Source organism: Scophthalmus maximus, chromosome 4 (assembly GCF_022379125.1).
Source record: "Scophthalmus maximus strain ysfricsl-2021 chromosome 4, ASM2237912v1, whole genome shotgun sequence".
NCBI classification, from domain to species: domain Eukaryota; kingdom Metazoa; phylum Chordata; class Actinopteri; order Pleuronectiformes; family Scophthalmidae; genus Scophthalmus; species Scophthalmus maximus.
The window spans coordinates 21639711-21783889 of NC_061518.1; the positions used below are offsets into that span (position 1 = coordinate 21639711).

The 144179-nt window shown below is 44.5% G+C and overlaps 7 protein-coding genes across 14 annotated transcripts in view; 1 reads left to right on the forward strand and 6 right to left on the reverse strand.

Moving 5' to 3' along the window:
* tars3 (threonyl-tRNA synthetase 3) overlaps positions 1-1438 on the reverse strand; it is a 10519-nt gene extending 9081 nt beyond the window's left edge. The window contains exons 1-4 of the mRNA XM_035629061.2: positions 1079-1438; positions 694-783; positions 345-532; positions 1-74 (exon numbers count right to left, since the gene is read on the reverse strand). The exon at positions 1-74 is cut by the window's left edge and continues 50 nt beyond it. Of these exons, the coding sequence (XP_035484954.2) occupies positions 1-74; positions 345-532; positions 694-783; positions 1079-1411 (685 nt within the window). The 5' untranslated portion in view covers positions 1412-1438. The remainder of the gene's footprint in view (positions 75-344; positions 533-693; positions 784-1078) is intronic.
* Positions 1439-1953: 515 nt separating this feature from the next.
* ulk3 (unc-51 like kinase 3) lies at positions 1954-16155 on the forward strand. Of its 6 annotated transcripts, XM_035629065.2 has the most exons (17): positions 1954-2159; positions 2753-2886; positions 3029-3214; positions 3479-3599; positions 3980-4075; positions 4245-4388; positions 5356-5438; positions 6174-6329; positions 6542-6647; positions 6797-6837; positions 7023-7125; positions 7510-7574; positions 8486-8564; positions 9989-10029; positions 12678-12725; positions 12975-13038; positions 14953-16155. In XM_035629065.2, the coding sequence occupies exons 2-17, from the start codon at positions 2788-2790 to the stop codon at positions 14967-14969; spliced, it is 1449 nt and encodes a 482-aa protein (XP_035484958.1). In that variant the 5' UTR covers positions 1954-2159; positions 2753-2787; the 3' UTR covers positions 14970-16155. The 6 variants fall into 6 exon arrangements, 2 of the variants coding, with proteins under 2 accessions (XP_035484958.1, XP_035484957.1); XR_004790619.2 differs by lacking the exon at positions 1954-2159 and having other exon boundaries at positions 8486-8560; XM_035629064.2 differs by lacking the exon at positions 1954-2159 and having other exon boundaries at positions 3074-3214.
* Positions 16156-20266: 4111 nt separating this feature from the next.
* Positions 20267-23306, reverse strand: si:ch1073-459b3.2 (growth arrest-specific protein 1). The gene has a single exon (XM_035629258.2). It carries the CDS (start codon positions 22578-22580, stop codon positions 21831-21833), a length of 750 nt encoding a protein of 249 aa, XP_035485151.2. The 5' UTR covers positions 22581-23306; the 3' UTR covers positions 20267-21830.
* A 1402-nt stretch (positions 23307-24708) lies between these two features.
* Positions 24709-31012, reverse strand: cplx3b (complexin 3b). Its single transcript, XM_035629371.2, has 3 exons — positions 30411-31012; positions 27648-27735; positions 24709-27448 (listed from the first exon to the last, which is right to left on the reverse strand). The coding sequence occupies exons 1-3, from the start codon at positions 30566-30568 to the stop codon at positions 27224-27226; spliced, it is 471 nt and encodes a 156-aa protein (XP_035485264.1). The 5' UTR covers positions 30569-31012; the 3' UTR covers positions 24709-27223.
* An 18722-nt stretch (positions 31013-49734) lies between these two features.
* LOC118302350 (tyrosine-protein kinase CSK) lies at positions 49735-88718 on the reverse strand. 2 transcript variants are annotated; one of them, XM_035628410.2, is made up of 14 exons: positions 88432-88718; positions 66644-66727; positions 66471-66506; positions 63060-63173; positions 61858-61970; positions 58733-58952; positions 55201-55294; positions 54540-54605; positions 54315-54414; positions 54006-54096; positions 53593-53666; positions 52736-52931; positions 51563-51649; positions 49735-51177 (listed from the first exon to the last, which is right to left on the reverse strand). In XM_035628410.2, the coding sequence occupies exons 2-14, from the start codon at positions 66656-66658 to the stop codon at positions 50995-50997; spliced, it is 1389 nt and encodes a 462-aa protein (XP_035484303.1). In that variant the 5' UTR covers positions 66659-66727; positions 88432-88718; the 3' UTR covers positions 49735-50994. The 2 variants fall into 2 exon arrangements, with proteins under 2 accessions (XP_035484303.1, XP_035484304.1); XM_035628411.2 differs by lacking the exon at positions 66471-66506 and having other exon boundaries at positions 88432-88717.
* A 2625-nt stretch (positions 88719-91343) lies between these two features.
* LOC118302249 (enhancer of mRNA-decapping protein 3) lies at positions 91344-113258 on the reverse strand. Of its 2 annotated transcripts, none has more exons than XM_035628262.1 (7): positions 113135-113258; positions 112006-112185; positions 110977-111095; positions 104079-104432; positions 94782-94935; positions 93316-93533; positions 91344-92822 (listed from the first exon to the last, which is right to left on the reverse strand). In XM_035628262.1, exons 2-7 carry the CDS (start codon positions 112167-112169, stop codon positions 92488-92490), a joined length of 1344 nt encoding a protein of 447 aa, XP_035484155.1. In that variant the 5' UTR covers positions 112170-112185; positions 113135-113258; the 3' UTR covers positions 91344-92487. The 2 variants fall into 2 exon arrangements, with proteins under 2 accessions (XP_035484155.1, XP_035484153.1); XM_035628260.1 differs by having other exon boundaries at positions 110899-111095.
* Positions 113259-113364: 106 nt separating this feature from the next.
* Positions 113365-117112, reverse strand: LOC118302248 (cytochrome P450 1A1). The gene is made up of 7 exons (XM_035628259.2): positions 116955-117112; positions 115640-116521; positions 115400-115526; positions 115215-115304; positions 114947-115070; positions 114695-114781; positions 113365-114450 (listed from the first exon to the last, which is right to left on the reverse strand). The coding sequence occupies exons 2-7, from the start codon at positions 116477-116479 to the stop codon at positions 114153-114155; spliced, it is 1566 nt and encodes a 521-aa protein (XP_035484152.1). The 5' UTR covers positions 116480-116521; positions 116955-117112; the 3' UTR covers positions 113365-114152.
* Positions 117113-144179: the final 27067 nt, after the last annotated feature.

Consider the following 144179-nt stretch of genomic DNA (forward strand, 5'->3'; position numbering starts at 1 on the left):
GCTCGAGAGGTCTGTCCAGGTCCCACAGCTCTCCGTTCACCCGAGAAATCACAGCATTGTCAGCCAGGCCCTGGCTGAAAGAGAGGTGCTAAAGATATTTGTCTCAGCAATTCTGTGTCCCAAATCCAACAGAATGATCTCGTTACGATGAAAAGGAAGAGTGAAAACAACATAACGACATGGGGGGGGCTGGGCACACATCTGGGAAACATAAGAGTCAAGTCTCCCCCCTGAGATTTAAAGGTAAATAAGGAATAATGTTCATGATAATGTCAGCCATTTGCTGATGATAAAAATTGCAGAGTCGACATGAGAATATCGCAGCCAGCTGTTTGAGCACCAACCTGATTTCGCAGGCACACTGGTATGGTGTGGTGACCCAAGCCTTGCCTGCCACCTTCCGTCCGTCTGGCAGCTCCACAGTGAGGGGCTTACTGTCTGCCGCCCTCTTGGCCAGCAGACCATCACTCTCCTTCTTCAGCTGCTCATACAGGCTGAGGCGCTCAGCGACGTATCCGGGCAAGGGCTTCGGCTGCATTAACAAAGTCGTTCAGGACACGGGCTGTGAGTGGCTGGGATTAGAGGCAACTCCTGTTCTTCCATTTGAGCGGGGAACTGAATTGTAATAACTTATGCGAGTTATTCAGATAGCACAAGGAGTGGCCAATAACTTCAGGGTCCCGCAACAATCACCTCTTTTGTGCCGCCGTCTCCTTTCACCTTCTCCTGTTTCTTTTCCTTCTTGTTCGTCTCATCTGGTTTGATGTGCGGGGTCACCGATGCCTGTTAACACACAGAGTCTTTAGACTTACAGTAGTCACCCATCACCATTTTCCTTTATTCCTTCATAGCAACATTATGAGCATAATGTCTCACACACACACACACACACACACACACACACACACACACACACACACACACACACACACACACTGGTGCAGCTATTTGTGGACATGCGGTGGTACAGTTGCCTCTTGGCTTCTCTGGACGGAGGCCCGCTATTCATGATGGTGCGGCACAACTATTCCAGTGGCTCTCACTACAGTCCCGACACTCGGTGACATTGCACCACTACCTTGTTATCGGCTCGGTTGTTTGTCTGCCGCTCTTTGCCGCCGGCGCTGTTCCCCGGCGCCTTGCCACACTTGTTCGTCCCTCGGTGCCCCGTGCCCCGCGCCTCCGCCGGCTCCAGCTCCAGCTCCGCCTGCAGCCCCCGCCGGAGGTGCAGCAGCCGGTAGCGGAGCTTCTCGTTGTCGGTCCTCAGGCTCTCCAGCTCCGGGGAGAGCGCTGCCGCGCCGCAGGCGCCCGGACCTCGACACAGTCCATCGCGGAGAGTGGAGATTTCCCGGCTGAGGAGACGAATTTGCTCCTCCTGGGCGGCCAAGCGTGCAGCCAGGCACTCGGCCATCTTTAAAATGCCCACCGCCGCCACAATGACAGCTGACTTCCGGTGAAGGGTTATCGAAAAATAAAAGCCCAATTGACTCATCACTTGAATAAAATACTCATTGGATCACTTGATTTAAAATGAATAAATATAAATGGGTCATTAGAATTGTACATGTATTTACTGTGCAGTGGATGTCCATAAATATGCTTGTGCATTCAAAATCAGACGTAACCATGACCAGGAGAACCTTACCTAGTTACTCTCCTTATTGTAATTTAGTATTTAGTATTTAAATAAAATACTCATAGGATCACTTGATTTAAAATGAATAAATATAAATGGCTCATTAGAATTGTGCATGTATTTATTGTGCAGTGAATGCCCATAACTATGTTTGTGCATTCAAAGTCAGACGTAAACATAACCAGGAGAACCTTACCTAGTTACTCTCCTTATTATAATTGATTATTAGATTATCTACTTTAGCCACATGATATTGATGGCATTCGATGTCTTCGTTTGGCGCCCTTATGATTTCCTTTTTTGATTCGTTCCATCAGATCTTTCAAATATATACTCTGCAGAGTAGTGCAGAGGTCGTGTTCGCACCACGTCGTGTCCACACACTGTGCAGTAACCTCCTGCCAACGCCAGGGGGCAGTCGCATATCTCCTCATACACCTTTGACGTCAGCTGGTCGGAGACCGCCCCGCAGCCATGTAAACATTCCCTTTCGTTCATGTGCTGTGGATTTGTTAGCTCACAGGTAGGTCTCAGCTTGTTCCAGATCTACTCGGTGAAGGAACGGAAGCAAAGCAGAGAGGTCTCTCTACTCCAGGCGTAATTTCGGTTGACTACATTTAACGCTGCAGTAGTTGCACCCACACACACACACACACACACACACACATACAAGCTAACTGTACTGTACATTGTTAGCTAGCCAAAACGCAGGTGAGCAGAGACCAAATTCAGTTCAGTAACCTGTCACTTTACACTCGGTACGTGTTCGGGATACATAAAGTGACGGTCGACACTGAACTAATGCAGTAAACTTTTGAATTTGTGAACAGCAGTACTGTGAACCAATCCACTCTACAGCATGAGAAGCTGTGAGCACTGCATTCTGGGTAACTCACAACGTCCTGTCAGTTGTTAAAAAACTGTTTGTGTGTTTATCGAAAAGGACGTGGTCACAAAATGATTGATAAGTACTGCTGTGAAGTAATCTGCTCAGCCTTCTTAATATGAACATATGTGATGTTTAAGGAAGGCCGTCTTTCAACTAGGACCCCGTAGAAAGGATGAAGGTCAGGCCCTGTTTTTGGTGTAAGTAGCACATTGATCTTTACGTTGCAGCCTGCTCTGGAAAATTTGATGTTGCTGTTGTCAGCATGGCCTCAAGCTTTGCTCCACCAAAACTGGCCGACTTCATCCTCACAGAGCGTCTGGGCAGCGGGACCTATGCGACCGTCTACAAGGCCTACAGGAAGGTGAGTGTGTGGAAACCAAAGGTTTACTTGACTTTACCATAGTTCAATAGCCATGACAGTTCAGTGCAATGTGTCATCACTAGACCTGCGTTCTACAATCATCATTTTCAACATTTAGTATGTTTACTTTCACCACTTGCAGGCAAAAGTGAAAGATGAAGTCTGGTTGCCGACTGTGTTGTTGCAGGGCGACAGTCGAGAGGTGGTGGCAGTGAAGGTGGTTGGGAAGAAGACTCTCAACAAGGCATCGACAGAAAACCTACTCACAGAGATTGAAATCCTGAAGACTGTGCGTCACCCCCACATAGTCCAGCTCAAAGACTTTCAGGTAAGCTCATTTGCATCTTTTAAATTTGCTCTAGCTTCATGCGAAACGTGTGTTGTGAATAAAGATTGATAGATATTGTATTTCAGTTTTAAAGATCTGATGGTAGTGCAGTGTTTTCACCATGGTGACAATGGCGAGCATCTGTTCATACAAACGATGTTGTTGATTTATGACCATGATATTACTAGAGGATACAACAGTTAATCAACACTCTCCTCGTACAGATGTTATGAATTTTGTTTTAAAGCAAATCTCTGTCATTAGTGGGACGCTGAGAACATTTATCTGATTTTGGAGTGGTGCTCTGGCGGCGATCTCTCCCGCTTCATCCGCAGTCGGAGGATTTTACCTGAGAGCGTGGCCCGGCGCTTCCTGCAGCAGATAGGTTCGTAATTGCCAGACCTGCTTTGCAAAAGAAATCTAATTGTCAACTTTGACATTGATAGGTACATGATTTCAATTAAAGAAGAAGATTTGCAACTAACAGCATTTAAGGGGCTGATTGTCAGTAGTGAGTAGAGAGTGTACCTCAGCGCTTTTTAAGAAATCACCATGTAAGAATTGGTCACATTGTCTACTCTACAACTTATATTTCAACTTATTTGCCTCACATGTTACTTTTTTCTCCATCTAGGTCAAAAAATATGATGATAATTTTTAATAATTTATTACGAGGGAAAACTGTAGTATTAGAAGTTCACTGATGTAGGGTGTAGTATCTTTGCGTCTCTCATTGTGTTTTTGTATGTGTGTCTGTGTAAACAGCCTGTGCCCTCCAGTTCCTTCATGAACGAAACATCTCACACCTGGATTTGAAACCTCAGAATATTCTGCTCTGTGGCTCTGCCCTCAAACTCGCAGGTGATCTCATGTCCCACACACCAGAAACTTTTTTTCCATTTTTTTTTGTTTTTAGTTTGTGCACTTTTCATTATAATCATATATTTTAGTTTAAAGGAGTTATATGGGGTTGGTATCCACTTGGATCTGTCACAGTGAACTGGTTGTTTACATTCTGTTTGGCTCTCAGACTTTGGTTTTGCCCAGTACATGTCACCGTGGGACGAGCAGAGTGCACTGAGGGGTTCTCCTCTCTACATGGCTCCTGAGATGGTGTGCCGACGCCAGTATGACTCCAGGGTGGATCTCTGGTCAGTTGGAGTTATACTCTACGGTGAGTCTTTTGAGTTCACCTTTTCGTTTCTTACATGTGTATGTGTGTCGCATGAATTACACACTACCTCACCTAGTTTACCAGCCTGTTTGAAAGCATTGCAATGTAGGTTTAAAAAAATCTGTTTCTTCTTATGTGCCATAGCAGGACAGCCCACCATTAATGAATTCCAAGTGCTCTCTTTTTCAACAATAGAGGGCTTGTCATCAGTTAATTTGCCCTGGGGAATTGTTATAGCAGTAGGTCACAAACACAGTCGTACCATAACTCATAAGTGTGGTTTGCTTCCCTTTTTATTGTTATAGTAACAATAATGGTGAAATAGCACACTGGAGTATCAATGTACCTTGTATGAAGGAGGGGTTCCACTCACTCTCAGCCAAATGGAACAACATGTACTTCACATACTGTTCGCTATAAAAAAGTCTCACGGAAGACCATCTTCATTCACGTCAGTCAGTATAACTCAAAAGACAGTTAATTTTTTTCTGTGGAGTTTTTCTTATATCTAGAAAGGCTAGGTGTTTGTCCCTTTTTAAAAAAAAAAATGTTGTACACATGTGGATGCACATACACAGTCTGCCTATGGTTTCACACTATTCCGTTGTTCCACAGGTGACGGTACAGCGCCAAAAATATATAGCAATGCCCAAGACGGTCTTGCGATGAGACCATTACATGTTAATTACATGAGAAAGGAAATACATTTGACGTGTTTGTTAGACCTCTAGGATACACATAATGCTTTTAAAGTATGTAAACCAAGGTTTAATTTCTTATAATAAAAAGAAAACTCCACAGGAAACATTTTTTAAGGTGGCTAATGCCAGATAACTTTTAAATATAGACATTTGAACCTTGCATAACCATGACCCAAAACTGACTTAATTAACAGCATGCACATTCATCTCATTGATGAATACTTAGTAACCCATGCTGATCATCTGTTGGAATCTGTTGAATGTAGAGGCAGTGTTTGGGAGAGCGCCATTCGCATCAAGGTCTTATGCGGAGTTGGAGGAGAAGATCCGGAGTAACCAACCCGTTGAGGTAAGTGTTGAATGATAAAAAATGAGCTCCTCCCCCAGGGAAAGTGCTCTTCCTGAGACATCACCTGAAGAATCTGAATGAGATAAATTTCTATGAAATGTATTTTATCTCCATACTTTGAGAGAGGCTGTTGTTCCCTTGAGAAGCAGTGTATTTACATTGCTGTACCCATCTAAGAGTATAATCTAAACATTTCATCGAACCACTGGAGCCTTTTCTGACTTTATTTGTGGATGTTCACTGTAAAAACACTAGATGTCATGCTTCTGCTTCTGCAGTATCTGTCCCACTTGCAGCAGTGGCAGCGGAGGCACTCAGCTGAAATGGGGACTTCATGCTCCTCTCCAATAACACGTTCACCGTTTAAAGGAACAATTTAAAATTGACCTATAACTGGTTGCTGGCAATTAAAAGTTGCTGCTGTGTCTCTGTCATGATTTGCCTTCTGTGAAGACAAACCTCAGTCTGATAACTATAGTGACAATAAACTGTACTTAATGGTGGAGGGCTTGCAAAGCACATATATCCTTGTGCCAGACATTAGACTGGGACTTTGGATTGCATTAGCATATGGTCCATCACCCGGGGATTCACACAGAGGGTTTTAAGGTCATCTTTTGATGGGAGGTAGTGATGTGAGACTGGAAGGTCTCTTGGCAACAATCTGCTGTCCTTTTCCTTTGGATTGTCCCGTGGATTGAGTGCAACTTAATAAGGTCGTGTTTTGTGCATGAGCTCCCTCCTGGGGCCAGGGTATCCAAGGACTGCCGGGACCTTCTGCTGCGACTGCTGGAGAGAAATCCAGATGTCCGGATCACCTTTGCTGAGTTCTTCGCCCACCCCTTTGTGGATATGGAGCACATGCCGAGTGCAGGGAGCCTCGTGAAGGCGGTAAGACAAGAAGAAGGAAGGAAAGGATGTGCTGGCATGTGTGTGTGTATATTATATATAGATCACCCTGAATGATGGGTGTGTGATTGATAGAGCACATGTACATACTGTATGTGTACCCCACCTGTATTAACAAATTACTCTGAATGCAGGCCTAAGCGCTGGAGAGTTGTTTGCTCTCAGTGATGCCAGTTCCCATTTTTCTCTTTCAGAAAGAGTTGGTCCTGCAGGCCGTCCAGAAGGACCAGGAGGGGGAGAGGTCAGCTGCTCTCTCTCTGTACTGCGCTGCCCTCGAGCACTTTGTCCCCGCTATTCACTGTAAGAACAACAACCACTTTATGTCCTGCCTGTGGCTTAGGCCTTTCGACAATGCACTGCCTTTGTTCAACCGCACTAAACTGGCAAAAGTGAAGACACCAAATGAAAAAAAACAAATGTAACACCTTATCGCTCTCTGCACCTTCCAGACGAGACGGATCGACAACGTAAAGATGTCCTCAGGCAGAAGGTAGGCCTGAAAACACTCCCTCCGTTCCCTGTGTGATTACTTTCTATTTTCACGGTCTTTTTTTAATACTCCTGTGGCTTTCACTTGGAATGAAATGTCCTCTATAAATACCATATGGTGTGTGGATGGAGACCACATGGCGTGGTTGACGTGATTGAGTCAACGTAAGAGGACTTTCCCCGCAGGTTAGCCAGTATGCGTCCAGAGCCGAGGAGTTGAAAGCCCTGGTGGCCTCAGACAACCGACTGAGCTTCGAGGAGGCCCGAACCTCCAGGGATGTTCTCCGAGGTAACACGCACAGCTCAGCGCTGAGGCGACTACATGCAGGCATCAGCATTGTCTGGTCAGGTGCTGTATGAGAGGATAATCTGAGAAATGAAATGTGAATAATTTTCTATTCCCTGGCCCCAGAGATCAGAAATCAGTGACAGCTACACAGTGGCTGCCTGTTGCTCTCTTGGGGATTTGCTGCTTTGTTCAAGCAAATTTGTGTTCATTTATCCCACTGCACTAAAGTAAATGTTAAGAAATCTTCCACAACACACAAGTATACTGAAATGGACTTGCAATTACAATTTTCCTAGAGAGGAATGCATTGATGGTACTTTTAAAATGAAATCCAGTAGAACTCTGAAGAAGTTTTTTGAGGGTTTTTTTCCTCTTCTGTTTCAGAAATGTCCCGGGACCAACCACGCCTGCTGGCTGCTTTGGGGATGGCCTCTACTGCCATTGCTAAGGTCAGAAGAGTATAGATGCCACTGCTTTAGAGATGGAGTAATATAAAAAATTTAAAACAACAAACTGACGGGATACAAACAAATGCCTCTTTTACACGTTGCTTTTCAAAACCACATCTGATGATTTGTGTTATTTGTCTGCCACTGTGTTTTCCACAGACTGAGACTCAAAGCATGTTTTTAATGAGCACATTTTCCTATGCTAACAGACTGGCAGTCTCACTATTGGGTTAGTTGAATTATGCAAGTACTACAGTAGGATGGGTCAGGAATCTGACTGTTCAGAAGTCGTATGAACATCCACCCCTAGTCATCCGATCACAAGTGGACAGCTCTAAGTTCAGGTGTGAATGCATCCAAATGCGTCCTCAATGCGTAATGAGATCCAATCGCTCAGACCACATCCGGAGGTGATCTGGGACACTGACGTTCTGGCTCACTACAGTTTCACAATCAATCAACAGTATTTTTACTCTTCTCAATGTCCATACGTCGCCACAATATCAACACCGATCACCACATAATAAATTCTATATATTTTTTTCAAATGGTAAAGTTTTATTCCAAAGTTGCTAAGTCTCTCTCCATCTATCTATCTATCTATCTATCTATCTCTAGCTCGAGGTGACGCACAGACACACACACAAACAGACACATCTGTATAGACTGGGTAAAAAGATTATCCTTTGGTCAAAGTAAACAGAAATGCCGTATTTATTAGTTTGTATATACAGTGAGGAAGTGAGATCTGATCACTGGAGATGCATTTTAATACCAGGTGTGAACAGACAAACTTATAGCTGGCCACTTTTGATCGGATCTCTCAGGACAGATGTTAGCACCATCTCTGAACGGGGCCTCTGTGTTCTGATTTAAAGCGTTGGTGTTGCCTAAATTTTCTTCCCTGATAGGAAGAGAGTGGATTGGACGATCATGAGGCCCTGGATATGTACCAGCAGTGCTTAGGAGAACTGCTGTTGGTGCTCGTAGGTAGATAATCTCTCCTTTCTATACAAAATGTATTTATGTTTTTATCCTATGACCTGTCCTTGTGACTAAGACTTTCAAACAACAACAATGTAGTCCCACATCTGATACTTTTTTCAAATTTGATTTTGAAAGACATGGCCCCTTAAGCGATTTTGAGAAGGGCTAAAATGAACAGACAAGGTTAGAAACTAATTTAGAGTTCAGGGGGTACAGCCAGAAATGGAGACAGGTCAAGACATAGCCGAACAAAGGGAATGATACACAAGTGAAATGCTGGAAAAGACAGACTTAACAACTTGGACAAACACTAAAGATATAGAGATGCATTAAGACCCACTTAAGTGGAAACAGAAAGAGAGGCAGACAGAGAGCGACCTTTGTACCAAACACAGAGACTTTCAGATGGATATTTTTTTTTCAAAAGCCTCGGTTTCAGAGAGAAGAAAAAATAGCTTGGGAGAAACTGATTTGGAAAGAGTGAAATACAAACTGACAGAGAGTGAAGTGAAGCAATAGGCTTGGAGAGAGACAGCGATACTTAATAAGGCAGACAAACAGACAGACAGAGGAACTACAGAGGAGACTCCAGTGACTCCCTCTGGGGCCTGGGGTTCATTAGCCCGGGCTCATGAGCTCATCTGGAAGATCGGCCTAATGGAAGAGGTGGGATCGAGGGATCCACATGTGGCTTTGAATTGAAATGAGGGCCGGTGCCAGCGCCCTGTGTGTGGTATAAGAGTCCTGCCATCTGCTTCCCATTCAGGCAGCACACTCCATTTCTTTGTGTTATTGCACACTGGAAACAAATAAAAACTATTATGTTACTAATGGACGGGAGCTCTAATCATTCAGCCCAGTCCATCCCCAGCCCACTTATTATGTAGCGTGTAGCCCGGGAAAAAATTTACAAAACTTAGGAAAGGAATCATCAATGTGATATATGAGTGTTTTTATTACGTGTGTGAAGGAGAACCTCCATCTTGTCAGTGGATTCTGTGCCATCCCAGCCAGCCTCCCTCCGCTGTCAGGGAGCCTCACTGTGTGGCACATCACACAACCACCAGGGGGATTGTGGGGAGAAAACATTGGTTCTTTGTTTGGCTAGGAGCTCTTTGTTGTGTCGCTTCCCAACATGCCTTCGCCAACAGAGAACCCTCCTCCTGCCCCCCCCCCCCCCCCCCCCCCCCCCCCTTTTCCCTCCCCGTCACCCTACCCGTCCAGGATAGCTGACTGTGAAAACATTGGCCTACATTTGAACCGTTTCCACCCTTGAGCCCCCAGTCTGCACGCTAGGAAAAAAAATCCAATCTAGTCGCTGACCTCTTCTTGAACAAACAAGGTGATTAGGCAGTGGGCTGACTCTGTCCTCCCTTCCTCTCCTCATTATTATTGTGTCTTATTTTTCCTCTCTCTCGGTGAGCCAGCTGAGCCCCAGGGTCGCAGGAGAGAACTGCTGCACGATGAGGTGAGTGGGCAACGCAGGGGCTTCTGGTTGACTGCGCACGGTGGAAACGACTTATCTGTCACGACCAACGAGCCCTCGGTCTGAGAGCACACTAGTCGCTCCATCACATAACCCACGAGCCTTCGTCCCATGTTTGTATGTGCTTGTTCTTCGTCGTAAAGCCCAAATAATGTAATCCGTCATCTCTAGTATTATGCCATATACATAGATCTCTGTCCACTTTTTAATTGGATACTAAAGTGGCTGTAGGCGATGGATCACATGACCTTCGTATGTGAAAAGAGTCGTACGTAGCATAGTGGAGGATTATCGCCCAACTCTGATGGTCCCTTCAGCTCTTCAAAGCTTTATATCGTCTGCCCATATTTATCTACTTACTGTGTTCTTTGTTATGCACCGTAACACCAAACCAAATTCCTAGTACTTGGCAATAAACATGATTTGGATTCAGGTTCTTTCTGCTCCAAATGGCAGAGAGACAAAGTTAGCATCTAACTGGTCGACATACTAGCGTGTGTAGCACCTAAAGAGCCTGAACCTTCTCTCAGGAGTTAGTGGAGACAAAAAAACAAAACGAAATATAGATTAAATGTTGGTCTTCTATTCATCATATGCCATTGTGTCATAGAAGGTGATAATACTGAAGACTAAGCTATGTTGATATTGAAGTTAACAGATATATGTAACCTGTTGATATAACATCTGATACAAAAAATAATTTGGGGTTAAACGCCATGATATATTGCATGCATGCAGTTTGTTTCAGTCAAGGAATTAAATGAATGATAGTGATACTCATCTTTAATATGCACCAGCAAATTCCCACCTTTTAACTTCTCTCATTATGTTGCACTTTAAAGAAATTTCCTTCAGACTACTTCCTTATGTTTGCCACCAACTGTAACATTCTTGAATAAAACATCAGTTATGACGGTTCAGTATATTAGCTGGAGTCTCAGGAATCAAGACCCTTAACACTAGGATTGATATTTTATTTTGACAAACACATGCAAAACACTTGTGCACGCCTGCTATTAATGCGTCAAGCCCTTTTGTTTTTGTGCTGTGCTTTTAGTCCAAAACAGACAACTGTATTTCACTAACAAACTCCACAAGGCGATGGGGGTGTGAGGGGGCCTCCTAGACCTCCCTATTTGAAGTTTTATGGGTGCTTGTCCTAAGTAAATTCAGATGCGGCTGTAATAATGTAACAGCATTAGGGAGTCGGGGTGGGAGGATTAGATCGAAAGCATGTGTGTATGTGAGAACCCAAAAGAGCCAGCACATGCCGCCATGTCTGGCCTCCACGTGCGTTCAAATCTACTGTAGAGCTCACTTCTGCTTTTCAAGGTTGTAATTCTATATGCTGCTTTTTGTTTAATGTGCCATCCCCAGCTTTGATCTAACCAGCATGTGTTAATGTAGTGTCATTATGGCTGAACATACATGAGGTCCTGTTGTGCTACGTTTCAGTAGACGCACAGTGATAGAAAAGTCTGAAACTATTTTCGCATTCAGTGGAGAAAAAAAATGGTCTCAGACTTTTTGACCCCAGTGTACCACGGTGCTCTGTAAGTTATCGGTATTTCCTTTCCTCACCCATGTAGATTTTTCCACATTGATTGTACTTGGTGATTAAAGGAATTGTGATTAAAGCGCTGTGGCTACAAAAGCTGGGGTCAGGGCTGGATTCTGAAAACCTGTGGTCAGAATGATTATTTACCACAAACGATTGGTGATTTAAGGGGACGTTATGGAAGCTGCAGTAATACCCAAGAGGGCTTTTGCTTCTTCCAGTGACATGTTGGTGATACAACGAGGTATGAAGTTCAGCCAAGAACTTTCATCATCACCAGAGTACTGATTAAAGTAAAGAGCACCCCGAAGCATGCGATGACAGCAGTTACTACTTGCACATGTGCACCATGTGGATTGGTTTTCAAAAAAATAACAGAGAGAGCAAGAGGCAGATCAGCGGAGCTGATCAGTTCAATCTGATGTGGACGTGGAATTTATGTCCACGTGCATCTTAAAGCTATCATATTTCCTGCTGCACAAAGACACCACAGTTGACAGTTAACAAGAACAGCTCAAACAACCCATCTGGGGTTTTTAAACGATTTTAAAAAGGGAAAATTGGGACAGAATCACCTTATCATTATACACCAGAGGGCGTGAAAGTTATTAACATATGTGTGTATCAGTATCAGTACATCAGTATGTATACTGTACACATACAGTCATATGCAAAAGCAATATACACTTATCTGTCACACAATTCCATAAGGAAAAGGATCTGCTTGGTCCTAAATCCCATCTGCTGCATGACAACCACCACAAACATACAACCAGAGTTATAAAGAACAAACCCGCCACAGAGGTTATGGCTCCTACAGAGCCCGGATCTCAACGGCGTCCAGTCAGAAACATGTCAGACTTGTGTTGGCGCTAGAAGAAAAGTCAGAGAATAGATATTCCTTGAACGTGATGGACCAGCTATCCAGCGTTGCCATCCCTAGAGACACGCTGCAAAGCTTGGCTGAAGAACATTGGTAGAACACACATTGCCGGAGAAAGCCGAGCAAACTTTTGCGTTGAAAGTGTAAATTGTAATTAACGTTTATTGGACTTCTTCTGTCTCTCACCAGATTCAAAGCCTCATGACCAGAGCTGAATACCTCAAAAAGCATGTCAAGGTAAGCATATGTCCCTCAGCCAGAATTTTAGGATTGGATATGCATCTTCAGACTTGAAATTAAGACTTGTCTTTGGATACTACCAAAATTGAGCAAATGACAGTACCTAAAATATCAGTGATGATGATATTCAAATTTGGATATAGGTACTTCAACCCAAAAACCATTCAGTCATTGTATTTTTTTTTTTCTAGCCATGGTTTGCTTGTTAGTTTTAGGTGATTATTTGCATATATGTTTCTTTTTCAGATGCAGGAGACTCAGAGAGACGTGTCTCTGGATCCAGAACCTCTCGCAGACTCTGTCAGAAGCTGTGAGTTTCCCTGCTGCGTTGTTCAGACTGTTCCTCTGGCGCGCAGAGTGTGTTTTTGAGAACCTCGCAGCCGTGTAGCAACTATATAGAGTTCTGGTCTGGGTTAAGTGACGAGTGATCTTCTAAAGTTGTAATGAGATGTCATATTGGGGGGGGGGGACATTTTTCCACTAATAAAATATGAGCCATTCTCTTTCTATGCTGGCCACCCCGCGGGACTGTCTGGCTCTTTGATTAGGTTTCAGTGCAGCCCTGGGCGTCTTTGTCCTCTGCCCTCTCATAAAGCTTACCTTGTGAAAGTGAGACGCAAAAAAATGACCTAACACACATATATACACTTTATTCCTTTCACATATAGACCTTTTATATGCTTGAAGAGTCTGTGTGCTCAGCACATAACAATTAAACTATATAAGGTATATCCTTAATGCAAAGTTTTAATGTACTTAAACGTCTCTGTCTGTAGACTATAAACAAACCACTAAACTCTATTAAATACCATGTATTATTAATATTTAGTTACATCTTGATATGAAGTTGTAACCTATGAACACATACCCTTGTTCCCAGTATTTTTCTGGGCTCAGCTTCTAGATAGGTCGAGAAATACCTAAAGCCCAGACAATATCCTGTTCTCTGCAAGAAATTCCTGGGGAATTGTGAATTTAAAAAAAAGGAGGGGATGGGGGTTGGGCACCAGTGACTCTCAAGGCCGCTCAAGTTTCCTGAAGAACGTGGCTTCTTATTCTTGCTGCTGTTATTTTAATAAAACCACAGCACAGTCAGCCACACTAAGCTGGCACTGAGCCAACAGCAGCCATACTAGGGAGGCTCACGGCAAAGGCCAAGTCTCTCTGGTGACTTTAGACCTTGTGCCAAAGCAAGATGCAAAGTTTTGCTGAGAACAATCACACTGTAACCCTCAGACTATTTACAGACAGTTAAAAGGCCCAGTTAAAATATCCCTGCACCACTAAACTCTCCCAGACTAAATAAACATCACCTGCATGATCAGTGTGAGTAGCCTGAGAGGGCAAGGACTCAAAACTCTGGGCAGAGGAATGAAAAAAGATGAAAATCAATAGAGAAATAATTGAAAAAAAACTCTTGGCAGAAGTAATTCTATGATTGGCAATGCATGTATAGTACTTAACATAAAAGTTCACAACATTTATTCTATGTATGATTTAAATGCTGCATTCTCAGTAATCTGATCTTATTTGCAGTTTATGTAGTAACGAATTGACATTTTTTATCCCATTATATACCATATATCTTATTGAAAATCACAGAGGAATGTTGTAAAATGGTTGGATAGTTATGGCATTAATTGGCAATCAATTCGAAAAGAGTGTTCCTATAACATGTTGCTTACCGAATTTAACAGGGTGCCAGTAAATGCATGTGAAGAGGAGGGGGGCATAGGGGCAATTACTTCCCCAGTTTATATTAATATGGGGAATGAAGGTAACTAATTTCAAAGAAAGACGAAATTGTGTTATAAATAATCGGAATATATCTGTCTTCTGGCATGAGTTGGGTTGCCTGGCATGTTTATATTTTTGTTTATGTTCAAATTGGTTAAAAGCATTAAGGTCGAGTATTTCAAATGGTATAATGGGAAATTAAGGAAATCACAGATTGAATTATTAGTCAACAGTATTGGTGGTTGCGAGTAAGAAGAAAATGTGAAAGTATGATACATTGATAATGATGAGTCAAGGGATGTGGTTATTTATGAAGAGTACGTAGAACTATTCCTAAAACAATTCCTAATATTGGGGAAAAGCAGACCGCTCATCAGAGAATCACTGAACCCTTGGATTCAGCTTTTCTTTATCCTTTAAAATGGCACGAAATGCAAAATTATAAATGTGTGACCTTAACACGTGTCAATCTACTCTGTCTCCTCAGCCTGCTGTTTGCAGTGACCCTGTCGACGACCACGGGAACCAGCCGGCACACCTCACGGAGCAGCAGACTGTCCGTCAGGGATCAAGTTGGACACAGAGCCAATCCGACCACACTTCTGTCGGAGCCAAATTAAACCCGCATCACACCGCACCCTGACCAAATCAGTCCGTGTCCTTCTGGATATTGAAGTTTCTGGCTAAATATGGCGAATGTTTTGATTGTCGCCCCAAAGTATTTTCTACCAGATGATTTGACAAGTTAGAAAACTTGTTCAGAAAAAATTTTGGTCGGTGAAATACTGAAAATAGCTGTTGAATTGTGGATTTTGCACACTGGTGAATCTAAAAGTTTCCCTGCTCTTTGCACTGTGTCGGTGCACTGCTTAGCCCCAAATCCCTCCTCCAGACACACCATTGATATGTAAATGCCAGAGAGCTTGTATGACAATACCACACTGTCATGGTAAACAAGTTAAACTGAGTCAGTTGCATTTTATCTGAGGGCAGAACATTCAAGGCGCATTTTGCCGCACACACAAAAAGTGAAAACCTGACGATACAATCAACTGCAGATATGTGAGTATGTGAGTATGTGTTAAGTATCACACGGATTTTTGAAGTGTAGTATTAAGTATATTATATTGAGGCCTCTGCAAACATGCACATACTCCCTCACCCCCCTCTTCCCCACTGCCTTTACTGTGGGTCAACCACAGGCTCACCATGCTCTCTCCACTGATGGAGCCCTCTCCACCACTATGAGGGGAAAACTGGAGAGGTGCGGCCTCTGCCTTATTTACACTAGACTCGCATTTTCTTAGGTTTGGCAACGGACAGGGATTTGAGGGATACAGTGAGTTGTGGCGCTCAAGGAGAGCCTCACAACTGGGCCTCTGTGAAACGGTGAAAAGCTCAACAGTTGTAGCAGGCTGATAATCCTCAGTGTCGCAGGCCTTCACAGACGGTGCTGGAAAATACTAGGGAGCATTACTTTGTGAAAATAATTTATATGACAACTGAAGAAAATACCTGAAAGAGAGGTCGAAGGAGGAAAGGTATGAATACTGTATGTCTCCTGGGAATATTCACACACTGCTGCCGTGTCCTTTTTGTTTTTTTAATTTTGAATGTTTACACAGCTGTGATTTTCTAATGTATTTATTAAATGAGAAATTCTGTGGAAAATAAAGTGTCCCTCTCTGAAGACCCTGTAGTCTGTAACTTCTTCAGACGCTTTGTCAACAGCACGGGGCAAACATTGGTCTTTCATAACCTACGGAAAGATTTATGTGCTGTCGTGGGAGCAGCGCTGCTCTTCCCTTCGCTGCCGTCCTCGTCATCTGGAAGGCCGCTCTCCAGAAACAGCTGGCTCGGGTCCACGAGGGGAGGAGAGAGGAAGGCAGGCAGGCAGGGGGAAGTAAGGACATTTTTATAATTATATGATTTGTATGGAAGTCTGGAAAACTTTGGAAACTCAATTCGAAAATTTCCAGAACTCCAAAACTCTGAGAAATACACAAAGAATTCATGACAAGAATATTATATATATATTTTTCGGCCTTCATTGCCAATAGCTCTTCTGCCATGCATGATGGGTCCAGCTCTTTTCACAGTATTATGCCAGTTGCACTTTTCACTGATTGCGCATAATTGGACAATACTGTGTCACTCATTGTCTATAGAGTAATGTTACTTCAAGTGGTATTTAAGCTTCTAAAAACTAAGATACAAAAAAGTGAACCATTTCAAAATGTCAAAGATAGATGAACACTGGATCAGCACCAACAAAATTAGGAAAACGATTAAATGTAATGTTAAAAAACTGATTCCCATAGGGCTTTTCTAGGTTCTCCACCACTCAAAGTGCTTATAAATGTATGGCTTTTTTTTCATGTCCGGTAAATTGGGTGCAGTCATTGAGTTTGCCGTTCACATATGAAGAAAGCTGCCCGAGACTGTCAGAGTCTGACGCCTTCACAACCGCATGAAAATATCCAGAACATTCAGGTAAAGGGTGGCGCCTGTCTAGAGCGCCCCCACTTGCTGGCTGTGGATCTTTACGGACACACAAACACACACTGATGCCGCAACATAGGGTGCAGTTGGGGGTCCAGCCTCTGGCTCAAGGGCACCACAACACACATAACCCCGATGATGTCATCATGATGTCATCAGTGTCGTCAATGGGCTTGGAGACTAAAAAATTATAACAGAGCCTGTGTTACAAACTGAACACATGGAGTTGGAGAGATGTGGGTGTTAAACAGACAGCGGGTCTAAATAAAGACACTGTCCAGTTGCGTTATGGAGAATGTAGGATGTGGTGTCGGTGGAGCTGGAGAACACGGGGGACTAAAATCTCTCAAATATGTCAGCCCTTTGTGGTTTTCAAAAAAATCAGTTTTTCTTCAACTACATGGAAGTCTAGTAATGCCTCTCTGAACGAGCCTTTAAAAAACACATAGTCCAAAGACGATGACGTGTGACTTTCAGGGACAAAGTTCTCCTGAAAGCAGCGAAACTTGTGAGTGCAGCTGTAGTTGCCTCAGGTTTAACAAGTGGGGGTTGTTTTGTTTTTTTTATCCAACCAGTTCTCAGAGTAATGTTTGTTTTCTGCTCCGCCATCTGGGTAGAGACGTTCACCTGGCAGGTGTAAATCACTCCCAGACTGTGTGGTTAGAACAGAGGGGCGGCGTGGCCCCGAGTCCTGGAGCAACAGGATGGAGAACCGCTGGGTGCTGCCTTTGTGGCTGGGGGGGGCGGGGGCTCTAATTGCTCCTTAACGGAGCCCACGGTGTTGGGCATGTTGCTTCCAGGAAAACACTGGATGCAATTTTGACCCTTTGTTGCTTGTTCCCGGGAGTACAGCCTATTTATATTTCCCCCCCAAAAAGTGCATAGAATACCATTACAGTAATGCAATCCAGACAGGGGGATTCTGAGCTGGAAAACTTAACCCCCTCCCCACCACCACTCTGCTCTTCCGAACCGCAACCTACAGCATCGCCCCTTTAATCAGCCTTCATTTTGCTGCACATCCAACAACACTTTCTACGGCCCTTTCCCCCCTCCAGGCTCTCCCTCTCTGGTGATGCTGTTAATGCAGCAAAGGTCGAGTCAAATTGGCATCAGCGTCCCCTATAAAGGGGTCCCTGTGCTCTGGAGCTGAAGAAAACTGGGTGCCCTTGACTCCAGCACCCCTTAACCTGAAAGCAGAGAGCAGGTCAGCCTTTCACTGTGGCTCGATGGCTATCATGAATGGAACATTGTACCTACGAGAGACAAGAGCCTCCTAAATCCCAGGGCCACTCCCACTTTGGAGCGGAGAAGCTCGAGTGGGGATTGAGGGGGAGGTGGTTTCAGAGAAATGTTGAATAAAGATAATTTAGAAAATGGGCTGCAGCACAGTGCTGCCTCTGTGTCCCCCCTCTGCCCCTCCACACTCTCAACTCCCCGAGGCTGCTCGCCTCATGCTTGTTTTGGTTTTGCTCCCAGAATCTGGATGGGGAGGTGGGGTGGGGGTTTTAAAGGGGGGCTGGTTGGAGGATTTCAAGGTGTCTGGCGATGGTGAAAGCGGATTGGACCAGACACAGTCCAACTAAACTGGATGGCACCAGGCTCAACAGACAATTGCAAATGCTTGAGGATTCCTGTGGCTAGGGAAAAATCAGAAGCTGAGAAAGAACTACTCTCTCTGCCCGGAGATCTGTCCACCTGTTCACTCAAGTAACATTTCTAATTACTCCTCTGGTGTAGGTATATTTCAACACACAGACTAAAGAAGAGTGTTAGAAAAATCACAATGAGCACTTTTGTTTTCATTTTGAGAATTGAGTTGCTCCAGCCCCCAGATAGCAGATGGATGGATCGATTGAGAATAAAGTGGCAATTAAGTCAAATTAAATAAGCGGATCATTTTCCTTTTCATTTTGCATATCGAGAAGTCAAAATGTCGAAAATGAACTTTAAATTTCAAGATTAAAATTGAGCTATTTCGACTTTATTCTCAACATTTCGACTTGGCTTTCGACTCAAAATGTTCCTTCTCTCGTTTTTTCTTCTAATACTTGCTGAGAACAGCAGCAATGAGTCGTTGCTTTCGTCACTTCACCTTTTCACCTTTTGGATGTGAATTAAGTTACATTTGCAAAACGGGTTGACCTGTTAATTATGGAACAAGCCCCAAAAAACTTCTGGTCAGTAGCAAAGTTTTACGAATATACACAGAAGGCAAAAATTGGAGTCGACTGTTCACAGTAAACTCCGCAGGTTTCAGTTACAGTGACATCATCCATCCAAATATTAGAGAGTCAAACAGCCACATGCTGTGCTGCGCACTGTGGTGACACTCTGTGGCAAACATCCTTGCCACCCCGGGGTCACCCAACACACACCAGAACAACAGCCGCCCACCGGTAACTCTTTATGAAGAACACAACTCAAAACACACTTCAACTTTAACGCCGTGAGACCCGGCCGGCCACCTCCACCCTCACACACTCTGATTAGGAGCCTCAGCATGATGTCAACCAAATACATTATGACATAACAAAACATATGAATAACTATGTGGTTAGGGGCAGGTACATGCAGGTATGCAAATTATAGCCGCGTTTGTGTTCAACAATTTAGTGTATCTACTTCCCAAGCACCACTGAAGCATACGGTGATGGTCGAATCGTCCTTCCTTTCTACTATTCCTTGACCTCAGTGGAAAACGTAATTTCATATGTAACAGTAGCTTACATGATGACGTGCGTCTCTTCTGGGTCATATTCATACTCTTCTGCGTCTTCTATTTCTACTTCTGATTGAATTGTTTACGTCCGTGCATGGCGCGTCATGTTTAACATCGCTGTCACAAAGGAAGCTCCAGTGAGCCCTATGCTAAAGGAGATAGTGAAGGAAGCATTGAAGCTCCTTTCCTTTGCATTTAGAGAATACGAACAGCTCTCATCATGGCTGCTGATCTAATACTTCCGGGTCACGTCAAGATTTAGGAAACTTAGAAAACAATTTGACAATTCGACCTCACCCAGAGACTCGTACAGAGTCTCTGGGTGAGGTCGAATAGAACCTCGCTCCCTCGGTCTTGTCCCAGAGTCATTTGACCCGGGACTGAATGCCGATTAAACGTTTTCAAACTGCAGAACATACCGGGTGTAAGTGCGGAGGAGCTACAGTTTCACAGCTCTTGTGAACCAAAGACGTCAACAAAAATCCAGCTCCGTCCTTTAGAGGCTTGCTAGAGACACATTCTTGATCACATGTCTCACTTTGCTGACAGTTGAGCTCAAATCAAACCATGACACAACTTTAAGCTCGTAAACATTTTATTATAAAACTCCCCCATCCCACATGAAAAGACACTGCTCTGAGATGGTTACTGCTATGTACCGAAAACAAAGAAGGTTAGTTTTGACACCATTCCAACTGGCGGACACTCAACTGGACGGCTTCATTCCAAAAGTGAACAATACTAACAAAAACCATGTTTGTTTTTTATTACTTTCCCTTTTACAGCATGACATGGAACAGTAGAAGAGGTGACACTGAAAGGCCGCTGGTTTGAATCCCTGGACTACTGTAGAAACTTCGAGCCGGTCACATTAGCCCTGTTCACTGCACAGTAGCCTCACAGGAGCCTTAAGAGGGATTAGGGAACTGAATTAAATCACATTTCAATAATTCTGACCTTCATCTGTGTTTGTGCAAAATAGTTCAAACTGCACTTGGTGACAATCCTGCGTGCGGTAAGAGCTCCATGCGCGGCCGAACGCACCTCCGCTGAGGTTTAACAACACTCCTCAACTCGGTGAGTCACTAAGGTAGATCATCATATACCCAGATATACTTTCTCTCCTCGGTGAGCTTATCATGTCTCACTGGAACAGTTTTGCCCTCGAAACACAGTTTCTCTTGAAATGCGTCCGCACATGAGTCACAAAACCAAGCGGTGTGTCGGAACAGGTGGTCGTGTGGACAAACTTCAGGTATGATCTGTTCACACGTTCACACCGGCAGCGGACGGGTTTCCCTGGGTTGTTGCTTCAGCGTGAGAGCTGTGATAAAGACAGGGGTCTTTTAAAGGCGTGAGAGGGGGGAGGGCAGCAGAGAGGAGGATGGGGGGGGGGGGGGGTCCTCAGGAAAAGTTCAATAAAACAATCTGAAACAAGGGAGGGGCCCAGACAAGAGTGCTGCAGAGGCGCTTCAGTTCATTTAAGAACTTGATCTCACACCCTGGCCTGTCCTCTGCCTTGGCCCACAAATATTTGACGTGTGCTTTCGCCGCAACAATGCGGCGGCCCCCCGAAATGGAGAGCAGAGCAAACAGAGACTGTAAGGGTCCAATGTTTGTCTAAGGTCTTAATAAGGCCACACTCCCAAGTGGCACTGAAACCAGACCAAACAAACAGGGGGCTTTTTAAAAGGCACTCAACATGGCAGTGGCCTGCCAAAAAAAAGAAAGAAAGGGTCTGGTTGTGGTTCATTTCCTCTCATTATCACCTGGAAGTGTTTGTGACAACAGGCTTTCTTCTACTTGGCTAAAAAGTAAGCAGTCGCACCCACTACAAGGCCCTTACCAGGGAGCATGAGGACCACAAATCAGAAGAGCAGTATTCCTGAGTGAGATGTGCATGAAGATGAATCACTGTGTAAATTGCACAACTGTGGAAGCGCTACACAAATCACAAGTGTGCTCTCTTGTCTCAGTGCAACTAAAAGCTGGGATGGCAGGGAGTCCCGTGGGACAACGCTCCTCATCCAGCAGGCCCCGGGGTCGAGTTCCGCGGTGGCAGTAGACAATGCTGCGCCGAAGTGTCTTTGGGCAGGTCACTGAACCCCCCGCGAATCCCGGTGTTTCCAGTGGCCATCATCTCAGTCAAACATCCATGCCAGAGGAAGAAACAGGAGCGCCATGCAGCTGGAGACCCTCTGGGCAGAGGAGTGGTCGGTGTACACCTCCTCCCTGTCGTTCTTGGGGTCATAGTCCTCGTCCTCGTACAAGTCGTCCACATCCGGCTGGTCTGAAATGACGTTGTGGTCCCCAATGGAGCAGAGTTTGCTCATGTTCTCCTTGACCACCTCGCAGAAGGGCCTCTCCACCCCATCGCAGACGCAGCGGTTCAGCAGCTTGCCGTTGGGGATGAACAGCATCTGCTGGATGGTGGCTTTGCACTTGGAGGAGCACTTCCGGCCGTTGAACAGCTGCCCGCAGTATGACAGGTAGGCCGTGAGGGAGGTGTGGCAGTTGCTGTCCTCCTCGCAGCGCTGCCTGGCCTCCATGCAGCCGATCCCGCCGGCGTCGCCCGGGTGCCTGCGCGGGAGGCACGGCTCGATGGCGCGCTTGGCGCCGAGGCACTCCAGGTCCCGCGCGCACTCGCAGCTCTCCAGGTCCGGCCCGCTGCGGGTGTGGTTGAGCCGGATCAGCGCGTTGATGCAGTGGCTCGGACACTGCCTCCGCGTCGCCCTGAGGTTGCCCTCACACGCCGCCAGGTACTGGCTGTACGCGAGGTCGCACTCCGGCTCGTCGTGGCACCGGAGCAGCGCCTGCCAGCAGATGAGCTGCGCGTCGATGGCCACCAGCACCCACGGGAGAAGTGCCAGGGCGCCGCACCAACATGCCATGCTTGGATGGAGTTCTGGTTCGGTGACGTGCACTTTCTCCGCCAGCACATTAGTGTCGGGGCAATTCTCTCACACACACACACACACACACACACACACACACTCGATATCGCGCACTGAAGTTCACACACTTATTCCATACGAGGGTCGCTTTGTTTCCCCCCGCAACCAAACACGTTGTCGCCAGCGCAGTGAGGGGAAACGTCGAGCCGATCTTTTCTAGAAACGATCCACGAACTATTGCGCGTTGGTTGCCTGGTCGGCGCCGCGACACTGGGGGCCAGGGTCGGACTCGGGGAGATCATCCCCGGGAAGCATGTCCTGCTCAAGAGTGAGAAAGTAGTAAAACTAACAACCAAACAACTCCGATCCGCAGCCTCCGTCTGCTCCTGTCGCCGGCGGCGCAGTCCGTGGCGGGGCGGACACCGCGACGCGCCCGCGGGCTTTATCCCAAGCGAACGCGCAGCCGGACCGCGGCCGTGGTCCGCAGCTCACTTGGTACACTTGAACTCCTCTCCCTTGCCATGGTTGGTTGCGACTCCTCTTCCCAGCTGCACCACACGTATCACCCAGTGTCGTCGTCGTCGTCGTTGTCGTTTCTTTCCTCACTTGGAAGAGGGCTCTATCTGTCGCATGTCGTCCTCCCGCTCCGTGCGCCTTTGTCCCCCTTCTCTGCTGTTGCGCTTCACGGTCCGCCGAGCATCCCCCCCCACCCCCCACAACACCCCTCCTTCTGTCGAGAGAAAAAAAAGGGAAAGAAAGAAAAGTTTTCCTCCCCCCTCCTCCCCCGGTCTCTCTCATTTACAGCCCCGGCCGCCGATTGGTCGTCCTCGAGTAGTCGGTCGTGGGATCCGTCCCCGGGGCTCCGCGCGCACGAGTCCCGTCGGTGTGTGAGAGACGCGGGACGTTCTCACCCCGACGGCGCTGCTGGTGATGAACACGTTTAGAAGTTTGTCCTTGCGTGACACTCGGAATCCGTGTGGGCCCCTCTGCAGTCGCGGCAGAAGGGGCAAAACACGAGTGGGGGGGCGGGGGGGGGGACCTGCTTGCAGAACGCATTCCTTTGCAGGGAGCTCACATCTGCAACTTCACTCCTCCAATCTTCAGCGCGGCGAAACAAACCTGTTTCTTTTTAGCCATAAACTGGGCTCAAAGGAGGAGATGGGGGGGGGTCTCTGCGATGACCGTCGTCGTGGAGGGGTTCTCTCGTAAGGGTCGCTCCCCCCCACTCCCCTGCGCAGTGCGCTAAGCTCCGATTGACGGAGGAGAATGGGAGAGAATAGTATTTTCTGGCCCGTTTCACCCCAATTGTGGTCGATTGTCCACGCAGCGGCCCAGTGTCTCTCCGGGGCGGGGGTTGTTCACGCACTGCGGCCTGTGAATGGAGAGGGTTTCAGCATCAATATATTTTACAGCCATCCCCTTTCACGCAGCACTTGAGAACTACCAACAGCTCCGGCTTCCCTGCCATTCAAATGGTAACTAACTTTTTCTTTTTTCTTTTTTTTTCGCCAAACAACCCCCCCCCCCACTGGCTGTGCCAGTTTTACACCACAAAACCAGATGTATGCCCAACCTGAAATCTGTTATGTAAAGGAGATGCTTTGTTTTCCCTGTATGAAAATGCAAAGTGTTGATTATAAGGACATGCCATATATTTAGACCCTTTGTACCACATGTACAGCTGGAAGAAAAGAAAACAGAAACGCATGGTTGAATTACTGTATTATTGTTATATGCATCATCTATATAGCCACTTATTTACATATAAATATGTCTCTTATACGAAGGCTTTCGGCACACACTGGTGCATATGGGATATTTGTCTTGCTCTGCGTCTGCTGTCACATTATGGGAACGTCAACCCCCTTGTTAAAAGTTATACTGTTTACATCTTGTGCTAATACTTGACAACAGCATCCTATCTCTGAGCTGTCAATCATAATCCATCAGCTTCCTGATCAGTCACTCTGCAGCCTCCCTCTGGGATGATGCTGTACTCCTTACTGTATTTCTGTCTCCACCTGGTGTTCAAGCTTATGCGCATTTAACAACTCCGAAAAATGATCAAACAGAATATGAGGCTGCCCCCCCCCCCCCAAAATAAAATCACACAACACAGACAAAGCACATTATCCTAAAAATCTGTTTTATTGCATTTAAAACAAAAAAAGAAATCACTGAAATCCTTTCAGAGACAGAATGACAGAGATATTGTGAAACAAAGAACCAGACAAAGAATGATGAGGAACTGCGTGTCACGGCAGCCACTTCACGAAAGAAAAAGAATCGATTGCACAGGATGACAGCACAGACATTACATTTTTTTATATCACAATTGTTATTATTACGGCGTTATTGAATTATTATTTCAAGTCACACACACATACAAAGCAAGCAGTTTGCTTTATGGCTTCTGCTCCACCCAACAACGTTGTCTTATCGTCAAACATGACAGATAGCTTGATCATAAAAGGACTTATTGCAACTTTTCCTCTGCTTCATGATCATCATGAAATGTTACAAATATACTGTTCATCTATCACGTGACGATAACCACTGCACTGAAAATGTCTACATGTTGCCTCAGCTTTCCTTCAGCGGTAGTGTTGTAGCTACAGCAAGGAAATCACCACCGAGTTTAGAGGAAACAGGCGATATCCTTTATGCCCACATTTCCTCTCAAATAAAATATGTCAATAATTTATATTTGAAATGAAAACATTTTCTAATCTTTTTTCGGGGACGGGGGTCAGTTGGAATCAACAGGAATCAAAGTGGGGACAGATGTGCGATCAAAGCTGACATCAACCCTCCACACCACTGCCACATGAAATCAAACACTGGCAAAATGTTTATGAATGTTACACGACACCAACAACGCCCCCTCTGTAACTGCCCTCGCCTTCACGTACGACTGGCGAGGACACAGCAGAGGCCCGAACGCGGCGGTGACGCGACCACCGGCGCTCTCAGCCTCAGGACCAGGGTTCCACAAAGACACCACTTGACGCATCACGTCGTCTAAACAGCACAAAATGCACCAGCACAAAAACATCACCAGCGAGGGCGCGGGGGTCGGTCAGGTGGGGGACGGGGTCAAAGGTCACGCGACGGTCGACAACACCACGAGACCCAGCGAGGCGATGACAGCATAGCGAGCGACGGCCCGCTGTTGACATTATAGGCAAACAGGACATACATTTACATCTTACGCAACATAAATGTTTGTATGTGGATTTATACACACCACTTCAGTGACACAGTCGGACATATTGATGCCTTTTCCTTTGGAATGCAACTTCTAAAGCATTTACATTTCTCGTATCCGAGCAGCTTTTCGCTCTTTTTTTTGTCCCCCTGGACACGGCACAAAAACAGATTTACTCCCTAAATGTGGTTGGTATTGATGCCAGGTTAAATTTGGGAACAGAGTTATTTTACACACTTTTCTGTATTAGCTTATAAAATGCAGCAAACACTGTTTGGTTGACTGTATTTCAACTTGATAAAAACAGAAAGTCCCCGCAGGAGCAAACAAGAAGGCCCGTTTTTGTAAAACGTAGCTTACAGGGAGCTTGAAGCTGTGAAGGAGACAGCCTTGTGCGGACGTCCAAGGCACGCTGAAGTACGGAGAAAAGCTACAAACGCCTGTGTAATGATATGTTCAGGAAAATATTAAAACTAATGTTGAAAGGAGCTTTTGTCTGGGCACCAGGGCGCCAGCATTAGTAAGCTACTTACAACAACGATCAGCCTGGCTTGTTGCTCTAGATGAATATTGGCCATTTCAAGGTTTTGTGCTTTTGTACGTGAAATGTAAACAAATCCACAAATGGCTTGTTCATTTTATTCATCCTAAAATAAATTCTCCAATTCCCTGCATCCAACATAGCACACACATGTGACTTCCTGACATGGGTCAGCGTCAGTGTTGTGTATGTGTTTTTTCTCTTTCCAACAAAGCGGCGGATTTTACTGATGAGTGTTCTGTGAAATTCGCCGCTGCTCTGTGTGTTTGAAAGCAATAAAACACACACACACACACACACACACACACACACACACTCACACACTGAGACCTCTGCTGCAGGATCATATCGTGTTATCACAGGTCACATGAGGTTCAGACACACGGGGGGAGTTTGGGGACCGAAAGGATTTGATACACTGGATAACGTTTTCTCAGAGGAGGAGTTGTCCTGAATGCAGATATAATCTTGTCGGTTGAATCAATAGGAGGAGCCAAAGAACCGCAGGCTTTGAGAGTGCAACTCAGCGAATTTCAGTAAAAATATATGAATGACATTCACGACTTATAGGATATTTGAAGGGCAACGGGTACACTCGTCAAACTAGCTCGCTTAGATGACGCTATGGCAAAAAAAGCTAGTTTCCTTCTACTTAGTAGTATGAGCCCCAGATTGCAAAATATCAGCCGCCTCGTCTTTTACCCTCTTTTCGGCGGGGCGTCTTTCCAACTTTGCACGGCTAGAATAACTGTTATTATGTGGCTCTGCCAACTGACATTCCACAGAAGCAACAAGAATATTTCTATCTCTAGAGCAGCTCTGCCTCTGAAAAAAACAACAACTATTTGCACGAGTAAAACTCTGATCCTTTGGGGCGCAGAGTTGGCCACATCACATGAGACTGCAATTCTCCGTCTGCTTTTTCAGGTCTTCCAGTGTGGCCTGGGCTTTGTCTTTCAGCTGGTCGATGTCCACGTTCTGGATGTTGGACAGTTGGCCCAGCACCGACTGCTTGTGCGTCTCCTCCTGGTTGTCTTCAGCAATCATCTTGGCCAGCTCCGTGGGCAGCTCCACGTCGTCGCCCGCCTGCTGGATCTGGGTCTCATCTGTCTCATTCTGAGGTGGACACACAAGTCGGAAGACACACAGTAGACACACGCCCACACTGACACGGCCATAACACCACAACTTTCAAAGAAAAAGCTCCACAGTTTATCCCACCACAGTTTATAGACTACAAGAATAACCTGTACAAATGCCGGTGTGTGTTGTTACTTTTCTTTTGAAAAAAAAAAGCGGAGCTGGAGCAGTTTACCTTTGGTAATCGGTACTTTTCCCGGAAATGAGTTCTAACTGTAGCTCTCTCAGCTTTCTTCTGGGCAAACTGTGCTTCTCGTTCTTGTCTGCAAGAAAGGAGGGGGGGGGGGGGGGGGGGGATATTGTTTTTTCTGCAGAAGGTTCATGTCGCAATACCAATTTAGATCATCTCATACTTCCAACTACACTATATGACCAGATCAAGTGTGTGACATTGTTCGGCTTTGAAGTAACAACGTTCCCTCTGAGCACCACACATGATGAAAAAGGAGTTTTCCTCATCGTCCTTGCCATGTGCAGTTGCGTCTCTGCTTCGGCAGCATCGCAAGGGCTCTTGCTGGGCCGGGGCCCCGGAAGGCCTCGGAGCCGAGTATCACCATGCGTTTTCATCCTAACGCTGACGGCTGAGCGTGGAGCCAGCAGAAGGGGCGGAGCGGCGGCAGTGACGCCACGGGGACCAAAAAGCAGAAAGAGATGTCCTGCTCATGTTCAGGAGCCGCAGATGTAGCACTGCGTCAGCCCGACACTCATCTGAGGGATTTTGAGCCTTTTTGGGATGTGGTCTGCCAGAGGGGACCCACTAACTGCAGACCCACTGTCACAGCTCTCCCATGTCCATTCCAGTCAGATCCTGGACTCGACTCCTGACAGCTAAGAGTAAAAAGCAGAGCTTCACTGTGTTTTCATCCTCATCCCTAAATCCATAAAATATCAAAACACCTTCCTTATAGGCAAAGTCAGATGGATGGGTTGTAGAAGGGTGGAATATATGTTTCACCTCTTGGATTTTTCTTGCCTAATCTGCCCATTTTTGCAAAGAAATACATCCTTAGCAATGTTGAGGATTTTCCAGGCTTTAAAACCACTCATGTAAACAAGCCAGCCACGGTGCGTGATGCCCCCAGCAGAGGGCAGGCTGTAGGCTGCGGCGAGTTCTCACTCAAACATCACTCTGGAATATTTATGGCCGCAGTGTCATTCATAATCGTCCCCTCATGAATTGTTAAATACGCCGAAACGCCTCCACAACGTCGTGAGCCGACGACGTGTCGCGATGCCGAGCACACATGCTGCCGTGGCCTGGGGCCGAGCACGGCGTGATCACAGTGACAAAAGACCACTTTAGTTTTTATTTTATTACACACCCCAGATGATGTTCTTCAAAGCAAAGCCAGAGTGGCAGAGGATACGCTGTACGCCTACAAGGATCAACTGAGCAGCATAATCTAAAAGAGGACACGCACGCACACACACAAGCATTGTGTGCAAAGTGGCTGTGCCCAATGTGTCGGGGCAAGGTCACATCATCTGAGGACGCAGCATTCATGCCGCTGTCCGCGAGAGCCCGGGTTCACTTTGTATTAACGTGAGCAGGCCGAACACCAAACGTCACACGCGCAGCCCCGCGCGGCGCTCACTCACACAGCCAATGAGCAGAGCTCTTTGTCTTCCCCTCTCAAGGGCATCAGATGACCTGGCTTGTCGCTGTTGCCCGAGTGCTGAGGGTGATAAAACAAATGTTCACATGTGACATGCCACTGTGAGCAGTCGCCCCACAAAGCCGACCCCCACCGGCCCCCCCGAACCTTATATCCTGCTTTAATCTGAGCAGTATGGGCTCCTGTAGTGATCTACGCCCGTGTTTAGCACCTCTGACTAATAATTCACCTCCACCGAAGGTCACACTGTGACAGCAGAGCGTTAGGCATCTCGCCAAGACCTCCTGTGGAGCTTCATGCAGCATGAGTTAGGACACCACCTCCCACTATATTGCTTAAAATGACTGCACATGCTACTGGTGACACACTTTATAATCCCAGTCTACCATGAATTCTTTATCCCTTATTATTTTCTCTGCGGTAATTTATTTCATGACCAGGACGGAGAACATCTGATATGGGAAGCGGAGTCCTGCTGTAAGGGAGGCATTACACCAATCAATAGTGTAGTGTTATTGTCTGCAAACTCTTTCCCGCAGATGACCTTGTTGTTGTTTTAAATAGGCTCAGGAGATAAAGACCATTGAAAAAAATTGCAAATGATGGAAAAAAAGAGCATTAAGATAATTCACTTTTGCATGTCAGACACACGAGGAAGGAGTTAAATGAAAGAAGCGAGCACAAAAGAAGAGTGAAAAGGCTCACAGCTTAAATCCCATCTAAAACACCAGTTTATAAATATCATAGAGGCAATGCCTCTAAATTTTAAGATGTTTTTGGCTGCAATATAATAACATAAAATCACAACCATCTTGAGAAGCAACTTATGTATGAATGAAAGGCATCTAAGAGAGTAAAGCCAACATTAATTATTATTAGTTGCCCCCTCTAACAATATCCCCCCCCCCCACACACACACACACAATCTGCCTGATTATTTGGCCGCACGCACAGGAATGGGAACGTTTTTGGCCCCGGGCTCGAATCCCTGTAGACTATTGCACGGAAGAATGATTCCAGGAATCACAAATTAAAAAAAAAACGACTCTACACAAATTGCCCACGCCGAGGGACAGGCGAGCTCCCTGGGCGAGAACGAGCAGCTGTGCGCGGAGCGCTCGCGTTATGGCACTGATGCGTAAAGAGAAGGCGCGCGGCGCACTGGGAGCGCTCGGCTATTTACACACACAAACACATCGTTTAAATGTGCCTCGCTTCCACCGCTTCCCCGACACACACACACACACACACACACACACACACACACACACTGCACATTTCCATCACAATCTCACAACCACGAGCTTCCATCACCGCCTTACTTCTCCTCCTCTAACTGTTGCTGGTATTGTTCAAATTCCTCTTGGGTCATCCCCTGCGCGCCGGCGTCTGTTTTCTCCGCCTCGGGTTTCTCCTCCGTCAGCCCGCCCGTCAGGTTCTTCAGCTGTCCTCCCACCATGTGTTTCACCATGAAAGCCATGGCTGCGCACTCGGGAGCGTCCTCTCTCTCTCTCTGACGGCTGAGAAGTTGAGGGCTCGACGCGCTCTCGGAAAGAGCGGCGGAGGCGGATGGAAATCCGGACGCTGGAGTGGCGCTTAAACGCGACGCCTGGAGGATGTCGTTCGGGAGCAATGTCACTTTTTAAAAAGCTCGACGTGTGGATGAAACCGCGAACGAGAAAAAAAGAAAGAAGAAAAGATGGAAATTGCTCCAACGGCGCCCTCGGGTAGGTGGCAGCTTCAGCACCACTGGCAGTGGACAGCTCTGCGCCGTGAAGGATGGAGGGGAGCGGCTCGGTTATGAGTCAACAAGTTTGGCGGTGAACTCTGCCAATCCCGAGACTGCGTCCGCAGCCACCACTCCCTCCGCCCAATCCCAGGCACCGCCGGACTGGGTGTGCGCTCGCATGGCGCGCGTCGGCATCCCGGGCTGCACGGGATCCCGTGATTCGCCGTCTGATTATAACTCAGGAGGGAGTCGGACGGGACTCCGGGGTGGGGGTCGGGGGTGGGGTTGGGTGTGTGTGTGTGTGGGCGTGCGTGCACGAACGACACGTGACCAGCCTCAGTGTCCCCTGGCTGTTTTGGTGCCCCTGTCCCTTTCGGAGTTGTCTGCGCGCTGGAGCCTAATAGTTTGTCAACACACTAAGAGCTTTACTAATTGCAAATTAGTCAAATGGCCGTCGATGAACTCCGGGCATGGAGTACACTTATTGGCCTGATCCCCTAGAAATGATGAGTCTTCACTCCAAGGGTCTGTTTGATGCACATGTTCACGATGGAGCCTCGGCACATGTGCACGGGCGGCAACAGTAGCAGATACTCATCCTCCAGTCACATTGAATGCCCTTGCTATTATCCATCGCCCCTAACATTCAGAGACTGGAGCTGACATCCTAAAATTAGAAATGCTGTCTCTGGTGGCATCATATTCCTATAGTGACTCATGTATCTGTTGTATCCACGGGTACAGAGAGTTATGACATCAGCACCTTATGCCTATTAGACCTCCTATAGGAGTTTCTGTCCTCTCACGTTTCTGTGTTTGTGTGTCTTTGACGGGGTCGGCAGGGTGAAGAGCTCAACGTGTATCACCAGAAAAGATGATTTATGGAAAGGCTTGGGTACAACTGGTGACACTGTCAACTGAAAAGCCTCACTTCTAAAAATATGACCTGTGTGTCTGTGTGTGTGTGTGTGTGTGTGTGTGTGTGTGAAGGGTATTTTAAATCTCTCTCACTCTTCTCCTCCGGTGTGATTCTTGACATCCCAAAGTGCGAAAAAGGAAACTTTGATCACTAGTCAACAACAACTTCGGCGTCCTGATCCCCGCAGCAGCCTGACACCGAGCCTGGCCTACTTTTCTCAGTCCCCGTGGATCAGGAGAGACGCGGCGCGTCTCCGCGTCTTTTTTGTCGCAAGGCTTAGCGAGGCCTTGTTACAGCCTGTACCTGCCGCGCTCTAAAGCCGCCATCCCACTTCAAAGCATCCACCGGCAAATAGATGGGGAGACGTAACGCAGTGAACAAGATCAAAACTGTCATCTCTGTGAAATTGAATCAAAAGAAGGAATTTGCCTAACCAGCATGTTTCAACATCAATTTATATCCTGCTGCTTTTGATTTTTCACACCTATGGGATTCGTTTCCAGCCCAGGTCCCACTCCCTTTTTTTATGAGTTGTAACTGAGACCTGACTGCAGGTGCTCTACACCAGGAGGTTTGGAACCCAAGACGACCACCTTGATCCAAAATGTTAAGTGAGTCTCCTCAGAGGACCTCAGAGTTTCCTTATAGTTTTATGATGAGGATAAATACAGGGAAGAATGTCCTTTAAATTTAGGTCCCATTTATTGATTAACACATTAAGGGAACTTTGAATGTTAGTATGGTGGACATGCTGTTAGCTGGTTGTTGGCTGATGGTGGTATAAAACAGAGAAGTGTTAAGACTTTTTACTTTTAACTTAATTTGACAATCAGTGCACATAGATAGAAAACATGAAGAGTTCCACCTTCAACGAAGGTCGCCCTCAGGGGGCGGGAGATGTTCAGGGCCAACTTTCTTCCCTTTTTGGAAGACGGGTCCAGGGACGTGATTCATTGAAAAGAAAAGAGGCACCGATTTTTAAGTACACAAGTGATTAAAAGTGAATCTTGCACATTAAATTAAGGACATTGAACATGTAGAAAACCATCACATAATTTGGTTCTGTCAAATTGCACTCAGTCAACATTGCCTCACCACAAATGTCAAAATGGGCCCTGCATGTTTCTGATATCTAACAAATCTGATGCAAGAAATAAGACCGACTCTGTGCCGCCTTGTGACAGCTGTCTCGCAAAATTGTAATATTAAAGAGGATAGAATCAGCTGTTTCTCTTATATAAGTGGCATTGATGTGTAACACTCATGGTCAAATACAGAACAAAAACACTTCACAGTGCCTGGTGTAAAAATAGACTCATGTAAATGCTCCCTGGCTCCCGTTTGTGCTCGGTTCACTTTGCTGCCTTTTCTGTTTTGACTGATGACTCAACCTGCTGTGAGAATTAACAGTTCAGGTCTTTGCACTGCATACAGTATATGAAGCATATGTGCATGCGGAGGCCGCACACACAGAAGGCTGCAAAGGTCACACATGGCTGCGCATGAACCTGGCATGTTACTCTCACCTCCTGCACAAACATCTGTGTTCACGCTTCAGAATCACAACTATATGGTTTTCTTTTCTTCCTGCTTCAAAGTCAAACATCTAATTGAATAATGTAGAAAAATGACTCCAATGTGAAATTGATTATAAAGGAAAAAACGTAACAATGAGGATTGTACATTTGTGAGAGTAAATCTGGGCCTTGAATAAGAACATGAAGAAATTTCTGTGGAGAAAAAAAAAGGTTAAGTGTGTGTTGTGTGTGTTGTGGGCCGGGAGTGATTCACGTTGTGAGTCAACATCACCGAGAGCATCGCACTGGCTCCCGCCCAGTCACATTTCCAGCCCGGTTACTCTTGATCTTCTCGGATTAGGAGCCTGTGTGGGATCGGGAGAGATGGGCTTCTGCAGCCCAAACACACACTGATCCTCGGCACTTTACACTTACACTTTTGTTTCTTCTGACAAGGGATTAGACTCATCAAACCAACGGGCCCTGTAGCACACAATATCCACATCGAGGGAGTTCTTAAATTCGCACAGGCGGAGATGATGCCAGTAGCAAGGCACTGGGATGCCTGTTCTAAGGAGAGCAGTGTGTGTGTGTGTGTGTGTGTGTGTGTGTGTGTGTGTGTTTGTGGCGACCCCCTCATGAGATGACACAATATCACACTAATCCCATTAGAAGTGAAAAGTGCTCGGTGTACTCCAAGCGGGCTTCTGCATCAGGGAATCATTTGAGGCCAAATCGGAGATTCTACTGATTTGATGAGAGAGATTTATTCCCGCCTCTGTCAGGACCCGGCCAGAGATCGAGCGGACACCTGGGGTCACAGCAGAATGGCACCATATGGTGGTGAGCGCGTCACCCCAGTAGAGGTGGTTTGATGCCCCGCAGGTTGTCCAGGAGGCGTTGAACTGCACCGCTCGTCAAAATGGCAACTGTCCCCTAAGCTAACATCAACTGCTTCCACATGACCTGAATGTTATGGCCCTGGTCCAGAAGGGGATGAGGAGGGACCAGGTAAAGGTCACATATTTCACTCATTTCTGGTTTTGTTTTTGTTGGTGATTTTAAGTCACAAAAATCATCTCGATGTAGTTTTTACATCTCCTCTACAGGTCTGCCTTCTTAGTGTTAATAGTTTTATTAAGATTAAACCCATTCAATTTCACAGAGGGGCTCTGAATGAGTCTCTCTGCTCCGGAAAATAAAACAATATTTAAAGAAAGAAGTGATAAGTGATAACTGAAAACAGGGACCCAGACCAGGATTCAAATTACACACTGGCACGGTTGAACGTGTGGTAAGAAACTGCCAAGAGACACAGTCAGCGATGGAATTCACAATGTGCCGATCAAAAGTGAGGAAGATGAAAACTCAAATGTTCAGAGAATTGGCTGAAACGGACCAGTTTGCCTCCAAAAATGGCAAAACAGAACGGGACTGCGATGGAGAGTGTCTGAACTGTTGCCAGGCGTGAACTCGGTCACGCCACTTGCAGTCTGTCCTTTGCACACGCGCAAAATGCACAAAAAACTAAAAAACTCAATGATCACCTTTTACACGATACTGATTAAAATGACGACACGGTCTTGTTTCTGAGCTCTGCATCGCCCGAGACAGCAAAACACAAACCGCCTACAGCATGTCGATTGTCTCTTGAGCCGTAAGCAGCCCTGAGGTCGGCCATCACCCGACCTCGCCATACGGGGTCAAGAGGCGTTGTAGTGTGCTTTATCTGTGTTACTCTTACCACATTATTTTGACCACCTAATATGTATCGAATCAAATAATCATTAAAATAGCATTAACATTAGATTGACCATTATACAATATATTACAAATGGTTTCAACCTGACCCTTATTGACCTCTGGTAATTCTGTTCCACACTGTGCGTTATAACTGCTCTTCATTTTCTGCCGCCAACCTGTGAAACCACTTGTAAAGACGCTCCTGTCTCCATGTACGGTATGTATGCACCGCACTCGTACCAGTTATTAGCCCGCTCTGCTTCTGTCCGTTCAGATGCACCGACTCGCTTTAGCGTAAGCAGCTCTGGCGTCTGTAAACCCGCGCAAGCACCGGAGCTTTGTGCCGTGCCACAGTCTGTGAGATCGTCTCGTGTGCATGTCGGATAATAGAAAAAGGAGATTTCCCCCCCCCCCAACATTTAATCAAGTGGTTAGACGACCCTTTGCTGAGATCGCTAACATCCCTGCCTATCGAGCTTTTCTCACCCTTCATACTTCTTTTACACCTCTCCCTCGATGCTCTCACACACTCTCTGCCGTTGCCCTCTCCTAACCCTTCCTTCTTAACCCCCCCCCCCCCCCCCCACACACACACACACACACACACACACACACTCCTTCCTCGAATCCCTACCACCCTCCCTGCCATCCTCCCTCCCTCCATCCCCCATCTCCCCCTGCCTGATTTAGACCTCTTGCCTGAGAGGAACATCAGAGCACAATGGGTTAGTGCTGGCTGGGCTTAAATGGAATGAGGAAACCGGAAAATTTCTCTTTCATGAACAGATGCAAACAATTGGCAGTGAGTGTGAGGGTGAGCGGAGGAGAGGAGGACGAGATAAAGCCGGCCGGGACAGTAAGAGGAGTGAGACGAGGATACCGAGAGAGATGGCTGCCGAGGTGGCTGGAGATGGGTTGAAGGTCATCGGAGGGAAGGGAGGGGGGGTGACAGAGAATGATGGAGGTTTTTAATTCCGAAAGCCATTGTGACGACAAATTGTTTCCTGAGAGTTGTGGCCTAACAACACACTGGAGATAATCCAATGCTCGTGTATGTGGAGTTTTGTTTTTTCTTTCTTTTTGGGGGCAAGGTCCTCAATTTCCTAATACATTCAATAACAAACTGCTTTGAGTATCATATTAAGCTTTGGATGGATAATTTTGGAGACGCAGTCGTTTTCTAATTTCTCTACAACCACGGCCAGGAAGTAAATGTCCGTCAAATATGTGACGGATGTTCTCCGTGGTCGGTGCAGTTCGTCTGTGTCCTGTAAATGAGCCCATCCACATGACTCATCACATACAATGAACGCTGTACACTTCATATTTCCCATGATGCAGCATGCCACATTGTATCTATAGATCTTGCCATCCTGTCGTGACCATGAGGTCTGCCTGAAGCCTCCATCTGTTCCCTGTGTGTTGCAGAGTTACAGCTTCATCCGTGTCTCTCTCGTCACACACACACACACACACACACACACACACACACACACACACACACACACACACACACACACACACACACACACACACACACACACACACACACACACACACACACACACACACACATACACACACACACACACACACACACACACACACACACACACACACACACACACACACACACACACACAAATCTTGTAAACATCTTCTGGCAACTAGCTGCATTAGCAACCGCCGATGATGGTGTTCAGAGAGGACTCACGTTTTTATATGCTGCCAAAACACACACACACACACACACACGCGCAAAGGTTTATAAATATACATATTTATATATATATATATATATAAATATATATAAGCCTTCTCCCCTAATAGCACGATGAGAAGTTAAGTCTGTAACTCACTCCTTACTCCTGTGTCCCACTACAAACAAACGTACACCCACACACACACACACACAAACACACACACTATATGTACTCACTATGCTGACGTGACGGTTGAGTCACAGCAGAGCTCTGCCTGTTCTCAGTTCAAATAAACACAGTCTCGGTGTGTTTACACTATGAGCACCAACTCCCACAGTCTGACCTCAGACAGCCCACGCTCTGACCCGGCGTCACCCCGGCGTGCTCCCCCCAAAATGGTTGCATGCCAGGATTTGAAGCAAAAGGGGGCAGAAAAGAGAGAGAGAGAGCGTCCACTTGGGGAATGAATGTGGTTGTCTGCATTTGGCACCATTATGGCGAAGATGGGCCTCGTGCAGCCATCGCAGTCTGCCACACTGACCCAGCTCCCGCCAAAATGTCCTCACTGACCATGTGTGTGTGTGTGTGTGTGTGTGTGTGTGTGTGTGTGTGTGTGTGTTTGTTTGTTTGTTTGCACGGTCCCAGCGGATGCGACCGATCCGAGAACAGCTGAACCGCCGCAGACATGTGGCCTTGTGGAGTCGGGACAGATCAGAACGGGGGGCGGATGATGCCTGTATGTGGCGACGTGCGCGTTCGCACAGCAACGGCCCAACGCCAGTGCCGTCTCATGTGCTCTTATGAGCTATAAATGAATGATAAATAAATCCGGACGTTGTTTTCTCCAACTCTACGCTCTATGGGCGTATTAACAGCAGCTCGCGAATTGTGTATTTTAACGCTCTCTGGTTTTGTCGGGAAGAACGAACACGTTGACCCTTTCAACGATGACAAGCAAGGATTCACGGGGAAAAAAATAATGAAATGCTTATCTCCACCATGAAAGCATATTTTTTGTTCTCGTCATTTGCTAAATTTGGTCAAAAGATATTGTCTCTACTGTCAGTGGACACTGACATTTCAACGTTCTGACATGTGCTGTAACTAATAGCGTCCTCTGCCCCGCTCAAATAAACACACACTCGTCTTAGCTCGCCGTCACTGATGACCTCATCTGATCTCGGCCCGTCGCACATCACTGCCTCTGAATCCCCGTTATCCTTAGAGGCACACTCGCACACGCACACGCAGACACACACACACACACACAGTGATGAAGAGGAAGTATGAGTCAGTGTGTGTGTGTGCACGTGCAGTGGGCTGGGTGGAGGTGGGGCAAATCGTCCTCATCCTGTCACTTCCTCTGTTCCTCTGCCTGCTCAGGTTGTGGGACGCCTGTACGGGTAAACAACAGGCGACGGACACGGAACTGAAGGTTATAGATGTGCTGACCAACCTATTGGCAGCTCCTACACCACGAAAAAAAAAAGGAACCAGACCTTTTGTTTCTCCTTACTTTTTCAGAAAATAATAACCGACCAGGGCCTTTCTGTGTGGAGTTTGCACGTTCTCCAGGTACTGGGGTTTCCTCCCAGAGTCCAAAGACATGCAACCCAAGGTTCATTGGGCCCTTCCCATTAGCAGTCTCTGTGCGCCCCTCCACTCTGTGGGAGTATCATGCTTAAGAGAATATTATTTTCTTCATGTTAATTGAAATATTCCCGAGGTATTAGACGAGACAAAAACAAATATCTTAAAGCTACGAAATATAACATCTTAGTTTTAGTACATTGAGAAAATGGTTACTATCACGCATAATAAAAAGACAACTGACCAAGACTTCCTCAGAGAAAACCTCCACTATTTTTTGAAATACATAGCTCAGTCTCTCAACCAATGTATTCAGCCAATTATAACACTAATTACTGCACAAACACACAAAAAACTTGTAATTCCAGGCTTTCCACTCCCGACCCCGCCCGCCACCCTTGTCCCCCCGTCATCGGTCCCCCTTTGCCTCCCAGTGCTACGCCCCTGCCTGTAGGTGTGAGTGTGAGTGTGAATGGTTGTTTGTCTCTGTATGTCGGCCCTGTGATGGACTGGCGACCTGTCCAGGGTGAACCCCTCCTCTCCCCCAATGTCAGCTGGGATTGGCTCCAGCCCCTCGTTGACCCTCAAGAGACGAGATGATGTGATAACTCTGAACTCCGCCTCTCCTCTAACAGCCGCTGACCCAGTGCAGCGCGAGGGAGGAGTTACATACGGCTCTGTGTATTGGTAAATGTCTCTACCCAACCTCCCATGCCCCCTGCCCAACCAAGACGACATAAGGCCAGCTCTGATGAAACCCAGTGAAAACGGTTCACATGCTCTGCTGAATCAAGCCCTCCGCCCCCAAAGGCAAATTCATCATCTTCACCCCTGCTGGAGCACGAGCGCCCTTCCCCTTTCCTCCGTCAGACCTTCGTCCACCAAATTCAATTAACTCCGGCTCAATCGGAGCGTCTCTGTCACGGCTGAAGGCGAAGGTGAAGGTGAGCTCTCCAAGTAGGCCGTTGAAGTCAGGGCCGACCGGTGGAGTCGCCAGAGTTCCCGGAGGCCGGACAGGATGTGGGATTTATGTGACAAGCTGCCTGAAGACGTTAGCATTCCGGAGCGTCATGGACCTCACCGGGGCGATGGGCTCCTCGCCACGTGACACGAGACGGCCGCGCACCGACTGCGTTGATGCTTTTCACGCTCGCAGCCAGGAGAGAGTCCCGTCCGTCACGGCCTGTCCCCGCTAACTGTGCGACCCGTCACACTCCGGCACAACGCACCTGGCTGACACACCACAGGAAACGCTTCAGAGAACAAGACAAGACGCTTTGGCTGAGTTTCACAAAGGGGGAGAAGAAGAAGAACGGGATAAAAATCGTACAAAACCGTAATAAAGACAGGACTCAAGTCGACCAATGACATGCAGAGGGCGCAGCGCAGCACAAGATCATAAAGCGCACAGTAAATACTGAGAGATGAGAATGAGAAGTTTGGCCCCTCTGAAAGAAAGCGACTGTAAATACCTGAACCTGATCAACTGCAATGTTCACAGACATCCCGGATCAAAGCGTTGTAGAAACGTAATCTCCATTCAGTTACTTGTCGATTTGAATGTTGCGCAGCAGGGTCGTCCTCTTGAACCTGTTGTTTTAACACTCAGTCACAGGCAGACACAGGATGAACACGTACAGAGTAATGGTGTGCAGTACGGAGAAACGTCTTAATCTAGGCCATATATATTTGACACATCACAATATCATCAGAATTTCATGCATAAAAGAATCAGACCCCAATGTCTAAATATAACGGGGGGGGGGGGGGGGGGGGGGGCAGCAATCCCCCGCAGCACACCTGATTCCTCACCCACGCAGGACATGCGTGTCATTCCTTTGTGCTCTGCCAGCTGTATTTCTTTCTTTTTTTTTTGCTGCACATTCAGTTTTTTTTTCACACCAGTGTAACGTGACTGACGACAGCACTTTCACAGCACTTCCTTCGCACTTGTCAGTTTTGGTGACAGACACTCGTCGCTTCCTTTTCTCGCCATTTCCCCGAACGTTCTCCGGGTGTGTGAAGCTGACCCGCCTCCTGCCGTCCCTCCGTCAAGATACAAATTTGCTCTTATTTCAAATGGCACGCAGGACGAACAGCGTTGGAAGGCTGGATCAACACGCGACACAGGACCGATGATGTGCCGTGATGGTGATTTGACCTGTTGCCCGGAAATCGAGCTTTTATATTTGTAGCAGACGTCTGGTAGTTCTTACTACTCAAGACTCCTGTGGGACAACGAAGATGACGTTATGTGTTATAGGGGAAGCGTTCTGCAATAAGAGCCACCGTTTGTTGGGGATGAACAGAGAAAAACTGTGTGGAAAGTCAACGATGGCCCTCAAAGATTTTTTTACACATTCATAAAGTCCTGCGAAATCTCAGAAGAGAATTAGGCCCGAGCAGTGCAAGAAAAAAAGTCAAAATGGCAGCTCACATAGCCGTCAGTCCCTCCTTTAACTGGATTTGATGGTGTCGACCTTATTCTTGATATCTCAACTTTATCTTCCTCTGATTTGGTTCAACTTTAGTGCCGACATTTCCACTTCATCCTCGAGATAAAAAAGAATCCTTTTTTTCCATTCCTCATTCCTCATACTTGCTCCAAGAAACATTTGTATTTAAATCTCTCCCTAACATACAAACCCAGAGGATGTGAAATAGTCGTACTGGCAACCTGTCATTGTGAGTGTATGAATGTGGAACAAGTGGTACTTTACTATCGTCATTGTAAACATTATTCCCTCACTCAAACCGATGAAATGAACGACGACAGGCGCAAGTGTGCCATTGGAAAAATGACCTCCGGGCTCATTCAGGAGCTTTTTGCCCCGAGACACACACATCTTTCCTTCACCTATTTTAGGATTTCACCTCTGCAACAGCTGTAATTTTCATCTCCTTATAACCAGAGTAGAGTGACAGTGAACACTCTTGAGAGCCACGTGAGTCATGCGCGGCGCAGCTGCCCACGTCTGGGTGTGGGGTCGGATGAGTAATCCAGCTTGGACTGAGGCAGGAGGCGAGCCGCATGAAGCCCAGTCGCAGCGGAGTGGGGACATAATAAGCGCAGGATAAACACCCTGCTAATGCAGATCCAACGCCAGCGAAAGCTCAGAGGAGCCAGTCAGTCGCCTCGGTCAAAAATTTGCCGGCCGCGTGGCGCAGATTTGATCCCGTTTGGTGTTTGCACAGCTCGCTGTCTCAGTGAACTCCGGTCCTGATGGGATATTAACGAGACAGTGGTCGAGTACTGCAGCCAGCTGAGCAGGGGTCAAAACTCCTGACTCACTTCACCAGAATGTCAGAGTCGTGGCAGGAATAATCCGGCGCGGAGCGGAGCGGCTGAAGAGAGCACGCAGGCGGTGATGTCAAATTGGCCTCTGGCTGCGTGAACAGGGGAAAAAAAAAGGGTTTGCACGTAAGTCTTACATAAAGTGCATCAGCGGACTGAGGTCACTGCTGTCAGGGGTCAGATGGGAGCCAGCGCAAACCCCTCCGCCAATCACAGCGACGCATCCCACGTCCGACAGAGGGAGGAATCGTCCCCTATAGGTTACGATGTGGCGTGTCGATAAGGTACAGAGCGAGAAGCCGCTCATCCAGAACACTCCACAGTCACAACACTGCACTCCGCAGGGCCCTTCGCGAGTCCACCCACCACCACGAAACTCCACGTCTCAGAAGGGACAGACAGACAGAAATGTTTTGGAATTTGTTAGTAGATGAGATACGACAGATTCGAATGTCAGATTAGTCAATATTATAGTCAATAATTGAATCAATTGTTATGGCTTGAGTTATGTTTTGGTTTTACTTCCTGGAGTTACAGCTCGTGTGCGTGTGATTTGTCCCCTCCGCTTCCCGTCATCTACCTCCAACGCACCCTCAGTCCTGATACCCATCCCTCTGTCCAGATCACGGGCCACTGCAGTTTCTCAATGACCATCGCACGCCGTGAACGCATCGGCCAAACTCTTTGCCTTTTCTCTCTGTCTGTCATCCGGCTGCATTCAGCCACACGCTCGTACTTCCTGCCTGTGGATTCTAAGTTTCATTTTGTTTGCCAGCCTGACCTGGCCTTATCGCTTGGTCCAATCCATTTTTGAATTTTCGTAGCAAATCTGTTCTGAACGTACCTGTTCTGAACCTCAACTTGTGTCTTGTTCTGCCTCCACACTCCTGCCATGTCACCAGTCCGAACATGCATCAGTAGTTATAGTGGTATTTCACGCAGAAGATTTCTCTTGATAATTAATCATTATATTTCACAAAGTAATGAGGATATTAATAATCATGTAGTCATGCACTATTTACCACACACACACACACACACACACACACACACACACACACACACACACACACACACACACACACACACACACACACACACACACACACACACACACACACACACACACACACACACACACACACACACACAAAGGCAGTAGTGGTAGCACGCTGTGATGATCAGCGTCGTGATTTGAAGTTGCTGCTTATTTAGCGACCCCATTATCACAGTTTGCACACAAAGCATCTTCCAATAAAGCAGCGGCCACGCACAAGGCCCACGGAGCGGCGCAGGAGTACATCAGCGGTCATAATAGCTACTGAAGCAGGGGCCCATTAAACCATGAGAGCACAAAAGGGACGGAGTGAAAGGGTCAAGCGCTGCCCCGAGAGCAGCTCGTGTCCGACCTGCACGAGACGAGGCAACGGCACAACGAGTCGTCCACATGAACACAAGCTCTGCGAGGTTCCTCAACATAAAGGCTGCTGTGCGGAGAACAGCTCGCTCTGCTGCGGCCATGTGATTATACATGTCTGTTCACATGTGAGTTGCCACGATGCATCAACTTAATTAATGTGAATGTGCCCCGGAGCAGCCTGGGGTCATTCCTGCCCACGGTAGAGAGGCTGTTACATCACACACACACACACACATACACACACAACACAATACACACACACACACACACACACACACACACACACACACACACACACACACACACCACACACACACACACACACACACACACACACACACACACACACACACACACACACACACACACACACACAGAGCGGGAAAGGGAACACACACAGGGCTATTTGGAGACATTTCTCCTGCCTTTGTATCTGCCGTAATGTTCTCTTTGTGATATCCAAGACAAATCTCTCGTTGTATTTGTCGTAGCCGGTGATCCATGAGCCATTCCTGCCTTTTCTCTTCTATGTTTCCTTTCAGAGCAGCCTCGGTGGGGTGGTCTGAGCCGTGGAGCTGCAGCTGCTGCGCCACACACCGACTTCTGGCTGTATTCATTAAGCTCCTGTGTTTCTTGGAGGGCCCTGGCCAACAAGCCCGCACAGACGTCTGCCCCTCCTCTGGGCGTCTCCTCCCCCCTGCCCTCTGTGCCAGGCTACAGGGGCAAACCTTAGACCCCCCCCCCCCCATCATGGGTGTGCAGATGTTTTGTTAAATCTGCCTATCAATCGTCCAACCGTAGTCAAAGACTTATATTTTCTTCTTCCGAGACTAAATAATCCAGATCTTGGATGTCCCCAGGGCAACGCCCCCCCTCACCCGCCCCCAAAAAAGGCACCAAGAATGAAGCTGTGAACTTGCTGTTGTGACAAGCCTTTGGCAGCACGGTTTTATTTGGAGTCTACTAGGCATTTCACGAACCTTAGCATTACTCATGGTCGGCTGCGGTTCCTCGTGTGTCACAACGGTTCAGGGTCTGTCCTCTGCGGATGCGCGCTCCGCCCGCCCGCCCGCCGAAACAAAGCCCGGGTCGTTTGTGAGACGGAACATTCATTTGCGTTTCCTGAGACGGGGAATGTTCAGACGCCGTCTCCTCTTCATTACGTCACCTCAACTGTCACACCATGCGTGTCAGTGCGGACGCCCGTGCCCTTTTCCGCGCCCGCTTACGGGTTCCCGTGTTTCTGGAAGGCCCCTGCATGTTCTAATCAGGGTTCAGTGTCAAGTTTAGCACTCTCAAAATAAGTGGGATACAAGGATGCTTGTCTATAAAAAAAATAAAATAAAGGGATAAGAAACTCCCCCTTCCGACTGACAGCCAGCATGACGAGCCTTCAGTGTCAGACGGTTACTCAGACAGCGAGTGTCCATCAGAACTCACATCACTCGGCCCCTGCAGGACTGTCAGGCGAGGAGGTTCTTTCCGAGCTTCACGCGCCAGAGTCTCCGAGCGCTACTGAGATAACCCCTGAAAAAAACGATTTGAACAATTCAAAACCCCCAGTTTGGCAGATGGTTTCCTCTCCTATTAGCTCTGCTTTGGTCTCCACTCATGAGACAAATGTCTGGACCTTTAGCTGCTAAGTCATCCACCACACAGTACTCAGCGACACCGCTTGCGAGCTTTCATGCTGAAACGTCGCGGCCTCTTGGGCTACATCATACATCAATACCACCGAGTTTTAAACCTGAAACGATCTCTCCCAGAAAACGTCAAGAGCCCATCCACGTGCACTGAGCATGTGCGTACCGATGTCAACGGGAAGCAGGATGCCAACTCTGCAGTTGGTTACTTAGTTACAGGAAATACTTAGAGACGCCCTCCAGTCACATTTCAAAGTATATAAAGATAATCTGCTACGCCCTAATATTTTGTTTACCCCTCTGAAATGGGACTGGGAACCGTCCACTCTCTCTCCCTGTGGAGGGGGACAAGAGCAGGGATTTCTTCTCTTGGCGCGACGTGATGAGGTGGACGTGGTACTTAAAGTAAGCGTTTACCGCTCGTAGTCCAGTCGTGACTGATAAGATAAAATAGTCTAATTAAAAAATGTTAATAAGGCTCCACAGGGATGAGGGGAGCACCACAGTTGAGCAATAGATTTGCTGCTGTTAGCGACACTTTTCATATGAAAATGATCGCTATCGTTGTTAATCTGAGTTTATTGATTAGAGTTAAAAAAAAAAAAAAAAAAGCATCTCCAAAATTCGAACTGGGTGATATTACCTTCTTCTCTGATGTCATTTTTTCCCCTGTTGTCCCTTTCTTATGTTCCCGTCGTCGGCCGTGAAGAGGATAATGTAGGCTGGAAAGTGGCTACATGCAGGGCAGCCGTATCACAATGGTGGCTCCCAGGGGCCGCGGGGCCCTTCACCCTCTCCTCATTGGGATGTGTGTTGGCACAGTCGTCCCCCCCCACTGGCAACCGGCAGGCCGGGGGCCCGGGGTGGGGAGGGGAGGTGAAATGTCAGGAGCAAAATGCAAATTCATGCTGACAAGCGGTGCAGAAAACATGTTCTGTGCGACTCAGGGAACCTTGATATTTCACAAAGTCAAATGAACATGTCAGCCGATACTGCGGGGCAACTTTTGGGCTATTTAAAGAGGAGGTTGAGAAAGGCAGGCTGGTGTTACATCACAGGCAGCGGGGACAGTTTACGTGCAGCTCAGCGGACACGGCGCGCCTTTGTTGTGGTTGTTATCCTCCTCCTCCAGCCGCCCAGCCTCACTGTGTCTCACACATGGGCCGGTGGAGGAGACACACACACACACACACACACACACACACACACACACACACACACACACACACACACACACACACACACACACACACACACACACACACACACACACACACACACACACACACACACACACACACACACACACACACACACACACCGGTGCACATCAGCTTCGTCATTGCATCACCCGCCAGGTCTGCGTGTGTGTTATCTGTCTCCAGCTCCCCCAAACCACCGTGTGGCCAGCAGCTTGAGCTTCGTTTGGCAGCAGGACACCAACATCTCTCAAGAGGCAAACCTCCATCTTTTAAGCTTCCTGCATTCTAACTACAATATACTGTTAAAATAAAGTGCGAGCAATGATCGTAATGTACTTGCCTGTAGCTTACCGTGCTCCGCTGGTGGATACTCATGTACATCATGCACGGCTACTGGCATCATGTGATTCTGAGCAGCTATCTGCACCTCATGTCTCTTGTTTCACCATCATGAAGAAAAAGGGAGACGGCCACAAACGTTAGTGGTTGTTACAACTGTAAAGTTTGTACAGACATTCGGGGTCCGGATGAATATTACCACTGACCTTTGCGATTCCCGCTGACCTTTCATTCAATGCCAATGCCACATTTTTGGTCTATCAGCAAACAAATGATAGGATGACGTCGGCCATCATCACGTGTCCGAGTCCCTCCGCGTGCTCCCCCCGCTCCGCTGTCGCTCAGCAGGTCCCAGTCCATGAAAATGAAAAGTGGGACTAAAGAGACAGTAACTTTGGAAGCGTTCCATCCGGTTCGTTTCACACAGACCGCCGAAGCCTCACGTTGGGTTTGGCTGGATGTCCCCCCCCCCCCCCGCATCTTTTACAGAAAGCTGCATCAAGACGAGATCTCTGCACGGCCAATACGGAAAGGAGAAATTAGTGAAATTAGTAAAATCATTAAAAGCTTTTTTTGCTATAATTGTGTTCATGTGACTATTGTTTTGACAGGAGAAATACAAAGCTATTCTGTAGGGAATTAAATCCAGCATGTATGAATTGTATAGTGTATAAATAAAAACGAGTGAAACAATAAAAGACGAGTTCTGCATCTAATTAAATGCGTCATGCTGATTCGGTCGGTACAAGATGTTCCTGATGATGCTCTCTGGACTCCGACAGACAGTCTCCGCGACGTCGCCGCCGCAGACGAGCGGCTTGGCCTGCGAGGTCATGCCCCCCGCGGTCTGACATTAGAAACACACTGAGTTGTTGGTACAACTGACAGTCGTACTGAGCCTCAGAGCAGCACTTGATATGAACAGAAACTCAAAGGATTCAACGGGAACAAAGCGGCAGCGACTGAGGGGGAACTTCCAAAGTGTGCCATCGACGCGTCGGCAACACAGCGGAAGAAATGTCGAGAGTAAATGGAGCATTGCAGTGGAGTGAACTCCATAAGTGGCCGCCGTGCCACAGCAGGCCGAATGCAGTTGGGAAGAGGGAAGGTCAAATGTGAAAAGATCTGGAGGTCATGTGCACGTCGGCCTTGTGGGGTCCATGTTACATGTCCTTCATCTCCTGTCAGCTCGACGCATGCACCTCGTTGCCGAAGCAGGCTAAAAATGGAGAACACCCACACGCAGGCGGTGACGGCACAAACAAACCCCTTGCTGTCAGTAATTCAGTAGTCCCTCTCCTGCAGTCTGCTGCAAATACATCCCCAAAGCAGAGTTCAGGCTTTGGAATATATTTTCTTTTTCTTTGTTGATGGGAGTCGGTGAGACAACACTACACTTCCTGTTCGTCTGTAAGGTGCACACGACTCCACCGCCAGCAGCATGTTGGCTTAGTTTAGCATAAAAGTAAAAAAAACAGGGGGGAAGATGCCTTCTGGCATTTGTTCAAAATGTGACATCTAACTTGAACACATTTCGTCTCTGTGGATTGGACGATTCAAAAATGTAACGTGTCAAGTGGCGAGCAAACTTCCAGAGAGTTGGCGCTGGTAGTTTTGTTACATTTGGAAAAATGATGAACACTCAGCCCTCCTTTAATAACTTGAGTTGTGTTGCCCTTGGAAGAAGTAACATGAAAAAATGTTTTAACAGGCAACGTAAAACACAACGCGTGTCGTGCAACATGCAGTCATCATGCACGAGGTTTGTCTTGGAACCGACAGCTGCTCCAGTGAAACAGATTCTACTGGGGAGTTTCTAAAGTTGAAGTCGTGAATCTGTGCGACGACCAGGCAGGGTGGTGCTGCCGCAAACGGGAGGGGGAAGGAAAAGAAAAAGAAAAAAACCCAAATAAAAATAACTCCAACGCTGAGTGATCCAGGCCAAGCGCAGCTCACAGATTTGTGTCTTTTTTTCTGGTGAGTCATGCGGCTTCAAGAAAAATCTGCCATCACGTTACCCGGCAACGGCACATGGAAGCCCAGGCTGAAGCTGAAACAAATAAATAAAGAAACAGATTGACTGCTCCCCCTCCCAAAATCTATCTTTCATAAAATTGTGTTGGCATGATCACATTAATTCAGGGGCTAATTTGCTGCTGTCAAGTGCTGCCTGGCTGCAGATCCATAACTCATCAAAAGCTGATTAACACATCAATCCCCCTGCTTGTGCCTGGTGAGAATTCGGAGCTGCGTGGTTGTCAGGATTACTCAAGTGTGAACGGAGGAGCGAGCCGTTCAGACGCGTGAGCGGTGCATTAACTCGCACTCACTCCTGTCGCCACAAGCCCCCGTCACGGTGATACCTCAAGTTGGGCTGTACAGTTCTTAAATGTAATATTATAAAGCATTCAAATGTCTTACTGTACTGTCAATGTAAAAAGATAGGTTTCCGTCTCCATGGGCAACTACAAAGCTTCCTTGAATAAGAAACCGACTGTCGTGACCCTTGACCCCTGCCTTGGAACATGGCGACCACGTCCAGATTTAATGTCGGACGTATGAGTGACTACTTTCCTTAATCAGTTTAATCACAACTCAAAGTGTTGCTCCTTTTATAAGCTCCGCTGTGAGCTCACACTGAACGTTGCCTCCCATGTGGTGTCTTTTGACGGCCAGGCGTCACCCAAAAGTGTAAAGGCCGACACCAAATGAGCTGTACTTTTTGCCAGCGAGCCAAGGAGACAAACTGAGTGTGTGCGTGCGTGTGTGAGGTGGGGCTCTGGAGCAGGCCGGTCTCGTGCAGCCACGGCGGGATGGTAAACTGGAGTTGGCGTGATAGGTCCTGACAGCAGCACAGTCTTGGCCGTGAGCACAAACTGCCTTGCTTATGTAAGCAGGCCCCGTTTGCTACCGCCCTGTCACCGCCATTAATATTCATGAGAATCACATGAAATGATGCCCCAAACAACCATTTGCCGCGACAGCAGGCGACAGACAGGACGCTGAATAAAGTCAGACAGAGTGAAACAACCCGGATTACTGGTTTCATCCCAGCCTGCAAGTCACTGCACTGGGGGGCAAGTGGACACCACCCCTGGAGCAAAGGTGGCACAGTGAACCCATCTGTGAACTGTTAAAAACGACATCATTCACACCTACAAGGCTCTGCTGACACTTGGCCACCTGTTCATAGCACCTCTGCTCTCCAAATATGATCACAACAGGATTATTTATAGCGGTCCGCCCGTGAAGGGATCCGGCTGCGAGACAGATGCAGGACACGCTCCTCTACAGCATCGGTTCACAGTCGCTTCACGACTCTAACTAAAGTTGTTAATGGAATCAAAGCACTATGTTCAGGATGTTTTGTGTGAGGGCGGGGGGGGGGGGGGGGGGGCGCCGTTGAGCAAGGCACTTGACTCTGACCTGATCCAGTGGCCGGTGTTCTGACAGCCAGCTGTCCTGGTGCTGTGTGGATGTATGATTAAAAGAAACCTCCACCGTCCACCATAACAGCATTCAGACACACGCACGCACGCGACACTGTTCAGATGGAATGATTTATTCATTATCATGATAGCATAATAAAACAATTAACATTGAAAGCACTGACAGTTGAACCCAAGGCCTCTCACACAGCATGCACCACCCTGACCCCAGCGTTCAGGCACGGAACGTTGCCAACGCCAAGAGACTCCTGGCTGCTGAAAGTCCTCCACCGATGTTTTAACTCTCTGCCCCATTCAGTCTTTTTCCTTGTTCCTTTTTTTTTTTTTTTTTAATCCTTTAAATATATTTTGATATAAAAACAAGCCCACATATGATGACTAGACCATGTTGGAGAACTGCCTCTCCCCCTTCTCCTCCTGTTATTGTCCTGCCCCCCCACAACGCTCCTCTGGGCCGTCTCGGTTGGAGGGCAAACTTGATACTGGCCCCCATCTCCTCTTTCTTCTTCCCGTTCACGCTCGTTCTTTTTTGGACCAAAAAATGAAGATCATTGCAGTCTGATGGAGACACGGTGGAGTGGGGGAGACAGCACTACAAATGGTTTGATAACCTCCCTGAAAAAAAGAAAGCAATAAAAAAAGATCTCTTAAAAAAAGTAATTAAAAAAACCCAAAACCATAACAGTCCAATTGAAAGAAGTGCTGGAGGGAAGTCTGGAGCTCTGTGGACTGGAGGCACTTTGGCACAGAGCGAAGGCCCCACACCTGACACCACGTCGAGGGGAGGGGGGGGTCAAAGGAAGGATGGAATGACAGAGAGCTGGGCTGAAAGGCATGCAGAGCCACGTGGTGATACAGAGAACCAGGAATGAAGGAGTCGTGAGGGGGAGAAAGAAAGAGCACCTGACAAACGTGGAGGAAAAGGCCAGCCTCCCCTCCAGTTAATGCCGTGTTCAGGAGAGGAGGAGGAGAAAGAAGAGAAACCTGGTCCATGAGAGGAGAGCCAGAGAGAGAGAGAGAGAGAGAGAGAGAGAGCGAGAGAGAGGGAGAGTGAGCGAGCAGAGTCAGGTACAGAAGGAGGGAGGAGCAGTGGCCCATCGGGAGAAGAGGAAACTGTCTGGCAAAAGCTCTACGACACAAACAGGAAAACAGTCCTTGTATGGAGGTAGAGGCCGGTGGACGTCTGAGGTCGGGGAAGGGGGGGTACAGTATGGCAGTCCCACAGGTCAACAGGCTGGGCAGGCAGGAGGAAGATGCTGTGGTCCCTTTTCTCCTCCTCTTCTTCCTCCTCCCCCCACTTAACAGCTGCGCTTGGCTGCGTCCCCCCCCCCACTCCCTCCCCCCCCACGCCTCCTCTTCACAGGTAGAGCTCCTTGGCTCTGATATGCTGCAGCTTCTCCCTCAGCATGCGGAAGGAGGGCCGCACCACTGAGTCCAGGGTCCAGCACTGCTTCATCAGGTCGTACACCACGGGCGGGCAGCCGTCCGGGGCGTCCATCTTGTACCCCTTCTCTACCCGGGGCACCACCTCCTTCAGCGGCTGAGACGAGAGACGGAGCAAAGTAAACGTTTTGAGCTGACTGCACCACGACCTCCCAGGCAAATGTTACTAGTCACAACAACAACAACTGAGTAAATATATTCATGGAAATGTATCAAGTGGTGAAGCATGGAGAAATAATTAGATTTATAATTTACAGCACATAATGTGCCACATTTTCATCGTGTGCTCCAGCAGTTAAAGGGCATAAATCTAATTATTTTGAGGTTTTCTCTGACACACAAGGCTTCATTTCATTCATCTTGTACCAAAACAAATTAAAAAGAAAAAGAAATACTGGTCCCAGCAATGAAGCCTGCCATCTGCTGGTACACCTGGAACCTCACTGATCCACAGAGACGTGCTGCTCAGGTACAGTACTTACAATTCTGGGGTAAGGCACGCGGCCAAAGGAGTAGATCTCCCAGAGCAGGATTCCATAACTCCAGACGTCTGACTTGGTGGAAAACCTCTGTTGGACAAAAAAAAAAAAAAAAAGAGTCACACATTGATCAAAAGGCCTTAAGAGAGCAGCTTGGATTATTCCCCTACCATAAAAAAACTGGGCTTGTTTCTTTTTGTGAGAGAAACAAAGTGTGTACATGATGTTGAATTTGACAGCAGAACTGCTGCTATTGCAGAGAGAAGAAAGTTTAGTCCACCTGAACACGCCAGGAACAAACTATTGGCTAAAAGCAGTCGCACAAACACACAAGGCCTCGTGAAAAGCACTTGTAACAAGAGATTCGTTCTTTATTGGCAAATATGACTGATTGAAGAGAACATGTCGCATCGGCCAAGTTTTTCATACTTGAGATTCCCTCTTCGGTTCATACAAAATTCTCAAGATCTGTTGGACGAGTCATTTGCCTGAAACAAAGAACAAAAATGCATTTTCTGATTCCATCGGCATGTAACTGGCACATTATACAGTGCTGCAATTGTTAGGTCAAGTCTCTCTGCCCGTCTGTCTGCAGGCTGCTGAAGCGTCCTCTGTTCCAACTGAGTGGAACAACAGCTACAATATTCTCATCCATCTCGGTTACAGTCACGTCCCCTTGACCGCCTCCCATCTTAGCTGATTTAGCAAAAACATCTTTTAACATCTAACTTGTCTAAATCTCCTGAATGGGGATTCAGCCCACATATGACGTCAGGGAACAAACAACCACCGTAGTTGGTTCCCGTCACAGTTCTGGTCTGATGTAGCTGTATTCAACTTTTCCAGCTGCTCAAATGCGACTGAAGACACTGTGAATTTGTCTTGTGATTTTTAACTTCAAGCTCTGCAGTGTGATTTTCTTTCTTTTACTCTTTGATAACATTGTAGTGAATGAAACTTGCCCACAATCAGAGGGACAGGTCGTGTTTATACACTACAGTTTGGTTTTCTTGGTTAATCTTGGTAAAACAGAACAGTCCCAATGTTTGTGATTTGGCATCAAAAATAAAAAATACAATGTGTCATCTCTACTGAAGAATTGTGAAGAATTGTCCCATTACCTAAAATCTTAGCTGCCTGCTGCTCAAGTTGAAATATGCCCCCCTCCCCCCTCACCTTCTCTCTTATTGCTTCGGGCGAGGTCCATTTGACAGGCAGCTTGCCGGTGTCCTGTATGGAGGAGGCCTCCTTGGTGAGGCCGAAGTCGCTGACCTTGGCGATGTTGTCGTCGGACACCAGCACGTTACGAGCCGCCAGGTCTCTGTGGACGAAGTTGTTGGCCTCCAGGTACTCCATGGCTTCACACACGTCACTGACGGGAGAGATGATGAGTGAGCCCACAACATGATCATCAGAATCTGACAACAGTCCAAAGATGTGCATCTGCTCCTTCCTCTACATGGACATGAATATCTGTTATAACCTGATCTCACCAGGACACAATAAACGGTGGGGGTGGCAGAGAAAAGGCAGACTCGGATTTCAACAGTCAGAGGTTTAATCATGAAACGGAACTAAATACTTTCCTCATTTGATTGCTTCATGTTCATCCAGTATCTTTGTCTCATGATTCTAGGTTCCACTGGCTCACACTGAAAAATGAATCATGAACTTCTTCCTGTGGTTGCATGTATTCGTGCGAGCTCACCAGAGAGTAATGGTCATTCCCGTTTCAACTTGTGCAGCGTTACAGCACGAGTCCCACGAAATCAGAAAGAAATAAACACTTGACTTGCAGATGAATCCGCCGTTTGTCGAGGCAAACTGTCTGCGCGGCGGTTCGCTTGTGTAAAAAAACAACTCTTTTGTGACGCCAGTCAAGTGCGTTGACACGGTTCTTTTGAAATTCATTTGAAATCCTGTCTGCTGAAAGAGCAACCGTTTAGCTCGAGACCCTGATCTGTGCTGACTAAACATCTCGTTGTTGGAACAAATGCAGTGAGCGTTCTGGAACATAGCCGAAGAGGACTCACAGTGAGAACTTGAGTAAGCAGTCTCCACCGAGCACGGTCCGTCCTCGAGAGCGCAGGTAGTCCACTAGGCTGCCCTGTGACACAGTTCAAATCATCAATACGACATGTGGGGGACACCAGTTTACCAGGACTGGCTCCAGGGAAGAACAAATTCATGCGGCTGACAGTGTTAATGTATTTACTCTCTAAAGATATATATATATACACGTTTTTTTGTTGTTTTTTTACAGAATTTTAATTAATGCGAACTTTACAAATACAAACAGGAAAGGGTGGTAGACAGCTTTGTCATTTAAATATGATAATAATGTATAACATAATATAAAAGGTTATTATTGCTATTAGCTCTGGTAGCTGTAATTTTGTTTATAGGGCTTGTAAAAGAAGTTTGAGACCTTTCTTATGTGACTGACCTTGGTCATGTACTCTGTGACGATGTAGAGACTGCCCCGCTCCTCGACAATTACCCCTAGCAACTGCACCAGGTTGTTGTGCCTCAGTTGCCTGGACAAAGAGAAAGAGACGAAGGGAGACATAAGGGTTAAACTGCGAGAGTGCATTATGAGAGAACAATGTCTCCATTTTGTCCATAAAGTCAGAACAAAGACTGTGATAGAGGGCGGCGTTGCATACAAGACGGGACATCATGTGGACACAGACACAAACATATTTCACAGAAAGTTACACTATAGGAGGACAAAGGAGGAGCAGGAGGGTCTTACGTCATGACGGAAGCTTCAGCGATGAAAGCCTGCGCCGTGGCGTCATTTTTGATACACTTGACGGCCACCTTGGTCCCTCTGTAGTCTCCGACCATCACATCTGAGAAGGACACAGACGGGGTGAAGTTACAGTACGACATCCAAGACGACCCCGCTCAATGATATCAGGGCTCCGTTATATGAAATTAAACTCTGGGATTGATCCTTGGAAACTCAATTCCTCACCTCCAAACTCCCCTTTGCCGATGGTCTGGATCAGTTTCAGCTCCTTCCTGTTCAAGGCCCAGCCGCCTGTCAAGAGAGAACAGAAGACCTCACAGATTATCATCCTATAACTCTTGTTAATGTACAACTTCAACTACAATTGAAAATCATGCATTATAGAAGGCAAATAATCCTGACAGGCATTGTTATCAGAAGAAGAAATAAAAAATAATGCAACAAATATTTAGTGGTGAGTTTCACATTCATGGCTGCAATCTTTCTGGTCCTACTACATGAATGATGGAACTCTCATTTGGGAGAAATAGTTTATTGATGTATAGCAACAATTTTCTTTTTAAATTTTCATGGTGTAGGAATTTGCCAGGTCAGATGGGGACATGAGGAGGAATGTCAAGAGACAGAAAGGGAGGAAGACTTGGATTTGACCTTGAGAGCTGGTGAGGTCCAGCAGACGTCCCCCAGACACCGAAAGATTAATTACTCTCTGCTGATTAATGCTATTAGGACTGGGGTGATAGCAGAGAGATGCTAAATCTAAAATCGCCTTCATGTTTGTGAGGTTAGCGTGTCATTACACACACACACACACAAAATAATGTCCCTGTGAGCATCTGTGCCAATGTCCCTGCGGAGCAGTGTAATGAGCTCAGTGTGTCCTTACTCCGGGAGAACTCGTCCTGCGCTGCCACAGTTCCCTCCATCAACTTGGGTTTAATCAGCCTGGTACAAAGGCCATCGGCGTCTTTGGTGTAATGCTGGAGACGAAGGGAGAGAGAATGTAATGCAAACAGTTGAACGGAGAAAGAGAAAAGTCAGGATGTTTTAGGGGTTAAGACCCAAATTTCTTTGTCTAAATTTAAAAGAATCTTTGTATAAAAGTCTGCAGTAAATATACATGAGTTGACTCTCACTCTACCACCTTAGACTGAGTTGACTGACTATAAATTAATTCTGATTGGCGAGTCTGAACACAAGCTTTTGATACATGAAACAAATGGTGGCTGCTGTTTCCAGGCGCACTCTACAGCAGAACACGAAGGTGGAGATAAAAGAGAGGATTCAGACTGTGCTGGGAGTTTGATGTGTGGAGGTTCCCTGGGCTTAAAATGTACAGGATCTCAGTGGTGTTAGCTCACAACAAAGAGATGAAGCATGACAGGTTGAACTTTTATCAAAACGCATCAATGTTAAAAGGGAAGCAGGGTTGTCCTGAGGGAAAACAGATTCCCTCATTTCCATGCAAACGACAGAAGAAAACAGAGGAGGAGCAAGACTTTGCTTTATTATCATCTGAACAATAAAATGAGTACATCTTTTTTTTTAAAAAGTATCTGAAATACAATTTCACAAGTTCTATTACCCCCCCAAACATATGTTCCTGTAAAGAGACAAATAGAGAATGAAACATCCTTGAGTTCTGGAATGAACTAGGATGAAAAACATCAGACGAGACCTGAAACTTTTGATACCAGTAAAAAGCAAAGCACCTGCACTGCCATCATACAGCTGCAGCGGTTACAGCATCACACATAGGAAATTAATTTCTGCTGGAGACATACAGTATTGATGTCATCCTATACTTATTAAAGCATTTGAAAAATTACGCTTGTGGAGTAACTCCCCTGCTGGGAGGGGGTGGAGTTGTGGTGCATTTACTGTGGGAACCAGCAGCAGAGGAGACGTGTGTGTGGGTGTGGGAGAGGTCGACGCATTTGACCTTTCACCCCCAGAAAACAAAAGAAAAAAATCTGAGTCGATATGTGCTCGTCATTATAAAACCAGATTAGATATCAGCAATTATCAGGCCGATATCTTGTTTTGACGATATTCGCGAGAAGGGAAATGCATCTGAAACATAGAATAAAATGAATAAGTGAATCGGTTTCTTTTGGATCAAACCTCTGTCTGACAAGTAAATAGTAAAACAGCAAAAGAAGAAAAATCTCTCCCACCAATAAAACTAATGTTCAACTGCGGTAGTGAACTTGACCAGAGTGTAAGTAACTATTGCAGCCACCAGGGTGCAGCATGGTGCAGGAGGGGTCGGCGCCTTCTACATTATTCAGCACAGAGGCTGATAAATTTAATCACACATGCAGAATGACAACAAATACATCCAGGATATAGCTATGCATCATCTCTAATTACATCCGTGCTGTTTTTCTAAATATTTTGAGTAATTTTATCTTTTCATGCACGTAAATATATTTTGTAGACAATGGTACAGAGTAAATCAGGATCGTGTATAATTAACAGAGACGGGTGTAATCATAAACATTGTAGCGGATAACACTTTCACTGGCTGCTACACCCTTCTGAATACCACCATTTTTGTTTCTCTCCACCATTATCACTGCATACGTGTGACCGACATGCATAATGGACATATATGAAAAAGGGGGGGCCTGGGTCTGTCGCTGTTAATGTATGCATGTTGTGTGTTTTTGCTGCGTGTGTCTATATGTATGCATGTGAAGCCTGCCACAGGAGAACAGTGAGCCATCCGGAAAAACACACAGGAATGTGAGGAATCTTCCTCTCATAGGCTATGGGAGAGAGAGAGAGGGAGAGAGAGAGATGGGACACAGGGGAATGCAGACGGAGGAGAGGAAGAAAGATTGAAAGAGAAACATGGGGAGAGGAAAGCAAAGAAAGAGGTTGAAATGGATAGCAAAGAGAGGAGGGGAAGCAACATGCCAGGTACCGCACGAGGGAGGACAAAGAGAGAGGGAGAAGGTAGGAGGGATGCGGAGAAAGGACGTGGAGGCAGATCCATGCCTAGAGGGTGTGAACAAGAGAGAGAGGGAGACAGAGATTGTGGGTGGCTGAAGATATCAAGAATGCACCGGGGATGTGATGGTCTCTGTGCCAGTTGGCACATTCCCGTCGTCCACTTCCAAAAGCCCCACAAGGCAAAGAGATGAGGTCCAATTAAAAGTGTGATAGCCGCCAATCCAGCTCTGTTCTTTATCTGAGAGGATGAAAGCCCCCCAACCCGTCTCTCTTCTACCCTCTGCCATCGTGTCTCCTGTCTTTCCCTCTCCACACTCTGAACCGGCTTTCAGATAACAGGCAGGGAGAGAGGATCAGACGGTGTTGAAGAATGTGAGCATGTACTTGACTTTGTTTTTTGGAGGGAGAAACCTCCTGAGGACGAACGGATGGGTTTCTGTTTATATGAAATGATGTAATCATACTACATTCCAATTATATAGCAGTTAAATTACATTTAATATTTAAGTAATTTGTAAATAAAAGAATCCATCTTTCAATAAAATAACCGGAAGAAGAATGCTTATGACCTTCAGCATTTGGTCAATGAAGAATAAAACTCAATAGACTTGGACAATAAGCAACAGTATTAGATATAAGAGTGTGTGAGCCTTATAACAGACTGATGACCTCTCTAGGGTGAACTATGACCTGGTGACGGATAAGTGGGGAGCGGTCATGGATGGATGAGTGATACAATACATTAAGTCAGAAATAACACATTCTTGTAGGAATGACTTTTACTACTGATAATGTTCTGTGGAGGTTTCTAAAGATTAAGGTTTACTGACCTAAGGTTAAAGGTGTAGCTTTAAAAAAAAGGAAAAAAAGGGAGCAAAGCCACACAGCCCGGTGGAACTGTAACTAACAATCATTTTTTTTTAATTACTGAGTAAGTAACTGATTATTTTCTTGGTTTAAAGTTTGATCTATAAAATATCATACAACTAAAAAAATGCAATTTTACCATTTCCCAAGTCCACAACGGTTCTCTTAGAATTTGCATGTTTTGTCCAACAAACAGATTTACTATCACAAAAAAATCGTAGCAATTAAGAAGATCAGCAGATATCTGCAATATAGTTGCCAATTTAGCTTCTGCTGATTGACTACTCTGATCATTAACCAACCATTTCAACCCTATAAGATCCTTAAGGGAACGTCGCCCTACAACTCACTGACTTCCAAAACATCTGTCGACAGAATGTCACTGGTCAAACCTTTACTGTTTTTACAAGCAACCCACAATACAGTCCCTCTCTGTGAACATGCGGATCAACTTGCACAGATCATGACAGCCGATTATCCTTTTTCTGATGCCATGATGGAAGCCAAGCTGATTATGGTTATCAATAGTATAATGTAAACAAAGAAAAACAACAGGAGCCTGAACGGAAGCTATGCTATTCACAGTCCCTCACCTCCACCAGCTGCATGAGGTTCTCAAAGTACTCCTCCTCGTCGATGGTGAGTTTGCCGTTGTGGTAGATGATGCGGTAGTGCTCCACCTTGCCGTCGCAGCTGACGCAAAGGGTGTAATCGCCGGGATAGTTGGTGCTCTCCCTCACCAGGAACAAGCCCGTCTCTGGAGGGTAGAGGAGCCGCTCGGCCTGCTCCCGAGTTATCTTCCCATGAAACCAGCTGCAGGGGGAAAGAAGGACGAGTGGAAAAAAAATGGAAGGATTGGATTATTTTAGAGTTTAAAACAACTAACCTATACAGTGTGCATTGGCATACACAAGTTCAATGGTGGAGTGTGTTATCAAGAGACATGTTTGATCCAGGTATGGCAATACGACATGTGCTACTTGTTGAAAACCTCATTTTTTCCTGTGTCAGTGTTAACAGCATCAGATAGGCCAACATCCCTCAACAGCTCCTACAGCAGATCACAGATTTTTCTTCAACCAAACTCTTGTCACTTCAACCACACAGAAGGAACCACTTCCAGATAAAAAAACACACACACACACACACACACACACACACACACACACACACACACACACACACACACACACACACACACACACACACACACACACACACACACACACACACACACACACACACACACACACACACACACACACACACACACACACACACACACACACACACACACACACACACACACAAAACACAAAACAACAGTGGGCCGGTAATGGGAAGGCGGCGGCATTTCCAGTCTGCTCAGCCGAAGCAGAGCAAGGCCGTGGTCGTCTGGTCTTGAGGAGTCATGAGAATACCTGAGCCCAAACAACAGGAAACATGGTGCTCACAAACACACACGCACACACGAGAAGCCTGGGGGCAGAGTCGGAAACTGACACAGGCACTGCAATAACAGGAAAACTGCTCACACAAGGTGGTGTGTAAAACAGAACCAGGTCCCCCACTGACTGAGGTCAGGGAGGCCAAGAGACGGGCTCAGCATTGAACACATTTAGGAAGAAGAAGAAGAAACCTCAGGATTGGGCTCAGTTAAAAAGCTCGTCAGAGAGTTATGCTGGTTTTAACTAGAACATCTAAAGCTCTTGCCTGATTTAGAAGCTCGATATATAACCCTGCTTCACCCTAAACATATGGCCTGGAGGACACATCTATAGACTACTAATGGATGGATTATGTTGTCATCATCTGCTGCATGGTGCACACAAAACTGACGACAGATATTTCTCACTGCCTTAAAAAACCCTGCAAATGAACAGTTACCTTTAATCTGAAAATGTTACTGTAGTGTCTAAGTTTACCGTGTACAATACAGTCTAACGACCACATATAAACACCATTAAGGATTCATTGTAGGGATTCAGAATTTAGATATCACTTCTCTTTTGCCTCTATAGACCTGTGAGCTTAGAAGCGCTGCCATTCGAGCAACCACAGAACAGCTCATCACATCCCATCGATTTATGCTGCTGCTTGTCTTAGCTGGAGACAGTAGCAGTCCACAGGGTCTCTCTGTCCATCTTGGCTGGTGCATGGGTGGTAATCAACAGCTATAATTGATTTAGCCCCATTTTCCCGTGGTAGCCTCCCTCTGTCACTCCGTCCTCCAGCTCCTCCCCCTCCTCTTCGTAACTCGGCCTTCCTCAGACAGCGAGGCCCTTGTGGCAAAGCAGCTTAATGTGGGTTGAGTTGATTAGATCAGTGCAGGCAGCTTCTCCGATGGACAGCAGCTACCCTCTAATCCGAGAGCAGGAGCCAAACAAGGGTGGCCCAGAGAGATGCATACCCGCTCGGCGGACACACGGGTTGTGCGGTATGTAGAAATGAAAGTGTTGTTTGTATAAATCACATCACACTGGGAAAAGGTTGGGAAATGTGGTAAACAACATGGTGGAGACAACAGGGAAAGGGGAAGTAGGACGCCCCAGCTCTTTTCAGGCTGGTGCTGTAATCTGGTAAAGATGTCTGCCACATGGGGGCAGCAGAGATAGCAGGACGTGGTATACAAATGAGGGAGGCGAGATGAGATTTGTGTCCACCGCCGAGTATCAGTGACAGAGTGAACATGGGGACAGAAAACCCAGAAAAGAGGGAGAGGTCCTCTCTGGGACATCAGTAAGTCATTCGTAACAAAGTCAGAGAGTCCCTGTGGGTGAAAGCTCAGGCATCCAGAGGAACATCGTGTGATGCAGTGGTCTTGAAGGCGCAGGGTGAAGGCATGAGACCAGCAGGTAAATCAGGCAGTGAAATTAAAAATTGGTGATCACCTAATACTGTCAAAGTCAAACTCTGGTAGGGAAAATGAGAGAAAAATGGCTTTTCTCTGACACAATAATGGAAACACTGACAAACTGAAGTAAATATGTAAATCCAGCTTAGAGTCATGAACTTCATTCAATGAGGAATAGTTCACATTCTATCAGAATCTGTGTCTGAGAGCACCACTTCTCACAGCACTGCGGCCATCGTATTGACACTGAAATGAAAAACTTCTGACTAATCTGTAAAGTTGGAACACCGGAGCAGAGCGTGTACGCTCTGGACTTTCCTGTCTCCTTTCATTTGCATATGCCGCTTGTTACATTTTCCTCCTTTTGAAATAGCAGCAGTTTCAAAAAGACTGATACAGTCCTGGCCTCTGTGGCAGCCAGACACCTAATGAGAAGGCACAGTAAAAAAAACAACAACAAAAAAAGATTTGAAGAGATGGATTTTACTGCTTTTGATGAAATCAGCACTTTGTTTTTCACTTGCTGCAGGGAACAGAAGTGAAGTGGTGGTACCTCAACTTCTTGAGAAGGATGAAGAGTATATGTGGCAGTGAACACATGATAACTGCTGCATACCGTCACATTCCTGTACAGCACTTGTCATTTTCATTTAATGGTCTCTAAATACAGTTATTTATTTTAGACACTAGGTCTATCAACAGTCTATATTGAATCTGACACTGCTTTTCTAATGTTGTCTTTATCATGCCTTACTGTATATTACAAAAGTTTACACAGACTTAAACAATGTCGGAACATTTCTCAAATTACATATAAACAGAAAAGACAGGAAAAGTGTCTCCTGTTACCCTCCCTGTACTCACGGCATAAGACTGAGTTTCCCTCCTGACTTGACTCCTTCCCTTTTCTGGACATAGTTTGCTGGGATGGTACCCTCTCTGCCCACCGTGTTCCTTGCTCTGTACCAGTTGGGATCCTGAAAGAGTCAAACACACAGCAAAACAACTTTAATGTTGGGACTAATATTTGAGGTATGCTGTCATCTCAACATAAATCACAGTCATTGTGATGGCAAGGAGCACTCCTGCAACTAATGTCCCTCTCTGAATACACAGAGTTGGCAGCAGAGGTGAAGGAGTTCTCTACACACAGTGCAGAATGGAGGCTGCGATCCACTTCAACACCACTGGTCCAATCAGATATTTGTGGGAATAAGCTGCAGCAAATAGGGAGGGCTGCTGTATTATCTAAAGCAACAAATGGGAACCTCAAGTTAAAACAGAAACCTACTTACTGATGATACAAAGCTCTTTGATGGACTCTCATCTCTCTTACATAATTTATCATGCAGCTCTGTGTGTTTTGTTCCATGGCCGATGTGATTGTTAGCAGCATTGTTGTTGACATGTATTTATTAGAATGTCAAGGGGTGAGCTTTTTGTTGTCTTTTAGCATCCCGCCTTCAATGTGAACTGCCTCACAGTTGAAAAGTCAAAATAAAGTAAGAAGATTCTTGGTTCGAATTGCAGTTCAAACCAAACAACCAGGGCCTTTCTGTGTGGACTTAACATGTTCTCCCCGAGTACTCCGGCTTCCTCCCACAGTCCAAAGACATGCAGGTTGGGGTTCGGTTAATTGGAGACTCTAAATTGGCCGTAACTGTGAGTGGTTGTTTGTCTGTGTGTGTTGGCCCTGTGATGGACCCCGCCTCTAGCCCAATGTCAGCTGGCACTGGCCCCAGCTGTTCATTTAGCTGTTATCATTAATACATTGGCTTCAGAGACGATAACAAAATACCTTTGGTTTAACCAACATGTGCTTATGGTGGACATCTTCTATAGTCACATATTTTTCAGTGAACTTCATGTCTCTATACTGCACAAAATGTTGGGATTCAGTTCATGATCAGTAACTGTGCAAACTGAAACAAACAAACATTCACTGTGCGACCTCATGAAGAAGTTACTGAAAAGCCTTTAATCGCTCAACACTTAGCAGTTTGGTTGGTTTATTCGATAAAATGTGTATAATTTACGAATGTGTGCTCAGCCACCGGCTCCCTCACCCTGGTGACACCGATGATGGTCAGTACGTCTCCTTTACAGAAGGGCAGGTCCTGTTCGTTGGCAGTCTGGAAGTTGTATTTGGCTACACACTCTGTGCCAGTCGACCACGGTGCCTGCATCACACAGGAAAAATGGGGGGGCAACATTTAATCACAGTGAGGCAACTAGCATGAAGAGCGCAAGTGATTTGTGAAAAAAAACAGTTACAGTGAACTCAGCCAGAGTCTAAATTAGAGGTAGCATGGTATGAAGGGAGTGGGTGGGGGTGTACACTGTAGCTCAGACAATCATTCAAAATAGATGATTTTTCATCTGTCTTTATCCTGTGTAGTCAACTACATAAAACCCAATAAACTACAATAAATAAATTAACATATTAAAACATTTGACCTTTCTAACAGATATTCAAATACAAAGCAGATGTCTAAATAGAAATGCACATAGAACTTATTTAAGGTACATAACTTAGTCATTCAATGCATGTTTACCTAGATTTCATCTAGTCTTATCAGTCTACTACCAATATTGATATCATACTATATGATACTATTCATATAATTAAATAGTTTTCAATCAAATACATTTACATACGTGATTCAAATCATATGTCAGAGGTTGTGATGGGAGAATGGGTTGAACACAGAATAACTGACAGAATAATTTGTTGTTTGATTTCTTCCTGGTGATCTATTCAAGGTCACTCTGCCCTGTGCCAACCAGGCTGTCTACAATAGGTCGTAGGTCTGATCAGTCAAAAGAAAAAACCCCATCTGTGTGTGTTTAAGGACAATCTACACTTTCAGTGAAGGACAATGCCTGTTCTTGAACACATGAAATATATACTGATTACATCAGTGACCACCTCAGAGGTTTGCTTTACAGAAGAATCTGAACCAGTACTCAACATAGATCTTAAAGTAGCTCTATGATGTGGTTACACTCTTTGTCAGTCCCTATGAATTCAGTAGAAGTGGCAGCCTCCTGTCTAAAACAATGTAAATGGCAGCAGGGATGATGATACTGAATTAACTCAGTTTGCACTGTTAGATCAGTTCAGACATGTCTCCATACAACAACGAGCCGCTTTATTCCTGACAACGCACAGCGCTGCTGGAAGTGTCTGATACAGTCTCTGTCAATACTGCATAACGAGTTTGGACCGCTGCCGATGACTGTGTCTGAGGGTTATGTAGATACAGGGAAATCTTTGCTTCTCCACTCTTATTAATTTCCACTTGAACCCAAGAAAAGTCACTTCACTCATGAAAATTGGTTGTGTTAGATTGAGTCCAAGTCCTAATGACATCTCTGAGGGTATGCAGTGACTGGGGATGGAAACCAAGGACTAAATTTAACCTGAAGTTACATTCATGTCTTAGAGACAACAGATACTCTCCACAAACGTTTCCTAAAGGGACAGTGTCACTAATCATTCATTCAATTGTAAGAATCTGATGAATTAATCTAAATCTACTTTACCTCTGATGGACACATTTGTTTGGTGGTTTGCTGATGCATGCACAATAGCTATCTTTGAACTTTTGGTTCTGAGTTGGTGCAAATAGGTCCTCCAAATATCCAGGGTCAATAGGGCCCATGGCCTTACGGCATCCTCGCAGGTACCCACCATTTAATTTTAGAAACATGCTGCCATCAGAGGGTAGTCAGGTTCACACTGAACCAATAACGCATTCATGTTGGAACAATGTCAGAGTCTTGAGGCTCAAATATCCAGAATAGTTGGACATACTTACAGATTAGGGCATTACAACGCGATTATTTACATTTACAGACGAAAAAACATAATTGAAACTTCAGAAAAGTTGTAAGAAACAACAAAGAGAAGAATGAATTCAGTGCTTGTATCACAGCCTGACTCAAAGGAAAATACTACATTCTCTAATTTTATGTGATTACTGAGGCATTATTAAACCACTGAGTGAACCTTGTAATGTGAAACCACCTTTAACTGAGCTGGTCACTTTTGATGGATGCAAACACGCCAGTTATGTGCCTTAACCAAGAGCTGCAGAGGGTCGGATATTTCAGCACCGGTTCCCTTTTAAGTGCATGTAAGTACATGTTAGTTCACCTTTATTCAGTCAAACAGTCTCATGGGAAGTGGCACCGTTGTTCCGACAAAATAAGAAATGTCAACTTCACACTGTGATTGAATTTGTTAATGTTTTATGACATTTCACAGAAACTAATCGATGTTGGATTGTTAATCGAAACAATCGTTGCAAATCCACAATTCTCCTTTTAACTTCTACCTTATTGATACGGAGAGTTATCCACAGAGCGGCAGTGAGAGTGACTTCATGTGAGTGGAGTGTGGATGGCAGCTTCACAGTTAAGGGCTAATGAGAAAGCGTCAGTATGGGAAAGGTCTACTGACAACACAACACAACACCAAATAATGAAGAAAGTAGAATGACACAGATTAGAGCTTGTTCCTCCACCACGACTGAACAGTCATACACATGAGTTCTTATAGTAGACATAGAAAAGAACAAAAGGATTAATTTTTATTTATTTGCAACATCGATTAATCGGTCACATATTTTCTAGATTAATTGATTAGTTGTTTGGTCCATAAAACGTCATTGAATGATGAAAAATGTCGGCCGTGTTTCCCAAACCCCAAGATGGGGTATAGAATATATTTACTTGACCATCATAGAGGAGCAAAGATACCAGAAAAATATTCACATTTAAGCTGGAAAAGGAGACATTTTGACTTTTGCTCTAGAACAGCTTAATCGATTAGCAAAATAGTTGGCGATTAATTTAGTAGTCGATTACTAATCGATTGAACGTTTCACTGTTGCTGCTCTAAGGCAGATCACAGATGAGTGAACTAAGGTGTTGTTGTTCCATATCAAACAACAGAAATTAAACCTGACTGCTGATGTTTGAGAATATTAAACTCCAGGATTCTTATTTTTTTTCCTCTCGACACCGTAAAAGTGCTTTCTCATTGTGGGAACTGTTGGGTACCTTGAGATAATGTGTGTTGTGATTTGGCGCTATAGAAGTAAAATTGATTGCTCTATTGACTCATTGCTCTTATAGAAACATGTACAAACATTTACATCTAAAGCTTTCATACTTAAGACATGCGTGTGACAAACACAAGTATGAATGCATAATTGTGAATGTCACAAGTATGCATTCATTCATTCAGCGCCAATATTAGAAAAAACGGACATATGAGAGTGAAACATGAAGGCGGACGTGTGCCAATTGAGTGCCACAACTACAGAGAGGCACAATAAGTTAGAAGCAGTTGTTGTTGTTGTAGTATCTTTATATTATGTCAAGTTTAGCTACATTGAGTGGATTGTATAAACAAAATCTAGGGAAGTCTGCAGAAGGTCAAGAGTTGCAGTTAGAAGAAGGTGACCTACTTGTAACTGTACAACCTCCTTAAGCCTTTCTGGCTGCTGTGAAGAAAAAAATAGCACATGCTGGTTATCTTGTGTAAAGTTGTAGCTTTGAAAGTGTTTGCCTCCTGGTGCACCTGTACACCAGTATACTGGATAGGTAAAGATGAAAAACATGCAATGTGTGCTCCACTCACGTGGATCCCAGACATGGTGAAGGGAATTGGGCAGCAGGTGTCCTCAGGCAGGAAACGGTCACTGTTCAGCTCGTACCATCAGAGCTGTAAGAAACAGAAAAATAAAGGCATTTAAAAAAAACCAAAAAACAATCGGTTACTTCGAATAAATATGCTATATTCGAAAAATTTATATAAAACATACTTTTATCCCTTACAGATAGTTACAGATCTATCATTATCTGCAAAATCTGTGCACAAGAGAAGCTGTTGTTTTAGAAACATACGACTTCTGCTGACAGTGGTCTGCTGTCATGGTCTATATTTGAATATCTTCAAATTTGTACACACGGCTTGATTCCGACATAATCAGTGGAATGACCTTTAGAAATAAAATATACTAAACTTCTATAGGCTCCTTCTACAGTAAGGTGAGCGGTTGAATTGATATATAAACTTTAATTATCTGGTGTAGAATCCATTTTAACATGACATGAACGACATGAAGAGAACCACTAGCATCAGTGCAACTTACTGCAAGTGAACCAGTGAGGGTCGACGCCCCGCCCCCCCCCCCCCACACACAACAGAGCCACTGTCCTTGGTCAGTGGTTCAAATACATTAAAACATGCCGGGACTGTACTTGTTAATCTTCCATAAGTTTAGACAAACAACGCGGCTAATAAAAGATGCAGCGCTGGTTAAAAGTTATCTAGTAATAATATATTCACTGGTTGCAAAGTCTGAATTTGTGTAACCGTAAATGAACAGATGGCATCCCTCTGCTTTAAGTCAAGCCTGTGTTGAGCATCTTGTTCTGCCAATTACTCATCTCTTTAAAGTGAACTTGACCCAGGGACAAGGAGACAGAGGGAGATGCAGAGAAAGAAAAGAGGGAAAGAGGGCTGGAGAGATGTGCATCTGTGTCTCACCTTCCATGTGCAGTTGGGTGTGTCAAAATGTGTTGGTGAAAGTGTGCATGTGCTGTAGGGGTCGACCGATGTGTTTTTTTCTTGGCCGATACCGATTATTACTAAGAGACTGATAAACGATATTTGAAACTGATATTTGTCTGCAGTAAGGAGGTGCCAAAAGGTGTCAAAACTTAGAATAACACCAACACAATACTTTTGTTGAAATGCCTTAAAGCATATCTTTAATTCACAGAACATGTGACCAACATGACCTTAAACAAAAACAGTCTGCCTGGAGCATTATTGTAAAGTTAAAGTGACAGAAGCTGCATCAGAGCCAAATTAACACATTTTAAAATAAAATAATCTTATTGGCGAATCGGCTTAAAAAATGGCCGATACGATTCATCATTAAAATATTGAATATCCCTAATGTTCAGGGTGTTGGTGTGTGCCTTACAGGTTGTGTCTCTACATTAACATGTGTGTTCTATTGTCTTTTGTATGTCTCTTAAATAATACACAGCCCTTGAAAGGTATTTTCATTGCGTCTCGTAGGAAGATCCTGCAGCTGCTCTCGCTTAGCATCACATATGTGAACACATTGGGATGATGAACACTATAAGTGTGATCTTTCCAATGCACCTGCAGCTGAAATAGTTGGATCTATTCATATCTATTTGTCTATTACATAAATTCCGATAGCTGCCTGCAAGCCATCACATATTGTTATCCATCTTATTTTTCTATTTTCTTCCATAAGCTTTATGGCGAGCTATCAGTTCGACCTGCTTGCAGCTAAAAACACGGCCCCTAAACTAAAATAACGAGGTGGTTTCGAGATGGGTGCTATTATGTTTGGTGTTGATTTTTTAAAATTATTTACTATATATATACATACATATATATATATATATACATACATACACACACACACACACACATAAACAATGAGATTGAAACTTGGCCAACAGCTTCCCCATAGTTTAGCTCTGCAAACACTCAGACATGGTAGTGATAGTGCCACCATGTTGCTGAGAAATTTGCAGAAAAACATCTTAGGGAGGCAAAGAAGAAACATTCTGTAATATTCAGCTGATGAGGCCCTAGAGATTTTCTGCCTACAAATTATTCTACTCCCTTGGCTGAACCATTCCCAAGTTCTGATGCACCAAGCTCCTCTCTACTACTCTCCAACTGTACATATTCATATCCCATAAATACATGCTGCCAACTTGACTTATTCCCCCCTATAGTTTTGTGCTTTCTCATCTCTCTCCTCCTGTTGCTTTCTGCAGGCTGTCTGGAACTGCAGAATCTGGATCCGTGACTGTGGTTCACCTACACCCATTACTACAATTATTAGTCTCCTTGGTCTTATTATTATTATTATTATGCATCTTTATGTGGAACCTTTATTGTGTTGCGTTTCCTCCTGTCCCTCTGTCTCAATCGAACCAGTTGAGGCTGGCAGCTGCAGATCGATGCGCTGGGTTCTGTTCAAGGTTTCTACCTGTTAAAAGTTTTTTGTTTTTTTCTTGCTACTGTCACCAACTGCTAATCTCTATAAATAAAATTGCAAGAGTACAGTCTAGACTTCCTTTTATGAAAACTGGCCTGAGATAACTTAAGTAATGATTTGGCACATTATAGATAAAACTGTCTTAGAGACAATGTCTTGACAGTGTTAACTGTAGGAGAATAAAGCCTCCCGCAGTGGCCTCCATCTAAAGAATCTCACTTCCTACCGGCTCACAGAACAGGAAGCTGAAATGGGCAGGGAGGCGAGTAAGGAGGAGGAAGTGGCTGACGCATATTTTCCAGTGCTTTGTATGAGGTTAGGAGGGGCTGTCGCTGGAGTCCAGTGTGAGCATGGGTACTCTGGTCACTGCCTCCCTTTAGACTGACTACAGCCACGCCTAATGGAGTCAGGTCAGCATAGACCTGATGAACACAATCATGATGAACAAAGGGCCACACACAACCTTAGTATAATTCAAAGCACGATTATCCCAACTGAAACGGTCCTTTTTCACCTCTCACTTGTCTATGATTTGCCCTGCATGTCTGAGGTGCATCCTAGTAATGAAGAGCCCAGAGACTTTCATGGATAGTGGCTTCGCATTCTGTCCAGAGAGTGAAAGGCTGTCGTTTCCCACCGGCACTCTCAAAGTAACTCGGTGCACTGTGTAATTTTAGATCTATGAAAATGATGCATCTCCTTCAGAGGGGCCTGGCTACTGGCTGGCATGCTCTCCGAGAGCATCTATGGCCAAGCTTCACTCACCATATCCTTTGCTCAAACAGGAAACGGCATAATTGCAGACCATTGCAGATCTGTATGAAACAGACAGAGCCAAATATATCCGAGGCCGGGCTGCTCTGGTTCACCCGGAGGCCGCTCCCGCTTCTTTCCCTTTGACACTCTCCACCGTCTAAAGCAGTGCTGCTGAAACAGAGCAGCCCTGCTCACCAACCCACAGACACGAGCTGGACAATAGAAGACAGACAAGTGAGAGCTATTCTTAGTGCTCCCCGGCGTCGGCAAATGCCTGCCAGCTATTCAGCAAGAGCTTCAGCACCACACTGCTCACATCTCTCTCCTTAAGTTAGTCAAGTGGTACTCAGCAGGGCTGAGACTTTGTATGCACATTCAAATTCATTAGAGCGAACTGCATTCAAACATTGTTCAAACTAGATTTTTGGGAGCGAAGAAAACCCCCTCACTCTGTAAATTTCTTCTGCTATTGTACAGAGCAACATAACTTGTGCTGAATATCTATGTAGAGGCCCCAGAGCTGCGTTTGGGCTGATTATGTGTTTAAAACAATAAACAAGATGCTGTGTGTGTTTGGTTGTGCTGCCAGAGTTACCCATCAAAAGAGGAAATCTGAACCAGTTAGTCAGTTTTCAAGGCTTATCAGACGCCAAGACACAGTTTATATCCCTATGAGACAGCATTTTACAAACCTGGAAAGTTCTCATACCAATGAGGTTTTGCTTCAACGTAATGCTACGCAGCGCAGGGAATTCCAGATTGGATACTGCTGGCTGATGTAGGTTTTTTACTTACTTTTGATTTCATTCTATTTTAGCCCAAGTGCTCTGCGGTGGTAGTCCCACTACACAAATGCGATGGCCTCAATTAAACGGACCAGGAGCCTTGCATTTTTTATTAAGTGCTATTATGAGTCTGTACACGGACTAATAATGTGAATTCAAACCAAGATCAAGGACTCGCTGAGCAATCGATTCTTTTTAATAAGAAGTTACTTCGTTGCTCTTCATATGTTAAGGTCACATCAATGAACACCACCAGATGTGTCATATACCACTGAAAGTCACTCCCTTCTCCACTGTCATGCTCCTTATTTTCTCTCTGTGCCACAGCAGCTGCTGGTGACACTGTCATGGCAACACGACCGGTGATGTGACGGCAGGCTTTGATGTAGCGCTTCCGCCGCATCCTTTGCTATGCCAGATGACAGAGATACTACTGCCGTCTGTGTCTTGTGCGCCATTTTCATTATCACTCGTATTGTGTGATGAATCATGTTGTATAAGGCATCAGAGCTGCTTCCACAAATCTAGATTAAAGTGGTAAAGTGAATGTGGGGTCCTGTTGCTTGTTAACTGTATACTTTGTGCCTGTGTGATCTTGTTTCCCAATAATAGCAATAAAGCACCACCCTGAAGCTATACTGCCGTGTCCATCACAAATCACAATGAAAAAGCATCATATAGCAGATGTGCGTCTTTTCAATCAGCTGATTTTACTGTGTTGTAATTCTTCCCAGTAGAAATACAAACTGCTCTTACACTGGGTTAAAGACTGATTTGAACCGGTGACTGTACAGATAATGGTGACTGAGTAAAAGGAAAAAGTACATGTTATATAATTTTTGTTATTTTTTTTTTTCGAGTAACATTGGTTGTGAAGGCGCATCATCCATCTTTATCTACAATCTATGGGAACAACAAAGATTTGTAACATGGTGGAACATTTCTGCGAATTACAGTTTATAAATTTGGACATTTATTTTATACTTTAATCCAAGTCTAACAGTCTATCCAAGAATCACGGTGCTGTTTGTGCTGGACATCTACCATGTGCGTACAACTGTGAGAATGTTTAGCTGGTTGTTGCTCTGATGGCTTTCCCTGCATAAATAAAAGCTTAAAGATAGTTTAACCGAGACTGCTGCTATCAGTTTCTAAAAGTACTGAAAAAGCCTTGGGTTATTTAAAAAAAAATATGTGCCTGGTCTGAGGCAGGCCCCAGGGCCATACACAAATTATAGTGCTACCAGCAGCATCTATAAACAAAAACTTGTCTTGGCCCAGAAACATGTCTGTTTACATCAGGCTGTCATCATTAGACCTCAGCTAAATTCAATTTACAGAGTCAGCACTAAACAACAGCTGCAGTCTCACCAAACAAAGAACACCATTAACCAGTAAACAGCATTCCCATCACATTCCAAGGCTGGTTGGTCAAATAATGCCACAGTGCCAAGTGCTCAGTGTGCTGCAGAGAGAGCACTATATGCGGCACCACATGTTTTTCCTCTGCAACTTTGTGTTAGTTCATTGAGAATGAAGTTTTTAAGATATGTCGTCCATTGGGCTCAGTATAAAGTTTGTATTGTGAGTGGACTGAAAAAGAAACGGGTGGGGGGGGAATGGAAATGTGACCTACTGGGTATGCAAATATACAGTATAAACTGAAAAAAAACAACACAGGACTGCAGGCTCTGCAGAGTGGACACCATTTCCCCATATGTAAACTACTTGACAGATGTAATTTGCAACAGAAAATTATGACTATATACAGTAAAGTATGACTTGTATCCGTTGGTGGCCATGGCACAAAGTGATTTTCTGTTGGGAAATATGCAAATACAGATGGCCATGGCACAAAGTGATTGCCTGTTGGGAAATATGGAAATACAGATGTGTGTACCCAAGTGAGGTAAGAGGTGTCAGTCCTCATGTTTGACATTCAGCGCAATTTGCATTGTAACTCTGTCACCGTTTCACATTTACATCGCAGACATTTTTGCAGAGGCTGATTTAGCCGCTGACAAACAATGATGACGAATGCAGTTTTTTTTTTTCTGCTATTAAGGACCATTGATGATAATTGTGCTGCTCTCTACACCATATCGCTGTGTTGTGTTCCGGCTCAGTTGCAGCTGCCGGACACGACCCTCTGCCACTTTAACTGGTGTGTGCGTGTTTAACATGGTATCCACTGCAACTGTGAACCAAGTGTGACCCCAGCTGTTTTCACACGTCCCATGTCTTTAGGCGGCGGGTCTATTTTTGCTGACCCCTCTTACAAATGAATGTGAATGTATAGAAATACCTGTAATTATTGAAAAAGTCCCAACAAAATCTAACAATAACAATAAGACAAAAGAAAATACAGGTGATGGCCCGACCCCACAACAGGAACAGTATAACATCAACGTCACCACCAGACATAGTAGCCTCTGTGGTGCGGCACCACTTGTATCAAGGCACCAGCGACAAGTGAACCAGGAAGTGGGCTTCAATTAGTGTAAAGTAAGAGAAATTATGTGCCCAGAGATTGGAGCAGTATCCACCTACATTTTTAATGAGGATGAGTTGTCTCTCATATGTAGCCACAACTGGGCCTCCATGTGCTTCAGTGATCACATGACTCGGACAGCGGTCAGTGCAGTGATAAGGCATCATACGTCCCAGTTCCTCCACCACAATGAAACAAAACCTCAGAATAAGATGGTATTTAACAGATATGATATATTTTAACAGAAATTCTGAATCTTTCACATTGATTCCATTCGTCATCATTCATTAAAGAAATCAGCACAGTTTTAGGACAAAGACATGATTAGTAAATTACAAACAGAGGACAGATATTTCCTTTGCGTTCCAAGTGTTTAAATGCTTCCTGCAATGATGTTTGTAGGATAGTGCAGTTTTGCTGCTAAACAGGTAAGAACAGTTATGCTATTTAAAAATATGGAGCGGTAATCAAAGTCAGCGCTGACAACAATCCCTGAGCACATGCTGTGCTGGTAATAATATGAAATTACACCCGTGACAAAAACAAAATATAGATTTGAAGATCATTGACAAATATACAAAGCGCAAACACTTGGGAGTGTGGATGCATTTTTGTTCCTGAAAGACATTCCTGGAGTTATATGAGGAAGAAGTGGAAGGAAGAAACTTTGAAGTATCGTGGTACGAACGGGAGCATCGAGGGGACACCGACATCTTACGCAGAGCAGAGCGACAGGAGAGAGCTGAGAGGGACGGTAAATAATAAAGGAGATGATAGTGGCATGAAGGAAATTAAGAGTCTGTGGCTCGGCGAGTCATTACAACTGTTAGTCTGCCTCTGCCATCTGCCACATCAAACATTTCTACGGATAAAGCCGTGGTGCTGTTTTCACCGTCCCACTGAACCGCTTCTCCCTGTTCGTCTTTTCTCTTCGACTCAGAGAGAAAGAGAGACAGATGGAGGAAGTCTTCTGGGTTGAGGTTCTTTAGCGGTCTTTTAAACAGCTATTACTCTAAAATGCTGCCCAGCACAACCATAGACTTCTGGCATCATCCAGCAGCTGCACTAGAGGGACTGGATTTAAATGCCTTGCTCAAGGGTGTCTCAGTGTTAATCCTTGAGGGAGGAGAGGAATGCAAGTTTAATAACATTTTGCCGACACATATTCACCAGATGGACCCAGAGGTTTGAATAAACAACCTTCAAAATACACTTTTACAACCCAACGACTTGACTGGCTTTACCGAATCTGGCATTCATTTGTCCTGCTCCGTCTAACCAACGATAATAAGACATGACGGCTTGACACTCTGAATCTAGCTGAATAAATCATTCATCATCACTTCGTGAAACGGAGCAGAGAACAGTGACAAAGAACAGCGGGGTGGCCGCTTGGTGATGAAGAATGTAACGACTTGAAGCCCGACATTAAAGAATTAAGGATGTTTTATGGTTTCAAGTTTAAGCAAACAAACAAACATGTACTTTTACTATTTGTACTATTAGCATCAACTCTCTAAGGGTCAAATGTCTGCATTACAGTGAAAGTTTAAAGTGATGTCAGAAAAAAAACAATTTATCAATGAGAAAACACTCATTCTGAGATGAGCTGGAGTGGAGCAGAGGAGTCATACGGGCGTCTAATCTACAGCAGGTGTCTACTATTTTCATGTAAGTGAATAAGAAATAGACCAGCATGACAGATATACCTCTCCCACCAGAGACAGACAAGGCAGACAGAGAGACAGACATCCTGCCTCTCTGACGTAACAAGTGACGGACTTGGGCTCGCCACTGATGACAGATTACAAAAGCAGGGAGGCAGGAAGTGGGGGAAAAGGAACGGAAGAGGGAGAGAGAACCGCCGCCGCCCCCCCCCCCCTCGAGCTCTGGGAGGCTGCTGGACTGGAGAAAGCAGGGGAAGGGGAGGAAGGGTAGTGGTGAAGGCTTATTGTTTGAGCTCAGTGTGCTGCGGTTCCAGTTTCAGCGCACACGCATCCAGCGTTGGCTATTTATATCCTCTCAATATCCATGCAGGCGGAGGCAGGCTTCAGCCGTTTTCATCATTGCATATATTATGGAGATGCTGCATTAAAAAAAAATATAATATAATATGGGGGTGTGCCTGCTTGTACTACTTTTAGTACACGATTTCACCATTTAGATTTGCACAATGATGGGGCTGATTCCAGGACTGTGCACCGTGTTTTTGTATTTCAAGTAAAAAGGTAATTTGATCAGTTAAAAAAAGGCTTATTGAAATCACCTGTTTCTGCCATGTCAGTGCTAGCCACATATATCACAGTAAAGGAGTAGGTTTTAGTAGGAGTGAGAGTGGCTAATGCTAACCCCAGGTATCATTGGATTTTTAATTAAATTGGGGGCGTCGTGTAAAGGATGGTCAAAATGAACGCACCAGAGACTGGGAAATCTCAGTCTCTTAGTCCCTCGTAGGAGTCGTGCCCTAAAATAATGCAACTCAACAGCATCTCTCTCAGGGGGGTTTCCTCTCAGACTTGATGATCCTACCTCCACAGCCACAGAAGACAACGTACAACACAGCGTACAACTCGGCAGAGCAGAGCAGTCATGGCAAACTTCTGAATTCTGTGGATTGCTTCTTTAAAAATTAAATCCATTCATGTCGATCTAAGTTACATCATCGCAGCTTGTGAAAATAACAGTGTAATGTAACCCGGACAAAGTGGGGCTGCTCTCTAATGCTGATGATAGTTCAAAGATAAAAAAAGAGGGCCCGGGTCGTATTCAATAGTTAACAAAGGGACTCTTGAAACATGACAGCACGTCATCACACTTATCTTGAGCATGAACTGGCAATAGTTAAGGAATGAACAAAGAAAGTGAATTATTATAGAGCTTAGAAAGTAGAAAATACATGTTGAAGCAGACTCAGTGCTCCTCTGACAGGATATCTGCTTTGTTGATGCGCACCCTGGTTTATCCTGTCACTGATACTGAACTCTTGCTGAACCACACAAAATCCCCTCCTCTATACTGTCACTTTCATACATATGCAACACATTCTTCAACCGTGGCCCTATATGTATGCTGTCCCACACCTAGTGAATTGGCTTCATCCCAGTGAGGAGGAGAAAGAGAAGCACACTGCTGCTGCCTTCCTGGTCTCTCCTCCTCTGATGGCAACACACATGACAACTCCTCCATTCACACCAGAGGAGGAGGAGGACACGGGAAGGCAAAGCACTGGGATGGAGACACAAAGGATGTCATTAGCAGCAGCCCCAGCAGGATGATGGTACAATATGGCAGCAGCATTAGTGGTGACTGGAGCTCCAAATCTCTTAAATAAAAGAAGCACCGACACCATGGAGAAGATTCACACTCTGTGCTAAAAAGACCATGAGGAATAAGCGAGGCACACAGGATAGGAGAGAGAGGCTAAAAGCAAAATCCAGATTTCAAAAGACACTAGACATAGTGTGAATGTGTGATACTATGTTTTGCTCAAAATAGAGATTACAGAGATTACCTGAATCTGCACATAGTCAATGTCTTTCTCAAACTGAGAAAGACATTGACTATGTGCAGATTCAGAGGGTTCGGTTAATAAAAAGGAGGTAGACACGGTCAGACCCGGTTGCCCGAAAAGAAACATAAGGATTGAAACAGAGCTATGCTCCCTTATGAAAAATGATATACAGTCATGCACTGACTGGGGTTGTAATGTGTTACCAATGTTTGGTATTCTCAACCTAAAATAATTAACAGCTGCAGAATAAAGTAAATTGAATAAAGCAGCCCTAATATTCCTTATTGTCTTTGAGGTATATTTCAGGCACTGCTGAATATCGTTTGTTGCATAACATTTCACTGATTTGTTCATAAAAGAAACATCTCCAAGGAAGCATATTTGAAATTTGAAATTCAATTAAGATTTCACAGGGAGATAGAATGAAAAAGAGACAGTGACACAGGTCAACACAGTCAGCCAGAGACATGGGGGGGAAGTAGGAACGAGATATAGATGATCCTAAAAGAGAGAGAGAAAGAGATGCTGGAGCAGTGTGTAGAGGAGTGGTGGGTGTAGAGGCTGGAGGATGGAGACGGACATGAGTGTTGAAGACTGCCTGGCTTCTTGGCGGAGGACTGTATCTGCTGGTCCTTAATATTAACAGCAGTCATCTGTCAGTTCCAATGCCAACCATGAATAATGGAGGCTCCACCCAGCTATGCCAGCTCTCTGAATTATTAATTCCCAACCACAGACTTGCATTAGTGCACAGTGTGGGGCACTCTCCGCTGTGGGCTGCAGGCGCACACTGAACGCCTGCTTAGAATGATCCATGTGTGCACTCACACACATGAAGTGAATATGTGTCCACATTCAGGATATTCAAAGCATTTGAGGGGTGATGCACACGCTGCAAGCCATGTATATACACCCTTCAATGCTAACTTTTAAAAATAATAATAATGACATTTCATTTTCTGATTTAATAATGTCATGATGAATACCATCCATTTTTCAATCTATATAACATTTAGGTCGTGTCTACAGTCCCATGGGATGCAGAGATACCTGTGGAGATATCTTTAAAAGAAAATGTTTGTGTTTTTACCAGATGAGTTAATGATCTGGAGATATCCTCCAATTATTTCCAAACCGAGTTTGGTGAAAATTGGTCCATGATGAGTTATCTTGCGCACACACACAAAAAAAAGATATGTTGGTGGTGGGCAATTTTTGTGCACTCAAAAATACCTGATTGTTACTTTGAGAAGCAATCTGGCTCGCTGATCTTCTGGATCATTTTACATTTTTTTTATCACCAACAGATGTGTTTTATTTAGCCAAAAGAAAAAAGAAAAGAAAAACACAGCATTATTGTCATGTCATATCACCATTTCAGAGCCAGTGATTTATATTAATAATTGCAGAATTACATGTATTCAGTCAACGTTAAAAAAAGGACTTTATAATTAGAATCAGCTTCTTTGCAAATGTCAATACACTGATAGGAAATTTTAAAAAGTAGCAGGTTAGTGCGGTAAGAGTGATAAACAGATGCCCTCTAACTGGTTAACAATCATTACGGTTTCAGCCACAATAGTACAACCCTAGAGACAATGTTAACTAGGTCATGGGTTTTTTTTTTCAGAGGCTAAGTTAAGAAATGTAGCCTAATTAGATAAAAGGAGGTCTGCCTGACACCACTCTGATAGCATGTTGCAGTGTGTGCACTCTGTATAAGTGAAGGTGTGAGGGATGGGTGTGTGATAGTGTGGATGTGTGAGAGTCAGAGACAAAGACATGAGAGGCATGTTTTGTCACTTTTCCCCATGGACAGTGTGACGTCGTGGCCCCTATTAAAATTCACATGCAAGCACAATAATGTGAACACAGCCAAGTGTTACTCTACTTCCTCACACACAAAGCCAGTCAACACGGCCTATCAAACTAGTCCGTGGTGTCACGCATTGAAATAAAACAGCGGAAACAGTCAGAGTGAAAAGCCTACAGTAAAAATAAAAATGAAGGTAGACCTAAAAGAACACGCAGTTTTGTTAAAGTATGTAGTGAGTGTTGTGTAGGTTGAAAAAAAAAAAACTGCATTTGGGCAGCACATCCAGAGCCTGTGCTCACCCGTGGAGGAGGACATTGGGTGATGAGGTGATGGTAATGGTGTGGGTGAGAAAACCCAAGTAGACAGTGAGGCACACAAGAGGCATCACACGGGGAGAGTTTCTGCTAAAGCAGAGGCAATGTTTGCAGAGGCAGCAACTGCAAATCCTGCCTGCAGAGAGCATGGCTCAGGGATTTCTTCAAGTGATAACTGTGTTCACTCTCACAGCCCAGGGACAGGTATAGAGACGTGTGTGTGGAAATGGAGCTAAGCAGTATGATAATATAGTAAATATCAAAATATGTAACTGTATGTAATCCCTCTCCCTAGGACTGTGCAATATTTTTTTCATATTATTCTCTGTTGTTTATTTCCATAGGCAAAATAATCACACTCTGTGGTAATGCGTTTTACCATTTGGACGATGCTTTGGGCGTGCAGACGGGAAATTTGCATGAAAGCAACACAAACAAAAATGGAGGAGAGTGAATGTGACTCGAGTATTTCCGAACAAGCGAATGATTCCAACCAGCTAAGACAAAACCAGGAGGTTATACAGAAAGAGGGACTGCTTCCGTCTCAGGGCTTTTATATGTCATCAACCAGAAAATAATATATTTCAAATAACGTGTCCGGCTAGTCCCCAAAACAGACTGAAAACACTGTAAACCTCATTAACCACCGACACAAGAACCATGTCGAAATGTACAGAGAGTCTATGGATGAGAGCCACAAAAGGTGAAGTCAGGTGCTCTGGACAAACCCCAAACTCAGAGGTCACAAGACACTTTTGCCCGCGGTGCACTATATGGCAAATAATCACAAAGATGGAAGGAGGTAACAGCTCTTGATACAAACACAAGGCCCCAATGTACATAGTCGAGAAAAGGAAGGAGTAAAGAGGAACAAGTAACAATATGATCCTTATCAGTGTATGAAATGCCCTCTATTGGGATATAAGATTTTGGTGATATCGCACAGCCGTACCTCTCCCTACTCACTCTGCCTAAGTTAGCATATTGACCTGGAAGTTTTATAATATTTAAGGCCCATTCCAGGGACTGCCTTGACAAAATGGGCTACGCCTTTTTATTATTTGGGTAGGGGCGATCCCCTTAGGGCAAAAACAGAATGGTGCATTTATTACTGCAATAATATAGTGACAACATTAAGATCCTGCTTTGCCAATAAAAACACAGTACTCTGGTTACATAACCGAGTTGAGTGGAGGAAGCATGTTTGGCACCAACCATGAAAATAATCTCCAACATTAATACTCTGCCACTTACTTGACACAATGAGGTTTGCACTGAAACAAGTGGAAGAATATATGCAGGGAGGGTTCTGCGTGTCCTAAGTGGTTGGTACATTCTTACGTTCCCAGGAGACTCAAGTAGGAGTTTTGCTGAAACTTGAGACGAGTGGCTGTATTTTCTCCCGACACTGACCCCACTGTGGTCTACTCAAATGCTTGGACATCGCCATGAATAGCAGATTATCTGTGTGTGTGTGTGTGTGTGTGTGTGTGTGTGTGTGTGTGAGGGACCATGTAATAGTATGGATGTGAATGGGTGTGGGTGACTGAACACGTGTGCGCATGAATAAGAGTGGCTAAGAGAACAGAGTGAGAGCCTTTGTGAGTATGCCCGACACCAAGTCTAGTGTGAACTGAAGTAACTGAGAAGCAGAGAGAAGTAACCACATACACTTTTATCAAATTAAAACAGTTACCTTCATGGGAAGAGCGCAGAGTCTCAAATGCCACGTAATATTCACTGTGGCTGCTAAAGTATTGAGATCCACCTTGACCGTGCAGTACACAGAATATTGTAATTACAGCCCATAACATGTTAATGTCCATAAATCTAGTAGATACCAGTAGATCAGTGGGTTAGATTATCCTGGGTGCCTTTTAAGATTAAAAAAGGAAAAGATAGCACAATAATTCTGCCTTTTTTGTTGAAGTTTTTAAAATATTTCTGGGAAAGACAACCAGTGGATAACTTAAATTTGATCTCTGTATCGTGTCATTGGTGCAAAATGTATTTTAGCGTGTCTCTCACCAGATGAGGACTGTGGGTATAAGCCTGCCACTGGGCGCATGTCTCATGCAGCATTCTCCTCTCCACCCCTATTTGCCCTGTCTTTTAAAAACTCCCTTTACAATGGTAAAACAACAACCAACAAACTAAAAGGCAAGTTTTGACGAATTAAATGCTAACTTGTAACCTACGAGGAGAAGCTGTTGAGCTGGCAACAGTTTGGGATCCAAATAGATGAACCATTGTGTTGATTGTCAGTGACTAACTATGATAACAGCTTCTCAGGTGAGAGCAAGACATTTTAGCTGCAATCCTTACACAGAGTGTTAAGTGCAACGTGAAAATAAAGACAATTTCACTGTATTTACAAAAATTTAAGGCAGTCATTAACGGGGTTTGGACCAACATAATGTGATAACATTCTTATGCAACTAGGATTTCTGTGCATGATAAAAGGCTAAAAGATAAGAACTGTTCTACAGAATAACACCATCATTATGCATTCATTTCCAGCTACCTACGCCTCAGAAAGTCAAATCAGCTGGTGTATGAGAAACATGATGTTTGCCCAGATGTACACCCCAGACAACAATAAACATCTCTACACTGTGAAGAACTTCAAGCTAAATCTCTTATTTGAAAACATGAGGGGACAAAAATTGCTTTTATTAAGGAAAAACAGCCTGAGGGGAGTTCCACACACAAAAACAAATGATCAAATAAAATCTTCCTTTAAACAGGAAACCCTGCGTTAAAGTAGACCTTATTCAGGTCACTTTTCTTTTCAACACTCTCTGTGATGTCATTAAAGCAGACACATGTTGTACTGTATCTTTGAAGTCAATCTGATGACTCAATTGCACAAAACTATTCGGGAATGCGTTGAACAACAGCTAAAAGGATCACTGGAGCCGCCCCGCAGAGAAGGAATTCATCGTGACTATCATGATCACCATCAGTGTTTAATTCTGTATTATTTTTAGGACAGTCACATTAATGGTCTACAAATGGCAAATTGGCTAATGGAATTGTGTCCAAAGTTCACAGATACTTGGTGTTCTATGTATGTGTCTGACAGTGTCCTTTTCTTTGCGTAGAGCCCACTAGAGTTCACTCAACTCACTGTCATGTTGTTGAAACCAGTTTGAGACAGCCAAAGGGTAAGTTATCCTGCTGGAGGTAGCCATTAGAAGATGGTAAATTGTGACATAAAGGGATTCACATGGTCAGCAACAATACCCAGGCTGTGGCCTTCAAAATTTGATTGATTGGTATTAAGGGGCCCAAAGAGAACCAAGAAAACACTTCCAACATCATCACACCACCAACAGTCCATCAGCCTGGACTGTTGACACAAGGCAGGTTGGGTCCATGGATCAATGCTGTTGACACCAAATCCTTACCCGACCAAGTACCATTCTCAGGTGAAAAAGCGATTCATCAAACCGGGCTTTATGTCCCAGTTTTGGTCAGACTGTGCCCACTGAAGCCTCGGATTTCTGTTCTTGGCTGACAGGCGTGGAACGCCACATGGTCTTCTGCTGCTGTAACACATCCACCTCAAGGTTTGAAGTGTTGTGCATTTCCCACAGTTGTTAACAGTGAGTATCTGGGTTACTGTGGTCTTTCTGTCAGCTCCAACCAGTCCGACTATTCTCCTCTGACCTCTCTCAACAAGGTGTCTACATCTGCAGAACTGTTGCTCACTGGATGGATTTTGTTTTATTTTGGAGTAAAACACCAGAGACTGTTTTGCAGTTTCAGAAATGGACTTAATGTAGGAGATAAAGTTAGTTTAAATCTGAAATATCAGTAGCTTTCCAAGCCAGGCTGCATAAAACAATATGGATACAACCCCAAAACAACAGTGAGGTTGGACACAAGGCCTAGTTATCAGCAATATTTCACATGGCAAAATGACTAAGGCTTCTGTTGAGGCCATCAAAATGAGATGTCACTGCTATCCCACCTCAGCAGATCACTGTGACCAATTGGTCATCATTATACATTAGCACTACGGTGAATAACCAGACCAGAAAATCACCATGTTTGGGTAAAGAGTGGAAAACATTAGAGCAAGAAACATTAGAGACAAATGACTCAATCCTTTAAAATCTGCTGGATATGAGGAAGGTAGAATTCATTTCACATTTAAGCCCTTTATATTTAAATCAGGAACAGATTCTCTGCTGTTTTGCACCGTCATGTTTCTACCGTAGCCCAAAACAGACAAAACCAAACACTGGCTCTAGAGAAGGTCTTTCTTTGCGTTACTTGAAGGCCACTGTGTTTTCTCGTAAACACTTGAACTGGGAGGGGCAAGGGGAGGGGTATTTAGTTGGTTGCAATCTGCCCCCTCACAAAGAGATGCTACTAAATCTTACACATTGGTCCTTTACATTAGACCTTCTGCATTTTACCCAAAAGCATCAGACTGAAGTTAATCATCAGATGAAGCCCTGTTTGTGCTGACACAGCATTAGTTACTTTATCTGAGTGCCAGTTTATTTTAAGGGACCACACGTCAAAACATCCTGTGGCTGGATTCCCAAATACACACAGATGAGTCCTTTTGTGCATATATTCATCCATTTATGCAGGAGTCGACTGCTGGTTTCAAAAGCAGGACTAGAAAGAGTCGGAGAGTGCATACATTTGCCACGGCTAATGCCCCATTTCGCAATGTTAAGGAAAGTTAAAACAAATTCCTTTGCCCGTTTATTTGGATCCACTCCAAAATTTAATGGGTTCTTCCTTGGGTCCTGCCCCACCCATCAACAAAATTTCATGGAAATCCGTACGGTGGTTTTTGAGAGATCCCGATGACAGACAAACAGCAATAAAAACATAACCTCCTATGCTGAGGTAATTAAACCGGCGAGACAGACGCTCTTTAGCTCTTTTATATGAATCCACTCAAAGACTTGGTGTCCGACTGTTTCCTTCAACTGAAAATTTTGCCTTCAGTTTATTATTTCAAATCAGCCCTCGCACAGTCCGGATACGCAGACTGATGTCATTAAGCTAATCTGTCATTCAAATGAGAGTCCATTGTGTCATGCTCGTTTGCAGCTCTGGGTATGGAAACAAGGTAGTTAGTAAAGGACGAGCAAGGACCAATGAGCCACAGCAAACCTGGTGACTTGGCAGTTTCAGTTTATTTATGTCTTGGGCCTGAGGAATTCTTCACTGTGCCATCTCTAAATTATTACCACAGGTTGAAAAGTGTTGTGTGGAAAATAAAACTTTTCAGCTGCAGGTTACAGGATCTTGTGGGGGTCATGAGGTTACCATTTGATACATCAGGCATCATTATCCTTACCTCTTAAATCTAGCAAGCAAGTATGCTGCCACACAAAGATTTTTGGACACAAACAGTCCAAAAAACCCCACCACAATGTTTCAATCTTGAATTATCAATGTCCTTGTGTAAAGTGCTTCTCGGTGAGGACGCCTTTGGATGCTGTGGGCATAGTGCAAGTCCAGGCATGTGTCAGGCCTCGAGCCCTGCTCATTGCCCACATTGTGCAGCTAGCCAGCAGACGTGGCGGCAGAAGCCTCCCGGCCTTTAAGGGGCTGCCTGACTGACCAGTCGCTGACCAGATGGAGAGGCCTCACTGAGTTTGCATGCAAGATGGCAGCCACAATGGCACTATTCTACTGGGAAGGGGAGGGGGGGGGGGGGGGGGGGGGAGACTCCTCGATCCCAGCTTGGCGGGTGCCGCGTAAAAAAGATGATATTGGAATGACACTTATAGAGAGAAGAAATGAGGAGCAGTGATGATTTTGGTCTTTGATCTCAAGTACCTTCAGTCAATTTCCCACTAACATTCAACCTGTTAGCGTGTCGTCCTGTTACGGTGCTGAAAGTGGTTGAAGGAGGGGAAAGAACAGGACTATTAATTAATGAACCTAATGTGTTTGTGAAATCTAAATCAAAATTAAATCACCAGCAATTCATCACAGGTCAACTCATATCACACTGTGAGAGATTTATTGGTGATATTGACATAAGCTTTGTTGAAAAGGTAGCTAGCTGGAACAATTGGTTGTTTATTAGATCAACCGACAAAAGCGTAATCTGCAACTAGTTCTAATGATAGCAAAAAATACGCAATTTTACTATTTCTTTATCAGTGAATGTGTTGATTTTTGTTGGCCCTTTATGATAGTAAACCAAATATCTTTTGGTCCTGGACTGGTAGTTGAACAAAACATTTTATTTACTATAGAACTCATTGATTAATCGCGTTAGTATATCGGCAGATTAACTAGATAATTAATATAACCATCAGTTCCAAAACTAGCAGTAATCTTATTAGGAGTGGCCCTATTAGGCCTATCCTTGATAGGAATCAGACAGAGAGACAGCCGTGTCTGGTATTCACAAATTACAATGACTGCTTTGATCATTTACCAGCAGAGACACAATGAAACGGTTGTGCGGCTCACAAACAAGTGTGTACGGTGCTTTTGAATGATGCACCTATTCTGTCGCTATAATTTGTTTGAAAGGAGGAAGCAGTGCAGGTGCAGTGCAGAGCAGCTGCCAGTTTCACTTTCCATCACTTCCTAAATAAGTGGACCGTGGCAATGTTTGTGACTTTGCATGTCTATAGTAAAACCTGTATATCCTTTTATCATACACGGTAAATTACATTACACTGTGCACAATGTGTGTTTGGGCACAAAGAGTCATGCACTCAGTGCATTTCCTTTTTCAAGTACCAAACACCTTGCAATTCTGCTGAAATGCAGACAACCCCAATGATGCTGAATGCATCCATGCAGAGTGTAACGGCCTACTGTGCAGACTAAGTCTAGCACCATCTGTGATATCCTGTTGCTCACGAGTGTCAGTATACTGTTACGCTCTGCACCAAAGTCACCACGATAAATCTCTCCACTGTAATTGCGCTTGCTGATTAAAGAGACTGTGGGCTTCGGGAAAAAAAAAAGGGGCGGGGGGGGGGGGGGGGTGAACTAAACGCAGGCATTGTGTTGAGGTCAGCAGGGCAATGAGATGGTCAGTGTACAGACAGAGGAGCCATTACTTCCCAGCTGAGCACATGAGACACGCTCAGAGCTTAACTTAAGACAGAAACACAGCTCAGCTCCGAACAGCTTCCAGGATCAACCAGACAGTGATCTCCCCCCTCCACCGCCCGTCAACGTAACTCATCACTTGAAGGAAGAGAGTCAACATGTAGCTAGGCCTCCAGACTTATCCTGTCACCTCTAGTCCTCGTCAAGCTGCACCTTCATTAGACTACTGTGATCATGCCATCAGTCAGTCAGTGAGACGGAATGAGAGCTATTGACAAACAGAAGACAGACAAGGGAAAGAACTGACTACACCGATGGAGAGTGGTATGGTCTCACTACTCTGACTAGGGCTGAGTCACGCTGTATTTGGAGGACTGGTAGAATGTGCTGAAATAAAATATTTTGTTCATTTTTTTTTTAATTTGTACTCGGAGAAAAGGGGGCCTTAATGGTTGAAGGAACCTCAGCAAAGACCTTGAAGCCGTTATGTTGGGACGTCCCCGCATCCCGGCAGTGGGTTAGCCCCGACAGACGCAGCATATGGATTCCTAACATGTTGCAGTCTGGTTCCCCAGATTCCTCTGGGGATAATGAATGCCAAGCCCCCACACCCCCACTTTGCCCGGTAACAGATTTATCTAATAGATAAGTCAAAGCTGCCATGCTGCTTCATCAGCACTCAGTGTAATCAGCATGGCAGTGAGGACAGGTGGGCTGTGAAAATAAGATCGACCTGGTCGCAAAGAAATGAACAACAGACACCAACTGTTAAAGCTTATCATTGGTTGTTCATTCTTTTAATTCATCAAACGTTAGATTCAAAGTAGTTGCAATTCTGATGACGAATCTGTGTAAATTGTAAACCAGCAAAATTGCATAGTGTAATTGTCTATTGTCTAGTGTCTTCATCCATGTAAAATTCCACCTGACTGTAGTAACCATGATCAAAATGGGGAACAAGATCTGAAGGGCTGACATTTTGGATTGTGAGCAGTAACGTGTCAAATTGCATGCATATTGCATCGCCGCTGAGATAATGTGCTGATGATAACATTCGTTCCCTCAAAACAACCCAGGAGGAAGAGTGAAGTGATTAGGTGCGTCGCTATGTAAAGTAACAACACAGTACAGACATACCTTGGCTTTGACAGTCATGCCACAGCTTGCAAAGGCATGTACATTTCAACATGTCGGTCAGACGTTTACCTTTGAACACTGACTGACAACATGAATAAGGCCAACGCTGTGGGAGAACATGCGTAACGTCGGTCGGATTCATGAGATACCAACGACACTCAAACAATACCACACACTCAAGTCGGCGTATTCCACTCCCCCTAACCAGAAGCCCTCTGTGTTTGCAGAGCATCCGCGGTGCCCAAGTGTCCTTGAGCAAGTCACCGGAGCTCCCACCAGCTCCAGGTTGGTGCTCTGTAGCTTCCCCTGACCGCTGACCTTCCCCTGGGGCAGTGTAAGAGAAAAGCAACCTTCCCTCTGGGATGAACCATACAAAGGCTGGATAACATGCCGGCAAGACAATCGGGTTATTATATCATCACAACATCCATCTGCTGTAAATCATCAACAGGCCAATGCTTGAGCAACACCGTTTCTTCAGCACAGTCATATGCAGTGACACACACATTCACCTGGAACCAAGAGCAGTGCTAAATTGTGTAATAACGGACCCATTTGAAAACAATGTCAGTGGGAAGCTCCCGATCAGTGTTTCCTCAAGGCGAAGGGCTGAACCTCCGCTCCGACCCCCGTGCTCTAGTGCAGTGCGGAGGTGGCTAAAACAGATGCCTCCATTATCGGACAGGCTCAGCCTCTCGCGCTTTTGTCCTCAACCCCAGGTGAAACACAGACCGCTGTAACGGGCCACACCACAACATGAACACAACTTCAACACGCAAACGGTTCTTGATACATTGTTGTGCCAACTGTCCCTCTGCAACCAGCTCAACGACCTTTTTACTAAAATCCAAAACGGCGCGTCCGCCCGAGACGGACTGCTGAACGGTTTCCTGTTTCACCGACTCCCAGCTCCCATCCCCTGGCCTCCCTCAACCCCGGACCGCACCGCGCCAACACACACGCACACGCACGTGGAGGACAGACGGACAGGGGAGTCGGAGTGAAAAACGAAAGACCGAGACCACAAGGCGTCAGCCAACGACCAAGGTGTCCGACGATGGAATCTCACGAGAGGGAAGGGGGGCGAGGCACAGGTTCGGTTGCACCGCCGCAAAATCGCCCAGGAACGACAGACATAACGGTAGGGAAACCGCGAACGACCGAGACAACGGCTGTGGAACGGTTGCCATGTTTCAGCTTGTGTCGGCTGAACCGCAGGACTTGGAACATACCGAGTCTGGGCATAAACAGTGTCCGATAATGGATGTCGTTACATTGTATTGTTAACTAGCAGCTAACGCTAGGGTTCTCGAACAAGTTGAACATTAGCGCTGTACCGGGGGGGAATTAAACACACTTGGGCTAAACAACACTGGAAAGCCTTAACTGACTATAAAGCCAACTGCACACAGCCTCACAGTGACACCCCCCATGATAAAACCGTTGCAGCAGCAGCAGCGGCAACAACACAACGGAGACAGAACAGTGGCCGCGCCGGGGCCAACTCACCCAGAAGGTACCGCTGTGGTGTCGACCAGATGTGGCTGCGGATCAGCGGCGAAGGCCCATCGGGGTGACTCCCGTGGTCAGGGGGGCATCCAGCTTTTCCCCGCAGCGTTCAGATGAGACAATCCGAAACGTGGCTCTGCTCGAACGGGTGACCGTGCGCCGTCCGCCGGTGTTCGTGTGTGTGTGTGTGTGTGCGTGCGTGTGTGTGTTGGCGCGCCTCCCCACCGTGTTTAGTCTGTGTGGCGGAGCTCTGCGAGGCCTGCTGCTGGAGGAAATGGTCCCCGCTCCGTGCCGCGCATGCGCAGATGCGCGGCGGAGCCCGCGGCGGCGAGCGGTGTGCGAGCACGACCGTGTGGCCAACAGGTGAGACTGTCGACCGGCGGCGGACCTGTTACTACTGAGGGGAGGCACTCTGAGCGGCAGCGGCAGCAAGTGTGTTCCAACTGCACTCCCCAGCCACACAGTTTTGTTTTGATTTTTGAAAGGACTAAAAAACAGCTGCACGGCGGCTGTACAATAATCTGCTGTCGAGCCCGTTGTTCACACAGTTTTGTTTTGATTTTTGAAAGGACTAAAAAACAGCTGCACGGCGGCTGTACAATAATCTGCTGTCGAGCCCGTTGTTCACCGCAGACATTTTGACTGACCATGGTGATCCCGATAACATTGACGATGCCACTGTAATTAATGTCACTATGTACACCTGTGCTTTCCCCAACTGCGTCATCCCCCAATGCCTTCTGGGAAAGTACTCCAGAGGCTCCTGGGGGCCACACAGCGTTTTGTGTTGATGTCATTGACTGCAACATATGTACTGTATATATATATATATATATGTATATGTTTATGTTTATGTGAATGTATGCACAGAAAGCTCTGGTTATGTCAATAACTGACCATGAATTTATCCACAGCTGACTTTTTCTCATATTGAATTCAATACAAATATCAAATTACCTTATTTAAATACCTTTTATCTATACGCTACTGTATGTCAAAACCTCAACATGGAACCTTTAAACACATGATTCCAAAAATGTAAAAACAACGACAACAAAAAAAAGCTGTTCCAGTGGATATTGGCAACGATTTCATTTGTAGTTCAGCCTAGTTGGATTTGCTGTTCCATTATCATATGCACGGTGAATAACTGCATCAGATCGTGGACATGCCTGTTTCCTCATGTCCTATTTACTCTCTATAGGATAAATACCAGTGTGTAGTCCTGTATGCAATCTATTGTGAAATAAGATATGGATAAGCTTGGCACGCAAAACAAGTCATGACACAAATTAACCCCTCATGCCCCCCCCCCCCCACACACACACACACACTTCACTCCTCACTCCTCGCTCCCCATCCGCAAATCCAGGATCAGTGAGATCATAAACGGTCTAAATTTTGTGGGGGGTTTTCTTTTTCCTTTCAAATAGGCATTCTTGGAAAATCACATGTGTAACTACCAACATTAAATCATGGCTCTACTCTTATTTTTTGCAGTGACCCAGTAAGATAGTGTGTAGTAAGTAAAAATGATCATAGTGCTGCAAGTGGAGTGTGTACATGGAATGAAGCCAGAATTAATGTCATTATTTACACCTTCGTTTGTGGCACTGTGATGTGTTTGCCCCATAGATTTACGTTTACCCTTAAAAAAATGTTGATAGCAAAAAACGCCAAAAAACTGGTGACGAACGCATGGAGAGGACAGAGGCGGATGAGGAGTGGACAGCACTGGGGGGATTTCACTGGTGGCTCGCAGGCTGAGAGCTAAATAAACAAAGTGTGAGACATTATAAGTCTAAAAAACAATGTTTTAGTTTAGATTTTAAAAAAAGTATCAGTTTGTGGTCAGGTATAGCCACTGACATAGTTGAGCACAGTGGCTGCAAAACTCTTTTAGCCTTTCACATGTGCACGTCAGCATAACGCTCCAGATATCAGCCTCACAATTCACTTTGATTGCATTGAACTGTGATGGATTGTTTTGTAAACACAATAAACCTTTTTTTATTGATCAACATTAATTCTGTTAGTAAGACTTGTGCTTTTCCTCCAATGACAGCTCAAAATGTCTGCAGTAAAAGGGCCTGTTACATAATAATGTAATTGCCATAATACTATTCATATTTATCCAGTAAAAAGGTGTCACTGCCAGAAACACACTCCATAACCAGTCTTATAACAGTATTATAAATTATTATCACAAATAACTCACTATTTAGACTGGCCCCATTCAGCATGACATTACTGTTAAAATATTCCTGATGAATTAATATGTAATCTACATTTTTATTTTGAGGCAGGTCAATGTGGAGCTAATTCTAACTCCCATTATGGGTATTTAAATTTATAACAACAAAACATTTTATATAAACTTATGTTATGTATGTTAAATCTTAATATCCAAAGCAGTCAGTAGTACCCACAACTGTCTAATACAGTGAGTAAAAGGACACTAAGAGTGTATTGCCTTGAGAAAGGGATGTAGAAAGGGATGTGTTGTACTTTCTTTTTCCCTTATTAGACAGTGTTTGAAAAAGTTTATTCAATTTGCACATAAAGGAGCACCCGCCTTCATCCTGGCGTTTGCAGTTTGTCAGAAGGTCCTGTGTGTGTTTTAGTTGTTGCTTACATTTAAAAGCAACATGTTTTTAAATCACATTTTCTATTGGCTAAGTCTCCCAGGCTTATAAAAAGGTACTTGGTGCTTAAATTAGTGGCTTTTTTTAAGAAAACAACAATGAAGGTTGATAATTAAAAAAAAATTACCCAAAACCTTAACCCAGCCACCGCTTTTGCTTAAACTAAAACTGATCACACTACAGAGTTACACTAAGAAAAACAGTAACATGTCCCGAGACTGCAGTTTGGTGAAGAACATTAAAGAAGTAATTAAATGTAGACATTAGTTTAGTTTGAACCTTGTGACCACAGTTTTTATTTCAAGTTTCTACAGAAAGAAGTAGTTGGAAAAAAAAATCATGACACAGACACCTAACAGCCCTGGAAACAGTCAGAGCTGCATAATTTAGTGCATAGCTGCCAACGGACAAATAAGGCCGTTCTATTTGTTCTTCTGAACTTGGACATTGTGCCGATCCAAAGTTTTCACACAAAAAACTCACTGCTGACTGCAGAAGAGGAGGTTGGAATAGTTATGTAACTGAATGTGGTTGAATCTGATTTGTCAAAAATGTTTAATAATTAGGTTCCCCTGCACCTACATCCTCATAATCCCTGGAGAAGAACCTGGTCCAAGATGAGGTCTTTGGTCCTTGGAATCTGCGCTACAAATTCCTCTACAGAAAAAGATTCCTCCCGTTTCTGCTACCACTTCTCATTTTCGGTTTCGGCGGCTATTAATTCGAAACAACCAGCAGTTCAGTAAGAGTCAAATGAAAATGTAAATGCAAATATTTAGTATTTCAATTTTCATACACCGTTCATGAGGTGTATTCAAAAAATAAATACAAATATAAATTCTCTATAATACCCTATCTTCAGTGAAACATGCTACAAATATTACTGACAGTTTGTAAAAAAATAGACCATTAAATTGAAAAAGACAGTGGACGTGGAAATCAACTGTTGGGCGTATGACTGGCAGATTCAGGCCGGAGCTGTGTTTCCAGTTCACGGGGGTCAGGACCAGACTCCACAGCACAATCTAAAGGAGGAAACAGGAACTGAGTCTCCACTGCTCTGACTGGTCACGGGGTCAGAGGTCACAGACAAACTCACAGCGCTCAGCATTTTGTAAACATATCCACACAGTCGCAGAGCCCTTATCAAAACACAGCAAAGAACAGGAAACCTTTCCCTTTCAAAAACAAGAGGTGTCGCACGCAACACGCGGCAACCCCCCGGACTTTCCAGTGGGTAAGAGGACATACATACAGCACATGTACGTCAGTCTTTCAGATGATCCCCCAAAACGTCTCAGTAAGCTGTAAAAAAAACTAGAAAATAATACATTTATGACATACCTGGTGGCAATGTTTTTTTTTTCACCACCACCTCCCAGTGTGCACTATGAGAAACGATATATTCTAGTTATTCTCGGTGCAGGGGAATGACAAATTTACATCCAAAGGGTGAGTGGTAGCAGATTCCTACTTCCTGGAACACCAGCTTAGGGATGCCAATGTCACAGAGGTAGACCCGGCTCTCCGTCTCAGCCAGAGGCAGTGGAAGTCCTAAAGAGAGAGTCCACTTTGCCTCGACAGTCTGATGCCGACCGCCGACTGGAGGGTCGATACTGAGGACCGGGGCCCGGTTCTGGTTGGCCCAGCCTGCAGCTGACTGGTACCAGGACTGTTCTCTCAGCAGAGGGTTCTCGTGGCAGTCCAGGCAGTTGATGAGCAGATCGACTGGGCTCGCAGGAAGGTCTGAGACAGCATGAGGAGAGGAAAGAAACACTATTGGTGGATACAGTTTTTAAAAGTTGTCTCTCACAGACAATGACAGAACACGTTTTTGTTGCGTGTGAATAACAGTCTTTACAGTCCATCTACAGGAATCAGAACCATCAAATTAATTCATACATTACAAGCTGAAACCTAGACCATTTATCTATTTGTCCATACAAACTTAATATTGCAGAATAATAACCATCCTTTCTTACATTTCCTCAATGTAACTGCACATTCTGCAAAGATAAAACACATTCTGAGTTACAAGCGTGCTTCCAAGACATCAGTCAGCTTGAGTCGTGTTACTCCACTAGAGGGCAACACTTGTCTGTGTGAATCCATTGCAACATGACAAAATGAACTAATTCATGGACAGGTATTCTGTCGCATTAGGTTCTTCTCATCTGTGTCAGTTCTCTGAGTAGACAGGGATTTAATCCTCTAAATGCCCTCTGTTGCCATGTTGTACCTTTGACGCTGGCCACTTGCTTGCCACTGGTCCTGCCGTAGAGGTTGACCTCACTGGTCACCGACTCCTGCATCTTGACAAAATTGGGCAGGAAGAGGATGACCTCCACTCCGTGGTTGGCCAAGTGTCTGCCACAGCTGACGCCCTGCGCTCCCTGGAGGTGGGGCCCGCACAGGAGGACCACAGTGGGCCGCTGGTGGACGTTTTTTGGGGTGAGCCTGGAGAGATGATAAAGACATTCAGCAACAAAGAGACAACCAATGGCAACAGCAAATGCATTATATCCACCATTTCAGAGGCAGATGATGCTGACAGGCCAACATTTAACTCTAACTCGGGCTTAATCAAGACCAACTCAAGCAATGCCAACTGTGATTCAATCACTTTGCAACACACGTGTACCAAAAATAAGAGCTCTCTACAGGCTGGTTAAAAAAAATAAATAGGCTACTATACTAAAATAAAGAAAATATTGGACAAGGATTAAAACTGCTCTATAAAAGTCATTTTTACTGATGTTAGAAATTTTAAAACATTTTATTGGCTATTAAAAAAAGAAATCTCCTCAGTACATGATGTCATAATTTACTTTTGCATGGCTGGACTCATGAGTCTTTGTTATGAACAGTTAAAGAAGTTTTCTTCGTTGTGATTATGGCCACTTTGATTACGAAGACGGTCCCCAGCTAAAGCTCATAAACTACAGTCACCATCTTATTCAGAATCACAGCTTTAAAAACATCCTATTGGATATGAACGTTTGCACATAAACACTTATTATTTGGATGCTTACTATAGGGATTGAGTATCTGTAGACTTTTGCTACCTGTCAGTGAAGTTGTTGAACTCCGCATTGTCTGTGTCTGTGATTCTAGTATTACAATAGACAATTAAACTTGATCTGAACTCCTGGTAGGTCCAGTGTAAACTTGAGAGGTTGTACAGTGGTAAAAAAAAAAAGAAGGATCTGAAACAACAAACCAGTTTGTAATTTGAGCCACTTCGCTGTCGTTCTTTGATCTTAAAATAAGACTTAATCGCTCATAAAGGCTGCGGATCGACAAAACACCAAACGGGGGAGTCTTCAGTCTGCTGGGATGTTCTCCACCCGACAGCTCGCAGGACTGCTTTCCTTTGAAAACAAACCCTGAGGGGGGATGGTCAAGGTTTACACCGCCTAACTTGTGTAGAACATGGCAGTAAAGAAGATTGCCATGGAAACTGGAAAACATTCTATGAAAACAATGGACAGACCAGTTATTACTGTTGTATAACTGCTCAGACGGGGATGTTTGGCACACCGTTGTAAAATCGTCTTCTTACTATTATCACAAATAACAAATACTGTTTCACAGTACTGTACATCAGACACAAGGTCGTGCACACCAGGTAACCTTGTTCTCCTACACACTTACCAGCAACGGCTTCAAACGCCACACAAGTGCCCCCAGATCGGTATTTCTCACCTGTTGGGTCCACCCAGCAATGTGAGAGCCATCTGACTGGAGCAGACACCGATCATCTCCAGCCTTCTCTCGAGAGTGAGGCCCCAGTGCTCGGCGGCCGCCAGGAGACGCGCGTGAAGCTCGTAGGACACGCTGGGAACCACCAGGCCCGAGTCTGCAGAGGGAAAACACGAGGTGACAGGCGGCGTGTTAATGCTGTCCCCTCCTTTGGGATCATTTCTTATACAAACATCACCCCTGCAAACATCTGCCCACAATGAGGTGTCAATAATTAAGAGAGACACAAGGCAAATAAAGAACATTTCACCATTGCCCATTAACATTCCTCCAGAGCAATCAAAGGGATGTCAAGCTCCATGCCAAACAAAAGGTACACTAAACACAATCTATGGACAGAATCTTTGGATGACAGACTCTAAATGTGTATTGTAGCCTTGCAACTGTTGGTGGTTTCTTCAACTCTTCCACTGCTCTGCGTTCAAGCTCTTTTGAGGTTTGCAGGAGTCCCTTTTTGCAGGGGCAGATTTAAATCATCTTCAAAAGTTTTCAATGGGATTTGGGTCAGGACTCATTGTAGGCTGGTCTAAAATGTATTATTATTTTCCTATAACGAAGCTGGATGTGTGCTCTGGATCCTTGTCGAGCCGAAAGACTCGTGACCTTCTCCTTGTTTTCTGACACTGGAAACAAATGTCTTTGTCTAAAGTACCTTGGTAAACTTCTGATATCATCTTTTTTTTTTTGACTCAATGCCTTCAGTACCACAGCATGACAGAACCTCCACCATGTTTAAATGTAGGCAGGGTGATGTTTTCCTCAAGGGCTTCATTTTTATCAACTATAACCAAACTGATGCTCTGTGTTGGTTTCATCTGTTCATAGAACATTATCACAAGAAGACTGGCTTTTTTGTGCCTATCTTTGTTCAATAGTGTTGTCCTTGGGGTTATACTATACTTGTGTGTCGTATGGTACGGACTGAAACCACCACACCAGATTGCTCCAGGAGTGCTTGAAGCCCTTCCACACAATCCACATCAACCTTCGCAGACTTCTTCCCTAATTGAGTTTCTTCTAAGCCCCACGCCTTAGAAGAGCTGCAACAGTTTTATGACTGTGAAACCGCTTGATAACATTATGATCTGTTGAAACAGGGATTATGAGATCTGTGGCGATTGCTTTGTAGCAAAGCTTCCTGTAGAACAGGAAATCTGTAGGCTAATAGCTGATGCTCTTGTTTTGGCCCATGTGAAAAAGTCGGAAACAACCAGCCCGTTTTTTATGCAGGAAAGACATTAATTGAGGTCATGCAAACACTGAAAGAAGTACAGGTGAGACTTATTTGTTCTGTATGTTGTTTAAGGAACTAGTTGGGAATCATCAAAAGGATGCAAGTAATTGTGTATTTCACTTTGTGAAAGTTTATTTTAATATATTCTTCAGTTCCGTTAACTTAGACATTTTCTAAAAAAATATTTAGGTTTCGGAAGTGTTAATGAATGCCAATGGGTATTTTTCCTAAATGCATGCTGTATTGTTTTTAATTAGAGCTGAACTGATATCAAAAAAAAAATTGCCCATCCTTCGTGTGTTGTCTCTGACACACTTCAGTATGTTATGTGGTTATGAGTAAATGTTTTGTTTGTCTGTACAGAATTGCCCTTTGGGATAAATAAAGTTGTTTGAACTTGTACTAAATTCTTCAATCTATCAGAGAAAAAGAGCAGCAATAAACTCAGAGGAAATGGTTGAATGAAAAAGCTATATATATATATAAATGTACATATTTCTACTCATCAAACTTACACACAAGTTATGAACTCTTAATTATTCCTAAATTGTAACAATTGTAATATATCTCCATAAACATGTCACTTTGCAATTTATCTTCACCAGTGCAACTGCTGGACTAGAAGTAAAAGCCAGAAACCTGAACTCTAACATAAACATAAATGTTGGTCTGCAGTTAAAAAAATGCTCCCAGGTTCTCAGGGGATGGCAGTTATGCAGAAGTAACACAGATCCTCATGCGAGGAACCCATTCCTCAGGGAAAAACCCTTCCTCCTCCTCCTCATGACCTGATCTTGTTCCCATCACGGAAGATTCTCCATTTCCTCTCCTGTTTGTCACTGCTGTCTGCCGCAACAAAGGGAAGATTGGCAGCCTTTACAAAACATGACAAACATGAGGCAGCTAGAGTGAGACGCCTACACCCCACCCAAGACTGAGTTCACACGCACCATCACATGCTTTCTTGACCAGCCTCCAACCCCTAGCTCTGGGACAGGGCTGCACTGGGCTGGACCCCCCACACGGGATGCCGTCTCAGTCAAAACATACAGCAGGTTGGCGTGACAAAAAGGGGGACAAACAACATATGCATTTGAACACCTGCACCTGTATCCCAACGGTCCGTGGTGAGAGATTGGGGAGTACCAAACATAGGGGAAGCAGGGTGCGGACCGGGACGAACAATGGATTCAATGCAGTTTCTGAAACTAAACTATTGCCAAACAAAAAAACCTAAAAGTTATTCTTAGACTGTACATTTTTAGTCAAACTTATTTTCAGTTCAGTTTTTAAATAACTTTGTGTCGTAATTCAAAGGAGGGCACAACTTTTTTGAAATCTATCTTTGCAATACACAATACAATAGTAAGTGACGTTGATGAATACATTTTTACACTAGATATTAAAAAGATCTAAAAAAAAGGAATCTTTTGAATACTGCACTTTGTAGGCTGATATTGATGTGTGAGAAAATGAAAATTCACACTTTAATGCGGAGAAATTTTGTAAAATTCTGTGAAAATGTTCCTCACTGTCCGTTAGCTGTTGGTTCTGTGTGCCTGCCGGGAAAAAAATATCAGCTTTTTCATCTCAGCCCTGACTCTGTAAATTGAAACAAAATAAATGGTGCGGACTGCACCACACAACTTGCGAGTGCAGTTAGTAAACATCACTCCCTGTCACCTTAAGAGATGTGCTGGCGACAGACGCTACGACTCGGGGGGTTTTGCCTCGTGGTTAGCGCGTTGGCCTCCCATACCCGAGGTTCGAGCACCGCAGTCAAAAATCCCACAAAAAACGACCTTTCTCCAAAATCGCTTAGTGCCCCTTTGCTCTGAATAATATTTTACATAATTTTATTATATAGATTATGCATGTATAGCCCTCATCACCTCAAAGGTTAATCTGTTTATTGTAGGAAGCCTGACATGCAATATTTGACCTACATAGTGTCGATGAAAGGTTTAAGATCTTGGCAGGTAAGCTCTAACGTAGAATACATAAGAATATAGAGAGAATAATAGACTACATGTGGGTTGGACGTCTTTGACAATTATTACAATTTTACCCACGACCACGATCTCGACCCGGATTTTCCAAAAGTAGATCCTACTTTTCAAATTCACCTAATCTTCCTCTTTCTTGTAAGGAAAATGCTGAAATCTGTTTTGTTATTATGTGTCCTGTCATGCCACGTAAACTTAAATTCATCCCGAATTGTTCTCTTTTTTGTATTTTTTTTATTGCATAAACATAACTACTATTCAGCCTTTAACCCCTGTACAAACTGAAGTGTGTGGAAACCTTTAAAGAGCCTGTGCTAATCCCTGGCTGTCTCTTGCCTGTGGCACATTAGGAGGGTAATGAAAGTCAAGCTGGGGGTACTGCGCGGCTCAGGAACCCTTTGATAAATAAAGCTGCTGGGAGGCAGCTAAGTCCTTAATGGCTGTCCTGGTCGCTGAGAACCGGGTGGCCTCGTTGGCGTGTACAAAAATTCATACTGACACACACTCATGCTAACACACACCTCATCCTACATCACAGTCACGACAAGGTGAGGAACAGCGGCACGACCATGCAACAAAACAAACACACACACGCCCTCATACACAAGATAATTACATATAAACACAGAGACCTAATGCCGTGCCTGACTGAGATTCTGTCTTATCTCAAGACTGTCTCTGCTCCCCTCCCACTATTCTTTTATTGATAGTGGACAAACACTGCCAATATGTTTCAGTGGGCAACAGCAGTCTGGAACATGCCGATGCTCACGTGAGCGATAAGCACGGCGTAGTTAACCGCCTCCTGTCATGCAAACGGCTGCCTTGAGTGCCTCGCTCAGAGGAAGTGGGAGTTGCACTAGTATGCACTAATTGCTTTCCAAGCATCCAACCAGGTGGACTTCTTAAGAACTCTCTTTGCCGAGGCTGCGGCCACGAAAGCTAACCCCTTTCTGCACGCACGCACGGCATCTACTCCACCCTGACACTCTCACACACATGCAATGATTTATTCACTGTACCTGCACACACACACCCACTCTCGATGTGGTGTGAAAACAAACTCAAGTCAGGAGTCAACTAACTAAGCCAGGTAGCTATGAGTCTGCAGCAGCACTAAAATAAACTGAGCTGGAAGCAATCCTTCAAGCATGACAGGGAAACCGATGGGACTGAAAGCAATACACGCTGGCTGGATGTGGGCCATGTGTGACTAAGGCTTGTGCCAGCATAGGGAGAGTGCGATGAGGCGCTTTCCATTCTTCGCTGCTGCACCGCAAGAGCTGCAGGGGTATCAAGATGGGGCACCACCGGTTCACTAGGGCATAAAAAATTTGCTTAATGCCGTAACCTGATTTCCAAGTTGGTAATAGTTGGTAACAGCTCATTGATGTGGCTTTCTGCTCGGCGTTTTGCACAAATCGCTCATCAATCAAAGCATTGAACAGGATTTCACTTCAGTAGGTGGCACCCTTCACACTTTCTGTATTCAGCCACAGTGCGAACAGCTGCTAATGCTGGTTTGAATATTCCACACAATTTATGGATTGCTGTTGCTGGAAACTTGTTTGCTGAAACCCTGGAAACAAAGGGCGTTCATGAGATCAACAGTGTGCTTGATTTTTGGGACCTTTCGTAGGATTCGATTGAATTATGTGAGCCCTCCATCAGGTAAAATCTATATGACATTCATATGAAGGTCTAAAGTTCAAACCGGCAAAGCTTCAGCTTGAAACTTAGCATGCATCACTTTCCCACAAGTACTGTGGTGAGGTCCCCGTGCCTCTAACCCCCCCCCCCCCCCCAGTACCGGCCTTCTCTTTGACTGACAGCATGCAGTTTCCCATCTACCCCAAGGTCCCTGGAGCAGATCGGTGTATATGTTCTGTGACACAACGTATCAAGTTTGCATTCTGCAAAGTGATACAGCATAAATAAATAAATAAAAGAAAAATTTGGAAAACGAGCAGACAGTTGTGCGTGTTTGCAATTTGCGTTGCAGCCCAGCTCGTCGGCCCTGAAGAGGTTTCACTGCACAGCTGGAGTCAATCACACCACGGGAGGGCAACACAATAGTCAAACTAAACTTACACAGACGTATGCAACGTATACAATAAACAATGCTCTATGGAAACAGGTCCATCAACCCCCCACCCCACCCCTCCATGCCAGCGAGTTATGGCAACCCTAACATACAGTCTGCCACTTTGATTTCATTACTGTATTCTCGTGTTGTGTACTCGTCTGTTTACTGGCAAAGATTCCAGGTCAAGAGCACTGCGGTTAGTTCCTGTTTCAGAGGTGCTGTTTACGTAAGGCTGTACAGCGGCATGCTAATTACAGAGTGCAGAGGATGAGGATTATGATGACAGCCCTGGGAAGCAGATCAGCCTGCACAGTAAGAAAGGGAGGCTCTGCCTGGCAGCCGTCCGCTGATTGGTAGGCAGCTCCCACTGCTGAGCTTGCGCCTAGTCACCACAAGACTGTCTGGGGTGTAAATCCTAGAAACACTATTAGAACTATGACCTGCCAGTGACCTACTGTACACAGTCGAGGCAATAGAACACCTACCATCATCCCTACCAAAGTCTTAGTCCTATTATGCTTCGCTTTGAGGGTAAATTATCAACGCAGTGGCAAACCACCGCGACGTCAGCAGTTGGGTTTCTGTAAGCTGCCGTTTTGAAGCCTTGAGTTTCTCATTTTTGACCGGCGCCATGTTGATTTTATTACAACCGGACGTAGAATTGGGGGTGGTTCTGACTGAGAGCTTGTACACTGCGCGCTCCACCTACGTCTGCAACCATGCACCGATTGGACCGACCAGCTGTCAATCACGCTGTATCCGCGCTACGGCGCTTCATCGTTTATTTTACTCTAAATGAGACCACAATTTACAAGATGAACATTCATGCTGTGTTGATTAAGATTTGAAACTAGAGATTTAGACCATAAATTCCTCATGAAAATGTTTACTGACGTTGTAAATCAAGTGAGAAGTAGAGTCGTTTTCTCATTGTCTTCTATGAAACTTTTTTTTTGCAACCAGGGAGTCTCCTCTGCTGCCAGAGAATACAGGGTTCAGGCACTCCACTTCACTTTCCGGGCACTTGACTGCGTCCATTTTTATGTACAGTCTATGCATCCAATATGAAAAAAGGTAAATATACATTAGCTACACAGTGTTTGACATGGCCTCCTGCTCACCATTTCACCTCATCTTGCTGTCAACATAATATCTGATCTTTGACCAAAGACATGCCTGAGAAGTGTATCAGACGTACGTGCATCACATTGGGACAGATTTGTCTCGTGGTCCACCAATGCGGTTTTCAATGGCCAATGGTTGAGTTGAAATTTAGAGAGCAGGGCGATATATAATGCAGATATTATGTCGTTGTTTTACTTTTTTGCATATGATTAAATACAATAATGTATGAACAAATGATATACAAAATTGCTTAACTTAAATGTACGTTTATTTCGCGCTAATTTATTATTCACACAAAATGCTTAAGAAGATGTAGACTCTACTTATTATTTTAAATTAAAAAATACAAATTAAAAAAAACAAAACGCTAAAAACTACTTTTTGTGAGCACAGGCTGATGCAATTATCTCAAAAAGACAGATATTGTTCACATTAATCCTCTGACTGATTCATCACTCTACCTCTAGGTTTATCTCTTATTATTCCACACCTGGCTGTAAACTCTTGTGAACGAAAAAATGTGGCATTTCATCACACTGGCTATTGTACAACGCCTACACATACTGATACACTGCACCACTCAGCATTTCATCCCATGTCCATCTACCCTCTGCCTTCCGACTGCTCCAGTTCCTGGGGTTAACTGATATAAGGACAGTCATCTCTCTCACACCTTGGACTCAGTGGCCAGCGCTAGTCAGCCATTTACTTATCTGCTTCTCCATTAACCAGTTATGTAACACTCCTCGAGTGAGCTGAGGTGTGAGGAGGGATGGGTTATCTCTGTTGGCCTACAGCAGGGGGGGAGTGAGCTGAAGTTCAAAGGTCATCTCATGCACCGCTCATTAAACCAGGGGTCTACACTGCCAGGCAGTCTGCACCAACCTGACCCCCTCTCTGGCCAATAGGAGGAATCGGCTTGACAGTGCTGAGAGCCTCTGGGCCTCAGAATCAAATGCAAAAACGTTAAATATTTTGGTAATTTTTCCAACTTTTGGCTAGAAGCTGTTTCAGTGTTACAGACAGTACACCTGGTCAAAGTTGAAACTCAGTGGGGGGAAAAAAACTCTGCCCAAAGCAAAGATTGACATTGACATGCTCCCTGATAAAATGTCCCACGGACAAAAAAGACACAATGTTAATTATCTAAAAAAAAAAAAAAAAATGATGGTGGGTGCATACAATCGTCTTGTTAAGTATGAGAGAAGCTAACAGAAGTGTATGGGTAAGACCTGCTCTAAAAATGAGCTCTATCAGAAATATATGTTTTTTTCTCATGTCATATACAGTGCATACGGAAATATTCAGACCCCCTAAAATTTTTCACCATTTGTTGTGTTACAGCCTTATGTTAAAATTATTTCTTTTTTTTCCCTCATCAATCTTCACTCAGCTCCCCATAATGACAGCACAAACACAGAATTCTAAAAATGTTCGCAAAATTATTAAAAAAGAAAAACTGAAATATCACATGGTTGTTTTGTCACTTGGAATAAACGTCAAATAATTTCCTTCAGAGAAAAAAAGGCTTAGCGTTGTGAATGACAGTAAAAACAGTTAATTTACAGGATCTTTAAATGCGTCAATATTCAATAAGGCTAAGAAATTGAATCGATCCATTCAAGTGTCTGTGTTCAAACCCTCAGAATGATATCTCGCCCTCCACGCGGCCACATTCAACCATAAATGGTCAATGCAAAGCACCTCGTAAACACCATTGCACAGAAATGACTCCTGCTTGTCGATGGTTCTTTATAGTGAATGATGGCAGCAGAAATCAAGGTTTCTGATTGTGCAAGAGCTCTGTCGTCGGGTTCCAGACATTTCACCGTGTGAATGTCAGCCACAGCGTTTTTCTCCAGTGGCAGCACAGTCTTGCCCACTGGCAGTCTAGTTAACGTGGTTGAGGTGAAAATGACTCAGCATGCTAATGCTTAATGTTGGGGACAGGAGGAAGAAAGACTTGCCGCCTGCGGCCTGCGGCCTGCCGCCTGCCACATCCTGGCATCATCTTGGCATTTCAACAGCTCCGGCGGTGATGAAATGGTGAGCGGACTAGGGGTTGGCTCCTCTCTTTCACAATTGAACATTGCATCATGCTAATTCTACAAACTATGTTTGAATGTTTATGATTAAGTTGATCTACAGATGCTTTTAGCAATGAAAAGTGCTCTATAAATAAAATTTTGATATTATTATTATTACATGTGATATGAAGTGAAAATAAATGTGGCATCATTATGTGCATGATGAACACTTTGTCTCCAATTCACTACCACACCATCTGCATCACCAATTTCCCCCATTCCTGAAAATGTCCGTCACATGTCAGGGCATTCGCTTCCCAAGGGCCCTGTTTTATGTGAACGCAATGATAAATGAGGCTCCTGGGGTCTGTGGTCTTTAAGCAGATGCTACTAAAACAGCAAATGCTTCTAAAACGGGAAAGAAAATATTGAAAGTATAACTTGAGTTATCCTCCAAGGAAGTCACCTGTGGCTATGGGAAATGTCGTTTTTTACTTTTTTTGAAACTTCTAATTGAAAGCGCTGCTATTCTCTGCGCAAAACTCAGCCTGGGTGTTCACTCTAAAGAACAACGTGATCCACCTACTGTTGTTGGTTTGCTGCCATATTAACGGACAGCGCTGTAACAAAGAGTCACGTGTGTGTGTGTGTGTGTGTGTGTGTGTGTGTGTGTGTGTGTGTGTGTGTGTGTGTGTGTGTGTGTGTGTGTGTGTGTGTGTGTGTGTGTGTGTGTGTGCGCGTGCACATGCATCTTAATCTCACCAGTACAGTAGTCTTTACCCCCGTGCTGGGGCACCGTAATCTGTCGGTATGTGACGGGTTTCTTCTCCAGAATATTCTCATCGTGGCGATACGACAGCGGCTTCTGTTTGGCCTGTGCGCTGTGATGCTGTGTCCTGCTGCCGTGGCCACTGGTCCCGTCAATCTGGGAGAAGACGGCGGCTTTGTCGAACAGAGCCAAATTCCCCTGAAAGTCAAAGTCAGCGTCCAGGTCCCCATCAGTCCCGCCCCCGAAGCACTCGTCATCCTTCGACCTCGTCGGCCCCATGGTGCTTCCGTTCCTCACGCTGTTTTTCTTTTGTGTGGCCTGTGTCGCCCCTCTGCTGTTAGAGGAACCTGTAGTTTTGGAGAAAACAATGACAATTTTAACAACAACAAAAAAAATCCAACATTTGTTATCTAATGAATTTTAACACTTGGGCCTCATCTAGAGTACAACACTATGGAACTTTCGTTTGCCGCCTGGATACCACTGAACTATTAAAATGAAAACACATCTGTTTAGATCAGTTTACCCAGCATAACATCTTACATCATCTTTCCCTCCCTAATCAGATTTTATCCTTGGTTTTACTCTGAACCATTCTTGAGCTCAGTTCTTGTGTGTCTCTCCAAATCTGATTCTTGCGTTTGGTTTTACTTTTATTATTCTTGTGTTTATTTACGTTGTACTGTTACGTGTCCTTGGATGATTAGAAAGACACCATGAAATAAAATGTATTATTATTATTATTATTAGCAGTAGTAGTCCTACACACACTGCCTTCAGTAATTTTTTTAATTCAGTTCAATCTTATCAATTCAATTTTAAATATTTATTTTTTATTATTATTTCATAATCCTGCTTTATTCCAACCACAGAATAGTGAAATCAGTTGAGTTTCCAGAAGGTAACACGCTAACTCAAAACCCATGGTGCTGAAGATAGAGACTAATCAACAGGTTTTATAATAAGAGAAGGGTTAGTGAGTTTGACCATAAATATTACAAAAACCTATAACAATTATGATTAGGAGCATTTTGGCAACAATATTTTAAATCACCCTGTTTAACATTTATAAGCGATAAATAAACATGTAAAAATGGTTTATTACCCACTATAATGTAAGTGTTTGTTTATGCATTAGTCAACAACTAGAAGAAGTGGAGGAAGCAGAGGGCAAATGAAATCACACAGCATCAGTACGTGTCTCTGGGACAAGACTATACATATATGAGGGTCCAAGACTAAGGTCTGGGCTACAATCAGTCTCTCAAGCCCTCGAGACCAAAATGCATGGATTACCCAGAAATCCTCCCGTCTCTCAGCTCTGCTCACATCCTAATCACCTCTGAAAGGAGCAGTGAGCTGTCACACTATACATCATCGCGTTGTACACGGTGTAATCCATACATAAAAAGTTACTGCACTCAGCAGTTTCAAATTCCGACTAGATGCTCGCGACTCCTTTTATCTCATGTAACTCTGACTGGCAACTCGTCTGACCCTCTCACTGTTAGTTGCTATAACCCGCTGAGAACAAAAACAGGCAGCTGACTCACTAAACATACAATGGCCAACTGAGCAGTGCTCTATAAAGTTTACATACATGTAGGCGCAAACAAAAAATAAAATGAACCATGAACGAAGAAAAAAAAAAAAAGAAAGAAAAGAAAAACCGGAAAAACCTGGCCTTCAACCCCAATCATCCTGAGCTCTCACGCTAACCAGGAGACAGGGAGGCACAGTCGCACGCTACTGTCACTGTGACAGCTAAGGTGCTTTGGACTCTCACGCAAAACAGTGGGAGGCTCAGTCATAGTGCACTGGCATTGGTACAAAACCACTAGCCAGCTATGAGCCGTTGTGAGACCTGTCTCGGTATCACAATACGGCCTTACCACCACCACCACCGCTCTGGGACAGACAGAGGAAGTGAGCGTTTCTTTTCCCTTTTTTTTTGTAGCTTCTTGAGCAGTTGGCCTGGTTTATCGACATGCATACAGTGCCTTCGCCACAGCCCCCCTCACAAAACATCAAGTAATATTAATGAGCCCAATTTCCCTCCGTCACAAACAATTGATCAATAAATATTTTTGTTTCAATTTGCTAATCACAATTATTATGACTTCGAAGAAGCAGCAATTTAGTAGTATAACTTTTGCACTGTTCAACTGTGTGAACAGGGATGAAAGGCAGCGCACTCATTACCACAAGACAAATATGTCTTTATTTACAGGAAATTGTTTTGCCATGATTGAAAAGGCTGAATGAACCGGGCAGGGCTCCAAGTCAAACAATCTAATGAAAATACAAGGACAGTAGCGATCCAGAGAGTCAGCTCAGAGAACGCAGGCCTCCCCCAAGGCTGAGCAGCCCCCACCCCACCGATATGCTGTTTGACTTAAATCCCTATCTCACAATTGTGAAGAATCCCTTCTAGATCCTGATCCAGGATGGGAAATATTTAATCACCTGTTAACCATACCCCAGAGGCCCCTTTGATACAATTTTCAAGCAAATCTGTCCATAAATCTTTAAGTAATACTGCCTACAAACACATAATGCATAATGCATAACACATAACGCATAATCTCCTTGGCGGAGTTAACAAAGTTACCACCCGCTACCACCACAAATTAGTAATACAACTACACAGGTCCGGGAATGTATCAAACTGATGTAAAGCTTATGGTAAAACTGCATCTCCAAAACATCGCATAGCTCTCAGAGTAATTTACAAGGAACGCCATCCTAAAACTGGGTGGGACCTCCCTTTGCTCTGTGGCATTGATTCCACGAGATATTGGAAACTGTATGTTGACATGACAGCATCACATCATTTCTGCAGATTTGTCGGCTGCACATTTGTGCTGCTAATCTCTCCATTTTACGACATCCCTAAGGTGTTCTGCTGGATTCAGATCTGGTGACTGACTTGGAAGACCCCCGCGAAGTTCACTGAATTGTCAAGTTCCTGAAAGCAGTTTCAGATTACTTCTGCTTTGCGACAGGGAGCATTATCGTGCTGGAAGTGGCTGTAAGACAATGTGGCCACACAGAGATATGGAGATAGGGTGTGGAATTCAGTCATTGGTTGATCGGTAATAAGCCAAAAGTGTGCCTTGGAAAAATGCACGAATCAACAGGTGTACTGGTGGTCCCACAGTGGTCTGCGACTGTGTTAAGGTTTATGGGAAAAACACTACGCTGCACATAATTTTACTCCAAAGACACAGGTATGCCACTGGTAATCTGAACAGTTTTCATAAGAGCAAAGACTGGAGCTTCTCTTCCACAATGCCCTTTTATTGAGATCTCTTTGGGTCTGTCGGAACTCGACTTTGCTTCTGGACGCCTCTGCATCATTCAGAAAAAGCAGTCCTTTTCCTAAATCCCATTCTACTCTCCCAGAAAGATCAGTGCAGATATTCAGAGACCATTTCTGGAATCCGTGATCTTGTATAAGCAATGGGCCACCCTGCTTTCCCTTCATTTTGGCCGGGGGTCTTCTTGGGAGCATGGCATTGCGTGTGAAAGGACCAGCCCTGCCCAAGCCACCCCCCATGCAATTTGGGCATTAGCTCCCAGGCCACCAGCCTGGGAGGTGGAGATTAAAATAAAAAACTCAAAAGGTAAACATTACTTCCACAATTGATATCGCTTTGGCCTTCCGAGCACACTGGGACAACATGACTTCCTGTCGGGGGTGTGGTGGGGGGTTTCCTGTGCAGAGCGGGAGCGAGGGAGGGAGTGGAGATTGGGGGGAGAGTGAGAGAGAGCAAGAGAGGACAGGAGGGCACTGAGGCACGAAAGCCAGGCTTTGCATAACCTTCTCTTTAGGAGCAGACACGGAGAGGGAGGGGGAATGTTTATTGATCTTAGTCACACACATATTGTAAAGAGGAACTTTGGTACAAGCCTTTAGCACGCTATGGGATTCTTTGAGGGAGTCATAGAAAGACAGTGTTTGGTCCCATGCTCAAGCTTCCTAATAGGGGCTAGTGACACGGGAGGTGGGAACAGAGACTGTGGACGAGCTACATGTATCAGGACACAAAACGACAAACATGAACATCTTTTAAAAAAATATTTTTTCTTGAAGAATTAAAAATTAAATGTATTGGTTTCCCTACTGTGCAAGTTTCAACTTCCATGCGCAGGAAAAGGCACTGAGGCAGAGGTCATTTTTACAACCAGGGTTGGCGATTATTATTCATTATTATGTCCATTAGACAATTCTATTGGCCTCTGACTTCTCCATTGTTTGGTGAAAGTGAACTGACTTTAACTGATTCCGGCAGAGGCCACAGAGCTGTCCGAGCAGACTTCCTGCTGACTGGACGTTGATGAGGGGAAATGCTGTTTTTAACCCTTATCTAATCAGGAAGGTTGAGGAACGTTCACATTTTTTACTGCTACATGTGGAACTAGGTGACGGGAGAGCGCAGATGCACTTTTCAGCATCAACATGTGTCTATCTATGAACTCCACACCTCATCACAACTGTTAGTGTAAAACTACAAAAAAATTTTACCTGTTAAGCCACAGGGCTAGAAAAAAATCAAAGGCACTACATGATAGTTCCAGTTACAGCTGACAGCTACAGACTAAAATGTCTCTCAGCTGCCAAAGAGGAAAACCTCACATCACATATTTCTGTTATTATTATGATGATTATTAGCGTTTGTGAGCTGAATCAATCCCTCTACTATGCAGTATAAGCTCTAGTATAAACAATGGCATACACCAATCAGCCACAATATTAACCAGTATATATACATGTGTGTACGTGTGTGTGTGTGTGTGTAAGAGCTGCAAGAGGTAATCGATTAATCGATTAGCAATCTACTGCTAAATTAATCGCCAACTATTTTGATAATAGATTAATTGGTTCAAGTAGTTTTTATGAAACAAAAAGTCAAAATTTTCTGATTTCAGCTTCTTAAATGTGAATATTTTCTGGTTTCTTTGCTCCTCTGTGACAGTTAAACTAAATATCTTTTGTGTGTCGACAAAACAAATCACCATCTTGAGGTTTAGGGGAAACACAATCGACATTTTTCACCATTTTATGACATTTTATGGACCAAACAACTAATCGATTCATCGATAAAATAATTGCCAGATTAATCGATTATGAAAATAATCCTTAGTTGCAGCCCTAGTGTGTGTGTGTGTGTGTGTGTGTGTGTGTGTGTGTGTGTGTGTGTGTGTGTGTGTGTGTGTGTGTGTGTGTGTGTGTGTCAGTGTATGTTATTTTGTCTGACCACTGGTGTTCCACACTTACCACCCTGGTAAAACAAAAAAATCTGCAGGTGAAAATATTTTCCTAAAAATCTAATCTCTTTTAGACGTCTGTGAGAAACAATGTCCAGGAGAAGGAAATAACTTGCACTTCTTTGAAATGAAATTAGATAGATAAGATTAATCTTTGATTTCAGACACACGGGTACATATCAGTAGCTTATGACCTGTTTAATAAAAAATGTTTTACTTCTTCGGTATGAACTAATGGGCATGGGGCTAAGAGTCACTGGTCTTGCTGACAATAACAAAAACAGAAAATATCACTAGCATTATTCATTAAGGAAAAGTCTTAGTGCTATAAGCATTAGTCTTTAAGTGGCACAAATGTGATTTGTTGCAGTGCATCTATTTCTAATGTAGGCTAGAAAAGATCACACACTTCTACTGCACAATCAGAAACAGTGATGTTGAGTGACTTTGCAACTTTCTGTTACCTACCCACTTGCTTTGTGCCTTGTGGCGCATTAGAAATAGGAGTTATGTAATGCGTGACACTGTTGTGTGTCACATTTCCTCAAGTGGACGAACAATATGTATTATCTGTTCTTCAACAATATGAAATGTGCAACAAAGGTCTGTTCTGTCTGGAATATGACCACAAGGAAATGCAGCTTCACAATGAATAAGCACAAGCCTCAAATAAACCGGGCTTTCCTTGATTACGAAAAACCTACGTCAAACCGTGTTATTTTGGAACTTCTGTAAAATATCATGCCAACCTTATTGTATTCCACTGCGCAATCCTGTCAGGTGCTGTAGCTTGGTTAGCATTTGCATTGAAGACTATAAAGGTCTTGGACTCCAGTACGAAACCTATTTCTGTTAACTGCTGCAGATACGTCCGTAAAGTCTGCTCATACAACGCAGAGTTAAAGGGGCAGTAAGTGATTTTAGAGAAAGATTGTTTGCTGTGGATTTTCTGACCGAACTGGTCGGGGCTCAAACCCGCAGCATCGGGTGTGGGTGACAGACGTGCTAACGGCGATGTCAAACCCTCTGAGTCATAGTATCTGTTGCTAGATCGTCTCTTGATGTTTGCAAACTGCACACACAGTGTTGTGTGATGCGGACCGCACTACTTTTTTTGTTTTTGATTTACAGAGCGAGGGATGAGACGAAAAAACATGTATATTTTTGGCGGGCACACATATATTTGCTGAATTTTACAAAACTTGTATTGGATTAAAATCACTTACTGCCCCTTTAACATGAGTAAATGAAGCAGTGGTTGTAAGTCACATTCCGGCTATTTTATTGTATTAATGCTCATTTGAGCCGTTCTGTCATGTCTATCTTAAATGTAATGTGTTATAATTCATTGTGTTCTTACGGCAACCTGACTGACAACACCGAACTGTCTTCAATTAATGACAACAATTCAGGCAACATTCAACAACATCACTTATTATTATGCAGTATGAAACTCTAAAAATGTAAATATTTTTGACTTTGGTTCCCCCTGAAGAAAATGAACAGTGGGCTGAACAAACCCAAGGTCTCCCATCTACCTACCTCTACGTAGGATGGTGATAGGAGCAGTGTGGGAATTAGGGCTACTGCTTGTAACAGGAGGGTGAATGGTTCTGTTACTTTGGCTGTGGTGTCCTGCTGATATGAGGCTGGGTTGTTTTGCAGCTCCCTGCGCAGACCTGGGCTTGTTGGCTGTATTCTGAACATCTAGAAACTTCAGCTCCTTGATATCCATGGCACTAAGAAGACAAACAAATGGCTGACATTACAAGCGAACCATCACAATTCCACAATGGTACTGGAATGGTTATGTCTTCTGAAATGGTTACTACACATCTTCTTTCTCATTTTCAAATTCAACAGGTCTCTCGAATTAGATTATTCAAGATATATTTTCAGTCATCATGCAAAGGTACAAAACAATCATGGCTGATTTGTGTAGGTATTTCAGTGGAACAAGGCTTAACACTTCCAGAGTTCCATTTCAACTGTAAAATAAATATAAGTAGTTGTAATTCATGTATAAATGCATTAATAACAATTCTGGAACAGAGATGGATAGTAGAAAACACACTTTTCCCCACTAGCCACATCCACAATAACCTTAACAGGACGAACTGGACTGTCTGTTTTGACATTTATGGTACAAGTTTGTGAATAATTCAATGAAGTGCATCCTCTCAAGATTTCTTGCAATTCTGCCAGAGATCCGCTCATAAAATTGGTTAGAAAAAGGCAGGCTGCACTGACATCACATACCTTCATCATGACCGTCATACAGAAAATAGTTAGAAATATTCTTTTTTTTTACAAGTAACTGCTCCGTATATTTTTGCCAGATGTTTCTAATTCTAATAATAGCAGGAGAATAAGGCCCGTCCCACGGGCAAATTACAGCAGCCTTGAACGTTTCTGACCGCACACGAGGATGCAACTTGCCACCAAACGTCAGTCAGACCTACAAATGCAGAGGCTGAGATGATAAGTTCAAGTATTGGGGCTTTTTATGGAAAGTATCAAAGTGGAGGTTTATACAAAACAACTCGACTAACGGTGGGGTCTTCCGCATTGAAATAACATAAAATAACTGGTGAAAGTGGACGTGTCGGGTGAGAACATTTTGCGGCATCTTCCCCCATTGTCTCTCACCTGAACGTGACCTCGGACACAGGACACTTGATCCCGTTGTGATAGGGCTGTCTGAGCGAGATGGTCTGGCTGGCGCAATCAACAGACGACACCTCTCCCTGATAAACTCCCAACGCCAAACCGCAGTTGATTGACACAACATTACCCAGCCAGTCCGCAGCCATTCTGCTCACTGTGATCCTGTGGTTCCAAAAACACAAACAGGAGAAGTTATATTCACGGTATGAACGCTATGTACTTTATGCACATGTCGGCCGTGGCCACCATCTGGGACGACCGGGATATTAGAGGTCTTGGCAACTTCTGATGCGTCACGGTCTAGTTTTCAAAATGTGCACATTTCGGAGGGCGACTCAAGCATTTAGGGCTCAGATTGAACTGTGACTACATGAATACTAATAAGTAATAAAAGGCAACATTTCCTGAGAGGTGGGGCGTTGCTTTAGGGGGACGACCACAGTATTTCTGTCATGGTGTCAGCCCTGATCATCTAGCCTCCATGTTATAGAGCAGTAAACAGCAGGTGGATGCTAGTCTACTGTTGCTACGGCTTTGGGTAAATGTCTGAGGACGTTTCATCTTGAGACATTTATACAAATGAATATGTTGCTCTGGTTGCCTCCGGTTGATTACGGCCATGTAGCACGTTGTTTGTGTTTCGTTAGTTCGTGAGTTGACGTCTTCGTTTAGGTTCCAGTAGTTTACACTGAGAGCCTGGCAATGGAAATGCTATAGCTAACACAGCTAAGAGCTATGTTAAGACTGCTGTGTCGAACCCTTGTGTGAGTGTGTGAGTGTGTGTGTGTGTGTGTGTGTGTGTGCGTGCGTGCGTGCGTGTGTGTGTGTGTGTGTGTGTGTGTGTGTGTGTGTGTGCGTGTGTGTGTGTGTGTGCGTGTGTGTGTGTGTAAGAAGAAATAGTTTCCAGAAATAACAAGCTACACGTCCTACACTAGCCACACCACCAGCCGGCTGTGTGGTTAGCTCCACGGCTAACGTTAGCTTCGACTCCGTTCACCCCGTTCGCTTTGCTCTCGTCTCCGCTGCGGGTGTCGTAGGCTGGTCCGGGCGTTTGCTAACTGCGAGCACAGCACCACCCGGCCACGTTGAGTCGACGGCGGATTAGACATACCTGGTCGATAGATCAGTAGCGAGGTATCCAGCCGAAAGCCGAAAGCTCCGGCTCTTGTTTGTGCCGTTTTCCGGGTGGACTTGTGACGTCACTTCCGCCACCTGTCACGTGGGTTTGTTGTGACCCTCCCTCCTCTGAAGTTCAAATCACTTCATGTGTGAGAGCTCGATAGTCTGACCCTTTTTCACTTTGATTGAATTTTTTATACACAAACAGCAACGTGAACAAAATGATCATTAAAAACTTTTATTTTTATTTTTTATTTGTGTGGCTGAATAAAGGAAGCTTTATCACATGTCCTCACATTACATACAATCATCAATACATTAGAGATAGAAATACAAAACTGTGTAGCTTACTTATATGGTCCAAAAAAAATCACTGGAACTCTTTTGGTGTCCTGATGAATTATACGGATGCACAGAAGATGTCACCTCAAATATGTACAAACGCTAGGCATGATACAAAAACTTGATATACACACAAAATCACATTCTGGGATACAAATATATCGTCAGTGGCACAGTTTTAATGGAATAAAAATATATATATTAGCTTATGAGAATAAATGGTATCATAAGGTATGTTTTGTGTCACAGAAAAAATAGGTTGCATCGGCCTAAATGTTAATGCCTATCCAGGAAAAACATTGTTTGTCCCAAAGTTGAAAAGAAAAACTGTGAGTTTTACAACTTCTGAATGGGAGCAGTCTAGATTGCCGGATAAAACAGCAGAAGAACCATGTTTCTCCTTTTACTTCACTGAGAAGCATCCACCATGTGCAGGAACATCTCTTAGAAAACCAAAAGCATGACAGACATCTCTGCCACTCTGCAACAAGCACATTTCACTTATTCGCTTCATTGCCATGAGCTCTGAATTTCAAATCTGGCACCCAGTGCCTTACATTCAGAGGGAGATCCTTCTTCCACTGACTCTCAATCTGACTGTGACCTTTACAATGCTAAAGTCAATTTATACCACCCGCTGAGTCATATATTGTACACGGTGATCAACTTCACTGCTCATTCCTCGCTCGCATCATGGCTCTCAGGTGGCAGCGTTTGTGCTTCATTGTGAGACCGTATTCCGGTGTCATGTCCAGCGGCTCCCCCGGCCTCGTGTTGAAGTGCAGCTTCTGGATAATGATTGCCAAGAAGAGGTAGACTTCATTCCGTGCAATGACCTCGCCAATGCAGCGCCGCTTTCCCATGCCAAAAGCCATCACCTTCTCCCCTTCAATCTTGTTGAGCTCGGTGCCATCAGAACTCAGGAACCGGTCTGGGTTGAACAAAGATGGATCTTTCCACAGCTCACTGGAAAGTGCGGCAGATGAAGAGAAGAGGTCATGAAAAAAGTTGAATACATATGCTCAAAAGAATGATTATTCAGATGTTTATTTTTTTGTTTCAGCCAAGACAATTTGGGTGCGAAAAGTAAATCAAGGCTGCTACGTGTTATCCTGAACAAGTTAACAACTCACTCATGAGCAAGGCATGTAACCTCCCTCTGCCTCAGCAGATCTCTCACATTTTAATTTATGTAACAAAAATAACTTACGGATCATGGTTGATCTGCCACTGATTGATGAAGACACATGTGTCCTTTGGAATGAAGTAGCCATTCAGAGATGTGTCTTTAGAGGTGCTGAAAAAAAGAAGACACAAGTGTGAATATATTGTAAACTTGTATTTAAAAGTTTAGACATTGTTGAGTGAGTCTTGTGTGGTTCAATGAGAGCATGTCATTATAACGTGTCATTTTCAAATGCACCTGTGGTGCTCTAAGGCATCTGAAAGAGATGAACCTCACCAGTGTGGAATAGTGAAGGGCAGGAATGAAGAGTGGCGAAAGATCTCCAGGATGAAGGCCTCCAGGAATGGTAAGTTGGGTTTATCAGAGAGAAGAGGAGAGCGATCCAGGCCCACCTTGTCCTCTGAAAAAATAAAATCAGTCCATTAAATATTAGCTCGGGATGAGGGCAGAGGCTATAGTCCAATCTTGCAATGATTTTTTAACCCTGTAGCAACACAAGAAAGAAAATCAAAGCAGCTATCTTGTGTAAAACAGCTGTACTTACTTAGTTCTTGATAAAGCCTCTCCTGTATCTCTGGGTAAGCCACTAAGTACATCACCGACCATGACAGGGCAGTGGAGATGGTGTCGAAACCTAGATAGAGAAACGTAAGCTCTGTTAGGTCTTCTTTTTTTGTATTTATTTATGCAGAGGTCACTATGATAAGATCATTCAACATATAGACCTACCAGCACCGAACAGGTCATTGACAATTCCTACAATCTTCTCATCTGACATCTGGATATTGGAGTTCTCATCCAGCTTCCTGTCCTCACAGTGATCAATGAGGGAGTCTGTGATGTCGCGGATGTTGTCCTGAAAGAAGAAGATAGGACAGCGTCAATAAAGCTTGAATACACAGTGACTGAAAGAGGAAACAATTGACTAGACTGGATAAGATTCCATGAATGTTATACTGCGTGGTGTACCTTGTCAAAGGTGGAATAGTGCTCGGTGACGATCTTTTGCACAAAATTGTTGAAGCGGGCATTGATGCTCACAAACTTCTTCATTGTTGTGCTGGGCAGGAATTGAAGAACGGGAATGAAGTCTGCAGGGTTGCCGCTGCCCACCACCTGGCCAAACTCATCACTGAGGTTCACCAAGCTGAGCAGCTCCTCGTCGTTGTGGTCGTAGCGTCGACCAAAGCACATTCCACAGATCACGTTAGCCACAGACACAACAATGTAGCGGAAGGGGTCGAAGCTGCCGTCGGCCTTCATGACAGTGTTGAGCTGTCTGATCAGATACTCTCCCTCTTTGCAGACGTGTTCCTCCAGAACGCAGGAGTACTCTGGAGTTGTGCCCTCCAGCGTGGAGAAGGAGCGGAGGGCACTGTAGGCCAGCTTTCTTCGGGCACGCCACACGCCGGCCTGGTCTGTGCTGAAGGCCAGACTCTTGCCATCGTTGATGAAGCGGAAGCTGTACAGGTCAGGTCTGCCTGCAAACTCCTCCCCTTGCTTGATGAGAGCCTGTCGTACCATGTCACTGCCACTCAGCACAACCACGGGACGCATGCCGATCTGGATCTGGAAGACATGGCCATATCGCTTGCTCATGGCAGTGAGACTCAGGTAGGGTTTGCTGCCCACCTCCAGCACATTTCCGATGATAGGCAAGGGATTTGGTCCAGGGAGCCGACGGAGCCCTTCAGGAATCACAGTGTGGAACGACTTGAGAATCAGGTAGACCAGACACAGCGTTGTCATAGCCACCAAACTCTCGGATACCGACACCGATCCAATGAATGGCAGTATCATTAGCACCATAATGACGACTCTTTTTTTTTTCCCCCCTGGCTTCTTCACAATCTGGAAATTAAAAAGGTGGGGCATTAGAGTAGTGAAGACAGGGAGGAGAAGAGTTGTTGTGCAACATGTTGACTACATGCAAGTTAGAAGTAGAGTAACCAAAGCACCACCAAAACATTTGTTTGTTATTAACCTGAATCAACGTGCTCACATGCAACACTTTTTTTAAATTTAAAGGTGACGGTCTATGCAAAGTGGAAGACTATTTAAGGTTCATTATCACCAAACAGGGACTCACAGAAAACAAAAGAATAAAAAACAACCATTAAAAAAAACAAACAAGCTTAACGAAAGTCCCAACTGCAAACACCAAACATGTGCTTAAAAAACCCCCCCACCACTCTCGCAAAAAAATGAATCTCAGCTGTGCACTTCTGCTCTTATCTCTGACGTTATGAATCAGCCTGTCTCCGTGTGCGTGTGCCGGGCTTACCTGAGGGGAGAGGAGCAGTGAAGTGATCCCGGGAGTACTTCTCAAAATTGCATGAATAGTTCAGTTGACTTATGGTCCGAGTTTACTCTCCTGATGTCCCCAAAACAGAGAATGAGCTCTGACTTTATAGTGCGCTCCGCAGCTCCATTGGCTGCGGCGCATGACGTAACCTCCCTCTGCCTCTCTCGCTCCCTCTCTCTGTCTGTCATGAATGAACTTTAGTGCAGCGAAAAGGTGTGTGTGTGTGTGTGTGCGTGCGTGTGCGTGCGTGCATGTGCTTGTGTGTGTGTGTGTGTGTGTGTGTGTGTGAGAGAGGGTTTACACAGTGTGAAACTATCATTTCTACGAAGGATGTGTGCTATGTTTCACAGTTGCTGGCATAAAGTTGGAAAGCGACTTAACAGCTCTGCGGTTTATGTTTCATGTTTTATGGACAGATAAGACATAATAACCGTCATTGGCAAGTATAACTTCCACCACTGTAAAACAGTTTGTAATCTGTGATAGCAGTATTCACTTTGATGTCCTGCAGGGATTTGCGATGCACGTGGCTTCTGTGTTTTTTTTTGCGGCCATAATGTAAATGATACATGTATTCGTTGACCTCATCTGTGTGTGTGTGTGTGTGTGTGGGGGGGGGGGGGGGGGGGGGGGGGGTGTTCTCATGCAAAGTTCATTCTTCCGTCTACCTTTCTCATCAAATGATCAAATGGGCAATCGGTGTCTCGTGTGTTGCACATCACGTCCCCATATCCACTAACGATCAAGAGCCTTGTTGATCATTCTGTGGATGAAAGCAGAATCGCTTGATGAGGTGATGGTGCGGGAGTGTGATTTTTAAACGGGCTCGATTTCATTACAATTAAATATTAAAGCTGTTTCACTGGTCACCTCCGGAGTCCGGAGTTCTGCATGGGCAAAATAAACTACACTAACTCCAAATCCTGTCAATATAAGAGCATTGCGCATCGCCAGGAACAAGAACAAGGGAGAGCATATTCGACAGAACCTAATCCACCACAACGCACCATCTCTAAGCCTCTATCAGGACTCCCATTGGATCTCAGTCCACAGCAGAAATCAAAGGTTCGGTGTGGAAACGGGGAGATTAAGACAATTTGCCATGGCAGCCACCCAGGCAGGTTTAAGTCCTGGTCAAACAGTCGAATGCCATTGCGTGCTTCTACCTGCTCGATCTCCACTGGAGTTAAAGATTGACCAGTTGCGTGAGAGCGCGGTGATCAAACCCTCGCCTCCCCTTTGAGGAGGATGCTGGGGGGGGGGGGGGGGGGGGGGGGGTTATGAGTTCATTGCCGTTCCCCTTTGTCCATGTTTCCAACTTGTATACCCAGAGAACACTTTCCGAGTATTAACAGCACCGCCTCACGTAAGTAAACTTTGTGCCATGGCCCCGAGCCATGCACTGGGATTTCTGATCATTTTATTAGGTACACGAACCTTCTTGGAATTCGACATCAACACATTTCCCAGGGCGAGCATACAAATCCAGTCATTAAGTCATTTCCCAATAATAAAAAAAAAGGAAAAGTCAGTATTTTTGTCTTTAGCCCTGAAAAATCAGCATCACGTTGAATTAAAACAATAAATAAATGAAACGGGATTGATTCATCAAAAAACAAACAAACAAACAAACAATTAAAAAATCTTAAAGCTCCCACTTCACTCCACGTCTGTCAAACCACTCTCGTCTTGTGGCGACTTGACAACACATGGGGCACAGTCGGGCCCCGGGATTGTGCAACCGAATCTGTGATCTGTTCCAGATTCAGTGACGGTCAGGAAGAGACTGATGGCTCTAAAAACAGAATTACACGCTGCACTCTGGCCACAACTTTCACAGACATGAACGTGTGCTACTGTGGGGTTATGGTGAGAGAAGCCATGACCCCCAAAGTCGGCTACCCTCATACATATATATATATATATACATATACATATATATATATATATATATATATATATATATATATATATATATATATATATATATATATATATATATATATATATATACACACATATACATATATATATATATATACACATATATATACATATATATTTATAAATATATATATAATATATATAATATAATATATATCCCTGCTTCTTTAATCTACATTGTTTTCTCTTCTTTTGATTTGTCCATGATCACAAGCTTTCAGGTGTAAGGCACGTTTCTCATCAGACTTTTAAACACATTTTCAACAACAAAAAGTTTTTGGTGTTAATACCCTTTGTTAGATTAATGATTTAAAAGTTTTTTATAGTCCTATGAAGTTTAAAGAATGATTTTTTTTCTCTCTCCTTTGCAGTCACTCATTATAATTTACACAGCAGCGCCCATGCTCTGACAATGTGTCAGCTTTCTGTCATCCGGAGATTTATTTTTTAAAAGAAGTCCCTTTAGCTTTTTTGTTTTGACTGGACTTGGACATAGAAGTTGTTACTGAGAGTTACATGATACATTTTTGAATTCTGAAATACTGTTCAGACCACAGCCAATGGATGGGAGAACAATCAGCAGGCCAATGGCAACCCAATTGTGTGTCAGCCATTCTCTATCACTCAGTATCTTAAAAAATATATATCATATTTTCGAATAAATAGTTGACATAACGTTAAATATCCATGCACAGTAAAACCAAAAAAACATGAACCGTGGCCCATATTCTGCCATTTCTCACTTGAATGGTGGTATTGATAGTCATTTGATGTAAACAATTATTTAAACTTCGAAAAACATGGAACAGGTGCTATGAGACAGAGCTTCAATTGTGCATTTTAATTTTCGAATTCTTAGTGGCACATGGAGGAACCAGAATCATCCTGGATGGTGTCTCCTGAAATCATAAAGAAAACTGCGTCACAGCCTTAACTTGAAATACACCCATAGATGCCCTGACAGTGTCGGTGCAGAGCTCACAAGAGCCTGATTTATTATCAATAAAATCCCCTTTTAACATATTCTGCTCTTCGCAGCCTTTAGGGTGATGCGTATTCAGGACGTGTGTTTGCCTTCTGTGAGGGAATTATTTATTTGTTTTATCCACAACAGCAAGTTCCAAAATCAGATACTTATTTTGCTGTTGTTGTTTTTTGCAATAGCCCTTTAGTGTTAAATGGTCTGTCAGCACATTATTGGTTCCTCGTTATTGGACCTCTGATTACAAATAAATTGCATTCAGCCACAAACTGGAAGGTCTGTGTTCAGAAATGCGTAACTGGCAGATACTGTCTTTTACGGCAACTCGACGAAGTCTCCCACACAAGTAAAGCCACGGTGTCAGGAGAAGTTTGAAAAATAAAAAAAGGACAACTCCGGCAAGTAAAAGTTCAGGTTCAGTTCTGTTGCGCGTCATGCGCGCGGCTCTGCGCTGCCCGGATCCTCCCGGACCGTGCGTCGTCTCTCCGGGGACTCTCGCAGCGCGCCGCGGCGCTGCGCCTCTGGCGCTGCAGGTTGCGTGAGAAGCGGAGCTGCCGTCCGGAGGGGAGGGTCTCGGTCTCCTGGACAATCCTAAATCTGCTCGGTCAAGTCACGCGAAGGCAGCAGCCTCTGGAAAAGACACAAGGGTCTTAAACTTTGCAGAACAAAGAGCGCAGGACGCGAGAGCCCCCCCCCCCCCACACTGCTTGGGCACGAAGGTGCACATATTTGCGCGCTATAGCTTCTGTAAATGCGCGGATCTTGGGGCTTTGGAGTCATGCAATCTGCCACTCAGGCTTCATTCTTTGCAGTCATGCAACACGGTGGGGCCGGACTGAGCAGCCACACAGGCGAGAACCCACCAAACGGCAAAACAAGTTACAAAACTGGAACTTATAGAACAAGGTGAACTATAGTCGCCCTTCCTCTCACGCAGCAGGGGGTCCCACAGTGGAGCCTGGGAGAGGGTGCAGAGTCAAATCAACAATATTGTTTTCCTTTTAATTCTCCTCAGTATAAGTTGTCTTATAGTTTTAATGTCATTGTCTTCGATACAAGTTGTCAGGACACTGGCGACTGACACCGCCAATGCCTGCGTTTTCTGAGCTGTTGTTTCTCGCTCTCTGCTTAAAAAACTTTTTTCCCTCCCTGAGAATCCTATTACGGGAAACAAAGCTCAGCTCTAATGCGTTTAATAGGCTATCAGAGATGTAATATTTAGGCTGGGGCTCAGAGATTATTATTACTTTGGATTGAATGCCTTGTTTCTCTCGTTTGTGTGTCATATTTCAGCTGCAACGATGTGACACATTGCCATTGACACATACGCGTAAAATACTATCTGTGGGGTTCTGTGCCTGTGTCTTTGCCCTCTGTGTGACACCCTGTTGTTCCGGTAGGTCAGTAGGCAAAGGGAAGCTCGTGTTACACATATATGAATGAACTGTGCGTCATTTGGTAGTACAGACCAAACGGTAGTGCACTGCAATGAACTGTGTAAACCTGAAATCTACAGCGACCCCTTCTAAATAAATACCTGTACTTCTGATCCACATTGTTCAGTTTATTGCATTTTTTTTGGGGGGGGGGGTTGTCTGTGCTTGTGTGTGTGTGTGTGTGTGTGTGTGTGTGTGTGTGTGTGTGATTGTGCTCCCCAGGGATGAACCTGAACCTGATTAAAGATGAGCGTGTCCGTGGTCGTGTGTGTGGACCGCCCGAGGTGAGAGCTGGCTGCATTCTCGGTGAGCGCTCAGGCTGCAGGAGCGTGTGTGTCAGATCACAACAGGTGAGCAGCATTTCGCAGCTTGAGACGCAGCAACTGTTAATGTCACACAACGGGCTGAAAACTGCACCTCACCTTTCATATTCACATTCTGGGCATTTGGCAATTAGTCCTCATGGTTAAGCCGGAGTCAATTTCAAGAAATCAAACCTGAACCAAAAAGAAACGCAGGTCAAAGAATAGAAAGAAAAAAAAAAAATCCAATCTGAAGTGACAGGTGGCTAAGGAGGAAGGATGTGGAAGCTCGGATGTGAGTCAGTGGGGAGAGTCTCTGGTGAAGTAGTATACTAACTTCTTAAAACGATTAAAGAGATTATAGGCTCCTGCAGGAGGCGAAGAGCAGTGCTACTGCACAGAGGCAAATCCGTGTGTGGAGCCGACCACAGGAGGAGCTGGACACCGGCCATGGGGAGTGTTTGCTGTTTGCTCTATAGCTCTATGACCATTTCACTGAACTGAGGAGGAGAGAAAAAAACGGGGGGGGGGGGGGGGGGGTGTTTTTGCCCAGAGCCATATACCTCTTAAGGAAATTCTTGGACATAAAAGCAGGTGTAATGACTGTGAAGGTTGTTAGTTTCTACTCACGCTAAGGTTGTCACGCACACACCTTCAGAGCAGGTGTGTGTACCTCCGCTTGAGTGTTCGAATGTCTCTCTCTTCGCATACCGCTGCTGTCCGACGCTTTGTGTTTCCTTCTTTGTGATAGTTCATCATCCTGAGGTACAATGAATAGAAGTTTATTGTTTCCATGAAGCCACAAAATATTTTCAAAATGTATAAGAGTAAATGACTGAATAAAAGCATGTAATGTATAATGCCTCAACAAAAGAAAATTCAAAAAGATGTAGATTGTATTTTGCTGCATTTTACATAGTTAGTGTTGCTTTAGTGTTCATACTCATATCAGTACTTTTGATGGAGCTTTTGAAAGTAAAACAAACAGAGATCAAGACTGAAATAGATTAGGATGTCATCCTGAGCCTGCTCAACAAAGAAGACACTTGCTTTAGGGCTTTAGGTCAAACATTGATTACCACATCAACTCCTTCTTGACCGAACAGCCACCACATTGAAATGTTATAGACCATGACCTACTGCCTTTACCTGATCCAGGACTGATGTGCTATGGGCTTCAAGGGAGTGGGGGAAAAACAAAATAGTAAATTCCCCCGATTCTAACTATCAAGCTCTTTGTCCATAAATATCCCACAATGCAACTCAGTATAAACCTCCCCGCCTCACCTGCTGGGCTATTTGTCCAAAAGTTTGGAGAGCTCCCTCCAGAGTCACAGAGAGACCCTATTGAGGCTCCATCTACTAATGCATCAATTGTAAAATTAAAAGTACATACAGTTGGTTGAGAACAATGGCTTGACCAGAAGGACGGCGCTGAACGGGCTCCTGCCCTTGCGTGTGCCCAATCGAGCCAACCTTAACAGGATTATTTTGGACTGCAGGTCATGACACCTCATATGAATGTTGCCTATGACCTAATACAAACGTACAGAAGATCCAATTCACGGCATTATGGGGAAAAAATATGGAGAGTATGGAGATAAAATGAGTATGACTGTGTCTGTGTTATCTCTCGCTCTGCTAAACTGCATGTGGTGCTCTCTCATACACATTTTTATGTTGATCTGTTGCATGCAATATTGTCATAGGATTTAGTTTGACAGTAAGATAAAATACAACTCTTCGCTGTATGAAGCATTTAAAAGTTCTAACTGACTGGTGCTTGAATACCTGTTTAATGTTACACACAAATGCAGCAATTTTGATGAAATACTGCCGTGTAGTTTAGGTACAGTCTTCACTACATTTTCTGTGTCTTTTTAGTGTTAGCCCACAGTTGCTGTGAAACATTCCAGGAGAACTTTCCAGTTTATTTTAAAGGGAAGCGTATCATAAAACCTGTGACTGTGGCGATGATCAAACTATGATGAAGACAAGCTGAAGTGATGTCAGACTGTTTCTGCTGTTGAAGCGGAGGAGAGAAGTGATGTGTGATGAGGTTAATCACACTAAGTTGTCCATTCATAATCATATGATGCATTGCTCAGTGTGTGGATCATTTTTCTAATGAAATATATGATATGTACGTACTATATCTATTCATGGTCACACAGTCTCCTAGTGTTGTTCCGAGCTGCAGTGATAGAATAGGAAAGTAAAACATTGTCAGGAATCAAATAATGGCTATAATATTAATCACCCTATGTATTTACATAAATTCTCCCTCTGCTTATTAGAAGCTCTGTCTTAAAAGCCAGAGTGGACACATGGAAAGTCTGGCACAGCGACATGATTCCACTCATCTATAAATATCTGCTGCGCTTTTCATCCCTTTACTCTAAACTCTTTTGTCCCTGACAGGATTCTGTGTAACGATGACTTGGTCAGTATCTGGGCTGTTGACAGGTTTTGATCTCTTACCTTGAACTTAACCTCCTCCGGAGCAGGTAGGTTACCATGGAGATTTACCCTAGTAAGAAGAGAACAAGCTTCATAGGACAAAAAAACGAAACAGATAAACAGTGTCAAACCTGACGTTATCTCAATAACCTCAAATCCTGCTTGGTAGCACAGGCCCCAGGTCACCAGACCTTCAAAGGGAAGTCCTGTCATTCCTGGAAATAACAGTGATGGACAGCCCGTTGGGCGCACTGGGGCATTTCCCTGGTGGCCTGAGGGGTCTTTTGACCTCTGCTGTGAAGAAATCGTCTTGACCAGTGATAGTGTCAAGTCTCACTTGACCAGTTAGAGACCAGGTCTGTCACAAACACTCAGCGTAACTTGCATTGTTTCAGCTTCCATTCAATTTTAGTGAATATGTGTTCACTATGTTTTCTGGGTACTTTTGATTCACTTGATGCTTGACGATTCTTACTTTCCTGTCAAAGACATGCAGCTTAGGTGAATCGAAGACTAAATTGTCCTTAGATGTGAGTGTCAGCGTGGATAGTTGTTTGTCTCTATATATATGCCAGCAATTTGAAGGACTGGCGACCTGGTGACCTGTCCAGTGTGTAACCCAATGTCAGCTGGGATTGTCTCCAGCCTTCCTGTGACCCCACAAAAGATAAGGATACAGATAGTGGATGGATGGATTTTTTTATTACATCATTAATTGAGACATAACCGTTTAACACAGTTTACTCGTAGGATGAACCCCCTTTTAGATGAACCATCTCGTTTTCAATTTCACAAATACTAGATGGTTTTTCTTGTAATATGAGAAAATGGACTCAAACGACACCATGGGAATTGTGGCTAAATGAATGAACATGTCAGTGAGGGAATAGTTGTGATGGAAATGTCTACTGTCATTTAAATCAAAAACTGAATAAACTACTACAGATCACAAGTTGTACACACAGAATGACACAGATATGTCCCTTTCAGAACAAAAAAGAAAGACTTAAGTTGAACATGACATATGGATTTCCCGCTGTCACGTATCCAGCTCTCGTTCACCCATGCATGAAAGGTTTTTCTTTTAAATGTTCTAGTTTTCTATAAGGTAATATTACAATGAAATGAGCCAATATATAAACTAAAACTGGTGGATGTTCATACTCTCTTTCTTCAATTGATTCATGAGACTGTGGTTCATCAAACGTCCAACTGCTGTGCAGCAACAGGTGATTGCATTTATTCGGGGGACAGAGTCAAATGGATCTCACAACAGTTTAGGCCGGGGCACAAGTCACGATCAGTTGATAACAGGGTCACGGTGGGTCGCCACGTAAGCGGAAAAATCAGCTGAACAATCGCTGCTGATATGACTTTCACACGCAACCGTGGACCACACACACACACACACACACACACTCACATTTTTTTCACATGGAGTGTGTGTTTGCATGACAGAAAGCTTTCGTGTGTGTCTGTGTGTGAGTGTATGGATAGGGGAGGGGGTGGGGGGGTTGCTGGATCACCTTCCCTTCCTGACCAGGCGTGAATACCAGATTAGTAACTGAGCTAATGGCTTCCCCTCCCTCCCATCCCCACAACCCTCTTCTGTGCCTATGCGAGCCGGTATTTGCGCTCCGCGGCAATAACAATAGTTGCGTGCAGAAATATCTCGGTCATCCATCTTTCTGTCACCTCTCCCTCTCTGGCGGAGCACGAAGGTGTCATAACCGAGCACAAATAGTCCGGGCCAAGGAGGGCGAGATCAAAAAGGGGAACCCCGTAGGATGCGTGTCTGCCGAGAGTCATGACCCACACGCTGTGCGTGTGTGAACGTTTGACTCATTTTCAGCTTAACACGGAGAATGGACATCAATCAACCGAAAGGACTTCTGGGTTCAATCTAAAATCACCGCCGTTTTCAATGGTTTGACAGAGATGATATATATAGTTGTATATATATATATTAAGTATACATATATAAATATAACTATATATATAACTATACATATATATATATGTATAGTTATTTTATATATATATATATATATATATATACAACTATATATATATCATCTCTCCCTCTCTATAAACTGGAAAGTCCTGATTTGTTCTTCTGCAGCCTAGTGGCTATATGAATTGATTAATGCAACTCCTGAAGTTTTCTTGTAAGCGTACAAAAGTTAAGTTTACACCATTAAGCGTATCCCTAAGATTTAACAAACGTGTTCATTTATTTCCCCATTAAGAAAAAAACTGCAAAGCTGATTTTTTTTTTCATGTATTTTCAATTCCCTCTGTTGTTTACAGCCATGTGGCTTGCAGACGTGCTCCCTCGTGCACAAGCCTCCGATTGAAACATGCTATATGTCCAAACCTCCACATGGAGCCTTTAAACACATGATTCAAAAATGTAAAAACTACAACAACAAAAAAGCTGTTCCAGTGGATATAGGCAACAATTTCATTTGTAGTTCAGTCTACTTGGAATTACTGTTCCATTATCATAAGCACTGTGAATCACTGCATCAGATCGTGGACATGTCTGTTTCCTCATGTCCTATTTACTCTCTATAGGATAAATACCAGTGTGTAGTCCTTTATGCAATCCTTTTTTCTATTGTGAAATAAGATATGGATAAGCTTGGCACGCAAAACAAGTCATGCATGACACAAATTAACCCCTCATGCCCCCTACACACACACACACACACACACACACACACACGCACACACACACACGCCACAGCCTTCATTCTCATTGCAACGCTGTCAACCAGCCTATCATCTACGGGTTAATCCACAGGGAATGATTTCAGCAGAGAGGTGTCACTCTGATCCGTTTTTTGGGAACTATAAGGAATGGGCCAAGGTAATTGATTTGTAGGAAACCTAACACATTGTCAATGGGTTATACGACGGGTCACATTATAGCTAATAGACCGTTTCCTCCATTGACAGACAGAGTGATACTGTAACCGGGTGCGGTTGCGGTGGCAGCAATGTACAATCCAATTTTTCCCAGCAAAATAAATTTCCAGAAATTCAGATGAGAACTTTAAAATGGTAGGCTGCTCTTCATGGAGACAAATGAACAGCGAGACTGGTGGGAGTTCAGTCAATGTATGAGAAGAGAGAGAGAGAGAGAGAGAGAGAGAGAGAGAGAGAGAGAGAGGCAGCAGCAGTGTGCATGTCGTGTGAACAGGCAGGCGAGTCTATTTTTTTGCCTACCGAGTGATATTCCTCGCGCAATAGACGATCTGCGGGTTAATCATTGTGCATTGCGTGCAGACTGTGTTTGCTCGGACAGAGCCAAGGGTCGGGAGGTTGTGTACAGAAAGAGCAGAGGGAGGTATCGGGCACCCTTTTCTATCAAAACAATCAGCGGCCGGTTTTTTTTTTTTTGTTGTTTGTTTTTTACAACGCACGCCAAGTTGTGTGTAAAAACGAAAGGGGGAAAAAAAGAAAGAAAAAAGTTTGCACTTCTGCATTTCCAGGGCAACTATACATTTGCTCCCCACTGCATGTTCCTATAGATGAGACGCAGGTTTCCGGGCCAACTAGTGTACATTAACATTACAAAACCGAAACAACATAATGCAATGGAATAAAATGAAAGCCTGTCCCATGATCACTGGGAAAAGACAACATGCTTTTGTAGCAGCTCCTGATCAGGCCTCGAATAGCTAATCAGGAGACCAGGTTGATCAGTTGATCCTGATAATTACCAGGGTCAGACTTTTTAATAAGTAGATAATCACACAACACAGCATGTTGCAGAAGGCTGACTTAGCAATGACCGATGACGGAGCAATGACGGAACAAAGCGGCGTGTGATCCCTGAAATGTATAAAAGTGATGATGTTGAATGTCACGCGTCAATTAGATTACACCGCAGCTGCACTGTGCGAGGAGAGAGAGGAGATGTTGAAAGCCTGGATAGAGAATAGGAAGAGAAAAGGCTGAGCTGAAAAGACCAAAGTTTAAAAAAAGAAAAGCTTTATAAGCTCATGCACCAAATGTGCCAAACTCTGCAACTTGTTCGAAACAAGCTTGCGGCTCAGTGAACATTGTTCCGTGCTTGTTAAATGCTAAATTATGGTACGCTGCACGTTGTTGTTTTCTTTATCGTCGCCCTTGAGCCACGGCAGCCGGTAGACCTCTGGCAGTGAAGATCAGGCGGAACCAAGTTATGAGGCCGTAACTCCAGAGTGAGCAGGTGAAGGATCACTTCACGCCATCGGGCGTCCTACTTTCGCACTGCCGCCATCAAATTCCCACGGTCATGTGACCACGCGGCTCACATCACCTCTCATCAATTACTTGTCAATTGTCATCACTGTCACGATAAACACACACGGCCTGTTAATCTCCTTCACTAATGCCGTGGCCACCGCAGGATAGTCATATATTTTAGTACTTATTATATTATTATAGTGGTGGGGACAAAATTGTCCAATTTCAAAAAGTGGCGGCGACACGTCCCCAGCGTCCCCCGCGTAAATGACACCTATGCTTCACGCTTAAGCTGATCAGACCACTTTTGGAGGCAGGGGAGATAAATGACGATTAATACATTTATATAGTGTTTCAGAGACCACTGCACTGGTCGGGTGTTCATTAATGTCCCTGTCATATAGTGAGTCTCTCAGGAGAGGTCACCTGTTTTCAGTGGAGACCCCCTCAACACTCTGCTGAACAAGAGCAAAACCAATGAGCATTGAGAGTATTACGAAAGCCTGTGGCGAAACTAGGAAGCACAAGTGTGCTTTCATAGACGTGTTGTATATACGTCCTTGTCCTCGCAGAAAAAGAGGAGGCTTCACCTATTGGACCGGGAGACTGAAGGTCTCGTCACATCTGCCACCGGGCTGTGACGTCCAGCATCACTCCCAGGAAAGCCGTATGATGACACTTGCGACTGCAATCGTAATAATGAAAGAATGTTACTCTCCGTGAAGGTGGTCTTGACTTACATCATGCAACGCAGAGCTCAGCTTTTTAAGGAGATGAGAGAAGCCCCCCCCCCCCCCCGAGTGAATGTCAGCGATTATTTCCAGCTGTGAACGGACCCACTGCTAATATATGATAATGGGTTCTTCCGAAAGCCCACCTCGTTTCCATGCAGCCCCACGGGTGCGCCATACATCCCAGGCCGCAAAACTACCAAAACTGCACCGACTGTGGTTTGTGCTCTGCCCCTTAATTAAAAAAGATGATCATTCGTAGTGGCTGGCACTCTCACGTTTGGTCTGTAGTACACACAGTAAGTGCTCGTGTGTGTAGTGTGTATTAAAGCAAAGAGATTGTACTGTAATTGATTTGACAACTTGCTTGGAAATGAATTTCAACTTTCAACTCATTTAATAGTTAAATTTCACTTCAGTGTGACCTAACTATCTACAGATTATAGTCCTATACTCTTCCCCAATGATGGTGAATGTTAAGGAAACTATCGCACAATATCATTTTCTGGTACAGATCTATATATCTATTTAATCTGCATATTTTTGACTTATTCAAGCCCTGAAGCCATGGACAGGGCTGGAAACTTCCAACTGAGTTTAAAAATCCCATTGCTGATGGTTCACAGTGAACAGAGCCGACCATGGACCTTCCTCATTCGAGAGACGTGTGTGTGGACGGTGTTAGAATCTGACGAGAGAGATTGGCAGAGATGCCTAATTCCCTCGCGTGAGGAAGCTCTAGTTATGCAGGTACACGTGGAGCACTGGGGCGATTGTGTGCCAAGCTTTATCTCCTTAATCAGTTCTCTTTGCCACCGGTTAATCATTTGTGCATGCCAGGGCTCAGACACACTGGATTCATTACACGCAGTGGGAGAACAGAGGCAGGATGATGACACCGGGGCCTGATAATGCTGACATCGCCGCTGGACAGTGGCATGAATTACACAGTCGCCGGAACCTCTTCTTTCCACCATCGGGAACAGATTCCATTGTGTGCGCTGTGAAGCAATTGTGAACCTCTTTGTCCCGACATGCTCGTTTATGCAACGTGTAAACAATGCGATCTAGAATGAAGCATATGAAAAGTGAAGAGGTGAGTAAACGCTGCTGCCCGCTGTGCTGGCATGTGTGATGAGTAGAGGCAGTAATCCAACAGCCTGTTAGCTCACAGGCCCTCACGCGGCAGGAGATTAAAGATGGTGATCATGATACAGGAACGCTAAAGGATAACTTCTGTATTTTTATACCTGGGCTCCTATTTTCCTGTCATTTTTATGTCTCGATTATCAACAGGGACAAAACCATTGGGAATCGGCGCAATATTCAGCAAAAAACGCTGAAAACCAGCAACCTTGAAAGGGCTCTGATTTAATCCCATGAGGCATTAATCTTTGTCAAAGTACCTATGCCAGGTCAACAACATCAATAACTTATAGCTAATGGCATTACCTCAGCTCTGTCTGCAGCATGTCTCTTTGCTATGGCGCCTGGGAGGCACCATTGCTTCATAAACCACCACGCATGGTGAACTAATTCCTGCGTGCGCCCTTCAGTAAATCAAGTGTGCAATTTACTGGGGTGCACGCCCCTCTTACCATCGGCATTTCCGGTCCAAAGTTCGCTCGCACCGGGCTGCAGATGGACTTAAATAACAGTAAGGTTTAGTAATAGACTACTTGTTCAAAATACATAGTAGCCAGGCACCATAGAACTGTGAACCCAAGTGCCGATTGGAAGGGGGGCATGGACCTCAGTGACTTTTGAATTGCGCACAAGTAATAAACCGCATGTGTGGTCTATAAAATAATCCATGCCATCGTACCCTGCTCTCGGAACAGCATTTCTCTTCAACAAAAAGTGGTGTCGGATTTCTTCTCTTATCTCGTTGGCAGTGTTCGACCCGCTCAAAATAGTCACTGCAAACGCGCTTTGTCTGCAAGGCGCAGGGTGACATTTGCAACACAACTCGCCACAACTTCAGTGCGTTTCGGTCTCATTTACTGAGAGATCAGTGACCATAACACTAACCCTAACCCTTACCCATTTGGGGTTCTGGCTCGATAACGCACTGATTCCAAACATCTTTTTCCCCATCGATCATTTCGCCAGAGAGAGAAATGGGAATGAAGGGCCGGCGTTTAAAACTACTGCGGTGATCATTTCGAGAGACAAAGTCCTGGAGGAAGTGTGCGTGCATGTTCTCTGGTGTAGGTATGTGTGGAGGTATGGATGCGTGTAAGCAGTTGACTTGAGTGTGTGTGAAAATTACCGAGAGGAGAATTGAGTTGCTGTTGCCAATGGGTGTAACCTGGCTTAAATACATTTTGATCTCTGCTGGGCAGCACTGCTTGTCATCCACCCCTCTCTGGGATGTGAGCATCATGTGAACATCGCAACAAAAAAAATTCTCCTTGCCTCCCTTTCTCCTCCTCCTTCGTGTTTACAGAGAAACAACCCTCTCGTCCGTCCGCAAGCAGCATGCTTCAGAAAAGCTGACGGCTGGTTGGGAAATCCCGTCGCGATAATTTGGATCTGGAAGTGGAGACCATCACACGAGGAAAAGGCTGCTGATGTCATTTTACATGTGGTGACAGGAGGCCGGGTTCACACAGTCGGCCCACCACATCAAATGAGGTTACAAATAGATGTGCCAACAGCCCGTTACCCTGCCAGTCAAGTCGGATTTGATGTCAAGCCAGTTCTCAGCTTCCAAATGTAATTTATGAGCAATTATAATTGTAGCAGTTATAGAAGAAGAAAAAAAGGAACTGCCTGGCCTCGGGTGTATGTGCTGTAGAGTTTTGCTTTCGGACTCAGTGTCTTTGATGTTTTTTTGACGTTAATGTGCTCTGCTCTGTGATACTGCAAGATCACACTGGCACAGTAGGTCATCTAAACCCGTCCATGTACCCAGGTTTGTTCAAAGATCATTAGATGTTCATCCAATTGGGATATTGACTATTTAGTTCACGAAGAGGTTATAATACAGCTGTTGTGTGTCATTTAATGTGTGAAATAAACACGAAAACAAGTAGGCAGCTGACCTGATTCTGACATCAGCATATGGATATTATTGCCCCGGCCTCTGTAAATATTTGATTAAATTCAAGAGCAGTTTCCTATTTTGGTGGAAGCTCCTGGTGGGCTCAGGCAAATGCTGCGTTCCAGTGTACCTTGGAATTCGGAACTCGGACCCCAGAAGTCGGGGTGGTTGGAATTCCGACTCGCAGGGGAGTTCCATTTGGGCTGGAACTCCCCTGCGTAACACTACCAGACCACATGTGCAAGATGAATTTCCCACTCACATTGCAGCCATGCTATCACATCCTCTTAATGCTGAGTGCAGGACAGTTTCCGATCTGTGATCCTGATCCAGGTTTTCTATCATGCAATATGACACAACTTGACCCATGGTCAATAATGACCATGTGACAATATGACAGTAAGCACAATACAGAAAATAATGATGTTAGAGTTAAGGCGTCATACCGAAAGCAGGCTAGATTAACTTCCCAAAATGTCAAGACATCTTCAAAGGATACTTTGATGAGCACTATGTTATCATGGCTGATTTAAATGAATTACAATACTACAATACTGGATTCATCCCTTTAGGCTTGTATATTGATTTACATATTACAATAAACGATTTCTGGTACAAATGGCTTGGAGAGATATTTAAACTAGGCCTAGACATTGGACGCCAGGAGTTATCCTTAAACTCTTAATGTCAGTGATCGCCTTTAGCCTTTTTTAATCCACGCAGTGTGTATAAAGGGGACAGTAAAGTAGAATGTAGTACAGATGAAAGATGTAAAAGCATGGGTGTGGCACAAACTATGTCCTTGCTAAGCATACGCCTCAGTTTCTTGTATATACACAAAGGCATGTGAGTCAATGTGTAGGAATGTCATTTTGCCTTCCAGTTGCCACAGTATCACATTCATATGCTTTCGAGCAATCGGAAAACGAACACTACAGTCCTGCAAATAGCACTTTCATGTTCAGGGAGATACTTTTTTTGTAAAGGGGTGGTAGAGGCTACCCCAACGATTCTGTTAGATATGGTATGATAATCGGCATAGAGATGCTAATACAGACGGGGGATATAGACTGGGAAAATTCTAAATATGTTATCTCTGTCTGGTATCATATATATTGTGATCAATAAAAGAATCAGAAAATATCAAAGAAAGCCTTGAACAGAGCAATCCGCTCGTAGTATCGGTTTTCCCGGCTCCGCAGCGAGCATGTAAACAGTCTTGGAGACACTCCCAGGCACAGATGAATGAAAAAGCTTTTTTTGTGAATGACAGCAGCCGCCTGACAAAGAGTTCTCTCTGTCTGTCATTCAAGAGCTCTCACACTGTGCACAAGCTGTTTTCTTTGGCAGTCGCCGGGCAGAGGAGAACTCTGCCAGTAAAGGCATGGGAGCTGTCTATCACTCTCTTTGTGTCAACCACTCATGGAGGCTCGATCCGATGGACTGATTCTCTTGTAAATGTAACAATAAAACCTGAGAGGGGTTTTGTGTCTGCATTCGTACAGGTGTTGTAATGATGGTCGGGATCCTCTCGGGGACGATGTAGGAGCAGATGAATAGATAATTGTCCATTTGGCGTCTCAATTTCACTGATTAGAAGACAATGACGATTGGTAGCACTCTGAAATACAGCCTGCAATTAACTGTAATTGAAAGTCTTTTTCAATCGGGTACCCATGAGACGCTTACCGGTTCTTACTTGTACTTAAATATAGGTGGTGTGGGAGGGGAGGGGGGCCTCTAGGGATTAGGAGACTGGCAATAATTTCAGAGTATTGTTCGTAAGTAACGTAGGTGAAACAATACTGGGAAATAAAACTGAAGTTTGAGGGGAAAAAGAGTGTATTAAAACAGATGAGGATCCTGGGAGAATGGTCACTGGGCAGTGAAATGTGGCCAGAAATGGATTCCTCTCCTGACATATCCGGTTCACGTCAGTGTCGAGGCAACTGGGCCATAACATAATCTAATGCATGATTTAACATACACATTGACATTGTTAAACATGCTGAATTACAACTTCACAACTTCTCTGTAGGCTTTGGCAGTCTGAATCTTCAACTGCAGTCAATTGCACAACCGTGTTTTCCCTGCTTTTATCAATGTGAATCCACCTGGCAAGTGCTGATCATTTGCATGCTTGCAGCGCAGTGGGGAGTGACTGCGGCAACAAAAACACACTGTCTTCTGGGCTTGCCACCCATAAAAACCAACAGTTGTGCTCAATGGAGCTGGAGGCGCTTGCAGACAGGACTCAATCCAGGTCCAAAAAAAAAAGGAACTGTAACACACTTGATTGAACAAGTCATGTTTATAGAGTGTGATTATGAAACGGGGAAAATGGACAAAGTCAAATCAACTCTCACTACACCATTGACTGAAAGTCGACTGAGCCTGACAGACATGCGCCTCGAAAGCCTTGGGAGGAATTATTTGGCAACATTTCCAATGAGGCCGCCGTCTTTTCCGGTGACAAAATCTGAGGTAAACATCCGTGACAGTCCAAAGTGTGGTGTGAAGGAGGGAACCAAATACATTAAGTCTCACTTGCCCTGAGGAAATGACTGTATTGGTATGTAGGAACATCACAAATGGGAGAGGTGACACACCTGCCAGAACCCAGTGCCCATCCTCCAAATGCCCGACCTCCTGCCAAGAGAGTAAACATACAGCTCACAGAAAATTAATTTATTGCTGCAGCAACCTCCGTCTACCTCAGTACATCCCACACCTCCACCGTTTCTGTCCATTCTGAAATATCTCAAAACCTTATGCATGTGTTGCCATTAAATCCGCTATGGCTATCCATATGTCTAATTCTTTTATTTAACCTGTGACCTGTATTTGACTGTAAAGTGTTGATCTGGCTGCTTTAAGTTACTCCTGCCCTCCTCATGGTGTCAAGCTCTGTCGCCCAAGTGGTAGTACCAGACAGTGTTGTCCAACTCCGTTCTGATTGGTCCAGCCTGAGAGTTACATGCAGATGTGCCTACGTACTGTACATACTGCCATGTTCTGCTTTGTGATGGGGGATTTGGCTTGACCAAGATCTCTGGTACAGTAGATCGAAACTCTGCCCTGTTAAAATTGCTGGGAGCTTTCAGTACAGCATGTGGATCTCTTGATTGAATCTTGTCTCCACAAACTGCTGGTTACCTGTGCAGCAGTGTGGTCCCACGTGGCCACCAGCATCCCCTGTCGATCCAAGGCCACTGTTCTGCCACATTATTGTGACACTGCAAATATTGAAACACACATTCCGTGACGTGACTGTGACTTTGGCTCAAGTTCATGCAGGAGGAGACGGGACAAAAATGGCAGATGTCCTTTAACGGATGGAGACAGTACTTTGCATTTGTTGCATCCCTCGCGACAAGGACGAGAAGAAAATGAAACTGTGCCCAGGTCAGAAACAACTGTCTACTGCTATGAGCATAACCCAAATCAGAATTAAATTTTGGAATCATTTGTAGTGTGCAGGCATTTAAGTGGGCATCTAAGGCGATGTTATGGAGTTATGCAAAAGTGGTGTAACTAGTGGTGTAACGACTAACTTTCAGCAGTGAGTAATTACATAAAGTAAGGCATTACTCTTTTTTTAAAGTAACTAGTAATATGTAATGCATTACTTTTCTTGAGCAACTCCCAAAAACATTGCACCCAGAACAAATGAGAACCGCACACCCGAGGACGGAACTCCTCATGAATATTTCAAAAGTGAAAATAACCAGATTTTACATAATTTAAGGCACATGACATCGGCGTCGGGGCTGCACGGTCAGCGCTGTCACCTCACAGCAAGAAGGATCTGGGTTCGAGTCCCGTTTCAAACCAACCAGGGCCTTTCTGTGTGGAGTTTGCATGTTCTCCCCCTGTATGCGTGGGTTCTCTCCGGGTTCTCCGACTTCCTCCCACAGTCCAAAGACATGAGAATGGGGTTAGGTTCATTGGAGACTCTAAATTGACCGTAGGTGTGAATGTGAGAGTGAATGGTTGTTCGTCTCTGTATGTGGTCCTGTGATAGGCTGGCGACCTGTCCAGGGTGTACCCTGCCTCTCGCCCAATGTTAGCTGGGATTGGCTCCAGCGACCCTTAAGTGGATAAGGGGTTGACGATGGATGGACATCAGCGGCACGCAGGTGCAGGCACACACACACACGCACACAAAAAACTTAAGTATAAGTATAATTATCACCTTCAACGAGTGAGTCAACACAAAGTGCGTATGATTCATAGTTGGGCAACAGGGAAATGTGAGCACAATGATGAATGTGACCTGCTGCTGTCAATGGCATTCATGTCTTCTACATAACCCTCAGTTACTGTTAGACACCTCAGTGTGGCCTATCGGAGTATAACAGTCCAAAAAATTACCATTGAGCGTGGAGCCAGGCTTAATTATATGGTCTTCTTTTATTAACAAACTTTCATGACCCAGCAGGCACTGCTCTGTTGTTACCTTGTTATGGAAATAGCATTGGCATGCTCTCTATGTGTGTGTGTGTAATTTACTTTTGAGTTTGTTTGAATGCATTTATGAATAAATACTAACGGAGTACATATTTATCTACATAAAGAAAGAAAGGAAGACAGACAAGTGAAACATCAGTCTTGAAACAACAACTCTTTAGTGTTGTTGTAGCAAAACCATTAATGTCTAATAGACTGGCAGCATTGATTTACATGTCATTTGTTCTGATTTGTTTCGGCAGGGGATGCGACTGTGCCCCTATGCGGAAGAGTAACATCAAAAAGGTAAAGAAAGGCCACCACAACCTGTTGATGTTGCCTGATTCACATGATGGACTTTAAATCAAAAAAATCATACAATGTGTCTGACATTTTTACAAGAGGAAAGTGTCCTGCCCTACCCTCTACCTAGAAAAGGTATGCTGCTCTACCTCCATTCTGCACACGTGTTGATAGAGGCACATCGGCACCCATACCAGCATATGTTTACGGATTATGAATTCACAGTTTCACAGTGTTCGCCTCACATCGGTGGATCATAGTCTCACGGTATTTTCACCTGAACATAATGGCACGGAGGCTGTTATCTATCAATATCATTCCATCTTTCCATTGCTGATGAACCAAATCGAAAACATTGACCGACTGTATTTCCATTAGCTGAATAGGCTCTTAATATGTGGTTCTTCCCAGTCAACAGACTGAAACACTAGGAACGCTGGAGTGGTTGCTCAGTAGAGCTTATAGCATCCCCAAGGCCCAACCATCAGGATCTTGACAAGCTTTGGACCCAATGAGCAGGACACAGGATGCAAAAAACGGGAAGGAGCGCAACAATATATAATGTTCAAAATAAGACCAGTGCAGGGGCAAAGCGAGGGGAATCCAGGGGAAACAGACAGGCACAAAACACAAGGAGCAAGAAACCTACAAAGACTGGCAGCTAAGTTTGGGTGAGGCAACAATACCACAAGAGAGGCTGACGCACTGGCAATAACGTGGTGGTCGGACCACAGTTTATATGCTGAGGCAGGTGAGTAGATAATCGGCGTGATGAGAAGCAGGCGCATGGCATGAGTATCAGGGAGGAGCAGGAGCCGGAGGTCATGCCCAGCCAACAACACACTCTGTCAGGGAAGATAGCAGAGAGGGGACAGGAAAACACACACACGCACGCACACACGCACACGCGCGATTTGAGAACCTGAAACCACGCCAAAAGTCTATAACCCCAACACCAGCAGTTCCCGTAAATTCAACCATGCCTTACAGAATTCATAGATATCATTCCACTGATGCCAGATTTCATTTTCCACCATCACCAAGCAACGTGAGGCTCATTATTCCCAGGGACATCAATGAAAATGTCACAATGTTAAAGAAAGCAATCTGCACCCAAATTGAATGGGTTCTGTCACCAAGTTTCATAGAAATCCATTCATAGATCCTGCTAACCAACCAACCGACCGACCGACCGACCGACCGACCGACCAACCAACCGACCAACTGACCAACCAACTGACCAACCAACCAACCGACCGACCGACCGACCGACCGACCAACCGACCGACCAACGAACCGACTGACCAACCAAGCAAACAAATGGACAGGGGTGAAAACATACCCTCCTTAGCGGAGGTAATAAAAGCAGTAGCTCAAGAAGCCAAAATATGTATGCACTCAAATTTTTTCTTCTTCTGGATTGTCGGGGAATACAGCAGCAGGGAACCAGTGCGGTACCATATCTGAACACCTCCTTTTGCCAGACGTCCTCATGCGGGAAATCTTGCAGGGAGAAGGAATGACGTTTTTCTGGAGACAGATGTTGTCTTCAGCAAAGCATTTATTCTCAGCACCAGTCGGAGGGAGACTGGGCAGATGAGCTGAAACGGAAAGTTAACAAGTCAGACAGCCCAAATCTGAGCTGTCATTGCAAAATGGGTGTAATGCGCCTACGAGGTCAAAGTGGCCACACAACATAGGATTATTCTTGGAGTTTCTCTATGGGACAAATGCATCAAGACTATTGCTTATCTCACCAAGACCGATTCTGTCTTATCTGTCACCAACAGTGCATTATTGCAGATATATTATGTACCTTCCCGCTATTACTTTCTATTTGACTCACTAACTCAAACTTGGGTCCTTCAGATACTGCAATAGAGAAAAGGGAACTCTGTATTATGACATTAATATGTGGTGAGTTAGCTTTATCTTCTGACTTCACTCTATGTACTGTCATCCTGTGTAAAAGAGTTAAAAAAAAATCATGATAATTATTTAAAAAAATGTATCATACTCAATAGATTTGTTTTCCACCTCACTCCTTCTCTGTAAAGGGATAAATATGTGTATTTTTTTATTTTGTGTGTAATTTGGCTAGTCGCACTGCCGCAAAGGTCCATGTGATGGCTGCTCCCACAGCCTCACACTGAACCACAAAGCATGGTGGTAAAACTTCCTTTGTTTCGGTTACTTATTGATTTAGCGCCACACACAAAACGCACAAACATAAAATAACCACACACAGATGCTAGTTAAATATACTCACTTTTACTAGCAAATTTGACCATACATTTATCCATTTGGAGTGCACACATTTAGTTTACTTTCTTTGTCAATTCTGATCGAGTTTCAGTAATGTAAGGTATTTCATTTGGTGTGAAGTAATGCAGTTTTCTTTGAGTTACCAGTTCCGGGGGTTGATGCTGGTGCTGCCTGGCTGGTCATCCAAAAGGAGTCTCAGCTGCGTCCAACCAGCATAAATACAGATTGTTGCCAATTGGACCGTACCATATTGTTTCTTGTATCAGGGGGAGGGGATATATTTCCAATTAGTTCTTTTCTGATTTATATCTTTTTTTATTAATTGTGTTTTTGATAATCAATTCTGTAGTTTTCTAAGTTTTATGTTCAGTATATCTATACTGACATGTTTCTTGTTTATTGTTGTTAATTTGAATAATTGTATTTAGGTTGATCCCCTCGTGTGTCTAAATGGCCTGATCGGCCACTATATATGTTCCCCTCGGGTCTCAGTTTGTCAGGTTGGTTAGTGCTACTCAGTTCTCTTTGTTGATTGTTGAGTCTCTTGAGTTTAGTTCTGTCATGTTAACCTCATTCATGGCCCCAATTGTTTTCCGTCTCCAGCCTTTTTGGCATTTGTTTTCAAGAAACCACCTGTGTCTCTCTGCCTTGACTGCCTGGTCCCTGACCGTCAACAAAATACATTTCAAATACATATTAGCAGTTGATTCAAATGCTGTAATGCACTGCATTGACTTTTGCTGTGCAATTCTCTATGTATTGTATCTGCTCATGTATCAAATCATATTAGACTAAAGTAAAGAAAATGCTGTTGTTCTTCTTTACAATCTCACTGATGGCATTTTGTTGCCATTAAATGCATCACTGTTGATCACATTAAATCACTGCTCTCTTCCTTTTTTAAATCCAAGGAGCTGTCATTTTTTAAAAATCTTCATTGTACTGTTTTAATGATTGTGTCAGCGCAGTTTAATGGAAATTTAAACAAGATAAGTTCAGAAAATTAGTACCTAGATCAAACAAATATCAAGTTGATTTTCACAAGAAAACCACTGCTTGGAAGGTAACAGAAGCATTCGACGATCTTTAACACGACTGCATACCACCAGAGGTGGGAGGTTCAGCCGTAGTTAACAGAAGGGTGAGAAGTTCAATGATGAGAAGAGAAAATTGCCACACAAAAGCAATGCAAGCCCCTGGTGTCCAGTCCAGCCGCAGTGGGCAGTAGGGCACGAGCAACTGCTGCCTAAGCAAAACCTTTGTTATGGTGGGGCTCATTTCGTAATGCGACTGGCATGTTTTCCTTGGAAATTCCATTATTATACGGTTATCATGCCAGAGCCCCCAGTCTGCTTGGGCCAAAAACAACAGTTTTGGATGCTTCACTGTGCATGTAGGTCTGTATGTGTGTGTGTGTGTGTGTGTGTGTGTGTGTGTGTGTGTGTGTGTGTGTGTGGCCATTCGTCAGCACAAGTGTCAGCAGTATAAGGGGCTGTGCATGTATCCGTTTTGGCAATCAAGGTGATTTGTACTGAGACTGTAAGATCCAGGTGTCTTAAACTTTTTTTTTTGCCATTATTTGTGCTATCAGTTGATTTAGTGATCTGTCGACATGCCATCAAAGTTATCCAGCTGTGGTTTCGCCTGAAAACATCGACAAGTCCTCAGTTTCACACAACAGGTAACGAGGAAGCACACAGAAGATTAACTGCCATTGCGAAGTCAAACACTGTTGACAGGAGATGTTACAACTTGCATTTGTTTTGAAGAATGTGAAGACTGTAAGAACACACGTCATCAAAGCAATATCGCTATTTTCTCTAATCATAAAACAAGCCAGAGTAAAATACTCCTATTATGTTGCTGACAGGGAAATGACTGACAGACTCACATTGTGCAAAGAGTGGCTGCTGTGAGAACAAAGTCGATTTCCAAACATTAATCAGTGTTCATCATGTGCACAACACCGTTGACATTGTGAAATCGGCTAATAGATGTTTGGATGAGTTAAGGAGCGAGCACAGTGGAAGTATTCATAACTAATTTACAAATAACTAATATGCACATTATGTATTCCGGCACCCAGCATAAAAGAAAAACGCGTCATCAAAGTTCGCAGTGTTCAGCCTCACCTGAACCTCCGACTGCATCACGTAACAATCTCTTCATACAAGGGGCCACCATTTAGCCACATGCGGGTCCTAGAGACTCTTCCGCCCTCGGACAATTTTTCCCAGTTGGTCATAAATGTACTAATGACAAAGTGAGTGTCGTCTAAATCAACAGCATTAAGGTGGAACAACTGATTATCACCACGTGAAGCGGCCAATTTCCATATCCAGCAACAACATTAACAATATTAACAATCATCTGCATCGACAGATCAACAGCAGATTCTGTGTCTGTGCAGCTTGACAGTCCTGGCTCTTCTGGAATTGAGCGGTGTCTTCAACAACATTTCCAATTTCTTTTTTTCTTTTCATGTGCCACTTCCTAGAACCTGCTTTATTTCAACACCCTCCGCTAGGGTCCACAGGGCCTTTCCACAAAGTTGGGGCACAAGCTGCGTTGACCAGCCCTACCACAGTTTTGTTGCATGGCTTGCTGCTACCAGCGCAAACAAGCGCCTGTCAAGGCAAGATGCTCCACTTGAGTGCATGAACGTTAACACCTGTCGATGAGAATTTATATGCCTCGAAGCACGTAAAAAGAAGACAAGCAAGTTGTAAAAGTGCCGCTGCCCCAGGCCAGGTCAGGAGGTTGGTAGGACTCAGATGATGAAGCTGTTGTCCTCACGCAAGGCAACTCTGCAACCAGAGGCAACACTCTCTTTCTCCCAAAGAGACAAGAGACCTCTGGACTTGCTCATCCGGTTTTTCACACTCTTGGCTCGGCTGCACGCATGCAAACAGCTTGTAAATGACAGAGGAAGCCAAGGTGTATAAAGACCAAGTGCCTCGGGCCAGTGGAGTTTACACAGCGTGTTGCCATTAATCCGCCCTCTCAGATTTTTCTTTCCCATTCCGCCATAAGGATGCCAATCAAGTGCAACTTTGCTGTGAACAAAGCAAAACCTTTCGACGACTCTTTGCAATGCATTATTGACATGTATGATATCGCATATACTGTATGTTAAATCTGCCAATAGGCGCTACTGTGGAGAATCAAGTCATGTGCTATTCATATGGTAAATAAATCTGGCTGTCCAAACTGTGACAACATGTTGACAGCAAACGGTCTTGCGGCCATGACAACACACATATTCACATTTAAATGCTGCCTTTGAAAAAAAAAGTCTTGACGGAGGGATCAGCGCTTCTGAGAGTAGCATCTCGAGCAGACATCTGCAGGACAACCGATCATACATACTGATCATGGGATTGGTGGCATGCTTTTGACACCGCTAATAAGTCCATTACTCATCAGACGAGCTCTGATTCTCAGGCCTCTTAGCAGCTCCATTATGAGCAGAGTGACAGAAGTTAGCCTACAATCGGAAGAGGGTGTGCCCAGAGACAAGGACTGGAAGAGGAACAGGCTTCAGAGAGTAAACTAGGTTCCTAGAACTCAGCCTCAGGCATGTAACTCAGATTTAAGAATGAGTTAGCGTGTCAAGATAGCGTGTCTCGCAGTAGACCACGCCTGCACCTGTCAGGTGTACTGTGGCATGCCTGTGTTCCGTGCGGGAGACCATGTGTGTGTGCGTGGCTGCATGTTAGATAGTAAGACATGTTTACATGCGCGTGTGCTCCCTCTTCTTGTTGCACGCAGCTGCATACCCCAGCGATGATGGACACCTGCGATTTGCCCAACGCCTGCAATGGCTGCAAGACCCCGAGGTATTTGTGAAGACGTGCTGCGGTTTCCCCTGCTGGGCCGGGCAACTTCCTCGCCCTTTTGCTGACACATTACATCTGGTTACGTAAACTGTGGGGTTTCAGTCACGTCCGACTATCATAATCTCCTGTGCCTGTTGGCTTGATTCATGAGATCAGACTGAGGCTGGTCCGACCTGTACTGTCTGCAGCGGTTGCTAGCGAGTTGCTGTTTGTCCCTTTTGTTGCTTGGTTCTGATCTGAAAGATGATATAAAACTCTGAACAGTTGCATGGAACTGCAGATTTCAGTGATGAATCTCCCCTTCGAACATTACACATTACTATTTGATCCATTGTCATTATGAAAAATATCAATCGGTGCAGCTTTAACATTTGTATCCCGAGGGGCCCGAAGGAATGATGGAAGTGAAAGACATGACTCAGATGAGTCCAGCTTTCTCTGAATGGAATGTTCATTCAGAATTACGAAAATACGAATTTCACTCTGAAGATTTTGTGTGTAGTATTTTTGCTGGTGGACAAAAATTTCCTGCCAATCTCTATGACGGCACCTGAATTTCAGTTGGGGAAACCGACTGAATCTGAGGGGTCTCTGAGTGTAAATTGTAACACAATGAATTCAAACCCGACTGGATTGGGTTAGGCTTTCTCTGGATGCTCCACTTCCCTCAGTCGAAAAAAAACAAAACGTGCAACATGAGCTGAAAGGTACAATCACATATTCCCATTATCGTCATTGTCTATTTGTTAAATCTGTGAAGAACATTGACCTAGATGTGCCCGATACATTTCTGCCATTTCCCAGACAGATTAGCATAATGTCCTCCTATCTGTTCCTTTTCTCTCTAGGTGAAGTCCCCAAGGGTTACAAAGAAAAGATGGAAGTTAAAGCCTGCATTCATTCCAGAAAACTATTTCTGTGAGGGAAGCTTACTTGTGTTTCGAGCTATGACATGTAACTGGGGAGAAAACGAAACTACCACTGATGGGATGAATGCACTGTCCATATTACTGCAAGGCAAGAAAATTAAATGAAAAGAAGTGCCGGGAGGTTTCAGGAGGACCAAAGTAATTATCGACAAACAATCTTTGTGATATGTTTACATTACATATATGTATTAGAATCTGATGGTTGGGGCTGACCCTTAACCTCCGTTTCTCTTGGAGAATCGCGTCCAATGCTTGGCCTCCTAAAGCTTCTACAAATTGTTA

Coding starts and splice junctions, on each gene's coding strand:
- LOC118302350 (XM_035628410.2), bottom strand. Junction 54,415..54,539: donor CGGCAAAGGGGAGTTTGGAG/GTGAGGAATTGA, acceptor TGTCCTTCTCAG/ATGTGATGGTCGGAGACTAC. Junction 51,650..52,735: donor CCGAAGCAATAAGAGAGAAG/GTGAGGGGGGAG, acceptor TTTGTCCAACAG/AGGTTTTCCACCAAGTCAGA.
- LOC118302248 (XM_035628259.2), bottom strand. CDS start 116,479: ATGGTGCTAATGATACTGCCATTCATTGGATCGGTGTCGGTATCCGAG. Junction 115,071..115,214: donor GAGGCTTTATCAAGAACTAA/GTAAGTACAGCT, acceptor TTATTTTTTCAG/AGGACAAGGTGGGCCTGGAT. Junction 114,451..114,694: donor TGGCAGATCAACCATGATCC/GTAAGTTATTTT, acceptor CGCACTTTCCAG/TGAGCTGTGGAAAGATCCAT.
- cplx3b (XM_035629371.2), bottom strand. CDS start 30,568: ATGGCTTTCATGGTGAAACACATGGTGGGAGGACAGCTGAAGAACCTG. Junction 27,736..30,410: donor CAACAGTTAGAGGAGGAGAA/GTAAGGCGGTGA, acceptor CCTTTCTTGCAG/ACAAGAACGAGAAGCACAGT. Junction 27,449..27,647: donor AAAAGTACCGATTACCAAAG/GTAAACTGCTCC, acceptor TGTCCACCTCAG/AATGAGACAGATGAGACCCA.
- LOC118302249 (XM_035628260.1), bottom strand. CDS start 112,169: ATGGCTGCGGACTGGCTGGGTAATGTTGTGTCAATCAACTGCGGTTTG. Junction 111,096..112,005: donor GTGTCCGAGGTCACGTTCAG/GTGAGAGACAAT, acceptor TTGTCTTCTTAG/TGCCATGGATATCAAGGAGC. Junction 94,936..104,078: donor GGGTAAAGACTACTGTACTG/GTGAGATTAAGA, acceptor TTCCCTCTGCAG/ACTCGGGCCTGGTGGTTCCC.
- ulk3 (XM_035629065.2), top strand. CDS start 2,788: ATGGCCTCAAGCTTTGCTCCACCAAAACTGGCCGACTTCATCCTCACA. Junction 4,389..5,355: donor AGTTGGAGTTATACTCTACG/GTGAGTCTTTTG, acceptor TGTTGAATGTAG/AGGCAGTGTTTGGGAGAGCG. Junction 8,565..9,988: donor ACTGCTGTTGGTGCTCGTAG/GTAGATAATCTC, acceptor TCGGTGAGCCAG/CTGAGCCCCAGGGTCGCAGG.
- si:ch1073-459b3.2 (XM_035629258.2), bottom strand. CDS start 22,580: ATGGCATGTTGGTGCGGCGCCCTGGCACTTCTCCCGTGGGTGCTGGTG.